At 34.3% G+C, this 116,657-nt stretch overlaps 8 protein-coding genes, 2 long non-coding RNA genes and 1 other non-coding gene across 14 annotated transcripts; 7 read left to right on the top strand and 4 right to left on the bottom strand.

Annotated features, from left to right (window-relative positions):
* Window positions 1-422: 422 nt before the first annotated feature.
* On the top strand, window positions 423-5,474 carry LOC123723547. Its single transcript, XM_045686599.1, has 4 exons — window positions 423-3,375; window positions 3,646-3,932; window positions 4,530-4,641; window positions 4,792-5,474. The coding sequence occupies exons 1-4, from the start codon at window positions 423-425 to the stop codon at window positions 5,472-5,474; spliced, it is 4,035 nt and encodes a 1,344-aa protein (XP_045542555.1).
* An 856-nt stretch (window positions 5,475-6,330) lies between these two features.
* On the top strand, window positions 6,331-7,636 carry LOC106712239 (dynein regulatory complex protein 9). Its single transcript, XM_014504732.2, has 4 exons — window positions 6,331-6,422; window positions 6,592-6,762; window positions 7,046-7,177; window positions 7,316-7,636. Exons 1-4 carry the CDS (start codon window positions 6,375-6,377, stop codon window positions 7,514-7,516), a joined length of 552 nt encoding a protein of 183 aa, XP_014360218.2. The 5' UTR covers window positions 6,331-6,374; the 3' UTR covers window positions 7,517-7,636.
* A 251-nt stretch (window positions 7,637-7,887) lies between these two features.
* Window positions 7,888-49,277, top strand: LOC106712470. The gene is made up of 11 exons (XM_045685987.1): window positions 7,888-8,101; window positions 15,396-15,608; window positions 43,444-43,625; window positions 45,079-45,174; window positions 45,947-46,055; window positions 46,347-46,480; window positions 46,721-46,915; window positions 46,997-47,137; window positions 47,226-47,371; window positions 47,456-47,653; window positions 47,909-49,277. Exons 2-11 carry the CDS (start codon window positions 15,397-15,399, stop codon window positions 47,975-47,977), a joined length of 1,482 nt encoding a protein of 493 aa, XP_045541943.1. The 5' UTR covers window positions 7,888-8,101; window position 15,396; the 3' UTR covers window positions 47,978-49,277.
* Window positions 49,278-50,355: 1,078 nt separating this feature from the next.
* On the bottom strand, window positions 50,356-76,588 carry LOC106712240 (ATP-binding cassette subfamily C member 4). Of its 2 annotated transcripts, XM_045686530.1 has the most exons (27): window positions 76,231-76,588; window positions 75,848-75,932; window positions 75,608-75,693; window positions 74,248-74,404; window positions 67,074-67,281; window positions 62,606-62,828; window positions 61,270-61,426; window positions 60,674-60,879; window positions 59,778-60,035; window positions 59,310-59,481; window positions 58,440-58,582; window positions 57,834-57,986; window positions 57,369-57,562; window positions 56,829-56,849; window positions 56,238-56,441; window positions 55,018-55,226; window positions 54,649-54,815; window positions 54,213-54,439; window positions 53,838-53,988; window positions 53,427-53,553; window positions 52,999-53,102; window positions 52,502-52,859; window positions 52,235-52,421; window positions 51,853-52,025; window positions 51,495-51,594; window positions 50,971-51,111; window positions 50,356-50,698 (listed from the first exon to the last, which is right to left on the bottom strand). In XM_045686530.1, exons 2-27 carry the CDS (start codon window positions 75,922-75,924, stop codon window positions 50,654-50,656), a joined length of 4,248 nt encoding a protein of 1,415 aa, XP_045542486.1. In that variant the 5' UTR covers window positions 75,925-75,932; window positions 76,231-76,588; the 3' UTR covers window positions 50,356-50,653. The 2 variants fall into 2 exon arrangements, with proteins under 2 accessions (XP_045542486.1, XP_045542487.1); XM_045686531.1 differs by lacking the exon at window positions 56,829-56,849.
* A 1,853-nt stretch (window positions 76,589-78,441) lies between these two features.
* On the top strand, window positions 78,442-80,679 carry LOC106712341 (beta-1,3-galactosyltransferase 6). The gene is made up of 3 exons (XM_014504856.2): window positions 78,442-79,171; window positions 79,906-80,096; window positions 80,308-80,679. The coding sequence occupies exons 1-3, from the start codon at window positions 78,542-78,544 to the stop codon at window positions 80,585-80,587; spliced, it is 1,101 nt and encodes a 366-aa protein (XP_014360342.2). The 5' UTR covers window positions 78,442-78,541; the 3' UTR covers window positions 80,588-80,679.
* A 337-nt stretch (window positions 80,680-81,016) lies between these two features.
* On the bottom strand, window positions 81,017-84,848 carry LOC106712241 (UDP-glucuronic acid decarboxylase 1). Of its 2 annotated transcripts, none has more exons than XM_045685709.1 (9): window positions 84,582-84,848; window positions 84,108-84,436; window positions 83,651-83,830; window positions 83,103-83,208; window positions 82,828-82,941; window positions 82,543-82,730; window positions 82,215-82,347; window positions 81,904-82,040; window positions 81,017-81,293 (listed from the first exon to the last, which is right to left on the bottom strand). In XM_045685709.1, the coding sequence occupies exons 1-9, from the start codon at window positions 84,640-84,642 to the stop codon at window positions 81,177-81,179; spliced, it is 1,365 nt and encodes a 454-aa protein (XP_045541665.1). In that variant the 5' UTR covers window positions 84,643-84,848; the 3' UTR covers window positions 81,017-81,176. The 2 variants fall into 2 exon arrangements, with proteins under 2 accessions (XP_045541665.1, XP_045541668.1); XM_045685712.1 differs by having other exon boundaries at window positions 81,021-81,293; window positions 84,108-84,344; window positions 84,582-84,846.
* A 2,272-nt stretch (window positions 84,849-87,120) lies between these two features.
* LOC106712464 (glycerophosphodiester phosphodiesterase GDPD6) lies at window positions 87,121-89,492 on the bottom strand. Of its 2 annotated transcripts, none has more exons than XM_014505048.2 (2): window positions 89,096-89,492; window positions 87,121-88,348 (listed from the first exon to the last, which is right to left on the bottom strand). In XM_014505048.2, exon 2 carries the CDS (start codon window positions 88,335-88,337, stop codon window positions 87,210-87,212), a length of 1,128 nt encoding a protein of 375 aa, XP_014360534.2. In that variant the 5' UTR covers window positions 88,338-88,348; window positions 89,096-89,492; the 3' UTR covers window positions 87,121-87,209. The 2 variants fall into 2 exon arrangements, with proteins under 2 accessions (XP_014360534.2, XP_014360533.2); XM_014505047.2 differs by having other exon boundaries at window positions 89,090-89,489.
* A 506-nt stretch (window positions 89,493-89,998) lies between these two features.
* LOC106712463 (glycerophosphodiester phosphodiesterase GDPD6) lies at window positions 89,999-91,452 on the bottom strand. The gene has a single exon (XM_014505045.2). It carries the CDS (start codon window positions 91,441-91,443, stop codon window positions 90,307-90,309), a length of 1,137 nt encoding a protein of 378 aa, XP_014360531.2. The 5' UTR covers window positions 91,444-91,452; the 3' UTR covers window positions 89,999-90,306.
* Window positions 91,453-101,308: 9,856 nt separating this feature from the next.
* On the top strand, window positions 101,309-102,116 carry LOC123723528. Its single transcript, XR_006756779.1, has 3 exons — window positions 101,309-101,342; window positions 101,631-101,824; window positions 102,010-102,116. It is a non-coding gene; the product is annotated as an uncharacterized LOC123723528 (long non-coding RNA).
* Window positions 102,117-102,121: 5 nt separating this feature from the next.
* Window positions 102,122-102,826, top strand: LOC123723529. The gene is made up of 3 exons (XR_006756780.1): window positions 102,122-102,190; window positions 102,330-102,383; window positions 102,636-102,826. It is a non-coding gene; the product is annotated as an uncharacterized LOC123723529 (long non-coding RNA).
* A 6,791-nt stretch (window positions 102,827-109,617) lies between these two features.
* Trnas-gcu lies at window positions 109,618-109,699 on the top strand. The gene has a single exon. It is a non-coding gene; the product is annotated as a tRNA-Ser (tRNA).
* The last annotated feature ends 6,958 nt before the right edge of the window (window positions 109,700-116,657 follow it).

Raw genomic sequence — 116,657 nt, 5'->3', positions numbered from 1 at the left:
TTTAAACAGTGTGTAATTAATTTTGGACTAATGATACTTGGACTATAATAATATTTAGATAGTGATTTGGACTAATACAATTACATTACATGAACATTTGTGATTAAAACTTTGGTTATTAAAAACTGCTTACATATTTATATAATCGCATATTCGCCAGATATATATAACTAGTTATTTAACTTTACGTAATTTGAGTATATACGGGAAAGTGGACATTGAACTTATTTTGTAGTGAATTCGCGTCATAAACGTAAACAATGGCTCAACTTTGTGAATCACAAAAAACGTTATCGGAACGTATTTTTAAGTTACAAAGTAATACTAAAAAGACGTCTAAATCAAGATACACACTTGGCTATCTACAAGCACGGTTAGAAACATTAGAAAGTTATTGGTCTAAGTATCAAACTCAATATGAGATGATTAAATCAACGGTTACGAAAACTGAACTGGATCAGTTACAATTTAATGCCGAAAGTCTATACGAGACAACTGAAGACATATATCTAGAATTTAAGGGATTATTAAAGGATTATTTATTGGAATTTTCGAAAGGTCAAGGTCAATCACAATCAAATAATACTACGCAGAGTTTTTTAGCAACAAATGATGGCGAGACCACCCCGATTAGAACTAAATTACCTCCTTTATCGATTCCAAAGTTCGCCGGTAATTATAACGACTGGACAAGTTTTAAAGATTTGTTTAAGGCTCTCGTACATGACAACGTGCATTTAACAACGATTGAAAAACATCATTATTTAAAAACGAGTTTATCGGGAGAGGCTGAACAACTTCTAAAACATTTTGCACTCACGGAGGTTAATTACGATAAAGCTTGGAGCACACTTGAGAGTAGATATAATAACAAACGTATGATTGTCACTACAATAATTAGCCGCCTTTTAAATCAAAAGAAGATGAATACAGAATGTTTTAAAAGCTTAAAGGAAATTTTAGATACTACGAAGGAATGCTTGAATTCTCTTGATAATCTCGGCGTGGATACCTCCACATGGGATGCAATTGTCGTACATTTAGTTGTATCCAAATTGGACTTAGAAACACACAAACAATGGGAACAGTCACTTGGATCATCTCAAGACATACCCACATTTACCATTTTATCATTATTTTTAGAAAATCGTTTCCGTTCCATGGAGATGGTAAATGTTACCCACAAAAAAGACCAACCGCAGAAAAAGGACTTAGTTAAAAATTATACAAACCAGAAACCCACAAATATGAAGTCATTTGTCACAGAAGTAAGCAGCGAATGCACTTATTGCTCAAAAAACCATTTTATTTGCCATTGTAAAGAATTCGCCGCATTAGATTTTCCTCAACGTCAGGATTTTATTAAGAAGAATGGCATTTGTTTTAATTGCCTTGTAAAGGGTCACTCCGTTAATGCGTGTAGACAGAGCACCACCTGTAGAAAATGTAGTCGACGACATCACACTCTGTTGCACTTCACAAACCCTAACAAGACCACATCAGTGCCAGAAAACGATGCAGCAACACCCAGTACACCTGAAACAAGTCAAACCACATCAACCGTCGTTTATAAGACTGAGGTTGACAGCGACAGTGAGGAAGTAATATTGGCAACCGCACGAATTGCAGTTAAGTCGAGGAACGGCGACACGATAGTCTTGAGAGCACTGATTGATCCGTGCTCGCAATCAAACTTTGTTACTGAAGCGGCAGCTCAACTGCTTAATCTCGAGCGCACTTCGATCAGCGGAAAAATTACTGGCATCTCATCTATACCGCTGACAACCAAGTCACAAGTTACGTTGAACTTTCATGCTATAAGAAATCCATCACACATGATCACAGCTAAGGCGTACGTCCTTAGACGAATAAATTCAAGATTACCATCACAAGAGCTCCCATCAGATACCTGGCCTTCTTCTGAGATTTCAGATCTTGCGGATCCACACTTTCACAAGCCAGGATCTATCGATGTGCTTCTAGGTGCAGTTGTATATGCGCACATTATTCTTGACGGAATAATAAAACGCAATGAATCTCTGGTCGCTTTGAACTCCAGATTGGGATGGCTGGTTAGCGGCGAAGTGGCGCAGTCTGGCCATCAGTCACACAAAGTAGTTGTTATGCACACACAAGTCGAAGTTGATCAGTTACTACGTCAGTTTTGGGAGATCAATGAAGATTCACCAAACGTGAAGCCTCTGTCAAGAGCTGAAATGCAGTGTGAAGAGCATTTTAAGAAAACTCACACTCGAAACACTGACGGTCGATATGAGGTTCGCCTACCCTTCAAGGACGAAGACGCTCCAAATTTAGGCAACTCCAGACAACTTGCTTTGAAGCGCTTATATCAGATGGAGAATAAGTTTAAGCGAAGACCCGAATTTCACGAAGAATACTGCAAGTTCATGAGGCAATATGAGTCACTCGGTCACATGGAGATAGTACCTGAAACAGAGAAGAAGAATAGAGCTTATTACTTACCACATCATGCTATTCTTCGTGCCTCGAGCCTCACTACAAAGTTGCGCGTAGTTTTTGACGGAAGCGCTAAACCTGTAGACGGAAACTCACTTAACGATGAGCTACTCATCGGCCCCCCGCTGCAACAAGATATACGAGCTTTAGTAACACGGTGGAGACAACATAAGTACTGCCTAGTAGCTGATATACAACAAATGTACCGACAGATACTTATCTCAAAGCAAGACACTGATTACCAGAGAATCTTGTGGCGCGAGTCATCGGAAGACCCGATCAGAGAGTATCGGTTACTTACCGTCACATATGGCAGTTCATGTGCTCCATATCTTGCTATCAGGACACTTCATCAACTTGCAGAGGACGAACGTGGAGAGTTTCCTGAAGCTGAACTTCTAAAAACTGATCTCTATATGGACGATTTGATGACGGGCTCATCTACAGAAGAAGACACTCAACGGCTTCAACGTCGCTTAACTGAACTGTTTAAACGTGGTGGTTTTCTTCTTCATAAGTGGTCGTCCAATAGTGAAACGGTTTTAAATGAGATTCCCGATTCGAAAAAAGCGTTAAAAGGTTCAGTGAATATTAAAATGGATGATTCGGTGAAAGCTCTGGGCATAGCCTGGAAACCACAAAGTGATATATTAGAACTGGTAGTTAACTTACCTCGTGACAACGACGTTGTTACAAAACGAAGTGTGCTATCTGCGATAGCTAAAACGTTTGACCCTCTGGGTTGGCTAGCACCTTGCGTGGTTGTTTTAAAAATATTTATGCAGAAGTTGTGGCTAGCCGGCCTGGATTGGGACTCTGAACTTCCTGAAGACCTGAAAACTGAATGGCAGAAGTACCTAACTAATTTTGAACACATGCAGGCCATTCAGCTTCCACGTTGGTTAGGGATTGCAAATAATGTAAAAATTGAATTGCACGGCTATTGTGACGCCTCTTGCGCCGCTTACGCTGCGGTTATTTACATCAGAGTCATCACGGACAATGAGATAAAAGTAAGTCTAGTCGCAGCCAAAACAAAGGTCGCTCCCGTTAAACAGATCTCATTGCCACGTCTTGAACTTTGTGGGGCAGTCCTGTTGTATAAATTGATAATATATGTCAAATCCAGTCTAAACATTGATAATAATTGTGTATTTGCTTGGACAGATTCCACAATAGTTTTGGCTTGGTTGCGTAAAACTCCAAATACTTGGAAGCCATTTGTTGGTAATCGCACTACCGAAATCTTGAATGTTACGAATAGTAGTCAATGGCATCATATTAAGTCTGCGGATAACCCCGCGGACTGCGCCTCACGCGGTATCAGTCCTGACGAGCTGATGCAGTCAAAACTATGGTGGGAAGGTCCAGCCTTTCTTCGCGAGTCTGTTGAGATTTGTTACCCTAATTTCAATATACCTGAAACCACAGTCGAAGCAAAACCGAGAGCAAAAGTCAGTTACTTATGCACCTCTGAACCCAATGCATGTACCATGTACCTTAATAGATACTCAAATCTACTTAGACTTATACGTGTGACAGCCTATTGCTTTCGATTTTTTCGGCTATGTAAAGATAAGGTTCTCAAAAGGAACGATAACATAAAACTGACATATCTCACTACTGACGAAATAAAAAATGCATTAAAAACTTGCATTCGAATGTCACAGTCTGTTTACTTTGAAAGTGAAATAGTATTGTTATCACAAAGCAAACCTATCCCAAAAAATAGTAATCTTTTACCTTTGAATCCGATCCTAGACAATGAGAAAATTATTAGAGTCGGTGGACGACTTGTAAATGCTCAAATACCACCTGATATGAAGTCTCCTATAATCTTACATTACAAATGTAACTTAGCAAAGTTGATTGTAATTGATGCTCATTTAAGAACTCTTCATGGCGGAAATTCGCTCACATTAAATGTTATTCACCAAAAATATTGGATTCTCCGAGCAAAAAACTTGGTAAAAAAGATTCTAAGATTATGTAAACCTTGTTTTACCCAAACTGCACGACCTATGACTCCGTTAATGGGTAATTTACCACAGTGCAGAGTCAATCCGTCACGCCCGTTTTTGACCAGCGGCGTAGACTTTTGTGGTCCATTTACTCTGAAACTGTACTCTGGTAGATGCACCAAAACTTGTAAAGCTTACATAGGTGTGTTTTTGTGTATGGTTACAAAGGCCATTCACCTTGAGCTGGTTAGTTCACTATCCAGTGCTGCGTTTTTAGCAGCTTTCAAACGTTTTACTTCCCGACGTGGGCATTGTAAAGACATCTGGAGTGATTGTGGGACTAATTTCATAGGCGCGTCCAAAGAATTAGACCTCGCGTTCAAAAACAGCAAATCAACTGTCGTTGACGAAATTGCCCAACTGTTAGCTAACGACAGCACAACATGGCATTTTATTCCTCCTGGTGCCCCTCACTTCGGAGGACTGTGGGAGGCAGGAGTTAAGTCCGTAAAAGGACATCTGAAACGCGTCGTAGGCGAATCCCGCTTAACATTCGAAGAGTTTTGCACTCTGATCACACAGGTCGAGGCTTGTGTTAACTCTCGGCCTCTTACGTTGATTAGTTCTGCCGTTGATGAACTCCCGTTGACTCCTGGTCATTTTTTGATTGGCGAAGCTCCTGTTACTATCCCTGAAGAAAGTTTCGTGGATGCTCGACCTGACTATTTAGACCGATGGCAAAAGGTGCAACGTATGGTACAAAGTCTGTGGCGACGTTGGCAATCTGAGTATCTTACTATGTTGCAACATCGATACAAATGGTCCCAGAATCACCCCGACATAAATGTTGGTACGGTTGTCCTAGTGAAAGATGATCGTTTACCTCCAGGTAAATGGCTTTTGGGACGAATTGTGGCGAAGCACCCGGGAGCAGACGGTGTAACGCGTGTAGTCTCCTTACAATTTAAGGATCGTGTGTTTAAGAGACCAGTTACCAAACTGTGCCCTCTGCCTCTAGCTGCTTCAGAGCCTTAGTTAAGTTATCGTTTATAGTCTTGTGTTGTAAAATGTTTGTATCTCTCACGGTTAAAGGACCCATATAGTCCTTGGGCCGCGGCATGTTTAATGTAAAAATCTTCAAATCTGGTTAAATTCATTTAACTAGCAACATTGACTTAACAACCCGTTTTTATTAATAAAAGTAAAATGAGGGTGGATAAAACAAAATCAGATTTGACGTTTAGTGATTAAGCAAAATTGTTCGCTCGCTGTTTATTTCAATAAATTTTTAAGTTAAAAGTGTAGTTATTAACACATCTGATAAAAAGTTTTTACTGTCCTAAGCTGCCATCTGTTGAATAATATTTGTTTTAGAAAAAAGCGCTGTTCGAAACGTTCAAAAACAAAAGCTTACATACAAAAGCCACCAGCAAGAACTTGATAAGCTTTCGAGAGATCGGTAAGTTTAGAATGTTGGTTACAAGATGGCGCTGTTTTAACTAATGAAATAAAAGGACGAGTGTTACTTAAAGACTATTGTTAGTAAGTTTAGTTACTTAATTAAAAAAGTGTAAAATAATGCAATATATGTTAATTATTGCATCATTACCTAAAATGTTTTGTAATATATCAATATTCTCTTTCAGAAATTTAGTGAGAGATGTATTAAGAATGACATTACTTGAAGTAGCCGAATACGAGATGCCGTCAACTCTTTATCAATCATTGGAAATGTTAACTAAATATTTAACAAGTTACGCATCGCTTAAAATAACCCATGAGAAATTAAAAGCGTACGACGATTTCAATAGTATTTATTAATTGAATTTATCTATTAAAATACTTTTACTCATTCAATTATATTATACGATTTTTAGATTGATTGAAAATACTAATCATGAATTAATAACAAAGAGATATCTTTGGGAAATTCAAATGCAGGACTGCGATGAAAAAATTGCTACTACGAAAGATGAAATAAGAGTAAGTGCTTTGTAGGTATCCAAAGAGAGAAAATTACAAAATACTTATTTCGATTTTCTCACGTTCCTCTCTATTTTTGTACTGTAACAAATACATATATGTAAAAAACGTGTTTCACAGTTTCTTATGTTTAAATAATTTTATTATAATATATTAAACTATTTCACAGGATGCCACTAGAAATGCAAAAGCTCAGCTTTGCTATGCAGAGAAGTGGATAAGTGCCACTGCTGAGGCCGTGGATCTTCGATTCCAAATCAAACCGACGCCATTACCTAATGAAAACCATGAGCGGCGTGTTCACGGTGAGATAGCGCGAACATATAAATTACAAACGAAGGTAAGGAACGCAATTCTAACCACCCTTTTCAACCTAAATCTTGTTATTCTCACAAATCTATCAATCAATCAATATTTTTCTGGTTCTTTCAGATTTCAAGGCAAAAGGTCAATAATTAAAGTTTACATATTTGTGATTATAAGAAAGTTTTGACTACGCACAATCTGATTTACTATTCAATATTCAATATTCCATTTTAGACTACGTTGCAAATAAGTCTTTATTATATCAACAGTAGTAAAACTGACCCAAAACTAACATAATTTAAATACTCATTTTGTAGGAACGCGAAGAATTATTAGAACATTGGAAAATAAGGTACGCAGAGAATACAGCGAGGATCAGTCGCCACGTGACAGAACAACGTGAAAAGCTGCGCGTGACGTCTGCTCGAAGACTCGAACTACAAAAACTTGTAAACTTTTTTAATTGCTATGATATTTAAACTTAGCTAATTTAGTAGTTTACTAATAAACAATACATATTTACCATCCTATATAGTCTCGGTAGTTACATTTGTAATTACATATGTCCTGTTAACTTTCTTTTTCAGTATAATTTACATGCAGGCGAGATGCGAGCTTGGCAGACATTTAAGAGAGAACGAGCAGCCCGCCTGGCTCGCGAGGAACGTGCAAAGGCCGCAGCCACGAGGATCCAGTCGTGGTGGCGGGGCATGATGGTGCGCCGTGCTCTTGGCGCTTTCAAACACCTTCGGAATTCTAAAAAATCTGCTGTAAAAAAGAAAAAATAATATTTTAAGGAAAAATCGTACCTATCACAAATTACCTTATCCTTATTTCTAATTCCCAGTATGGCATAGAGATCGTCCATAGTATACCACTATTGTGAATTTGACAATAACTGTTATTAACGGAAAAACCCTAATAAAAACATGTACACAAGATTTAAACGTTTTTTAAGCAACAAGCAGTTTGCTAATTTTCCAAAAAGATTTTTATTTAATGACAAATATCGCAACAAGTAGTTTATTGTGTTGTTTCCGAACGCAGCTGTCATTTTCTGGCTTGGTAACTTGCTTGCAACTGTCAACTGTCAACTATCAGTGTTATGTTGACAAGTCACTTAACATTCAAGTCAAAGTCAGTCTGAGTTTCACATTTATGCAGAAAGCATGTGGCGCTTTCTCTCAAACAATTTAATAAAAGTTTATTTTGCGTTTAGTTTAAATTTCAATAATTAGAACTATATTGGAAATGAAGTATGAATAAATACGAACTAGTGTTGTGTTATTGAAGGAACTGTGACAAATCGAGTAACTGTATAGTTTGAAAAAGTAGAATTCTTGGAAAGTTGGATATTATTATCTTGGGATTCGGTGAGTAATTCTTTCTTTTGTACAGCGTTTATAAGTTTTTGTACATCATAAATTTCATACTATGCTATTGTTCATGTATTAAAAATATAGCATCTTGCCATACTCTCGTGTTAAAAACAAAGTATTACAAATACATTAGTATTTAAAAACAGGTACCACAAATAATATAATGTATGAAAAATTATGTCGTCTACATGACTTTTTATTTGTTTTTCTAAATTCACATGGTTTTTACATAAACCACTTAGTTCTATTTAAGTTTAGTAATGTTATGTATTATCATGTTTTGTATTTAAAGTATTTACCATTACTAAACCATATTTGAAATATAAGCTTGTGTATAATTGTAGTCATACCATCGAAAATTGCTACCGTCTCCCTGCATTTGTTCTAAAAATTAAAAAATAAATTAAATCATTGTTAGTTTAATTTTCTTGTAACAGTATTGAAGTATTTGTTTCAGTCAACTTATTAAGTTTTTTTAATCCCGCGCCGGCGTAGTCGTGGGTGATAGCTAGTTAAATTATGTGTCAATTATATCTTGTGAAGGTAGATGGAAAACTTTTTATATTCAACTTGAACAATCACCATAATAATAATTTAATTGCTTAGATACTTCTCTTTTATATCAAAGTGTAAATATAAAAGTAATATTGTAATTCATAATTCTTTAATGTTCTAAGATGCATACGCTATGTGATTATTTATAATAAATGTAAATGTCAAGTGAGTGTACATATTCATTTACATATTAGTTATAGGTATTAATCTGATTTAATTGCATCTCAAATACATATTTGCAAATTGTCATGTCAGGTCTTACTTTATTAATCTTTAAAACATTATTAAATAAATCGTTATCTGGACATTATTACCCTTTTAGTCTTCTATATTCAATACTTCAACATTATCTCCCTGTCCTTTTCCATTTCATATGGGATCAACGCACCAGGTTTTTCATCCTACAGATAGATCTATCTTCCATCATTCAATAGTATACTTCTATTAAGATTAAATCAATGTCTCCTTTATGCGTACCTAAACCATCACCAGAGGCCTAATTTTAGTCCTCTTTTCCTTCACTACCTTTTCTTATAAGGAAAGGGTGGGAAAAAGAAATAGATTTAATGGAGGAGGGGTCACATGAGAAGGTGAAAATATCTTCTTTCTGTGCGTTACCAACTCCATTGATTACAGGTATCAAATCAAAAATCTGCAATTGTGGATGTCTATGAGTGGTTCGCCATTTCGGCGAATTCAAGTAGCGTCTCGCTTGTTTGCCACCTTATGATATAAAATAAAACATTGTACAGATTATGGTGTAAATTTATCAGTATACTTAGAACACGCACTCTCATTCTGTTTGTTATATTTTTTATTCATACCTTACTTATTTCATATTTACATCTAAGTGACTTTGTGGTAAATAGGGTGTTGTATATGTTATCTTATATTATTAAAATTATAACTCTTGGTAACGGCTCAACTGATTTTCATGAAATTAATAAATAGTTTAGAAGAACATAGGCTACTTATTAGGCTTCTTTTAATTCCGCGCGGGGCTCTAAACAAAACATATACATATGTTAAGTTAGGTAAGATAATTCCTCAAGTATAGTGCCATCTAGGATCTTAAATAACAAACTCATCCATAACTTCATAAAGGTAGGCACCAATGTGACAATGATATTGTGGAACATTAATACAGTCATTTTAATAGGCTGTTTTTAAGATTTATTTTAATAGCGAGTTTACATATAGTTTCATACCTATAGTTCTCTTAGTGGAAATTGAGATAGCAATTTGTTTTTGTAGTAGTGTTTCGGCAGTGATAACTTTCGGTAACTTCATAATGTATCCCTATATGTTGGTTGTAATTGTAGGTATCGTTAAGTCTTACATGAGAGTAGAATGCTGCAAATTAGTGCGTAACGAGTGCGGTCCGGTGGTATACGTAGGCTTGATAATTAGCGCTTTAATCGTCGCGCTGCGCTCCACTGATGCAACTGCTTTTCCAAGAAGGCGATCGCTGGAGCTCGGCGGAGGAGCGGCAAATTGCCGGCAGCTATGTGTGTCGCCGGTAATTGCAGGAACGGGCTTGTGCAGTGCACTGCGTACGCGCAGGAAAGCATACCTGTACGCTGGCCACTACCGCGCTTTGTAGGTTCTTACCTAACGTCTGATAGTTACCTGCTTGCGTTTGTGATATTATAGACTAGTTATTAGCAGTCTCCAGGTAACTCAAATATTAAAAAAATTGTCCTTTTTGTCATTGATCTCTTATGGTGGTCATTTAAATGAAAACAGTGAATTAAGTTTTTTCGTTACTAGTAAAGTAAAGAAGGAAGTTAGTTTCGATATCAATTATTTAAACAGGTTAGTTACATTTTTGTTTTGTAAATAAATTGACTATTTTTTTAAAAGATTACTATTACTTATATTAAGTCTATCTTTAGATTAGACTTCATATAGATGTTAGACTTTAATACTATTTTTTCCTTCTAACTCAGACCTCATTATGCAGGTAATTCCCCAAATACGTATTTTGATAAGCGATAAATATCTAAAGAAGTTTAATCCGAATTGAGTCACTCACACACACACACACACACACATTGCTGTCGACTGTATTAGAAATATTTTATTTTTAACAAAATATTAAAAATACAAAGGTTTCATTTTAGAATTCTCTACCAAAATACTATATAGGTCAAAAATAGGCAGTCTGAAGCAAACACGGCTTGTAATAGTATAATATTTTCCACAAAATATGTATGTTTAATTTATAGCGTGAATTCGCACGAGGTGCTTGTCCATGGGTCCATAGCGATTGTGTACATGACAATAGCAACGCGGAGTTACCTGCGTTAGCTAACACGTATGAAAAGGACATTATTCAAAATTCAATGCACATCACTCTTCAGTGTAGTAGTGAAGTTCAAAAATAAATGATGGGATGCGATATAATAGCACGGTTTTACATGACAATTTTATTAACACATATTTTTTTTATTTTGTATGGCAAAAAAGATCAATTCTCTGTTATTTCAAATGAAATAAAATGAGTCAAAGTATGAATTTGTACAGTTTCTTTTTGACACTGAAAACCAACAATTATTTTCTTTACTTCTACATGTGAAATAAAATGTTGTAAATTGTCGAATCACCCTTCTAAAATTTCAATTTCCAATTCAAAACATAAATCGATATTGCTTACATAAATTACTAGAAAATTAGAACATAACAGCGAACAATTTGCATATCTAATCAATATTAGTGTCATCGTCTTTTACGTATTTAATTACTTATTTACTAGTATTAGGTGAACTTGCCGTTCAACCGTTAAAGTCTACATGCACTGGATTTTACCACAGTTGCATTCATAGAATTAACAACTATGGAAAAACAGTTAGCTGATATCTCTTTGTGCCACAAAAAGAGGTTAGTAAAACTCGTAAAATTATGATAATGCTGTAGCTGTCGCCCGTGACTCTGCCCGCACGGTATTACAAAATACTTAATAAGTAGCCAATGAATTCTTCCAGACTATGTTACTTGATGACTAATACATAGGCTACTGATATAGGTATCAGTGCCAAATTTTATCAAAATCTGTTGATGCGTTCCGAAGATACATTCCAGAGATACAACCAAACATTCATTCATCTAAACTTTCGCATTTAAATTATTCGTAAGTTACCTATATGATTTTGAAATAATATTTTCAACTACTTTCATTATCACTTAACTATAAAAGCAATTTAAATTATTTTTTCTCAAAACCTTAACCTTGGTACTTACTGTAATTTGATTGAATAAAATACATAAACTTTTTAGATATACAGTCGACCGTTAATTCGAAACTTGAGGGACTCTTAAAATATTACGAAGTATCGAATGTTTGAAATATCAAATGGTTCGAAATTTGTGAGAGAAAATAAATAAAATTTCGAATGATTAAGTGTTGATCAATTATTATTTATTAACTGCTATTCTATAACAATGTCAAAAGTTTAGAGATACTTACGTGTATATACATATGTGTTTATAATGTGAATTAATAAATCTTTCGAAAGAACTCTGTTATACTGGTTTGCTTTAAAGCACATTGTGTGTGTCAAATGGTCAAACTAATCATAACAAAAACAAAGGCTCTTGTACGTTGATACAAGTTTGAACTTGTCGCAAAATGTACTTATAATCTTTCCGCCTTTTTCTCTCTGCAACTTTGAATTATCGAGTGTTGGACGCCTATGAGTTCGAATTAACGCGTCGTTTTGTTATATAGCATTGCTTTTTTCTTTCGAATTACCAAGTACATAAAAATGTACTGATTTAGTTCGAAATATACAGAGATTTTGTAAGGAACTTGTGATAACTTTGAATTATAGAGAGGTCCGAATTATCGCAGGTTTGAATTAACGAGAGTCGACTGTATTAATTTCCAAGTAACAAGCAAAATAAATTTAAAAAAATAACGACATAATTTATAAAACCAGCTTACACCAGATGAACACACAAATTTCAAATAACTAATATAAAAACATCATTAAACTTTGTTTAGTATATGGTAGACAATTTATTTTACTGAATGCGTGTACAATCATATTAATGTCAGGAAAGAGTTCATGCTTGTGGCAAAATCCCTTCACATTCTGCGGTACGCCGCTGTCAAAACGATTTGAATTTATCTTTTCCTGTGGGAATTTTGCATATATTGTTTTTAAAATGTATGTTACATAATTTTAATTTATCGTCGACAGAAGGTGAATTTATTTGATTATACCAATTTATCATTATGATTATCCATTCATTGTTTAGGTATACTAGTATAGTATTGTATTATCTGTGGTACTACCCAACATAGGCTTGGCATTGTCGAAACGCTGATTTCTTATATCCCTGCTCCACCATGAGAAACGAAAGTATTTCACTTCTGTTGTGTATTAATTCAATCGTCATAAATTAGTACGCCTAAAAGCTTTTCGGTAATGATAGTCTTTGTTTAAATGATAATTTGATTTGCACGTGTATGTAAGTAGATATGTCGCACTATATATACACGTACCATTCATTTGATGATGTTTCTATATTATACTTTATTACTATAATGTACTTACTTGGAGAATAGAAGAAATCTAAAATTATAATACTTACTACCATTTCTGGGTATCGTGCATTGCAAAATATTTGAAAGCTCTATATAATAAATTATACGTATAACTTTTAAAATATTGCAAACATAAATTCTAATGGTTGTGAATTGGCAATAGGCGCCTATTGCTGAAATTACACATGTGATCACAGATATTGCGTAGCATCCTTATTTATAGTCCCCGTTTACTATTTAAAAAAAAGTTGATACTACTTTTTGATCAGCATCATAACTATTTCTCAGTATTCCGAAATTGGCGCTCCAAAAAACGTTGCGAGTGTGTAAAGGAAAACGTTAGTTATAGGTATTTCCAAGTAGTTTAGGGTCTAGTCACTTACTGCTATTCGCGGAATTGTAGGACAGATCATTTTGTACCTAATCCGTCGTTTAAGTATTTAGGTTGCGATATTTTTGTTGGTATTAAACTGTCATTCTAACCATGTTTTTTATCGTAGCAAAAACTTTTTATTGCTATGTACATTTTATAGTATTTAGAATTGTTGAACATTTTATGAATTTTTATATGATAGAAATGTAGCATATTTAAATATATTAATATAATTTAAATACGTGAAATATAACCTTGTTTCTAGGATTAATTTAATCACATACAATATCTGCACCATTATTCGAATTCCCATTTACTGTGGAAAATTGTGTTGAAGTTGTATTACTTTTGTCAGAGCGTTTATTCTGAAAACATCATTTTGCTTATATTATAAGGGATTACTGGTTTTGATGAAAGCTAAAGGATTAACACAAAATTCAGCGAAACTTTAGGTCCATAAAGATAAGTCCTTTGAATGTAGTCCGACTTTGAATATATTATTCGTACATATAAATTTTAATTAAGCTTAATCTAGCAGACTTTGCAATGCAACGTAATATAGAAATATCAAAAAAGACTATCACAGAATTTTTTTTATTACTCATAGATTTTTTGTTCCAGAAATATTTACGAACGCTTAACATCACCTATAACAGTCTTAACACAAAATGTTGAAATAGGTTAAAGAAACGAATAGATAACAATAAATAGAAGATGAATAAAATTATTTTTTTTTTGGATATCTTTTTTCCTTGTATATTTGTATATTATTTATATATTTAATATATTTATTTAATTGATATTTGAATATTGTAATCAATTGATATTTTTATGCTTGCGTTCTTAGCGGATAGTCGGAATCGTTAGTAAGCTAAACAATTATTTAACTGTAATATAAAGTTCGGGTGTTTCTTGCTATAGTCTATTGTGCACGTTATTAAATGTTAGGGTTGGCAGCAATACAAAATGATCGATATTCGGGATTCGAATTAACTAGCAGATTAAATGCTTAACACCTGCGCCACCTACGCTCTTATGGTCATTGAAAAATTAAAAAAAATATCACTAATCCATTATAATTTGTAAACATATGTATTAATTTAAAAGATATGAGTAAATTAAATAGGCTTCCAATATAAAAATCTTTTTGTATTTATGTCGATGTTGATCAATTTCAAAATATTGATTGATATTAAACTAAATTTGTTTTAAGATAACGGATCCTAAAATTAATTGACAGCCCTATTGGTATTACAAGGAACTTGCACTGTTTCGTAGTCGGTACCATAATACTTTAAGCTTTAAAGCATGAATCTTTTGTGATGTTAATATACCGAAGCTCTACCTATTGTCTTTACGTATTCAAAACTACTATATTTTAGCCAATTGTTCCATTTCCTTTGACACTCAGTGTAATTGTTTTGAAATTAGGTCGCTTCTCATTCGTTCTATTTTTATTATTCGTTCACTAAGAAATAACGGTTTTTTATTTCAGTTTTCCTACTTACTATATAAACCTTAAGTGAGTATTAATGTTGAATCTTGTAATTCTGATTCAAGCGAATTTCTTTTATTAATCGCAATTTATTTTCACCATTTTGCTTTACAAATAAAATTACTGTTTTTCCTATGAAATGAAATGCAAGAGTGTCGGTGGCTCAGGGGTTAAGCACTAGACTTGTAATCTGATGGTCCTGGGTTCGAATCTCGCCATGTACCAATGTGTTTTTCGATTTACATACTAAACGACTAGAAGTAGTCGTTTTTTTATTGTTTTTTTTTAATAACAAATAATATTTTCTTTGTGGCAGGATGCTAGGCTTCAGCATGTGGGGTGTAGCGGCAGTGGCGATGCTGTTGCTGGTGCCGCAAGTACTCTGCGCCGGCTACTGCGCCACGGACACCTTACGCACCAATACCACCTGGATGCAGTTCACCAAGGAACCCGTCTCCTTCGAGTACGGCTTCCAAGACAAGTTCAAGAGCATCCACTGCTGCGTCAAAGGCTACAGAAGCATCGAGTGGTGAGTCCTAACTAATCTATATTTCAATCACGGTCCGTAGCCGCCATGTTTAAATTCCTGTACAACAATGCGCAGGTGTGGATAAAAACGACCACATGAAATATTTTCGAGCATTGTATTCGCGGATGAAATTATAATCGCGTTTAATTCTCAAACGGCAATGCCCTGCGATGTCACCGATGTTTATATGCAATGTTCGCTTAAAAGCTTAGTATTGGATGTACTTTTTTTATGTGTAAATTAGTAGTCTCGATTTCTTGATCGATATGCAAGTTACATTCTTTAGTTCGTTGGTATTTTTGTACATTTTGTTTTTTGTAAGGCATATTTTTGTCAGTTGAAAGTTTAATACATGATTTTTTGCGAATGTGGTTGTTTGTTAAAACGTAATGAGTAGGACTCAGTAAAAAGTGATTCGAAGAAACAACCTCGTGAATCGAAATCACTTCCCGCTACTCAATTTCCACGATGACAATTGTTAAAATTCTTTCTGACTAACGTTTTCATAAATAATTGGCAAAAGGCGAATATAACGAACAAAATATTTGCAAATGAAATAATTAAAATACATATCCTCTAAAATAACTAAAACGTATAAGTTAATGTGAGCTTTAGAGACCCTTAATATTTTAATCCGCCACTAAATGTATAAATTATGATTTATGCTATTAGAGTAAATATCCCATGATTGAATCCTCGAATTGTGTGTTAGATCAGTAGATCTTAAAGTGATGAAGTCAAACTTTAATAAACAAATTGTTATTCACCTTTTGTACAATAAACAAACAGTATGTGTCTTGTATGAAATAGTATCAAGATCAGGAGTCTATATACACAGTCATCTCTGTCTGGAGGTAGACGTATGCAGCATGCACGTATGTAGTGGTATCGATCGGTATAATACTTGTCGGACTCATAGGCGTAACTGCCTCAGTAATAAGGCATGATCTCGATTGCAAATGTAGTGTTGTTTCGCAGAACTGGTGGCTGCCGGTGCGAGCCAACCTCTGCCTATTGCAACCTTTCATTATATACGTATAAGTTTGTTTATTGAATTTAATAACGTCTAAGCGAATTGCTTCATGTAACAGGGAAAATCTTGTAACGTTCAAGCTACGTTCTAACTAGTTTAATAACAGCGAAATGCTTCTTAGTAAGAAGTTCGAACATTGATGATCGTATCTCAGTAAATAGAATTATATTTAAGCAAGAACATATGAAAAGGCATCTTCAAATTTCATTCGGAATATAGCCAAAATACTAAGTTTCTCTATCATCCCTAAGAATAGTTTTGTAGAAGAAGTTTTATCATCCTGCAGAAGTAGGAAACATGTTTTTTATTCTCTACATTTTTATTGTCTATGAGTAAAAAAAAAAGTTTTTTTTTTATTATTCACCATTGCGATTATGCAGTGCATATTCATTGTATTGTTCGTAGTAACAAGAATTTACTATTCACTCTGTTATGATGTTTTTATGAATTCTAATTCTGAGTAAAGTAATTATTAGTCAACTTTCGAATACAATAGCGATTTTATTATTTATTAATTTGATAGAGAAACACTTGGTACTGTGTTTAACTTGGAACATGTAAAGCCGCGGATTGCAACAAGCATGTCAATAAAACTTTAATTTGAGTATTATCATATCAACACTTTATTTAATCTTTTTTACTAATTGACATCAATTTGCGAGCATTATAAGTAATCGTTTAGTTATGTTTGTGAGTCAGTGATTAATTGGCAAGAGTGCAAAGGGTAAATTACCGCAGCTGACATATTAAGGTATATCTTTAAGAGATAAGCATCGTATGTCTTTAATTGATTGATAGTAATTTTTTTTTTAAACTAACGACAAAGCTTTTATTATTTTGACTTTATTTTTTCGGTCTCTCTACTATTCATGTTCTTATATATGACTAGAGATGTAAGTGAAAATAAATAAATTAACTAACTATTTATTACCGAAAAATGACAACATTTGAAATCTTACTAAAATTATAAATGCGAAAGTTTAGATGGATGAAGGTTTGTTTGAAGGTATCTCCAGAACGGCTCAACGGATCTTGACGAAATTTGGCATAGATACAGAACATAGTCTGTAAGAAAACATTTTTAGGCTATTTATTAATTTTTTTAATTCCGCGCGGACGGAGTCGCGGGCGACAACTAGTTTGAAATAAAAGTAAAGTGAAGCAATCGAATTCACCCTGAATCAACCATCCTTGCGTTAGTTTTCAGCTTGAACTTTTACACTTTCATAAGTATTTGTGTTGAGATGAAAGCAGCAAGTTGTCGATAGGTATAGTTGACGTGTGACGAGTGAATTTATTTGCGTGACTCAGAACGTTTGCGATATGAAACTTGTAAGGCGGTCGCCGGCGGGACGTAGTGGGTTATGTCATTATCCACTTGTTTTAACTTGTTAAATTGCAAAGTATAAAATCATCACGCACTTCACAAGGTTCCGAGAAGTAGTTAGCGTTGCGACGTGTTTATAACTTCGTACTTCTTAATTTGCATGACCCCAGTGATGGCGGGAACCAGACCCAGATTATATGCCGGTCTTGTTTGAAATGAGTTCAAAATGTCACAAGCACGAAGGATTGTCATAACTCTTGGACTTAATTGTGTAACACTGACCGGTAAATTGCGATTTTCGGTTGAAATCCTCAAATATGTACAGTGTTGTTTTAATGTCTATAGTCAGAAAATGTAGTCTTATACTGTACTTACTAAATCTTATAGCCTAGCTGCTCTCCTAAAGGGCATAGATTAATTCAGAATAAGAATAAGTATAGGTGTGTACCTTTATTTCCCCCAAATGCCATTAAATGTCACGTCTTTCTAGCGATTTCATGTGCAGTTTGGGCAGTTTTTTAGCTTTTATTTACTAAAGAGAAAAACTGTAATTACAAGGCTTCGAAGACGAAGTCGTAGAGACGACGGAAAAGAAATACATGCCAGTAAAAAACAAGGAATATGTTTTTTTAGCTACTTCGTTGTATCAACAAAGTTACTTTTGATAATAAATATGTAATAAGAATTTATTTACTCAGCCACTTTTAAGCAATTCTATCGAATGGTGTTAACAAATTGAGGTTGGTCTTATTACGAATTACATTGTAAAAATGTGCTTAATATGAGGAAAATGTAAATAAAACACGGTTGCTACTATTAATTTTTAAAATAATTGCTCGATTGTTGCCAGCGTTGGAATAACGACCACCGCCCGCGTGTCTACGTGGGCCAGCTCGGTACCGTGAAATGGACGTCAGTTCTATTTCGCCTTAATAATGACTGTACGCACGTGGACTCTTTATTTACCTCGCACCGTTCCTAGAAGCCCGTAATTGTCTCTTATCCGCTTCACGCTTTTGTGGCACCGTTCACTATTTTTGTTTGTTACTGCATATATAGCAAATAATGTTTGTTAAAACAATTTAAAATATATCTCTCACTTTTTGCTACTGCACTTTGCACTGAATTTATCAAGTACTAGATTATCATAGCTGTATTGCACAGCAACCAGTGAATATGTGTCAAAAAAAATTAACATGACTACGTATCAGAAATAGATTTACAGTATGAATTATAATTTTGTCGCATGGCTCATTACAATAATCGCTGTTATAAATTTCGAAAAGTTACGAAATATTTTGAATAATAAACAAATAACTTTGTCATTTCATGTTGTGCTACAGAATAAAAACAATGATTATTTAATATTAATCATCTGTGATTTATGTTGGAAACTCGTAGATGTAGAGTAATTATTGAGTGCAGAAGTTGTGATGCAGAGGCAACTCATTGTTGGAAGCTCGCGTGTCATTCTTAATCCATAATAAATGTATATTTATGTTGGCGACACTTTTTACGTCGTCGAATAGTCATTTAGAATGTATAACGGCATAACTGATACCATATTAAAATACTGTCCAATAAAACATGACCATATATGGATGACATTATACAATGGAAACACATCGAATTATTTAAGACATCGTAAAACTGTCTGTGCCGAGCGGAGTTTTTCAAATTAAACAAGTAATATTAAATAAAAACAAATTCCCACTTTAAGCAATTTATTTTGTTATTGTTTGTTGTTGTTAAAGTTTTGTATTGAACAACTAATTTGCTACTAACTGACTAACTAAACTAGTTGAATCAACCGCTGATCGCTCTCGGACATTTCAACCCTTGACCATTTCTCATTCAACTAGGCTCTTCGGCTATTATTTTATTTGTTATGTATCATTGACAAATTAATTAGTTAATCGACTAGTTGTAAAGAGTAATTAACGTTTGGTTTCGTTGAAAACTGTCGCCAAAACCGTCAACGACTCATCCCTAATATCCACTTTGGGGTGGTTGTTCAAAAATATGTCATCCGCCGTTATGGATTTTTCATAGTGCACAAACTCTACTAGTCAAGTCCTTTTGTATGATGCCCACTATGTGGTTTAATTAGTTGTTTAGTACACAGTAGGTCGGCATTAAAATATATTAAACCAGACTTTAATACTAAAATACGTATTAAAGAAAAGTGAAGTCCAAAATCCGGCAATCGCGATCTGAATGATATGCAGCAGTGAGAGTTGGAGGCCGGTCGCCATAAATCTATAACGCCTAAGCTCGACGGTCGACGTTGGTCGTCGTAACGAGTTGTTGCCCCGCCAGGGAATTTTATTTTATTACCGCACTTTTACTTTTATACAACTATTCTACGCTAGATTTGTCTAGGCATGGATACTTAAAATAAAGTGCAATACATTGATGTCTGTATTAGATGCACCATGCTATGATAACCTACTATACTTATATCAATACTAAAACAAAAGTTGTTAATAAATGTTTTTACCTTTGGTTTTAACAATTGAAAACTTATAAAGAGTCTGATGAATAATTTTTTATTAATATTTATTACTAACTCATTTTCAAAGTACCAAGTGGCACAATTCCAACGATTTCTGAGAAAGTTAGCGATCATTATTATTAATAGGCGATCTAACTTTTTTTTCTATAAAACTTAACATAAACACTACCTTCATTCACATGCATTTTAGAATTTTATTATTATTTGAATTAAGTAATAATTTATTTTAACAAAGTCGTACACTAGATTTTTGGTTGTATAAAGAAGTATAAATATTGTCACCAAAATTGGAAAAATAAGTGTTTAAATTAAATTTTGTTTCTCGTTTGTAATAATGGAGCTGCAATTTGCGATGCAAAAAGCTTCGGCCAGTGGGTCGTCGTGGTGCGGTCGGAGTACCGTTCCTCGCTGCGACGATTCGGTTGACAAAAGGGCCGAGTGCATTACCTGGGCCGGTCTCTATCTGCGAAGGTATCGCACGACGCCGCAAACCTGTATTGTGGCGGTTCCCGGAAGGCACTTTGTTGCGCACCGCTGCCTTCACCTGCCCCCCTTCCCCACCGCCTCGCCGGCTGCAGCCCCCTCTGCTCCTGTTCCCTGCATCTCTCGCCTCCTTGGCCTTTCAGTCGATGTCTTCCGCACTAATGCCGTGCAACTATGCTGTCCGGTCACCATACTTTTAAAGATTCTCGAGTTTTATCCTTAAGCGAACTATTGTATTTTTTTTTTCATAACGTATAATTAAAAAGTATTAGATTCGAGAAATGTATTTGTTAAGGAATGGAACACAATTTAATTACCAGTTATCTAATCAAATTGTATATGTCAGAACTACAACTGCAATTTTATTAAACCTTTTATCCTAATCACTTTACTAGTAAAATTGATTAAACCGTTTCGAAGCGATTCACACTTGATAATTTATCCTGGATTTTCCGAATATTTTGCGCTTGGTTGGAAATTGTGTTGAGAGATTTTTCCCACAGTATCTTTGAGCGTTCTATCGAGTTTATTAATTGCAAAAAATATTTTGAACTTCTTCAGTTTTAAACCTAACCCAATACGGTTGTACAAGAGAACAATATAAATTAATTGACCCCTCATCTAAGTTAAAGAAGGTGACACCAATGAAAAACAGTACCTTTTGTCAATCGGCCAAAATACGGTATCTACACATTTGAAATAGGTTAAAGGCCGGCAACGCTTCGACGGTTCCTCTGGTATTGCAGATGTCCATTGGCATCGATGAACACCTCAGTGGTCCCGCTGCTCATTTCACCCCTTATCCTAAAATAAAAATGTTATTTACCCAGCTGATCGAATAAATCTTATCAAATGAAAAGCTTATTTTGATTAATATAACTACCGCAACATGCATATTGTAAATATGTAAATATTTACTGATAACAACATCCGAATAACATTAAACACGGCACGTTTTTATGATCTTGCAAATCGTTGATGTGTCAATAGAGGTGCTCGGAACGACCCCTCGGGTAGCCTTAATGAAGTGGCCGTAAAATGTACAAAACATGTATAGCAGCGACCCACTGCGTTCTCACAATCGAAACAAAAAAAAAACACCCACGAGATCTCGTTCTGACATGTTAAAACGACTCGATTTAGTGAGCCGATTACTTTTAAAGCTCGGCCTTTATATTGTTTGGGGTACAGGTAGGGAATCCACTTTGTTTTACAAATTCGTTATCAACGCTCGAAAAAGAATCTGTGCAATGTCATACTGAATATTAAAACGGGTGCCGATGTTTAAATAACTTTTTTTATCCATTTTCAATTTCGTTATTTATTTTTGTGTGGCGACGACATTATTTCGGTTATGTAGTCTCTGATAAATTTTGTAATATTATATATAACATTAATGAGTATCGTTTAATTTTTATTTTTATGTAACACCCTTTTAAAATCTCTTAAAAGCTTTGGAAGATTAGAAGCGCTTTAAGCTTGCCCGCGTAGAATTTAAAACATAATTATTATCTCGTTTGACCATTTTTTTTTATTTGTAAAATCTTAAATTTTACAATTTTGTGTAAATCTAACGATTATTTTTGTAAAATGGACGATTAACAAAGTGCATTTAGCTTTTATTCCACATGTGCGATTGTGGCATTTCATCATTCGACATAAGTCCTAGACTACCATACAAACCACATGGGCAAAAGAGAAGGGAGATAATGACTTATCATAGACTTAAGATAAAACAAACTAAATAGTGCACAAAACCTTTTAATTGGTACCAAAAAAGTATGTAAATTATTGAAATAATGCAATTAAAAGTAATTTCGCTTCTTAATTCTCCTTAAAACTTCTGAATGCTAATTTATTAATACAGCATTTTAATAACAAATTATAACCTAATTATAAATAAGCAGAAACGATTACAATATAGACATCATGACTTGAATATTAACGTTTATTTCTTACTTTTCTTACTAATAATATAAATGCGAAAGTTTACATGGATGGATGTTTGTTACAAGGTATCTTCAAAACGGCTCAACGAATGTCGATGAAATTTGGCATAGACATAGAGCATAATCTTATCTTAATCTAGATCTTATTTAAATTGGCATAGATGTAGAACATAGTCTGGAAGAACACATCGGCTACTTATATTTTTTTGCGCGGTCGGAGGTGCAGATGACAGCTAGTAATAATATAATGAGAGATGATATTTACGCGAGCAAAGGTTTCTGACAAAATTTCTATCTTCCATCTATCTGACAAATAATCTTCCCTCAAGTTCTATTATAATTTTTTTTCGGACATTCCGTATACAATGATAGCATTGTGTTTTTTGTTCACATATTTCATAGCAGTTGTTACTATGGGACAATAGCTCGCACCATGTGTGAAGGGTCCTTAATTATATAGAAATAATAAGTATCGTTATTGCTTCATGTTCTCAAACTTAATGCATTTTCTTTAATTTCCGGATTAAAAAAAATATCCTTATTACATTCTACACATAAATATGTTTTTATCCTCATTATGCACGTTTAAAAACATATTATCCTGTAAAATAATTTTTTTTTATTTTTAATAATTTTAAAAATAAAAATAATTTTTACGCGCCCTATTTTAGAAATGTAATAAATGGAGTGCTACAAGTCAACATTTATTACGTACGTAGTAGTAATTTACAAATGTTGACAATTCTATTTTATATATGTACATTCAAACTACAGCAATAAAACATGTCGAGAAAAAAACGTAACCAGCTTAAACAATGTTGGTGTGGTATTTTTTTTTCACAAAAAGTTTGAGAAACTGTGACCGTCGGGTCCACTAGCAGAGAGGTTCGGTCTCATGTTTGTGTAACCTGTCCGTCTTTATTACCACAAGCTTAATAGATTTAACACATTCAAATTACAACATTAAATCCTCGATGATCTGTTTTTTGTGGGTCAAACAAGTTTTTTATCTTTACGTACTTAAAAATGTACTTACGAGTTACAAATTCAAGGATTATTTCCGTGAATTTTAAAACAAATAAATGAAATAAAATGCTCCATTTAATTTTGCCCATGAAGTTCTACAATGTTTATGTTGTGCTTTACGCGAAATGAAATGGTATACTATACAATGTTCGCTAGTCTCTGAGAACTAATATAATATGAGAATTAATATGCTCGGTTCGCATTGCAGCTCTGAATATTTTATAGCAACTCTCAACATATCGGCTTATATTCCCTTTTGAAGCTTCGTGAATACGCTGCAGTTATTGTATGTAAATGCGAAATATGAATTAGCTACAACGTCAATGTAGGTATTTATTCTGTAGCACTTTTCATCCGTGTGCCCACGAAATTATAAGCATCAGTTTAATTCTGGCTAAATTTAAAAATAAATATCTTAAATATTAGTTTCTGGAATTCTATGGATAGCAACAGCGGCGGATTTCAAATTTCCATTAAGCTGTGTTAAGCTTTTAAATCCGGGTATACAGCTATTCATAGAACTGCTCTATAGGTCGGTTTATTTGAATCTCATCTTATAAATTTATTGCAATTTTGTTGAGATCTTAACTAAAGTACCTACAACTTTAAGAGTTAAAAAAACTAAAAATCTTCTAGCCCAGATTAAATGTAGGTACGGCACTAAATTACATGTTTTATTTGTACCTTTTATTTGTGAATATTTAATGATTTTAATAAGTCCTCGATTTAAGAAATCCCCGATAATTATCGCGAATTGACCAAGGTTTTCGTAAATGAAACAGATAATACAAATGACACTAGTTATTTTTATGTAGCATTAATAATTTAAAAAACACAAAAACTATAATTTTATTCATTTAAAGCATTTGCCCGAAATATCGTCCGGGCGGAATTTGAAAACGAAACGTAGTAAGTAGCCAAGTTCTGCCACATTGTTCTACATCCATACCAAATTAGTAACATATATATTACAACAATATAAATATTCCATTATTGTATGAAAATAACAATATTGTTATTTATGAATCTAATCAAAGTATAATTATAGATCTATTGGTATACCGCAGTAGAGAGAATGCCTCACAAATTGGACCTCATAAATTCTATACCTACGATAACGGTCCATTTCGTCTCACGCTATAGCCTAGCCGCCTTGACATTCACGAGATTGCCGTTTATTATATTGTTACACAGCAATATATAATGTACATAAATAAGCTGTTATATTCTATTAAATCCAATTAGTACAGGCCAAAATAGCAATTGCCACTCATGGCATTGCCAATTCAAATGCTGAGAGGTTAAGGTTAATGTTATAGGATTTTGAAACAAAATATATTTAATGCCTAACGAAATCATGTCTGTGTTTGTAGACAATTCTCAAGCTTATCATATTTTAGTATTCGTCGATTACAATGTAGATGTTTTACTATGAGATGTGTATAGTCGTCTTTTCCATTTCAAATTTTCTCTTTGAGGATAAGAATCTAATATCTACATATACTGAAACGTCACTTGCGTTTGCTAAATAAATATGTTTTAATAACTTCGTGTCTTAACAAGTTTCTAAATGACGTCAAGACAGTATTGCGTAATTATACAAGTATGTATGTATGTAAATTCTGTATTTCCTAGAACGCAAAATCAACTTATTGTACTTACTACTTATCCTGTAAACTACCTACCGGTGCTTTTTGAAACCAAAATCTTGATATAAAACATATCGTCATCCCTGTAATTATCTTCGACAAAACAGAGACGACGGTATGTTTTAATCGAGAATTTTGGACTCGGAAACCCTTGTTTCAATCAGCTAACATTTAGCTTAAAATGTGTATTATTTAAATTGAAGCAGTGTTAGTCAGTCATGGTGTGGAGCGCGACATATTGGATAGGGACTATTCCATGTGTCGCTTCTCTATCGAGTCGTAGCCGGTTCACACGCCGATGTCTTTACATCGCGTTTACCTTTCTCCTCAAACAAAGGCTCTGTTGACATGCGTACGCGCAGCTCACTGGCCGCTCACTCACCGATAGTCGCGCCCTCTGCTTGCGTATGTCTATTGGCATGAATGGAACTCATTAGAATGTTGCCAAGAGGAATATTTAATCTCTTGGACCACCCTGAGCGTAGCCACAGCACAGATATAATTGACACTCGATACCATAACGGATTGTATTGTCATCGTTTAACAATGTTTTTAATGGCTATGGTTTATAAAAGAACATTAATCTTGCAATCAAAATATGTTTGGAACAAAGTTTTTTATAAATCGCCTTTTTTAAAACCAACTCTAAAAAGTCTCGTTAATGTAGAAATATTAGAAGTGTCTCGTTATGACAAAAATATTACTCAACTATTGTTTTTCGAAAGAAATTTGAAACAAAACCTTTTTACCCTTCTCTAATATACGTGGTTTATTAATGTCAGAATACTTTTTATGTTGACAGTACAGGCAGGCTAGACTTTTTCCATGAAGTACCGGAACAAAACGATAATAATAATCCACTCCCTTAACTAAAAGAAGTGTTTGTTTACAATTATCATAGTTTCACGTGCAAAAAAATCATTATATTCGGTTGCTATTGGAAGGTAGCCGAGTATACAATTAACGTAATAAAAGAGAAAAAAAAAGTAATAAGGGTACAAGCTTCTGTTCATTATATTCAATTTATTGCAATACAGCAATCGCAGTGGCACAGAGCATTGTTCGAAAATGTATTCTCGAATATGGCATAATAATTCATGCGACGATAGGCGTTGCACGATCATCGTTTCGTATAGGTTTCGAGAAATGTGGCGCGCTCGTTACGGCGTCGATTCACGTCCGACAAATGGCTTCATCGTGAAAATTAACATTCGGACAGCATCTTGCGAGTCGCGCCGATACCTTCCCCATACCCCCTGCCCCTGCACACCCCGGTCTCGCGCACACATCTTAAATAAATATTGAACTTAGACCGGGACCTCCGCCGAGGTGTCGCATTCCTGTTACCTATACCAGAAACCTATTGCTACATTTTTTTCACAACTGTCACCTGTACGATTTGAATGGGAAATTCGTTTCATTCATCGCCGTACAGGTTCTATGTGATTAACATATCTAAATATTGATAGCGCGATCTGTCTATATTTCTAATACGAAAAGAAGGATCTTGTATCCTGCTTTGTTTTATACTAGTAAAAAACTTACAGAAGGTCGGACTGTTGTTAGTGACCACCTTACCACTCTATACATGAACATTTTAAGGAATTAGAATTTCAGGTGCAATTTAAACAAAAATCAACTGTTATGTATACTTGTCATTTACCTTTTGTAAAACTAAAAATGGTAAATTATTGCAAACGGAGACATGGTTAAAAACATGACTTAAAATTTCACGATCTTGTTAATTATATATTTTCAATTAGTTTTCCTTTTTTTATTAAACACGTGCATTTCACCCTAGTTACAATGATACTATAGTATGATGTCATGAAACTGGATACTCGTAGTTGATTTATTCAAATACATGAGCGATAGTGAGTTCCGCAATCTGGACACGATACACAAAGAGATATCAGACAACTGAGTCACGGTTCTAACTTCCTGACGTAACCTTACAATCTTAATTTTTTTTCTAAACACCCTACTATTTGCTATTCGTCAACCGACATGGCAATTGATTGAATTGGCTCTATTTCAAATTAATTCTACCCGGATTTTATTACATTTATATTTTATTGTTCAACGTACCGTTATTAATGTTTTCATACAGTTTTGTAATAGTCTTTCTGCCGTTCGTTTTCATATTTAAATTATTCTGGCTTGATTTAATTCAATAATGGACCTTCTTTAAATTTCTATTTGTATGGTTTAAGCGACTCGGTGTCTTTGACATTGTGTAATTCTCAAAGAAACTGCTACATCATCATCATCACACTGGACGCCTTGGTCCATCGTATGGGCTGTATTACCGCACAGCTAACATTCTATAACCTTTTGGCCCCATCAATCTTTCTACGAATAATATGCCCCGCCAAATGGATATTTTTTGTAGCTTGTAACTGTAGCAACTTGTGGCTTTTTAGTGGAAAATGGTACGAAGTATTAGTATTATTCACATTAAATTTATTCCTTTGCTCTAAATGCTCTCCTGAATAAAATTTCTAGCTTCATTCCAGCTCTTTCGTGTTAATCTTTGACTGAAATAGATGGTTATAGCAACCAACGTTGCTCGGCAAGGTTGACATATTTAGAGCTTTTTATATAATGTAATTAAAACAAGCTCAACATAAATACTACTTCTTTACTGTAAGAGCCGTTGAAATTTCTCATAAGCGACGTACTGATCACTTAGCGCTTTAATTGCACCACAGTTATTTAATAGTAACGAGTCATGCCCGCAATTAGGGTTGCTAACGATCCTGATTTGCTAGTTTTTCCCCTCGCCATGACCGTGGTCTCGGCTCCGGGTTGACAACTCGACCGCTCCAACCAGCGCGGCTTTTTGTTTCCTACTAATTATACCTCCTCGTAATTGTATTCCTATTCTGTTTAACTCAAAACAAAGTTTAAAAATGTCGCCGTATATCGAGCCTGCATATTTTTACAATGTTCGGAATTAACCGTTCTGAGAAACGTCACCGAGCTAACCGGACATTAAGTATTGCAAGCAGACAACCCTAGCTGTATTTACATATATGCTTTGCTCTTGCCGGCCATTGTTGTATCTGCACTACACATATTTCATTTCTTTATTATGCAAATTCTCAATAAAATGATTATTTATAAGGTGGGTACTGATTAACTATACCAAAAGATCTCCTAAGAATACTCGACACATATCTCTAATTTTTTTTTTTTGGAATTAAGAATAAATTATCGTTAAATTCATTGTTATCTTTGGATTTTTTTGCACGTAAACATTCCATGAGCCAAATCTCTCTGTTTACTTTCATTCAAGTTTTCAAAACAAGTAACTGATTTTAGAAGAATTCTTATACAGTGATCACTCGTGCACATCGTTCGGAACGGACAATGCACTTCGATGATTACGGTTCACGTTATTTCAAAAGTAATTCCAATTGTGAGTAATAGCTCACGGATTCTTTTGATGTGCAATTAACGCAGAAAAAAGTTTAACAATTTTGTAGAAAATAATAAATACCATATTTACTATTTTTTACAAAGTCTACAGCACTGCAAATTGCTTCACTTGAAAATCAACACGCGAGGATACATTGCACCAACCCTACTTTTACCATTCTGTCGTCGAATTGTCCTAATTGATAATCCGTACAATGTCAAAGCATTTGACGATGCCTGTCGAATCCAAAAACTCTCTGCTGAACGTTAAATTGTGTGGGAAGATTACTTTTCTTCGCCGTGCCCGGGACCACGGTCTTCCGTCTTTATAAGCCAATGAACGTGAGTCCTACTTATTTTTATTTTCGTAGGCCAGTACCTATTATGGTCCTTCTAGTCGGATGGGATTGAATCAAAGGACCGTTCATGATACGATTAAATTGAAATAAACTTTATAACGTTGTCTTCAATTATTTGTATGATTGAAAGAGTGTTGTGAATGCGAGCGCGCGTTATCGCACGAGCATCTCGACCGCGCTGGTCCCTGATGGTGTCATTATGCGCTGTCCGTCCGCGAGCCGCGCGCCGTGCGCCCGCCGCCGCGGTGGCCGACATACATTACCCACCGCGCACATTATGTCTGAATAACTTACATTACTTGCTTTTTTACATCTATTTATTTATTACTCATTTGCGTTTTATTAAATTCTCAGTCGTCGTTAATATTTTACTGCATGTCAAAAAATCCTGTGAAGAAAGAAAAATCTTTATGCAAAATAATTTGATATTGTATCAATAAAAGTATAAAGCCACAAATTTATACAAAATATCACAAGACTTAAGTCTCATTGACTCCGCGAAACAAAATTCTTTGAGTTGGTTAAATGGTTTATAAGTAACTAATCATATACTGCATTTCCATTTAAAGGTAAAGGATATGATTCAATGCGCTTGTGCGTTCCAGGAAGCACGAGGCGAGTTTCTTTGACCTTTATGACAAGGAGCGTTCGTCTCGACCACCGCTCGGTGCTTGAAGCGGGATCTTATCGATGTATAGGCGCCCGAGCCATCCGACCCGATCATTTTGCGTACCCGTCGTGCATAATGAAACGAGCATTTCCGGCCGATTCAAGGAATCGAATATATAAATAATATTTCGCATAATCGGGCGATGGCAGTCGCCGGCCACGCCTGGCACGGACACTGCAGCGCGGCGTCTGCCGACCTCCTTAGCATTCGTCTCGCGACACGCAACAATAATAAATTCTTGTGCACTTGCAGTTTCACGTAATGCCAAGAATCAAGGATCGACTGCCGAATGTTAAACATCTGATATTCAAACTCAAAAATGGTTTATTTGGACATCTTTATAGTACCTACGACAAAACAACTAAATTGATAGGTCCTGCACTATTCATATGGAAACTACTTGTGAATTCAGCGAAACCTACAATAATATGTCATCAAATATAATAATACATATTCTATTCATACATGCTTTTGTGAATTTGTAAGACTTCCTAATATAAACTTTGTGTTCTGTTCATGGAAGATTTTATAACATAGATCGCTGACGACAATTGTGCAATGTTAACTTTTATTACCGCGATAAAAATTGCAAAATCATAGTTACTGTGCAAGCGAAGTCACGTACTGTGCAGCGAGTATGTACTTTGTCATTCCCTTAGTCTATCGACGAGCGCTTCCTGTTTCCGATTGTGGAAACGCCTCTCGAATACCAATAGGAAAGCTTCGTGCTACTGTATCCGTATCACAGAAGAATTAGACCTAGACAGTTGTTTTATTTTTACAAACCGTCAGTAGTTGTACACAAGTTTCATTGTAAAGCAAAGTACTAAGTTAGCGCGGGTATGGTCTGCAATATAATTTTATTTTCTATTTCTTAACAATTTCGTCTTACTGATTACTCCTAATGTTAATGTTCCTATCATTTTTAATGTAGTCGACGATGATTGGCATACACGATTTTCATGCATCAGGAACGTATTACATTCAATAATGGTCTATCACACATGACTTTATAATTGTTCGTGTTATATTGTAACACTATAATGCAGTGATTTAGATGGTAAGTGAGCTGTAATGAGCATTACCAAGAAAGCCGTTATCGTGTACAGCATCGTGTCGAGATGTGTGGAGGAGAGCGGCGGTGTATTCCCAGGCGGCTAGCATTCCTTGCCCATACGCAGCCCAGCCACCTGCCAGTTCCGGGACGCGTCGTTACGTACCTCTGGAATACATTCCCTGGACTCCAACATCGAGAACGCAAACTGTCCTCTTCCTCTTCATGGTTTTTCTCCGCGTTATTCTGTACTGTGTACCACCACTCGATATTCTTACAACTACCAGTTACAGTTCCAGTTTTACGAAAGAAAATCACAATGTGTTATAATTTTTTCTGTTTTACGTTTTTGTATTTGATTTGTATAAAAATAGTTGGTGAATCATCTTTCACTTTAAAAATTCTTTGTTAAATCTTAAACTTATTAGTAAGAAATGCTCAAGATAAAATTTGTCACCAAGCTGACTATGACCTCACCCCGGGTAAGCGTAGCAATGCTGCCTTCTTCCCTTACAATAATCCCTCAACTTTGATAATCACGGATATAGATATTTCTTTCAAAAGAGACCTTCGAGAAAAAGATACAAATTTCAATAGAGGTCTAGGGTTATACTTAGTACCCGATTAACAAGAAGGTTAATGTTTTTGTCTCGTATGTATGTTTGTTTTTATCTTTGTGTGTATGTAAGTTTCCTTTGTAACAGTCCACAGTGTATTAAACATGAAACACATACAGTAGACGTAGGATAATGAAAATCGAGTTCAAATATCACTTTTTTTACATCTCTAAATCATTTTTTTTGTATTTTTCGAGTTTATTCTAAAAAAAAAATTTATGGTAAAATTAGAGTTTATAATCTGGTATATCAACTTTCTTCTCGGAAATCACTAGCAAAGCGTGCGTGATATTACTCTTGACTGTTGAAGATGTCGAGGAGTATCGCACGTTATGTTATACATATTTCGTTTAAAATTAAATAAAAATAAGATAACATACGAGTATTCTAGTTTTTTCTAGTAATTGTTTTTATTACTTATTCATTTATTAAGATTATTCATTAGCTTTTATCTTCTCATAAATAAAACGCTTAAATCTTTTGTATTTCAGCTATGTACCCAACATTATTATCTCAAGGGTCGGTATAAATGTTTTTTCGAATTTCCAGCATCGTTGCGACATGAAGTTGGACTTTGATTAAATCCATTCCTTTAACAATGTATGAAACTGGTTTATCTGCACTTCCTTTTGTAGCTAGGTTCAAAGAAACGGCAACGATCCTTGTTCGTTACGAAAAAACGCTTGTTTTCTACAGTAAGACCACGTCCCGACAATATTGTTGCGGCGTATGAGACTAAAGCATTTTTTATCGGCCATAATAATAGCGCTCTCTCGAAAATGAGTTTAGATCACTGATGTTCCAGGAAGATATGGGAGCGTTGCAAATGTTACGATCCACGACGGCCGCGTGACGCATCCGCCCGAACAAGCATTTGAATCACTTCCTAAATATACTTCATAATTTGGAGCGAGGAAGTTGCATGCAATAATTATTCAATCATTAAATTTTTATATACTTGAGAAATACTCAAGGTTGCTGAATCATGAAGCTTTCGTGACCTGATTGACAAATTTAAATCATCGATTGATTCAGATTTTATTTGATACTATAACTTATAACCAGGTTATCTCTTGTGGCAGTCTTAGCAGAATGTGCACCTCTAGTCAAAGAAAGACCACAATATGACGTAATCATTGACGAAGTTTTACCGCTACTAAAACAAAGAGAAGAATCTCTTTCGCCACTGGAATTCTGTAGTCTTGCAACGAATTTAAGAGTAATAGTTTGAAAGTCATAATATGCTAAGGATTCGTAAAGATCAATGTTCATATTTGACTTAGTTAAATTCTTAGGATCTATATTTTTCTATAATGTTTCGTGCTGATTCATACCAAATAATTTTATGTAAGTCATGTACAGTTATCAAACCGTATTGCGTCCATCGTTGTGTTCGTGACCCATCCCTAAGCGAAATGATAAAGCTTAGTGTGTGTTAGTTGCTTGTAAAAGAACGGGAATGTATCGGGCGGCGTTCGAGGAATCAGACGCGCCGATCTCCTCGCCCGGTCACCTGTTCTGCCACTTCGCGTTTTTGCCCCGCGGCCCGGCTCCGCTTTTTCTCATAACTGACGTTTCTACCGCACATCCCTAAACTAAACATACTTTATTTGTTTAATTTGCTACTATACCATCTCTATAGACTTATAACTAGTGGTTGGTTAGTGGTTGAAATTTGAGAGTCCTTCATAAAGTTATTTCCAATGATACATTGTGATGTTGCGTATCTAATAAACTTAATATCGCAGAACACTAGATCGCTGTTATACACCAACACACCATTGTGTGATTACATTGAGATCAACAACCATAGAACAGCTGACATTATTGTCAGGGCTTGCAAATTTATGAACCCAGCCTGAGTTGCAATGTGAAAATCACAATAATGTTAACAAGTGATAAACATGCAACAGTTATTTTTTTATGTATATAGATCGCGAGTGAAGCCACAGATAAAAGTTGTATCGGAGTGAACATTCTGTAAGGCACATAATTGCGCTGTACATAATTGCATACCAACTTACCATACTCGTTGCAAAAAGCTACAAACAACTTTATTGCTATGGACATACTGAGGCGGATTAAATATGTTAACATGATATTTTATACTAGCTAAATTATCCGACTTTGCATGTGTTTGCTTTTATATTGAATTTAATTATTTATTTCTTTATTAGAATAGATGATTATGTCAATAGATATATTGTAATAAATCTGACCGAAATTTGAAGTGGCATTAATAAATAAATATAAAATAATGTGCAAATACAAATATGTTTAGGTTAAATTAAATGAAATGTAAATAAAGTACTAGTAAATAACTTAAATAACCTTTCGTCCTCAGTTCTCTTCACAATACATGTCCATAATCATTATTTAGAGACAGCTTGTACAAGAGTAAGATAGAGGAAAATCCACACGCCCTCTTCTTGACGTAGAAATTGTATTACGATTGTATAATACGAATACAGAGAATTGTCTAATTTACATCACCACGTAACTTGCACGGTAATTTTATGATGGTTTTATATCTCTTCGTGTTGTTTAAATGATGTTTTATTATGTACTAACTGAGCGCGCAACTTCGTCCGCGTGATATACTACTACTGTTTTCGGGTAGCATTTTAATTATTTTGGCTAATTATTTTACTTAACTGAAGAAGCAAGAGAGGTGTCTCAATACCGCGCCAATTGGAAGTCCATGATCTCTACTTACCCCTCTGGGTTACGTTAAAATAAATCCATAGATAATAAAAGATATTATTATGCAGTTACATGTGTATTATGAACTACATAATTTCTCATTTCTACTGAATTCGACTACAGTTTTAATGCGGCCGCATTTTTTGAATTTCGGCTTTACATGCCTTTCAGAACTCAGTGCAATAAAAATATATAAAGTAGTGAAAAGATTGATATAATAGAGTAACCAGAAGACATGTCATGCGTAACATTCATGGCAATTACGCTACGCTTGTCGGTGCTTCTCTTAATTTAACCATTGGACTCGTTGCAAATTGAAAAACAAGCTACAAAAAGGTATACGCTCATGGAAAAATGATGTTCTGGTAAAAACATGGTCTTATTATTTTCGTGCGCTCATTCGTTTGCCGGTTTCGATGTTTTTAGCTGCGAATACCGACAGAATGTAATTACTTTGCAATTTGTACCACCGTAATGATTGTATTTTATGTATAGCGACAGTTACTATTATAATTACACTTTTTGTTCTCAATTGCAAATGTCGGCTTCTGTCTACTACCATAATGTGTAATTACAACGTAAGTAACAAGATAAAACAAAAATAGTCAGACATTAATTAATGAAACCTTATTCTGAAGAGCCCGATTCCTGGGACTTCGGGCATATTAATTTCAGAGAACTTAGAATAATGTTTTTAAATTATGTTTTGTGTTAATCCTTTTTAGAAATGATGCTTACTACTCGTGAGGTGAAGTCAAGTGGGATACGTAATGTTGTCTACCGCGGAAACATCTTTCACGAGATTTCCAATTGCATTTCGTTACATAATATTGTTGCAATCCACATGTGTACATGATTAGATGTATAGTTTATCTAACTATAAAAAAATGATCTAAGGAAATATTTTAATGCATAAAAATCCTATAGACAATTTTATATTACCAAGATTGGAAAACACAAATCTCATATTAAATGCCAGACTTCTCGTCGCCATTTCATCGCAATGGATATTTCATTAAAATACTTTATAAAGGTATGCACAAACTAGACCGGACTGTGTACTAAATGCTGCATATTCCCACGTGTTTATTCATGCGCATTCAATTAATGCGTAGAAAAACTTGTAATTGTATAATTCGATTTTAGTCACAATACCGGCCGGTGAGCGGTACACGCGACGTGAATGCATATGCAAAAACTCAGCGGCCGGACATTGAAAGCTTTTTTTCCAGAATGAATGTTCGTGTACTATCATTTGCGAGAAGTTTTTGCTCGTCTGCGAATGTACGACCAGCTCATTACACCGAGTCTTACCTGCAAGCCACTTTTTATTTTAATGCGAGCTTTTGACCTGCGACATTCTATTTCAATAATTATACAATACAACCCGCTCAGGGTGACCACACATAACGGTACTTAATTATATCTTCAAATATTATATGAATGGTGCAAAAGTTTATTTTGTTAAAATTATTTTCTTATAAGAAATCTTATTATTATAACTATTTCTGATCTTCTACGAGAGCGTTATTTGCCCTATTATGTTCTGAAAGATCAGTCACTTTCAAAAACAACCTAGAATTGTATTGTTTGGTGGTATATTTTCCATGGATTAAATATAATTGAGGCTTTCTAATTTAACCGGAAGTCGGTGAGCTAGGTGGCAACCCTAGCCCGGCTATCGCGGCGATCTCGCTCGATTCCCACAAATGTACGCGTTGTTATTACTGTCATCGGTGCGTGACGGACGGACGTGTGATTATCGAGCTATGCGATGCGCGCGGCCGCACCGCACCGCAACCGCGCTGCGACAACTGTTAGTGGGAAGGCCCGTAATTGAGCCCGCTTCGACGAAACGATCAGCATGCTGCAGCAGGAGGGCCCGAGCCACCGAGTTGCCACCGAGCCCGGTTTCTTCGGCCGTTGTCAATTTCGCCACAGCCCTAATTACTTTTTCGAAGAACCAGCCGGCGCGGCGTGCGTCTCTCATTAGCAACATTTCCTTTGTACGCTCAAATATTGTACAATCTTATTAATATTATAAATGCGAATGTTAAGGTGGATGGATGGATGCATGGATGCGTGTTTATTTAAAGGTATCTCCAGAACGCCTCAACGGATCTGGATGAAATTTGGCATAGATATAAAACCTTAATAAGACCTTAGTCTGGAAGAACACATAGGCTACTTATTACGTTTTTTTATACACTCGTAATTCAGTGCGCACGAATTCGCGGGCGACAGCTAGTATATGCATAAAAAGTAAATCTCATATACTAAATCCATCATATAGTCAGCCTCCACGCGGCAAATCGCTTAACAGATAAACGATTCTTGTATTAACAAAAAAAATAGCCGACTTCAAAAAAAAACAATCTCAAACAAAATGCACTCAAAAGTAACCTAAAAAAACCAATTTCAAACAAAATGCACTCAAAAGTAACATAAAAAAACAATTTCAAACAAAATGCACTCAAAAGTAACCTAAAAAAACCAATTTCAAACAAAATGCACTCAAAAGTAACATAAAAAAAATTTCAAACAAAATGCACTAAAAAGAAACAAAATAATGTCATGAAAACTCTCTAAACTCTAGTAGTTAGTAGTAGGGGCTCAGTTTTCCGCAACTCCACGTCAAGCGCGTATTTTGCGTGTCTCTAAACTCTAAAGAAAGTTCTCTTCTTTCTTGTAACCTGTCTATATTGTATAATTATTGTTATTTCGCAGTCGGTGTCGGCCGAAGTAAATAGGTGACATTTTATATTTGAGATGTATTAGACATACTTACGTTTATGTCCTTACTTAGGCCGAAACCGACTCCAAAATAACAATAATTATACAATATAGACAGGTTACAAGAAAGAAGAGAACTTTCTTTAGAGTTTAGAGACACGCAAAATACGCGCTTGACGTGGAGTTGCGGAAAACTGAGCCCCTACTACTAACTACTAGAGTTTAGAGAGTTTTCATGACATTATTTTGTTTCTTTTTAGTGCATTTTGTTTGAAATTTTTTTTATGTTACTTTTGAGTGCATTTTGTTTGAAATTGGTTTTTTTAGGTTACTTTTGAGTGCATTTTGTTTGAAATTGTTTTTTTATGTTACTTTTGAGTGCATTTTGTTTGAAATTGGTTTTTTTAGGTTACTTTTGAGTGCATTTTGTTTGAGATTGTTTTTTTTTGAAGTCGGCTATTTTTTTTTCTTAAAATTTTTGTTTTATTTCACAATTTTTAGTGAATTTGAAGTTCACTTACAAATTTCCTTAATACATATAAAGACATAAATAAGACAAATAAAGAAAAGGACTTTCCTATTTGATATGTGTGTACTTCAATTCAAAAACTAATTTAGAATGCAGCAGATAACCACTTATCCTTTAAACAATGAAATAATTATCAAAATCGGTATACAAATTGAAAATTACCGAACTAATACATCGTAGCGTGCCTTTAATTTTGTCCAGCCGCGCGCCGCACTAGCATTTTTCGAATGCGCGTAGTTTTAAATTATTTAATATCTCCCAAACTATTGATCAGAATTACATAGTTTAAAGGCTAATGTAATCTGCATTTAATACTCTAGCCATCAAACATATTAATTTGGATAAGGATTCATATCGAATATAATATAATAGCGCCGTAAGCTTACGACGCTGTTTTTCGTGTGCATTTTAATCGAAGTTTGTTCACAATAACATAGTTTTTGTGAGACATCCATAGATGATAGATATATGCCACCGAAGACTTTAATTTAGCAAATTTAAGGATCTATAGTTACTCCATACATCATTTTTATGTAAGTCATATAGTTTGACCTACGTAAGCCCAGAAAGAAAAATTGTGCTTTTCGTGTAGCATTTTTCGTTTCCGCGTAATTTTATTCTTACGATATCTCCTAAACTATTAGACAGAATGATATAGTTTCAATTGCAAATATAATCTACATTAAATTCTCTTGATAATGAACATGTTTATTTACATAAGGGTTAATACTGAACTCGAATAATAGCGTCGGAAATAGGGCATGAATTTAATTAATGTTTCTGAAGAAAAAAATGGTTATTGTGAGAAAACTATAAAAGATAGATATATGCTATCGCGGACTTTAATTTAGCACATTTAAAGAGCTACAATTCGCCATACATCATTTTTATGTAGGTCTTATAGTTTAGCCTACGTAAGCGCTGAAAGCAAAAATGTCCCTAATTTTCGCAACAAATTTTGAAGCTATATTCAAAATCTACTAGTCTTCTAGTTATTTAAAAAAAAAAACAAAAAAATGGGACCCACCTGCAAGCACTTCCTTTCGATTAAAATATTTTTCATCAAAATCGGACCACCAGGGGCGGAGTTTCGCGGTAACACACATAAAAAAAAAAAAAAATACAGTCGAATTGATAACCTCCTTCTTTTTGAAGTCGGCTAAAAATAATGAAAACACTTTATCCTATAAGATTAAAAAGAAAACGCCGATGTATTTTTGAGAAACCATAGACTCTGGTCTAAATTAACGAGCTAATTTCCACCCATTCATTCCTTTCTTCTAAACCATTATTCTATATATTAAAATGTAATAATAATTAGCGTTTTAATCTAAATTTGATTCACATAAAGTTCTTAAATCCGGGGCCCAAAATATTCACAGTGCTCTCATCAGTATTGAGGTGTTTTAAGAAGTAGATAACTTGTTTAACTTAATGAGATTTTGGTTTTTTTTTTGCTGACGTAGAAAACTTGAGCCTTGACTATTGATCCCTTTCCAATATCGCTGTCCGGTTGATTGTCAACACCCGGAACCAACAATAGGGTATTGACGTAATTTAGCGCTGTCACGTGGATAAACTTGACGACACAATACTTTGGTAAGTATATTTTTTTACCTATTTCGTTAGCCGGGTGATTGACTCGCTGGACAAAAACCCGGACATGAGCCATGTTGCGGACTCCGGCATTGTTTATGGTACATTATCATTGCAGATTGTGGAGCGTAATTAAAACTTTTTTACAACTCCTCAGTTCCAAGTAGCGGCGAGCGAGGAAACGTATTTTAATTTTAAACAACACTCCTTTTTTTTGGATGTCGTATTAGGTTATGAGATATCATTATCGCATAATTATCTATAAGAAACGTTACACGAATGTTTTTTGCACTTTATGAGAACGATATTTTGGATGCGAATCGCATGAGAAATTAGACAGCTCTAAAAACCTAATTTATATATGCACGCAATTCAATAGATATAAAGCTCTTGCTTTTGATATATAATATTCGTATAAGTAAACTTAATGATTTATTCAATAGTTTGTTTTAATATTTTATCATAACTACAATCTGATCGGCTTGCGCTTGGTTAAAAGGTCAGAATTATTCGACATGAAAGGAAATATGATTAAAAGAAATTATTTCAAGTTATAGGATAAAATAGACGTTATAGTAGCTAAACGTTTGAATTAGGTACACTACTTTCTAGGGAAAAAGCTTAAACTTTAATTTTAATATTGGTTTAAAATATTCGTTAAGCCAGAGTACAAGATTCTTACAATGCAGTTTATAATGTGAAGAGAAAACTATACATGATGTTGGAAAGATACGCGAATGATTTGTTACAGGTCGGGCGATGCAACGATGCAACCCGACACGCGGGTCAAAGACCGGTTCGAGTTTCGGAAATAATCGCAGACTCTGACAGGAGGGGCAGCGGTGACCTCATCTCGAGCTCTTTTATTTGGAATCCTCACTCTTCACGCTACACTGTTATTCGTCATTAAAAATTAACCTCCATTCTTCCCCGTACAACTTTGTGGTTATAATATTCGCAGACTCTGACAGGAGGGGCAGCGGTGACCTCATCTCGAGCTCTTTTATTTGGAATCCTCACTCTTCACGCTACACTGTTATTCGTCATTAAAAATTAACCTCCATTCTTCCCCGTACAACTTTGTGGTTATAATATTCGCAGACTCTGACAGGAGGGGCAGCGGTGACCTCATCTCGAGCTCTTTTATTTGGAATCCTCACTCTTCACGCTACACTGTTATTCCTCATTAAAAATTAACGCCCATTCTTCCCCGTACAACTTTGTGGTTATAATAGCACAAAGGAAAGCAGCCTTTGTTATCTACCCGGATTTATTTCGCAGCTTCAACGTCAAAGCCTTTGTTCACATAGCTGTTATACCTCAATGATTTAGGCGAGCGGATAACATTTCTCTTGGTTATCTATAAGGTTTCTCTTTGTAAATAATATATACTATACCGAATTATTATCTTATTATACGAATTCAATCATTTGCAGCTTTAAAAGTGCCACGACAAGTCGAGACATGCAGTTGCATAAGTTATTCGACAGCTGCATTCCGCGAACTTTGGGAGGGCATTATAAAAAATTGTTAAATGATTTAAAATTATCGAATATGATCTAAAAGGTTTGGCAGAAAAAGTAAAATTGGAGTGCAATTTTTTTAGAAAGAAATCCCACATAATATTAAGTACAAACATTATGAACACTGGTTCTGTCAAATAAATAACGAATATAATGCAATAGAAACACGTATAAAGAAAATAAACATAACGATATTTATGATTTTGTAGTATTTTGTATTATGGCAATTGAGTTCATAGAAATGCAGAACATGTTGCGCTCAAATTCAGAATTAATAAAGTAAATTATTATGTTATCGGAATTTAGGGTTGTGTAGAAAATTTCTAAGTATTAGTATGAATTGATTAGTTACGTAATGAAAATGGTTAATTTATCATATTTAATATATCGTCATATATGTAACAACAGCGGCATGTGTCGTCAGTCGCCAGAGGGCGCGGTGGGTGCGGAGGTTGCGAGGGGAGAGCAACTCACATGCGGCGGGCCCACAAAGTGCACCGCACTCGACGGCGAACTTTTTATTTGCTTTTCCCTTTACTTGTTCGCTTAGTTATGGATTTCCGCCGGCAAAACCGCGTGCGTGCATCGGAACCCGTTTCGAAAAGCTTTCTTTGAATCCTCCTGCCGTAAGAAAATAAACAACTTTTACATAGGCGCGCGGCACGCAGAATGTTGCTCCGCTCGTGTTGCTACACACAATATTAATTATAACACGGAACACGATGCCGCAGCGCTTTACCCAACATACTAATGTCTCTTACTGATACTATTATCATTTACAAAAAAATTCAAAATTCCACTTTTGAGGCAAAGAAACCCGTATTTTTGATATGGATTAAAGCTAGTATGAGATTTGTTGACATCCGATGTAAAGATGTAATTTTGATTCCTTTTACATTATGGATTTACGAAATCTGACAAAGAATCAAGCAAATACTAAGTTTCTATGGAGATGCGTATGTATGAGTGTGTATGTACAACTATCTATTCGCGCATTATAAAATCATTAGCCCAGTTAATTATCTGAGCAGTGTACATATGGTATGAGTCAATTCTTTAGAAAACGTTAAATATATTAACCCCGATCTCCCAGGGACATCTATAGTTGTAAACATGCGCCGCTACTTTTAATAATTGTTTCGCAGAATCTGTGGCAAGTAACAACATAGGTATTCGCGAATGTGTTATGTATGGGAAGCGTAATAGAGGGGGGGTAATTGTTATTTGGAAATTGGAAGATTAGATCGATCTGAAAGCAATATAACCGAAGTATCAATGGGCTGGCTCGACCAAGGCACTCCCACGATTCTGAAGTAGATGTGATGTAAATATATTTTATGCTTCACGGCTTCGCCTGATCATTACGTCCAATGATTGGGTTCCCGAATGTTTAGTTTTCTTTCTTTTTCATATTTTTTCTCTGTACTTTGCAAAAAAATCTGTAACTCGTCAAGGTCTTTCTTGTCTATGGATAGGTAGTACGATAATTGAACAGTTTGCACATTGCCTCCAGTACGTAAATAGATAATCACATATGTATAGGAGAGAGTAAGATAATTGCGTGAATTTGGGCAGGCCGGCGCCGGCAGTGGGGGGAGTGTCGAGCGTTTCGGGGAACCGATCCCGGCGCGGCCTTGCGATCGCATCGCCCGAATGTTTGTTTTACTTTCAAACGATTCAAGACGGCCACCGCGAAATTTTAGTGTTCGCGGTAAACGCACGGCCCCGCGACTCGCAAACCGTTTGTTTGCGCGCTGATTCGCCGAACGGTGAGCAGCTGGCACCGCTCAGCGACCTGCCTGCTTCGCAATCCGCCAGTAAACATTACCCATGGAGTTTGCTTATACAACACAATCACTTTTTTTTTTCACTTTAAACTCTTATATTCTTGATACGATGGTAACTTATATTTCATTTGTTGTAAGGATTGTGTAACATATATTTTTCTTCATCTTTATTATATTTTAATCAAAGTTATTTCTCGTTGGACACCCTTTAGAGACAGAGAGGTTCCCATGTCTGACGCGAGGAGATTTCCTCATTGTCGATCGTTTGATGCAACACGTTTCGCCGAAGTGGCGTTTCCCCCGCAGCTGCACCGGAACGGTGCTCCATTAGCCGCTACTGCGAATTGTTGTACTTGCCTACACCGCCGCCGCCACCGTCACTACTATCCCGCTGTAAATTTTAATTGTATCACAAAATCACATTACGTAGAACATATTAACGGAGATGATCCGATCCTGCTTATTCGATCTTATGCGCGTGCGCAACCAGTCGTTACAAGCCATTTATGACGTGATGTATGTGTTCTTTTTACCGTTTCGTCGAATTATTGCTATTTTAAGTGTGATGAGATAATATGTAGTTTCTATTTCATATCGAGTTGACTTTAAATGAGGATTATATAAATAAATAGAACCAGGATATGATAAACATAGAATGTTAACACTACTGAGAAATATGCTTTTACCTGACTGACTAACTCACGGTTATATGTTATATCAATTCTGTCGTGACCTATCTGTCCCCTGTAGCCTAAACAACTGATAGTATTTTAACGAGTGAGATGGTCATTCGATTCTCTTTTCTCAGAGTATCCTTTTTGATTTAATACACAAATTATAAACGTATTGTTTTATTGTATAGGTTCAAGGACGGCGTGGCGTACCCGTGGTCTGCGGGCGTGTCGAATCTGATCCTGTACCCCGAGGCGGCCAACCAGACGCTGTACACGCGCCGCGCCGCCCGCGCCGACTCCGGCAACTACACCTGCCGCCTCAGCAACGAGACCCACAGCGAGACCCACACCGTGCGACTTGACATACTAGGTAATACATAATAAGACCAAGGAAACTTTGACAAATACTTGGTGTATTGTTTCTGCAGCAGAAGAAAGAAAAATATTTATTTCCATACAAAATAACATTACAATAACAGATAATGGAACAAAATACCGTTTAACATATGCTGGATGTAACTCTGCGTCTTAAGCTGCGTCCTTAGCACTCGTTTGAAGTTATTATTGTACGAATAGAACTTACACAAGTTCAGTACAATTGACTTACCCTGCTAGTTTTCTTTCATGTATTTATTCTAGTGGCGCTAAACGTTTTAATGCGATGGTGGACAAAATTATATTTTCATACAGTTTATTTATGAATGTATCAAACGAAGCGATTGTATCATTGGACAGCTTACAGATGGAAATATAATACAAGTGGTTGATATTAAAAATACAATTGCAGTGACGGAGCGCTCGGCCTCAACGCTTCAGCAACTCTTTTGATAACCTTTCATTTATGATTTGATCAATAATATAAAAACAAAAAGTGTTTGTTAGTCGTTGCCTAATTTATTCTACGAGTTTTAATCTTATGCTTAACTTAAAAAGCTTAACGTTTGTAATTTATAGTATTCAAACATTAGTTGTTACGCATCATCATTTATTTTAGCTTACATTTTATAAAATACATCATCATCAATAAATAAAACGGTAAAGAGACGGATACATTTGTTTCCTATTTGTATATAATGATCTATTGGCTATATATTGTCCATAGTAATAACTATATAGCATATAACTAGTAATAGTCAAATTGTTTGTAATATTTATGAGAAAAGTTATGAAGTCAAGGAAAATTTCTAAATCCTGTTCAATATAATATTGGCACGAGGATCGAATTCCACGTAAGAGTTATGCCACATTAGCTAACCGAGTGCAGTAATGTGTAGATAGCACGTCCGCCGCAGCGCCGCGCCGCCGCGCAGCCGTGTGACTGATCGTAAGGCACGACGCTTCCGAGAACACGACTTATCGATCGTGATACGAAAATCTATTATCAATCAATACTACAAACGCCATCTGTGTGCCAGCACATCACAAACAGGCCCTAATAAAGTCCTAAAGATTACACTAAATAAAATTTAATGTTAACATCTACCTATTTTATATGTGAATAAACACATAAAACGTTTGCAAATAAATTGATTTACCTATTTATAAATGTGTATTTCGAGAACTTTGTAGACAAAATTATGCATGTTTACTATAAATTTCCTAAAATGATAACAAATTTTCAGTATTATCAGAACTTAATCCAGATATGTTGACGTAACAATATTTAATGTACAATTTAATAGCCTACCAATTTGTTGTTTCCCGTTCATAACCACAATACGCTGACAGAACGGGCTTTATTTGCCTGATACACCGTCGCAATCGGGTTTCGTTCGGGGAATTATAACAAAAGCGATGGTCACACGCAACGTTTCGTTTCGCAGAAAAGCCGACAGATGCTCCGCGGACGATGTACATCTCCAAGGACCAGTGGGTGGAGGAAGGTAGCGAGGTGCGGCTTTACTGCGAGGCACTCGTCGGTAAGTTTTGTGAACATCATGGCAGTCAACATTACGTATAAAAGTACTGATAACGCAAACAGCTGACCCAATTCCGTATGCGTTCGCGGAATGAAAGTTTTGTCAACGAGACTTTCCTCTTAAATGTTACATCGCGTGCGCTTAGTGGCACGGACAATTTTTATGCGCTCGCTGCAATAAAATTATTGTCAGATAAAATTATTTATACATGACTCATCTCACATGCTCTTGCCTTAATGGAATATAATTTTTTCATACGGAAGTTTATAGTTTTCTTATGTTTTGTGATATAAGTAGCAATATAACAAAACTATATCTTGATAATAATAATATATTTGTCCAGTTTTTGACTAAAATTATCACTTTGTCACATTTTGAACATTTTAATACGTAGTATGAATAAAATAATTGTATATCCTTGATTGGTGAATTTGTCACCATTTTTTCATCATTTTATGTTGACTAATATAGTTCTTAGTATTAGAAGGAAAACGTGGTATACGTTTTCCTTTAACTTTACCCCTTAACTAGAATTTTGAAATTTATGTAACCGCTAAATAAAACATAAATAAACAAAAAAAAGTGAAAAAAAGATTTATTAATCTAGTTTTAACGACTTAGCAGTATGACAACATTACCGACAAAGTTGCATAAATCAGTGGAGATGAAACAAGTGCTTATCTATTTCTCGATGGATGTTGGAACACGATGGACCCGTAACATGCAACATGTATGGGTAACATTTTAGACATTTTGTGTATTTGTATCTCAGGTCGGTCGTATTTGGCGGACGCTCGCAGTGATCTACGCTGGTGGAAAGTGTGGCCCAACGGTACAGAGGGCGACCTGCTGCCAACTCAGCAACAGCACAAAACTGTTCGGTAAGCTCTACTCTACTACGACATTCTAACAATACAAACAGTAAATAATCTACCATTGGACAGACAATAGAACATTCTAAAGACCAGTGTCTTGGTATATTTATTCGCTTTCATCCATCTTTATATAATTTAATACGTTAGCTGTCATACCACAACTTTATGAACATATTTATGGGTCCTTTGTAAGTTATAGAAGTTTCTTTAAGCACAGCTCGGTTCCATTTCAGCTTAAACAAGAATAGTATATGAAATCATGAACTTTAATAAAGCTAGTGTGTGTGCGTGTTGCAGTGACGACGTGGAGGACATAATTGGTGCGTACCTGTTGGTGGAGCGCGTGTCGGCGCAGGACTACGGCACCTACGTGTGCCTCGTGCAGGCTAACGACTTCGTCTCGCGCAGCTACGTCACACTGCACTATAAACGTAAGGACAAAATAATAATAATTTACCTCTTGTTATTACAAAGACTTCAGCCGCTTCAAGCTGTCTTTCTGCTTTTTTTTTGCTTCATAAAGGAAGACTATCGAAGATCTTTCACCTCAATATTGTTAAAATAATGAGCCAAATAAGCAAAGCGTGATGTGACAACCGCTGTATACTTTCAATTCAACCTCTTCTCCATTGTATCGAAGGTGGTTGTTTAAGTGGTAGAATGTGTTACAGTGTGGTCAGGTGGGGAGGCGGCGTGGTGCCGTGGCGGGGGCGCAGTGCCGTGGCGCGCGCTGGCGCTGGGCGGCGCTGCGGGCGCGCTGCTGTTGCTGTCCGTCGCCGCGCTGCATCGCCGCTGCACGCCGCGTCTGCTGCTCGCCGCAAGACAAGCGCGCGCCCGCGCCGCCACCGCCGCGCACAGGGCCAGAGGTACACACTACATACACTTATGTATGCAGATACGTACAACACGTACACGTACATGTCCTTAAATGTACACGTTTGTTGCAGTGCTGGAGAAGGAGTTCGACGTGCTGGTGTGCTGGACGGCGGTGGACGGCGAGCTGGTGCGCGGCGCGCTGTTGCCCACGCTCGCGCTCAAGTACAAGTACCGCGTGCACGCGCTGCCGCTCGCCACGCAGCCCGACAACTGTCAGTACCCACGCCCACGCCCACACCTGCGTCTGTGCCTAGCGCTCTTCAATCAACACATGCTCTAATGTGACGTGTTCATGTGCAGGGTACAACGAGATCGTGGGCGAGGCGGCGCGCTGCCGGTCTCTGGTGGCGGTGCTATCACCGGCGCAGTACTCGCCGCAGCAGCTGCTGACCGCGCTGCGACAGCTGCGCGCGCTACCGCTACCGCCCGTCGTCGTACTGCTGCAGGTCTGCTTGCTTGGACCATCTATCTTTTATGAGTTTCCCGTGTTGCCAGATGTAACACTATAATGTTTACAATGTCTGTTCCAGGACCTGCCGAAGCTGAAGCGCGAGGCGAAGGAGGGCGGGGAGTGGCTGGTGGGGGCGCTGCGGCGCACGCGGCTGGTGGCGTGGCGTCACGTGCACGAGCGCGCGTTCTGGACCGCGCTGCGCCTCGCCCTGCCTCTGCCGCCGCCCGCCACAACACAACACTCGCAGCCCGCGACACAACAACACGCCGACATCACGGTACATCTCCTTTAATTAAATAATAAACAACAAAGTCACGTGTCATAAAAACTATCACAATTTAATTCTGTTTATAAAATACTAGCTTTCGCCCGCGATTCCCTCCACACGGAATTTGAAAAAAAAAACTTTATTAGTACCTATGTGTTCTTCCGTACTATGTTCAACATATGACAAATTTCAATTCCATCCATCCATCAATACATTCGCATTTATAATATTAGTAAGAAAATAGTAATAATTTAAATATTACAGGAAAAATCGAACACAGAGACAGAAGAGAGTAAGAACTCCCGCTCGGGAAGTCTGACAGCGCTGGTGTGAGTGCGCCAGGCGATATTACACCCAGTTAATTGTGAATGAACTAAACTGAACTAGTGCTAGACCAGTGGGACGTTCTACACTGAGCCAAGGCCCGAGTGCGCTGCGAGCAGCTCAACATGTGAACTGAACTATATGACGTAATCAAGTGGTGAAGTGCGTAGTGTGTGCGGGCGCAGTGCTCTACAGAACCTCCAGTACGAAGACTGTGAATAGATATTAGTTTTGTATTACATTACATGAACATTGTATCACATCCGATAGAAACGTTTAGAATTTGTAGAACTTCGAATTCTGTATACAGTTTTCTTCGTTTTCAGCATCATTCTTCTTTCGGCGATTCTTCATTCACATCTCTTTCTGGTGCCAAAGGAAAATAATGTCATGACAATTAATCTCTAAGTTTAAAAAAGTATTTTTCGGTTGTCTGTCCTATTTATTTTATTTATCTGTATACTTTTCGATATAAAAAGCTGACTTGAGATAATTTATTTCATGCTGATGGCGCAAAGTTTGTTGTAAGTTGACTTAATTTTAGTTAAGATTATTTGAAATGTCTGTCCAATGACTATATTTTATATCGACCAGGGTGTTAAAAACCTCTATTTAAGATGTAAGTTTCTTCCTTTATTTGTGAAATGTGCGCTGACTGAGTGGAAATGTAACTAGCGATGGTTTCAGGACTGTGATATGAGAGATGGTAAAATGTAAGACGGCGTTTAATATATAGTCAGTTACGTGAAATTGAAGTGATTTTTAAATTTGAAAGTTTTTAAAGTGTATCTGTATTAATTGTACTCTAACGTCCGAACCCAATAATCTATCTCGATGAATTTTTTATTTATCTATTTTCAATCAAATTACTTTAAACTTAACCGCTCTATAGATCACAATAACGATCCAAAAATTCAATTTATCGTTTAAAGAACGATTTTTTTTATTCCTTCGATCGAGGGTAATATTGATCTGAACATTATTTTATTTACTTTTAGGGTTCGGGTTATTGAGTTCGGCCGTAACATGTGTAAAGAATTTCGATAGGCTTTGTAATATGTAAATGAAACTTATTCTTCTACCTATTTGATACTGAAACATAATTAATTAAGATTGTTGTAAATAAAACATGTTTCCGCGGCGAAGTGCTCCGACTTCGTATCTTACATGATAAAAGAATGGGTTAAATGTTTTTAAAATAATTTTTTAGTATTATTATATTATACTCGTCACATTCCGAAGAAAGTTTTCTATAAAAATGTTAGGATGCTAAGTTGTATTGTGGATGGATTCACAAGAAAAGAAAATAAACGAATTCAATTTATTTTGTTATTTTATTTCTTTAAAGACAAACTTGGTCTGATTTCATAGCTCTTTAAGTTATAATAACTTTTTTAAATATTCCACTCGATTCCGAGTCCTTTGTTTGAAGCAAATAAAACTACATAAATTGTAAATATAAAAATGTATTTATGTTGCAATAATCAACAAATAACAGATTCTTAGTTACCACAATTATGTAATACAAACGTCTCACTAAACACATCACACAAAATAATTATACACAATTAATGAGAAAAAAGAATTCGATAAATTTCGATATACGAAATATCCTAAGTACATACAATTAAATAATTAAGTAATTTTGTATTAAATCATCAGTTGTTTACAAATTCAAAATAATAAGTACATAAGTTAAAATAAGTAATTTTTTATATGAAAAAATCATTGGTTTCAATTTTTTTTCTAAAATCACTGAAAATTGCATATAAGTTATTTATAATACCTCTTATTAAGTACGGCGAAAAGCTTTAGCACCGCGGAACTAAAAACGCACACAATTCTACAAGATATTGGACCAGATTCCATCTCGTAACGAGAGACAAGGTTTGTTTATAAATTCAGATATAATAGAACATTCGAGATTATTTTTATAAATTATAATATTCGAATAATTAACCAACATATTTTGTAGTTACTATTAAAAATAACTTAACACTTGTGGTTTGTAAAAATCATATCTTTTAGTTTTACTACAATCTATTCTTACAAATAAATCATGCGTAAAAAGTAACTATAACCGAATTGTAAGTTTAAAAATTAATTAAATTTCTTGTAAAATAAATTATTTATCAAACATAGTTAAAATGGCAGCCGCTAAGGTAACAATGATGCAGTCGTTACAATGATTTTGTGACTTTAAGCGCATTAGAGATGTAAAAGGGCGATGGCTTTTGAATTTCTTGTAATAAATAAATCTAGATGAATTATTATAGTTTGCGAAGGCACGTCTTTATAATTTCTTTGTATCACTTGAGATTTTTTCCTATCACAGAATTAATTATAAAAATTTCGTAAGAAATGCAACAAAAATAAGTTTCATTTGCGTTAATATTCGAGAATGTAAACAAATTATGTCATAAAATATTGTGCTGTACAAATGAAACGTATTATTGTTGCATAAAAAAAAACTTGATCAGATCTTTGAATTGGATTGAAGTAAAAAAAATTATGAATTTCATAGTACAGTCGCTAAAAAAAAGTCATAATGTTAAATAATTGTGTCGAAGTGACGCCCTGCGCCTTCATTATCCTATTGGTAATGTACATATTTATAATAAAGTTTGTAAATCGTAGCTCAGTCACACTGTAGGAACAAATACGTCTCACAATCTTCAATAACATCTATTCAACAGCTGCTCCCGACTGCGGGTATTTACTCTCGTACGCCTGTCGACAAACAAAACAAAATGTCAAATAATAATTTTAGCAGAATCGCATCGTAAAACGCACTAATAGGTGTTTGCCGTTGGACCAATCAGTCCCAATGATATTCTTTTTCCTTTTTTTTCTATTGGTCCGATTCATTCTACTGCAATAACTGCTAAGAATTTGCTAAATTATTCACATTACTACTTTTGTAGTTTATATCAAAACTCTCTAAAAACTTATTTTTACAACATCCCTGTCATTTTGTTGATGTTTCGTGTGTGTAAACTCACTTGTTGCGCGACCCGTGCGAGCGTCTCAGCCATGGTGCGGCCTGTCTGGTCTACCATTCCTCGCAGCACACCCTCGCTCTTCTGCAGCAACATGTGTGGGTGATCAAACTCCACCAGCTGACCGGCGTCCATTACCAACACCTGAGGGAATAATTTAATTTAAACAATGTATAAGGTAAAATTATAATGTTAATAAATATGAACACTTCTAGCAAGTTCAAAAGAATTTATAAAAAACGTGAAGCACACAAGGAGAAATCGCAAAAGTTATAATAGTACGAAACGTTTTCAGTTTTTCTATAGTTAAAAACAATTTTTTTTATCTTGCATTTATTACATGTCCTAGATTACGTCAGAGTAGATTAATAAACCAACAAGTTCTTTAAAACTATCAAAATGCCGTCCACTTTTGAACTCAGGCTTCCATCCAAAAATCTTAACAAGTATAGTTTTACTTTATTTGTTAATTTTTTTTTTATTTATTATTTAATATAACACCTTCCACTAAATTAGTAAAAAAGTACCTTGTCGGAGTCCATAACAGTATGAAGCCTGTGTGCGATTGTGAGCACTGTGCACTCCGCGAACTTGTTGCGGATCGTCGTCTGGATCAAGGTATCAGTCCTGATAAACAAGATCAACATCATTTTTTACATTTTTACACAAAAGAGGAAAAGAACACTCAAATCTGACGTCCATATATATGTAGAAGAAGCGAGAGAGATGTGACAACATTACTGTGCCAAATGGAGGACAGTGGCCTCTGTGTTACGAGGGTGAGTTATGTTGTTTTAAAAGAGGTAAAAGGGTAATAATTAAGTAAACTTATGAGGTGAAATTTCAGGCAATGTTGTTAGAAGCATATAAGAAGTGTGTACTGACTGCGGGTCGACGTTGGCGGTGGCCTCGTCCAGCACAAGCAGGCGGCTGCGGCGTACAATAGCGCGCGCGAGACACACGAGCTGACGCTGACCCACACTGAAGTTGGCACCTCCCTCAGACATGCGCGAGTTCAGCCCCGCAGGCAGCTCCTGCACCGCCTCCTTCAGCTCCACCTGATATACACACAATTAAGATTCATTACAAAAGATTCATCTAAACAAAGGTACAAAATTCAACACTAAAGCTATTTTAAGTAAAAAACCTAGAATTTTATTTATTACCCAATCGTTCCATTTACTCAAGATGGTTGCTATTAATGAGAGTAAGTGTCAGGTAATATTTATCAACTACTTCATAAAAAGTAATAAGGTTCAGATGTTACCTCCTCTAGAGCGCGCCAGAGCACCTGGTCGGGGTACTCGTCGAAGGGGTCGAGGTTGTGGCGCATGGTGCCGGAGAACAGCACCGGCTCCTGGGGGATGATGCTGATCTGGCTGCGCAGCTCGTGCAGCCCCAGGGTCGACGTTTCCCTCCCGTCTATGATTATCTCACCCTCGATCTTAGCCAACCTGTACAAAATAGATAACAATATAATTTTTTTTTCTTCTAAATATTATTTTTATTATTATTGACTGGCGTCGTGTCATACCTGAAGAGTGCATTGATGAGGGAGGACTTTCCGGCGCCGGTTCGGCCGACGATGCCGACCTTCTCGCGTGGCAGCACGAGGAAGCTGAGTTCGCGCAGCACAGCGGGCTCACCGGGCGCGTAGTACAGAGACACGCGCCGGAATTCCAGTCGGCCAGCCTCCGGCCAAGACGCCGGCGGCTTGCGGCCCGGCGGAGACTCCAGCGGCGGCTCCGACTCTATCTTGGAGTACTCCAGTATGCGCTCCACGCTCGTCATCTGGTTCTCCAGCTCGGTGGACTGGCGCATGCCCCACTGGAACATGCCCGTCAGACCCATCGCCTGCGTTATCGCCAGACCCACGTTGCCGCCGTGCTCCTCTGAGGACGTCAAATAAAGATTACTGGTATTAACTAATAAGTCCTTTATCTTTCAGATACTGAAACTATGTCGCATTGACAGTTCAGTGAGTACCATTCATTAGTAAGTAGTTTATAAATATATGTAAAGAAATCTTACGTTGATCAAATACGAGGAAGCTAAGAGTTACGATCGCAATATAGACGACGCACACCAGGTCCAACCAGAAGCCGAACGCACGCGAGCTGGCGATGAACAGGTACCTGAAACATATCAAACACTTTACATAATAACAAATACATAGTATTCGCAGTTTTGAAAGACATCCATAACAAATACAAACAATTGTATTTTACAGTGAGCATAATACGAATATTTATGACAATCTCCTTCGTATCATCATTGTCAATTATGACAGTTTTTTTTGTGTACCTTTTTTGTGTACGTCCATATGTCCAAAGACAAAATGAAGACAGTAGAAAATCTTTCATAAACACAACACCAATTCCATTTTTCACAACTAGCTATATTTAATAGTAGTCTATTTCTTTAAAAAAAAATGTAGAAATAGTAATAAGTTCACTCACCAAGCAGAGCTATGCAAATCCTGGTGATTATCGAACTCCCGGATGAGAGCCTCCTGGGCTCCAAACGCTCGTATCGTGGTGATACCTTGCAGTGATGCATTCAGATGTGAGAACACGGGACTGCGAGCTGAGGAAGTAAATATTATATCTCAATAACAGAAATTCTAACTTCTATGCATGAAAGCAACTGACTCCAGAGAAATTTATGTGGTATATGAGAAGATCTCATAAGAATCGTAGAAGCAGGAAAGTTTCAAAAAAGCGTCAAATGTCATTGACGACCATAGATATCAAAATAGAGCCGAGTATAGACAATAAAAAGAGAAAGCATAGACAAGTGTATGTTTAAGGAGTAGGTATACAGTCTGTCATAAAAATGTAACGCATTAACGAGGAGCGATGATGACTTACTCACACCCTCGAGGCGCTTGATGCTGCGCGACGAGGAGAGGTAAATGATGCGCAGGCCGTAGAAGATGACGCCGATGGCCAACGTCGGCACCAGCAGCCACCAGTTCACCGTCGCTACTACCACCACGATACCGATCAGAGACAGACCGATCTGAAATCATTACAAGGTTCAAATGAAACCAGAATCGTCACCGTTTGGAATTATTTATTATCTCGGGTAAATAACTTAAGCTCGCGAATTTTTTGACTACGAGCCACAATCGGATCCATGGCTTTTGATCCCGTATAAAACAAACATGTAAATGTTTTTTTTTAAACATATATTGATTCAAAGCTAGCTCTAATTCAATGTGAATATTAAAATAATTTTATTACCTGCAGAACATCCAGTAGCGCAGAGGGCAGGACCTCATCAACAGCGCCCATGTCCTTGGAGAAGCGGTTGAGCACGCGGCCGGAGGGGTTGGTGTGGAAGAAGCGCATTGGAGCGCGAGTGATGGCCGCGAACATGTTGTTGTGCAGCCGTGTAGACGCGCTCATCGCCATCGAGAAGAACATGAACGACCTCAGCAGCGACACCGCAACCAGAGACAACACCATAGCTACACAGATAATAAATACTTTCTTAGTTTTTTTTTATGACAAGGCAAAGGAAATTAGCGAATTGTTAACTAACGCATACTCGTAGGTCGATTTGATGGCAGTGAGCGTGTTAATTGATGCCTCAAACTATTTAGTTCAACATAATCTATATAACAGTGTTTATCAATTTTGACTTAATTTAAATGAAAATAAAATGGGAAACACTGACCGGTGTATATATAGATGCAGTCGTATCTGTCGAGTGTAGAGTTGGGGAACTGTGCGTTGTCCAGCAGCGGGTTGGTCTCGTTGTAGGTCAGCTGCAGCGTGGAGCCCGTCGCGTTCTCCGACAGCGCGTTGAGCAGCCCCGGCGGCAACCCTTCCTCTAACGTCACCCTGAACATTACGTACACGTCAAATTATGTAGTTTCGATATAACGCCGATATTATGTAAACAGAGGTACGTCATAATTAGCAGCCATTACAATACTTATATGGTAGCCATTTCGTTATATGACTTTTTTAGATATTTTGTAAAAATTGTGAGATAAAAAGATAAACTCTAAGAATGGCATTAACAGCAATATATTGCATTTACCAGTAGCTGGTCCACCAGTCTGAGCTGGAGCCGAGCAGCTGCGCGAGTGTGGTGACGGCCAGCGTGAGCGCGACCAGCAGCGGGTGTCCAGCAGCGCGCAGGTACGCCGCGTACACCGCGCCCGACACCGCGCCCGCAGACCGCAGCTCTGCCGCCTCGCGCCCGCCCTCCGGCATGCCCGCCGCCGTCAGGTTGTCCACAGAACTCACCTGAAGTACAACACACAAGTCGAGAACACAACTATACCGCAATGCAATGCAAATACCTATCTTAAAACATATAAGGCCTTTGGTACACAAAGCGGCTTAAATTGTCGGAAACTATTATTGTATGGCGTCACGAGTATCGCGTTGCGCGCTCTCCGTATAACACCGAATCGTCGACTCATCTTCTCCGCCATCTTGAAAATCGACGTTACATCACAAATTGCGCGCGAGTGGTGATAGCGACAAAAGATTAAAATGTCGGCGACGCGCGCTGTATCAAACCAATACATCACTGTATTGCGTAATTCGCTTGGCGATTAAAATCGCCTGGTTTCGAAGATTTACGCTGCCTTGTGTACGAAGGGCCTTATCTAACTTTTTAAAATAGGTCGTCATTTATACTACAACTTAAGTTCGGCAACAAATAGCAGTTTCATAAAAAACAAATAAAAATGTCATCATTTATTACATCACTTTATATAATACTAGCGACCCGCCCCGGCTTCGCACGGGTGCAATGCAAAATATACTACAGAATAAATGCACAATTTATTTAAGGTACTTAAATGGATAAGGATTAATGCTGTATTGTTTAAAATCACTTCGTAAAAGAATAAAAATGGTTATGCTGGGTTATCCCTAAGAGATAGACATATACCATCGCGGACTTTTTTGTTGAACTTTTTAAGGTGAACAATACTGTAGTACATTATTTTGGTCTATCTCGTAGGGTTCAGCCAGCGTTTGCAATATAAGCGCAAAAAAACGTGCTTATTTACGACATCACATTAGAAAACTTTAAATTTATCAGTGTTTCTCTACTATATTATGCATTTATTATACATACAAACCTTCCTTAAGAATCACTCTATCTATTAAAAAAAACCGCGTCAAAATCCGTTGCGTAGTTTTAAAGATCTAAGCATACATACGGACATACAGCGAAAGCGACTTTGTTTTATACTATGTATTGATTTGAAGTAAAAATGTATAAATTAATGAAAACGTACTCACAGAATGTATACTCATTTGTCGTTTCCGGAAGCTGCCCTGCAGCAGCGAGTCCTCGAGGTCTGCGGAGGCAGGCTCCGGCGCGGGCTTGGGTTTCTCCTCCTCCGCCTCGTCGCGCGCCAACAACGTGGCGAAGTCCAGACCAGACGCACTCAGAGTCTCGAAGTCTCCCGCCGCAGCTATCGACCCGTTCTTCAATATTATTATCTGTAAATTCATATAAAATTTTGTAACAACCAACAATATCTATGAGTGACTGCTGAAAACTGCTAATATAATAACAAGGGATGACTAATATTTTTGTACAAATGTACCGAAAGTGTAAAATCCACGGTAAAAATAAAGCTAATAAGAAACAAGTTAAAACTAAAATTAAATTATTACAAGTTCATTAAAAAAAAAATACTAACATGCATTTAATTCAAACGTTTCCAACAACATCATTGTGTTCATAGTTTCGTTTGATGGAATCGTGAACTAAATCGTGCAACTAAATTAATGTATTCGCTGACTTTATTATGTATTACAGCGAAATGGTATAAAAATACTCTCATGATGATTTTTTATTCACTAAATCCATGCATCTTTACCAACCTTACAAACATCTTGGCCTTTCTGTTGAAACGTCAGAGAAAAAGGATTTAAATAAAAAGTATATTTCTTTTATACACAAAAAAAATGGCTATATTTTTATTCGCCTTTCTTTTAATTTGAACATCATAGTTTATGTGAATAAATTTTTTATATTTTGTGCTCTATAATAAACTTTGCTAAGGATATTGACAAGGATTTTCGGTCTTATAAATTTACTAGTTGTTGCCCGCGACTATGTCCGCGCGGAATTAAAAAAAAAACATAAAAAGTAACCTATCTGTTTTTACAGATTATGATCTATGCCAAATTTCATCGAGATCCATTGAGCCGTTCTGGAGATACCTTCAAACAAACATCCATCCATCCATTGAAACATTTGCATTTATAATATCAAGAATTAATATAACTGTGAGTTTCCACTACCGAAACAGCTGTAAAACACATTTACCATCTCTGTATTTTCAGATAGAATGAATGAAATGGCAAGATGTTTTTATAAAAGCATTCCGGCAGTGGGAACCGACACTAAGAGAGTATTACCTGGTCAACATCCCTGAGGAACTGCAGCTGGTGTGTGACGAGGATGCGGGTGGTGTTGCGCAGATAGCCCACCACACAGGACTCGAACAGGTGTCTGCCGACGTGAGCGTCCACCGCAGACAGCGGGTCATCCAGCAGGTAGATGTCCGCGCGCTTGTACACAGCACGAGCCAAAGATATGCGCGCGCGCTGACCTGATACATGGAAATACTTATGTAAGCTAACACTTCTACTTCATATCTCATAGACACAGTAACAACTTCAAGCGAGAACCAATGGGCGTTTATTAATTTTCAGTAAACTATAATTAAAAATTTAAAATGAATTAAGTATTATTTATAAGTGAGGAAAAAATGTCTATACGTCATTTGCGAAGGACTAACACTAGTTCCACTTTCCAAGTCTACCAAAAAGGTTAATCTATTAAGGAATATTTTTGAATAAATAACATTAAAAAAGACGCACCTCCACTAAGACTGACGCCTCGCTCGCCGACCACAGTCTTGTCACCCTGAGGGAACAGTGTGAAGTCCCTGTCGAGAGCACAACGACGCACCACCGCGTTGTATCGCGGCCGGTCCATCGGCTGACCGAATAAAATGTTCTGACGGACGCTGCCTAACACAAACAGATATCACATTATAACATCTATCTATCTTATTAATATTATAATATTTGTAAGGATGGATGTTTGTTGGAATGTATCTCCAGAACGATTCAACGGATCTTGATTAAATTTTACATAGATGTTGAATATAGTCTGAAGGAATACATAAGTTACATATAAATTTTTATCTTAATTGCGCGCGGACTGAGTCGCGGGCTACAGCTAGTGAGTTATATCATGACAAACATAATCTATTCTAACATTATTGTGATTTTATATAAATGAAAAAAATTAATAAAACCACATGGCTATATCTCGTTTTTTTAGAGGGAATAAGAAGGAAAAAAGCATATCTTTGTACAGGTCTTCCGAAAGTAAAACTTCACAGATAGAAGATAAGAAAAATAAAAAAAATAATTTCTTTTCTCATCATAAAATATACTGCATTGTATATAAGTACTAACCAGCAAATAGCCAGGGCTCCTGGCTGGCGTAGGAGACAGTACCGCCGACGTGCACGGAGCCCGACAGCAGCGGCAGCTCTCGCAGCAGCACATGCAGGAGAGAGGACTTGCCCGCGCCCACAGGACCTATCACAGCTATTAACCTAACACAAAATAAGATAACATTATTGTGCTATTACTTACAGTATAAGTCTGTACAAATAGCTGCACGAGTCGCTGCGCAAAACAAAATTTTAGACGTAGCGAGGTGGGGGGAGCACTGCGCAGCGCGACGATGTCCTTGGGCCGTCAATTTGAATAGAGTTTAATTTGGCACTTCCGAATAGTACGCTTGTTCCAAATGTGCCAAAAAATGCCGGATACTGTAGTTCATCAAAAAACAAACGTTATATATGATTTTACTTCGAAAGACTTTGCTTACGTAACCTTAGACACGAGTTTATTAAAGCAATAGTTCAATCATTGAACGGTTGTCAAAATTTACAGAAACTTATAGTCAAACAAGGATATTAGTTTGGATGAAAGGCGCTGATTTCGCAGTTTGATTTGTCAAATATGTAAAACCTACATGGTCAAAGAAATAAATGACATGACAGCTACAGTACAAGAAGGACATTTAGACACTTTTTGATGTTGTCAGGAGGGCGCTAGCGAGCTATCATATTTTAGTTTGATTTATGCCCACAGGCTGAGATATCCTTGTCGGTCTATAGTAACATGAAACAATGTCATCATTGTGCTAACAATCATTCAGTCAATCCATTCACTTTAGCAACAAAACACCCGAAGCCCAATCTATGGACTCAAAATATAACAGTTGACTCGGTCTCAATCAATCATCAAGTTGTATGAATATGAGAGTGGACTCACTTGCCGGGTTTTATAGTGAGCGACATGTCTGTGAGCGTGTTCTCTGCGTGCGATGTGATCCACTTGGCGGTGGCGTGCTTGAGCCGCACTCCGCGCGCGTCTTCCTCCACGCGCATCGCCAACTCCTCGTCGTCTTCCTCCCCTGATTCTAATGGTGCTAGGGTTGCGTTGCCTGGGAAATGTACGTAACACGTTAGTTAAAAAAAAAAATAGTTTTTTACTGCACATATTTTTTTGCCAGAATAAAATTTTATAGTCTAATCATGACTTAATTTAGTTTTAACTTACAAACATTTTTTATATATATACTAATATTATAACGAGGAAATATTTGATTGTTTATTTGCATTAAAAAGGCTCCGAAACTACTGAACCTATTTGAAAGATTCTTTCACTGTTGGAAAGCTACACTCTTCAAAGGTGCTACAGGCTATGTTTATAATTATATTAAATAAGACGTCCGCTTACCATTACCCCTAGCTTCATCTCTCTTTTCTGCTTCTGATGTTTCCAACTTTTCAGGTTGCACCTTCTCTTCAGTGACTAGAGGTTCATCTTTGGTCGAGGCGACAGACTCTCTTACTACTTCTTTCTCTTCCTTGCCTTTCTTCTTGGTGGCGGTCTGTATCTCCGAGAGACCGGGCACTGGTTTACTCGTGTCTTCATATAGCATAAAGTTTTGGAGCCGTTTGATCGATATCGTAGCTTCTGCTACTTGAGCAATACCTACAACAATTTATATAATTGTTATATATTAAAGTAAATAACAAACATCATCTTTTCTAAGAAAATAATAATGTTTACATTAAAAATAATGAAGTCAACAAAAAATGATAGCATAAGTAAATGAAAATGTTTGTTCATTTTACTCATTACTTTATTACATGTACCAGTCAACTAAGTCACTAATAAAGATGTAGCATTAAATTTATTTTTATCTTGTCTTATTATTTGGTAAGCCATTAAACAGTCCACACAATGGTATAATTTGCGAACAGCTGTGTAAATACTAACACCACATCCTTAGAGAGTGTCACAGTAACATTAACGTATGCCATATTTTTAGTTTAAGAATAAAACGTTTGAATAAACATGCAATATGTTTAACCTAATTTTATCTTAAAGGACCTTGAGACACATTACTGAGGCTAAACGCTCAACCTTATTACCAATGCGAATGTTTAGATGGATGGATGTTTGTTTGAAGGTATCATTGGAACAGCTAAATGGATCTTGATGAAATTTGGCACAGACATAGAACATAATCTGGAAGAACACATAGGCTACTTATAAGTTTTTTTAACTCTGCGCGGACAGAGACGCGGGAGACAGCTAGTTACTAAATAAAAAATACTATGACTTACCTTGTGGGAAGAAGACGGTCATAGTTTGTCGTAGAATATTATAAAAGCTGGTGACAACGAACACTTGCTTTGCAGTGATGATGTTGTTCTGGCCGAGGACGTACGCCAGTATGGAGATGAACAAACAGATCCGAGTCATAAACATTATAAAGGAGGTTAGCACTCCGCGAATATACGATGTCGCGCGGATCTGTTTGATTTCCTGTCTGAAATAAAATCACTATATAAACACCTCCAATATATAATTAACTACTATAAATTTTATTCTTCATAAGTTCTACAGATTACATAAATTTCGACTCAAATAAGTATAACTTATTGGATATAATATCTGGAGCTAAATATTCCACCCCATTATTAATACAGTAGGCGTAAATAACACATCAATATTTTCACCCCGACGTAATTACATCGTAATTTACCCACTTATCACCCCTTAAGCGATCAAGCGATTATAAACACCCTTTTATAAGGGTTTGTCAATTAAACTTTTAGACATAGACTTGCTTAAAATAAATATAAAATGTATTTGTAATTATAAAAAAATATTACTAAACAGCCACGATTGATAGGTAGGTCTATGTTAGTGTACTTACTTCCTAGCCTTAGCGACAAGATCTGCGAAAGGCTTTTCCCACGTGTACATCTTGATAACTTGTATACCAGACAATATCTCGTTCATTAGACGGACACGTTCATCTGTCCGTACGGCTGTTTTCAAACGCAACTCAGATGTTCGTTTGCCAAAGTATGCTGCAAAAAACATACATCATTAAAAATATGTTTTCATTCAGTATTTTTTTAAATACCAATAATATATTTAACAAAATTAATACGTTATAGGAATATTTTTCTTTTGCAATTTACCCAAATAAATACATGACTACCTGAACGTTTACCTGCATTCAATTGGTCGACATTATTATAAGCCCGTAATGCTTAGATACAAATACCAAGGAATGTTGTTGAAATATCTAATATAATCTGGGGCAAGACGTATATGTGTAATAATATTATACCTGCCCACATGGAATTGGCAGATGGTATAAGGGTCTTTTGAGAAAAAAAACTTGTGCAAACATCTTGAAATGTTAACAAGCAATTATCAACATTATTACCAGTAAATAAAGTGCATGGGTTTCTAACGTAAGCGGGTACTTTTTTTTTATTTCCAAGTGCAGTTGCAATGTAAGGTTAACAAGAATTCGAGTTCATGACTTAAATGGTATCATTTCTATGCTTATAACCTTATTTCGAGATACAAAATCTGTGACACATTTAAATTAAATACAGAAGATAAAAATATAACAAATAGATATTAATAGCAGGTCGAATATATTCTGTTGCAATCCTTGCTTTTAGCTACTAATCCGGTTTGTTTTTTAGCATAAGCCTTACATTTAAAAGTTATAAATAACTTTAACGTGCTAAACTAATATTAAACATATTATGTTATCTAAGAATTTATATAAAGAAAAAATGAACATTTTAAACAATTGCATTAGAAGAAGAAAAAAACTATTTTAATTTTAAATTACATTGAAAAACAAATTTTACGGCTGCATTTTATAACACAATGTTAAAAAGACGAAGGAAAAATGTAATTTTGGAATTCTTGAAAAATGTATCTCGGCTCGGTACAGAATAGAAAAAGTGAACGTAGTAGCGAAGTCTGACGTCGATATTATTGTCTTATGTAAATAAAAAAATAATTACTTCATAAGAGAATAACAAGGCGAGTGTTCATATGTTTAACATTCGTATGGCCCGCTTTACTTCCACTGTTTAATTAAGCAGATAATTCCTATGAAATTATTATCTCCACTTAAAACATTACTGTACGATTCGTGAAAATTCCACTTTTCGAATTCAAAGTATCTCGTTCTCGATATTCGTTGATTCCCTCTATAGTATAAAATAAATTTCATTTACCTTGTAAAGGTATGAAGGCTAGCATAAAGCCAACACCGACGACAGCCGCCCAGCTAATCTCGAGCCACATGAAGTACGCGATGATAACGGTGGCGAGGGGTCCGATCCACAGGTAGTGCAGGAATATGATAGCCACATCGAATCTGTTCACATCGTTAGACAGCAAATTCACCACCTGACCGACCGTCGTCTCCCCTAACGCTGTTTTGGATAGCCTTAAGGACTGTAAAAAAAATAATTCATTGAAAAATAAAACTATCACATATTCAAAAGGAAGTATTAAAGTAAAGTACAAGTTTTAATACAATGTAGAAGTTGTTTTTGTTCCAATTAAGAGATGGTTTTTTTTTCACTATACACACATATTTCTGTTAAAACAGTTTTTCTCACATAACTTTAGCTAACTATAACATTAGCTACCTTTATCACCACTCAAAAAATTATGAAAATATAAAATAGCGTAATAGCCGCTATGTATGAAATTTGATGGTCATCTGTTTACTTAATTATGTGTTGAACTGAAATAAGATTACTGAAATAGATTCACGGATCGATGTTAGATAGCATATCGTCCGTATACATTGACGTTCGGTAATCAAAAATTTCGTGCTTAAGTCCGTTAATCATAATAATATTATAAATGTGAAAGTTTAGATGGATGGATGTTTGTTATAAAATTTAAAACGGCTAAACGGATCTGAATGACCTTGGGCACAGAGATAGATAACTAGGCTACTTACTAAGGTTTTTTTTAATTCCACGCGTATAAAGTCGTGGGCAAAATCTAGTTTAACAATACATTAGTGTCTTACTTTTAATTTACTTAAAGCGTATAAAAATCATAATATAATATATATCCGGAGAGTATCCGAATTGGAGTATTGTATCATAAAATAAATGTAAGTAAAATTTATGTACTTATAAATTCGTCACATAAAAAAATTCTTCATAAATAACTTTTATGTAATACTATAATTAAAGAGATATCGTGAAGTGCTACATTAACTAATTAAAAATCGATGGCCTTTATTAGAGTCTGTTATCTACGTAAAAATGTATGCAATACTTGTGATATAAAAACAATCCTTTAAAACATTATTTGAGTATTCCAATTTTGACGTGTTCAGTTCTCCAGATACCAACCTAAATATTAGATGTATAATACATTAATTCTCCAGTAAATAATAAGACTCAATAGAATAACGAAGAAAAGTAATTCGGCTAAACGAAAATAACATTTGAGTGGAAATTTTGATTGATTTGGGAGATATATTTACGCATATCACGGCATCAAAACAAATGCATGCGCATGTTTAATTAAATTTAAATTCGTTTATCGAATTAGATTATTATTTATTTCTATACAGCCAGCCTTGAAAAAGGGAACATATTTCTCAAAGACGAAAACACAGTAATACATCTTCTCACAGCAGAAAATGTATCTACTTTTTCTGCTTTTTAAAAGTCTTGAATGGATTTAGTGATCTTTGCGAATTTATGGAATGTAAAACTGAATTACAGTGTCACATGTCGCGATATGTGTAGACAACCAATAGACTTTGGCCCTTCGTACTAAAAGCAACGTAAATCGTCTAAATTAATATTGTATGGTTGCGTTGCGACAATCGCGTTACGCGATGTCTGTACACACAACATTGAAATGACGACACGAATCGTTTATGGGGTTAGTACCGGCATAACGACTACATGTCATCTTGAAGATTGCGGCGACTTTCCTCACGACGATCTTAACAGGTTGCGAGCGACTTTCTGTGGCGATGACAGATAAAAATATAAGCGACGCGCGCTTTGTACGGACCTCTTTGTCATTTTATTGCATAAGTCGTTTAGCAACTAAAATCGGCGGGGTTTCGAAGATATACTTTGCCTTGTATACGAAGGGTTTAAAATTGCGACACTAATTTCAAGACAAAATACCGCGTGGACTCAATTTACTAGTGTCGACATGTCGAGTGTCAGTGTCGTCGTTTAGCCGGAGCATTAAAGGTGGAGGTGCACATTGTGTAACGTTAAGTCTATGAAAATAAATCCGCGCTTCGCATGGCATTTAGAAATTTAACATGACAAACCCTTACCTTTTTAAGTATCTGTTACCTATTTTTATTGAAAGAGTCACAATTCGACATAATGATACGTATTTCAATAAAACATTCCTGTCTTTGTTTCTATAACTCATATTATGAAACATTTACAATTACTAGACTTATATATCATATATTGAGATCCAAACAGATGGCTTGTCAATTACACTATGCTGTGCATTCGAACGTATATCATTATGTGAGTTTGTTTTTCTATAGCTATGTGACACGCAACGCTTATTGAGGTTATGTAATAAATACGCAGAATATAACATGATAATTGCACTGTTGATGTCACTGGGTATAAGGACAGGCCGAAGATGTAGATCGTAAACCATGATATTAAAAAATTAAATTGCATCGAAAAAGAACGTGGTATAGCCGCATGCTGAGAGTTATGAATAGTAGCCTGAATGACCGCTAATCAATTAATTAATTTAAAATAAAAGAATCACAAATAATTAGCTATTTGTTTTTTTCTCTAGTTTAAATAAAAGTGAAGACGAACAATAATAAAAAATAAATTATGTAACGAAGGTCGTATGAAATCGTTAACCTTGACGGACGTAAGAGCGTAAGATTTATGCGTAACATTTGGCCGACTGTTGCTTAGTCGATACAAAATGACTTAGTACAGTAATCCTATGATCCTACGGCAGCACTTCGCTAAGCGATGTACTGTGCTAAGTAAACCAGATAATAAAGATATTATACGCTTAAAAAAAAAGTAGCACAAAAAATAAAATTAGAAACACTTCATTTTATATCTATTATTATTCGGTCTAGCTAAACAAGACACAAATGTGATATTACAAAGTAAAATTATCTAAAAAGCCCAACACAAAATTCAGTATACAGTCGAACCTGGATAAACGAGAGTTCAGGGAACCGCGATATTATTCTCCTCCTATTCCTGTTGTACAGTACAAAATTTGTGACTTAGAACAAACGAGTCTTGACTCGTCTGGGCATTTAAATGATCAAGTAGCATTCAGTTAAGCTACGAAAATTTCGTAATTAAATATTTAATAGATCTATTAAACTGCTCAAATGAGCCCGACCTGACCGGTAACATTTTAAAATTGAATTAAAGTGTTAATATTTTGCATTCTCACATTTGTATAATTTTAGAAGGAATTATACTTTAATTAGTACGCTAACGAAAATTAATCAATAACTGTAAAACCGTTGCCATGGAAACGAATACCAGTAGGTCTTTAGTGGTATAGTAATACTATCGTCTACTATCAAGGTTAACTAGAAAAAATAATCAAGTAATTCTTATTTTAGACTTTTTCGCACATAGCCAAGAAATAGGTTTTTACGCCGTGGTTACCGAAGGTTACTGGCCAGCCAATTACTGATAACGAGGTGTTCATATCACAGAGGTAACGAGGTGTATGTTGTGTCTTGTATACAAATCATTTTACATAGCTGTGATAATTGTATATTTCAATTTTCAAATAATTGGTGAAGTAACAACAGCGCGAGATGTGGACTTTATTTTGCTAAATTTAATTGTAATTAGCATCTAATTTTGATTGTTAAACTTAAGTCCAACAAGGACAGTATGTAGTTATTAGTTAAAAAATAAATTCTCCTTTTAAATGTTTCATCTTGTCAGACACATTTATTTTCGGCATGTACACGTCAGATTCGGCTTTAGACCTGTATCTGTCCTGCAGATCCTGTATATAATTCAGAGCTCCCTCTAGTGGACACTAAAGCAAATATAAAACCACATGTCCGTGTTATTCCGGTACCACAGTAAACAATGAAACAAAGCGCCAACGCAGGATGTAATCCATTATTTAAGATAAACAGGTAATGTATAAAGAACTCGTCTTTCAGTTTCTTAGAAATTTTCAAGTCTCTCATTACTCGAGCGATAAGATTATTACCTGCATATGAATCTAATGAACTAAGCACGTCCGGTACAAAATATCTGTGACAACCTTCGTATTTTATAATCTTTTATTTTTATGTTTACTAGCTATCGCCCGCGACTCTGTACGTGCGTTTTTAATAAAAAAAAACTTAATTAGTAGCCTATGTGTTTTTCCTATGTTCTACATGTATGCCAAATTTCAGTGAGATCCATACAGCCGTTCTGGAGATACTTTCTAACAAACAATCATCCGTCCAAACATTCGCATTTATAATATTAGTAAGATAACTGGGTTTCGGTTAATAAAGTTGTTGTTAGTATGCATTAAAGAATCTTTATTATTATTATTATCAAAAGCCCTAAATTATCGTACACAAAAATCCAAATTTACTGGAACATTAATATTTTTTAATGAAAACAGTCATAGTGCACACAAGGTTTTAACCTTATCATTATTAAAAATACATATTTTACTGACCTTTCTATATATGAGGGAACAGCAAGCCACCCTGAACTTCATGCCCATATGCAATATGGCCATCATGTAGGGATGCACCACGAAGACGTTGAGGGCCGAGCATAGTATGACGGCCCCAGCGTATAAGTATGCATCCACAGGCTTTATTGCTGTCTGTTCTCGACCGTAGAAATCTATTAGCTTCCCCAAAAACACTGGCTGAGCTATCCTGTTATAAAATAATTAAAAATGTAATAACATCAACTAAAAGGGTGCACACTTTTTCATATATACGTCGTTAAATGTCATAATTTGAAGAATTATTCAATTAATTTTGAGATGAATGACAGGAAAAATAATAAAAAAAAATATTTTGAAAATTTCGCAGTTACTACTTCGTTCTAAGACAGGGTAGATTACTTTTTAGACAAATTGAAATGAAGTTATCTGTAGATTGACGGTTAAAAAATAGGTAGTTATACATGGACTTTATCCGAGTAGAATAAATTGGTAAGCGCGCAAACATTGCGTGTACAAAATAAATTGTACCGACTTATCAACAATCTTGAACGCATGCACAATTCGAAGTTTCATAGGATTGCGAACCCCACGTATATTAAGGTATCTTATCTATAAATAAAAATAGTGACTGAAACTGTTCATGACAAATCTACTGTTAAACATTTAAAGCAACGAAAGCAAGAGGTTATGAATAACCCGAGATGATTAATTCCGAAGTGTATAATTGTTTCAGGCTAAGTTAAACTTGGTAACCAGTTAGCTTAAAGTTACTCAAGTTAAATAATATTGTAGTTTATGATACCATTATGTTGATAGCAGATTTAGAATATTGATAGAATTTCACTTTTCATACTTGACAACCCTAAATCTACGCAATTAATTGTTAGCAGTTATCATTGACTTCTTCTTGAGCAACTTAAACATACTGGCCCTTATCATAAAAAACTTAGACAGTGTTTCAAATGCATTTTAGCCTAACATACATCAACCCTTTTATACTGAGGCCTTGAAACATTATTATGCGTAGGCTTGCGAAATGCGATCTTCACCAATAAATAACGAAGCACATTGTGGTGATTGATACTTAAGGTGAAACATATAACCACGTTGACGTCAATAATACCAATCAGCGGCGGTCAAAGGGTTAAAATGCGTGTCTAACAGTTTTTTTTTTTTGGAATAATACATAATAATTTTAATCGAGCCGAATTTAGAGTCGCTGAAATGTAACCGATACAAAAAGTTGACATGTTAAGACTATAGGGGTTAGTTGCAAAAACATAAATCGCAAATGCGAATGGTAAAATTGATGTATGATTTTTTTCCGTTTCTACATTATACACATATCTGAATGAAACTGTAACATCACAAAATTTACAATCAGTGTACATTTTTCAACTCTACAGTGTTGTTAAATAACCAAATTGTAAAACGCCGTTGTTGACAAAAGTTAACTGCCTAATCCGACATTGAATGACCTAATCACTTAATGTCCAAAGCCAAGAACTGATCCTATCATAGTTTTTCCCCACATTCCGTCAACAAGGTTCTTCAAATTTTAATCCTGACTACGATTATTGCTTACTCTAGATAACGTCATACAAAAGGAAACTAAACTACTTCTAACTACAGTAGATAGTAGCTGACTTCTTATCAGTTCCATTGTCGAAGCGTTGACGAGTCATATACGCCTGGTCGCGCAGGATCATGACACGTCTGCGCATCAATCGGCGCTCGATCTGTCCGAAGTAGGCCACAAAAAAGCCCAACATACGCGGCTGTTGTATCCTAGGGGAGGCAAAGGATAAGAGGTGAGGTTTAAAAGGAAAGGTGGTAAGGTGGTGGTTTCATTGGTAATGTTTCGTCAACCTCAAGTGTTAATGTGCCGCTATCAAATTATTATAAAGTTATAAATTGTTAAACATTTCAACTTTCATTATTTCTGTGAATACAGATAAGTGTTTGTAATTTATGTCAATGGGAAATTCCAAGATACAGATCTAATTATTCCTAGATATTGGTGTTATGGTTTCATAAATTTAATAAATTCCATATCAAAATCGTAAAATTATAATATAATTATTGTTGATGGGCACTAAGGTGTAGTCTCAGCGGATTGTGGACTGGTTTCCTTATCTTAAGCAATTAAAATTATCATTATGTATTCATTTTTTTATAATTCTTGATAATTATCTAAAGCATACAAATCTAATTCGATCTCTATACAATCTAGTAAAAGTATCTTTCTGTTGGTTGCATTATGTAGTATAAAAATATTTTTCTATTTCATGAAGAATTATTAATAATCTCATTACGCTAACCTTAATATGTTTTAAACGAACATTAAGTTTTTAAGCTTACGCAAAGTAATATAATTATTTCTAAAGTCACTTAAGTTCCTGGAGCTCAATTTTCCTAAACCAATTACACACATTGTTACCTAATACAACTAAACAGCTAAGTATTAACATTAAATACCATAGTTTATCCTTCGTTACGATTCAAAGCGGAAATAAAACAGAGAGTCATTAAATTAAGTACATGGCGACGAATTTTTTTTGTTTTTTCAGTATTTTGTGAAAGATAAAAAAAAGTAAAAAATTAAATTATACCTTTAATTTTATTATAAAAGCTAGTATTTATAACACATGTGGTCAACGTATTATGAATGTTCCGATGCCATATGTTGCATATCTCAATGAAGATGACAAGTGCGTTTACATGTATGTATGTATTTGTGTATTATTATGACACTTTAATCTGTTGAATTTAGAAGGTATTTGTTAGTAGGGGTAAGCCTGAGAAGATATTTAAATAAAAAAAATCACATAATTAAGATAATAATAAAAAAACTGACTGAGACTCTAATAAATGAGAGAGCGCCAGCTATATAGGCTGCTTTTTAAAACACTAATCAATAATTTAAAATTTTATTTGCTACATACACTACATGTGTTAAATGTTGTACACAAGTAAATCCTGTGAAATTCCGGAGAAAAAGACGAATCAAATGATAGCTGTCAAGTTTAAATAGATTGAGTATTTTAACCTCTGGGCCGTCACAATGTCACACGTCACATTACATACATACAAAAAATAGACTTACATAAGCTCAAAAAACAATACCCTCTTGTCAGTCGGGTAATAAAAATGACGATAATGCATCAATGTGAAAAGCGAAAATCATGTTAAAATATCACTAAGCACTACATTGTTATTTTTATAACTTGTATAGCAATTAAACACCTTTTATTGATTTATAACAAATTATAAAATATAAATTATATAAAATTATTTATAAAAATTATTTTGCAAAGTTCTACCTAATGTCAATATTCTGAGAAATAGATTTAACCTGTAGTAGTAAACTTGTTGTGTCATATAGGAATTTCCTAATACGAAATCTATTTATATTTACTCAGCACAACGTAACTGTATAAAAGTACGCTATTGTAATACATATGTATTTCATACAAAGTATTACATTTTCATTTAAATTCTTAGGTTATATAATAATTAGCGAAATAAAAACTTTCAAATTCACATCTGTAATCTAATAAATACTTAAAATATATATGGATACAAATTCTATGCTATGATTAAAATGAAATTTGCAATTGTTTTACTTAAGCCAGAATTATATGAAATCAAATTTACTTTAAAAACGGTATAAACTGTAAGTGCAAAGTGATCTAAACGATAAGAAATTGACACATTTATGGCAGAATAGGATAAAAATAGCTCCATACAATGATGACATAGGCAATTAACGTCAATATGTTGCCAGGAATTTCTGAAATGACGAACTCTTGTATTATTCGTTAGCATCAGTCACAGAAAAATCTATACTGTAAATTGAAAACCAAACTCTGTCCATCTCTCTGGAGCGATCTTATGAGCGTGACTTGACAAAACTTTGTATACTCTTGTCAAGGCGATCAAATAAAAAAAACTAATATATTTGTCATTTTAAATAAAAAATTTGCATGTACTGACTTTATTTGTATTATTAAGACTTAGTATGTTACCTAAAAGAAATATTTCTTATCACAAAATAAATTTTCTTCAAGCCCTGACAATATTGTGCTTTGTGTTGTCAAATGTTTGTGGTCAAAAACCCTATTACCATATAATTACCGAATAACTTTAAACAAAACATGATAATAGTGTAAAAACATCGGCTTAGTGCATTCATCCGGTGACCGGAGACTCATTGGAGCAGCGGAATGTAAATAAAACGTAACTATGTATAACGTAATTTTATTAATAAATTGTGTATTGTTACAATTATTTACTTGATTACATTGATTTCTATTTAATATATATTTATCCGCACTTTAAAAATATTTTTCATTAGCATTTAGGATATAATTGTGAAATAATTTTTTCATACTACGTAAGTTTCATTTTTAATAGAAAGGAGTTACCATTGATTTTATCTTTTAAGGAACTGAATACACTTTGTGATTATTAACTGATTTAATTAATATCCCTAAATATTTTTCAGTCTCCTGCACATTAACTGGCACGTAGTTCTACTTTGGTTATAATATTTGCACGTGGTGTGCACAGAATGTAATTGTGCGTTTAAAGAATTCTATTGTAACACTATAATACACTGCATAGTAAATAAACTATGTGATTTGAAGTGTTTAGTGACAAGTCAGAAATTATTTTCTATTTACCATGATACAGCGAGGACAGCAAACAATGGCACGTTGCACTTTGTCCCTATTGGGCCGCGGTGCATGTACTAGGGTAGCACTGAATCATTCACGTGACGATTCATTCCACAATCAGCGTTTTCCTGTTTGGTTGTTATAAGTTATGGCGGTCAAAATAACAATCCTAGAATATTACAATAGTATCTCAATATAAAATATATATAATTTATAGCATTCTTTGATAGTCAGTGATTTTTATTGTCGTGGCTTTAAAAGCGGCAGAGGTTTTGGTTTTAGGTTTTGACAATATTTCATTCAATTGTGAAATAGGGAACGGGGATGTATGTTATTGAAGTGTTGACAATCGTTGTTAATATCTGAATTACAGAATTATGCAATGTTACGCAATAAACAACGCTATTATACAACACTAATGGTTAGTTGCAATACGTATAGATAAAACATCTCAATCCATACAATTAGAGTGTACAGTTCTGCAGATGGTGTGCACTACGATTAAGATAATCACTGTTATAAGAAATAGTCATTGTAGTTTTTTTATATAAATTAAGTGTTCCCACATATTCCGTTGTCATAAGTCAAAGTTAACAATAGTCATAACAAATGTAACTCTAATTTTAATAACTTACTATCACTCTCTTATTACCGGCTTGATAGATGTGATAACTTTTGTGATTACAGTCGAACCTGGATAAGCAATAAACCTCTAAAAGCGAAAGTCATTGTCAATCCTGACGAGCGACTTACATAAGCAAATTAGAAAGAAACCTCAGTAAGCGAGAAAAACACTGTGGTCCCTTTAACTCTCGCCTATCCAGGTTCAACTGTACATAATATGTAAACGATTTTGTTATCTGTTTCATTGTGACCGCTTGTGCGTTTACTTTGACTCACTGTTTTAGATGTATAATTCGTATCCTTACTCAAAGTGTTAGTGGGCTAAAATCAGTCAGTCTTTTTTGTTTTACGATTATTTTGCAATCACATGAACCCCTAAACAAATCTCACAGTCGCAAATAAAATACGATCCAAGCTTATATAACAAAAAAGTTATGATAAATAAACCATATTAATAGTAAAACGTTTGACATTATTAAATTTTCACCTTCTTTATCTGAACAAGCGGTCATTCACGTCAACAAAAGGGTGCACTAAAAACTTGTTGTGATGCATTAAGGCGATTACTTTGCTATGTACCAATACAATTTTTTGTGACAAATAAGAAAACAAAATGAGATCGTAACATTTACAACAAGTTTATAACTTACATTTTAAACATTAAAAAACTTCGTCGTCCTCAGCCTATATATGTATATCCCTTGTGAGGGATTCAGAACTTACCAAAGTTAGGGTATAGGTGTAGTCAACAACGTTGACCCAATTTGTGTTGGTTGACTTCACACATATGTATGTGTCCTTGAATATGTATGCATGATTTTGATTATAAGTTCCAAAATATATCATGTTCGGAAATATGATTTTTTTTCTATATTACATACAGACACTACAATTTCATTAATTGTTTACATTTTATAATTAACCCTAATTAGTTTAATAATGGAAATAGTCAATATATTTTTTATCTGCGTGTTTAAGAAATACTTTATTATTAAAGCTAAAGAATGAATAAAAATTCAGCGATTCTTTAAAAAATGTTCATGCAAAGTGAGATAGGACTCCTAAGCAACAAAGGTTAAGATTTTATCATCCACAAAATTTAGAACGACAACTAAAACTAGGAATAGAGAATGCTTATTGTCTATTGAGAATCTAGCAATAGGGATGGTGACGGCGGAACTAATTGATCAGACACACATCGTCTTCACATTCACATATATATAGATACAAGCTTTTGCCTGCGACTTCTCCCGTGCAGAATTAAATTTAAGTTCTTGAGACACTTTTTTACATCCATTCATCCATTCATCCAAAAAATTGCATTTATATTAGTAATAAGTAAGATTTTTAAAGGCAAAAAGTTGTTCTCACTACTATAGTATAAATAGATAACATGATACATTAAATTTATCTCAACTTGATATCAAATGCATCTTCGAAACGTGACTTTCCGAGTATTTAATGAGCATAGATTTATTATAATATTCACTTCTCCCATTAATATAACTTATAGATAAGATGTAGATAAGATTACGTATCGTTTTTCTAAAACGTATTTAGTACGCACATCAAACGCAAAATCTATTCTATCGTCATCAAAGAATACGTAGGTAATAAGCATTTAGTTCGCTGACAATCTATTAACCGAAATACTTATATAGACGTTTTAATATTATATGACAAAATATATTTAACTTAATAAGCAATTTCATTAGGTTTGTATTAAATGAAAATTCGTACAACTTATTATTAAAGTGTTTTAGCTAAAGAAAACATAATACAGCACAATTTGAACACTGAGGTTGATATGATTTAGGATATAGGGAATAATAGGAGAATATATTCTGGAAAAAGAACACAAAAGTACATACCTTATTCCGCATTCCATAAATAATAGAACGAATCCATAAAGCATACATCTCGCTGCGTACGCTTTTAATATGACTCTTAGAAGACTGGGCGTGCGCTTGGCTCCGGCGCGCGCAACCTCCTCTTCCCATAGACGAGCAAATTTGTCACCCAATGGACCTGAGAATGATTTAAACATTGAAATGTAAGGAATTGCCGGTGTCGGCACCGACTAGTGTGTTACTTAATGACTAGCTGTCGTCCGCAACTCCTACCGTGTGGAATTTAAAAAAAAACATAATAAGTAGCCTATGTTGTTCCAGACTATGATCTACATCTATGCCAAGTTTTATCGAGATCCGTTGACCAGTTCTGGAGATACATTCAAACAAACATCCATCCATCTATCCATCCAAACATTCGCATTTATAATATTAGTAAGATAAGATGTCTCGTAAAAGTTTGAATAATTTAATTTGCTATGCTAACTATTAGTCACTGAAACGTATTTTGTAAATTTCATAAATCAAAAACATTTTTAAAAACAATATAAAAAGCATTTGGAGATTTTAGATAATGTCTAAAGATCATTATATTGGTCTATCAATTTTTTAAATTCATAATGTACATACTTGAAAGTATTGTGTAGCTTTTGATAAGAGTTCAACGGACTATGTTTTCACTAGCGTTATACTGGCATTGAGCATCTACTATTTTCTGGGAGACAATTTCAGTGTTCAAAAAGTGTTACGCGTCTCTAGTGTGGCTTGGCACCTAGTGGATGTGGGTTCTAAACTTATAATATTCTAGCTTATAAACAATACATATGTAAGTTTATTGAAAACTTTTTTACAAACATAATAGTAAAAACAAAATTAGTCACATAATTTTTAAAAAATATAAATTATTAGGACTGGAGTATTCCCTCATGTAATAATATTATAAAAAAATATTTTATAGTACCTACTATCTATTGCAAACATAACTACACTCAAAAAGTAATGGCTAATTTCATTTCTTTTTATTGAAAAATAGCTTTTACCCGCGACTCCGTCCGCGCGGAATAAAAAATAGAAAAGGGAGTAAAAATTATCCTATGTCCTTTTCCTGGTTCTAAGCTTCCTGCCCACCAATTTTCAGTCAAATCGATTCAGCCGTTCTTGAGTTATAAATAGTGTAACTAACACAACTTTCTTTTATATATATAGATGTCAGTATGGGTGTTTGTTAGACGGTATCTCCAAAATTACTCAACGGATCTCATTGAAATATGGCCTAGATCAGTGTTTCCCAAGGTGGAGAGTACGCCCCATCTGGGGGACATTTGGATTTAGAGGGGGGAAATTCGGAGAAAAATCTTAAAGCCAAATAATAGCTACTTACTAGATGCATGCTCTTCCAATGGTTCATACAAGTCCCTCTCCTCCATTTCCTTCTTAAGGCCACCCCAGAAAATTGGTAATGTCCATCTAAAATCAATACCTTTTATTATTACTTTCATTCTCTTGATACTATATTTGATTCATTTATGTTACCAAGTAAAACCAGTGAAATTTGGTATATAATAAAAACGTTTTAATTTTTAGTTTTTAACCCTGAATAATAAATGTGACATAAACTTACGCAAAGGTTAAAGCTGAGAAAATATTAGCTTTGGCCCTTGGATTTGGAGGCTTTCCTTTTTTCTTTAAGGACTCCATCTTAAGATCTGAAATATTATCTAATATTACATATGCTATATAATAGAAGTAGAGATGTTGTGCCTGCACAACATGTTAAGATTATTTTTTAATTTAATATAAATTATTTATTACAGGAAATGTTTGATAAAATATGTAAATAACCTCAAATCACTCATCAATGGCCTTTTGCCAAAAAAGTGCAGAAGCTTCCCTTTGTCATAGGTGAAAAAATATTAAAGTTTATTAAAAAATTCTGAGACAAGCTTTCTGTGTCAAAAAAGCAACATAGAATGCTTCAATTCTTGTTTGTAAAAAAATACTTACCACTTTAATAATCCACAACGGACACAGTAACTGATCTTCAGAATTTAATTAATTATCAAATTTTGCATGGCGCGAGTCACTGGTAATTCACCGACAGCCACAAAAACAGTAAGAAGTAAGAACTTGACTTATTTCCGAGACCCCTCAGGTTACAAGTACCGACATATAAAATTTAAATTGTGTAGCTAAAAAATTTGCTTCTATAAAACAATTTAACCTTTGAACAATAATTTAAATATTACTGATGATTCTGATCTTGAGTGTTTGAAAATTAACTAAAACTTTAAAAAGTGCAATGGAAAACAACACTTTTAATCGGATTTCGTATTGACCAACCCACATTCAACGATATAGGAGACTGAGCCAGACTGAGTTCTACGCTGCGGACTGGAAGAGACAAAAGATAAAATGTGCAAAATGAATGCAAGCAAAGCCCAAAGGGGAAGTGGGGAAGCGGAGGAAAATTATTAATGTCAACTTGACAAGTTAGAAGACAGCTGTTTTCAATTTATGGCAAGTTGTATACTCTTTGGTTTATTGTTGGAAATCTAATTATGAAAATTGGATAAAAATTATAGAAATTGGAATGGAGTGGAAGTGACGCTGCAAAGTGGGAAGCATTAAAACTTTAATTGCTTAATATAGTGTGACGAAAATTACTTGAAATTAGAGAACTATACTTGTTGGTAACACAAGTTCTTATATTTGCTCATATCGCCTAGTTTATATTATACCAGTACAATAAGACAGTAGAGCTGGACTGTCATCCATGACAATTACTTTAATATTTATATCTTTTAATGAAATGGACATATTTAACTGTTGTTTTTATACGATGCCAGTCCAGTAGAAGCAGTCACACAATAGTTACAGAATGTATTTTTAATCAAAAATGACGAAATATAGAAAACTTTGGCAGATTAAAATCACAAACATAGAATCGGTGGTTGCTGGCGCCACTGTATTCCCTAGTACAGATTAAAATTCCCTAAAATAAGCAGGATGTAGTTCCTGTACAATTGTTCTGTCAGCAGTAGACTGGCGCAGGACAAGGTGTTTAGCCAAATGCTAGTTGTGGTAGAATCAATTGTCATCAAAACAGTCACGCCAAGCTAATTAGTGGACTGGTATGGCCACCGATGCCAGTGCGTATTTGTAGCGCTGTTTTCGAGCGCTAGTGGCTTATTGTACTCTCATAATTTAAACCGGGCATAATAGGTTGTAATAATTATTAATAAATATATTTTGATCCTTTAGTTCAAAGCATGGTCCAACATAATTAGCTCTTCGGCATATTTGTGTCATATATATAAATGAAAGACAGTTTTCAATTCCAATACTGAATGTACTAAAAAAGATGTTTACGTGTAGAGCTGTCATCAGTCAATGTGTTCCACAAGATCTTTTTTTTATTTGGCACCGTGCGATTTGCGCATATGCCATTGACAGAAGTAGGAAAACGTTTACCATGATTTAAAAGAACTTACGGAATTAGGAAAGGATCAGATAGAATAACTATGATAGGATAGGTATAAGGATTTATAAATTCAAATTATTATTTTTAGGAAAATAGATAAAGCTGTATACTATATATATATATATATATATATATATATATATATATATATATACATTATATATATATATATATATATATATATATATACATATATATATGTGTATATATAAGATATATATATCATAATTAGAATAGAATCTGACCTAAAAAAGATATTTTTAAATTGCAAAAAAACACTCCCATTCTTTCATCGTTTTCCGCGCTTTTCTTTCAGCGTCAAATTCTGACTAAAAAGGGAGCGGCAGCAGCACATGATAGTGCTCCATTTTCATATTTTCAAAATTCCATAAAAATATCACGCAAGATGTTAAGCAATGTTGGTTAAATTTCTAATGTACTTGAGATGTATAAAAGGTAATAAGGAATTACTATGAGAACTCAGGTTATAAGTTGCAAATCAATTGCTTAAAGCAGCAACATGTACGACTCAAAAAAAGTTTGGAAATTTTTGCTCACTGGTAACCCTTAAAAACTTATAAGTGCCCAAACGGCCAAAGGACCTTGAATCCAGGTCAGAAAAAAAAAAAAAATAGGTGCCCGTCTGTCAATGTCTCAGATGAAGAATTACAAAAAAAACCATAGGATGTTTATGATACAGCAGTCAGTCAGTGTCATGTCAATCAATAGACTGTCATCAGTTCGCCGTATTCGGTACTGTGTCTGAGTAAATAATGCGAGTTAATTCTAGCGATTTATTGAAATAATAAAAAAATAATATGTGAACGGTTAATAATGTTAAGAGGCTACCTCCGAAAATATAGGACTATGGTACTAGCTAGTGTAGTCTTTTTTTATTTAGGATGTTGCCTTACAATAAATTTTACTCGCATAGAATGTGCAAATAAAACATCAAGCAAAAAGGAATTAGAAACTCAAGTGCAATCGTTGTCAAAAGTACAATATGTTGTAATTATACTTAGCAGTCCAAACAATGATCTTCACCGTGATGCTGTTAGGACAACATGGGGAAATTACGTTAATAATATATTTGTAGAAAATGGTGAAATAATATACAAATGGAACCACAATAGTATGTCAGAACAATCACAACGAAATGTTATCAAATTATTGTTTGTTGTGGGCACGTTAGGTTTAAGTGGAATAAAAGCAGATAAATTACGAAATGAACAGAAGCGTAATAAGGACATTTTAATCCTTGACAATATTGAGGACACCTACAAAAACTTATCATTAAAAGTATTAAATGCCTTGAGTTGGATAAGTGAAAATTTAAAGGAAATGAAATATGTAATAAAATGTGATGATGATTCTTTTGTTAGAATTGATTTAATAGTCAAAAATCTTAATGCTTTTGCTCCAAATATGAATGCACCTGAACTAAACAAGTTTGTTACATTTAAGGTAGGTATTTTTTGAAGGAATTATCATCTTTCTCATTAAATCAATTTGTAAGTATGAAATCTTTAAGAAAAGAAAATCAATTCACCACACCTTTCGCCTGGTGATACATTTGCATGCAATTGATGTTTATTAATTTATATATTGTTTGGAAGTTTATTTTCTATGCGATTTAATACTTCTAGGTCCTTTTTAACTCATTAGAATGATAACTGGCAGCAAGAGAGTTCTCCTAATTACAAGTGTTTGTTTTTCTTTTGTATGTTGTGCTGTTACATTAGCATTTATGATATTTCTTCAAACAAAAACTTACTTCAGTTAAAGAAAATTATCAAAATCGGAGCAGAGTTATGTGGTAACATACAAAAAATATTAGACGGATTGATAACCTCCTTTTCAAAGTCGGCAAAAAAACTGAAATAATAACAAAAACATTTAGTTATAAGTATTTGTTTCAGTTTTGTACGTCTAGTTCGCCTTACTACTGTTAGAAAACTTTAGCTTGAATTTATCATACTGTAATTAGTCAAACCAATAATTTTTACAATATTGAAAAGGTTATAAATTCTTGTCACCTAGAATTGGGACACATATGCTACTAATTAAATAGATATAATATAGTATAATATATAATAAATAGTTTCATACAGACGGAGTCATGGGCAACAGCTAGTTACTATAATAAATGTAAAATTATTGACTCTGTTCAATTAATAATCCATTAATAAATATTTTAGGAACAACTGCCTACATACAAAGGGTTGTACTGGGGTTATTTTAGTGGTCATGCTGAAGTGTTCCTTACTGGCAGGTGGCAGGAGAAGGGTTGGTTCTTGTGTGACAAGTACTTGCCTTATGCACTTGGTGGCGGTTATGTGATATCTCGCAGAATTGTCGATTACATAGCACAGAATATGGATCTTCTAAGGTTTGTATGATAATACTTGAACTTTATAACTAAAATGATGCATAGATTACCTTGTACTTAGTGTGGACATTTAAGGACAATCAAATATTTTTTATTAATTTTTACTTCCTTTTAATGTAATAATAGTAATGTAAAAAAAAGGTATCAAATGCCACAATATAAGATTAATAAAAAATATTTTTACATCACATATACAAAAATAATATTTCAGTTATTACAATGCAGAAGATGTATCAATGGGTGTTTGGACAGCTTCCTTGAATGCAATAAACAGAGTGCACGATGTCAGATTTGACACTGAATGGAAATCACGAGGCTGCAAAGACAACATGCTTATAAGACACAAGCAAACATCAAGTGATATGTTCCAAATGCACAAAAGTCTTGCACAATCGGATGGACATAAACTCTGTGGAACTGAAGAAATTAATAGAAAAACGTATTTCTATAATTGGAATGTACTGCCCAGTGCTTGTTGTAAAAGAAATTAATATTAATGCTATTTATTTCTAGTCTTATCTAAGATGTAATTGATTGAATTAAGATTTAATTTTTTAATATTTTATTTTCACAAATCAATGAACACAACAATAGAATTCTTTAAAATAATATTTCAACATGGAAACAATCTGAAATAAATGTGCAAGCTTAGATCACTATGTTTATTAGCATAATATGCTAATGCAATGTTTTTTTTGTTTCTTTTTAATAAAAATATAATAACAAAGATATATATTTAAAAAAATCATGATCCAAAGGCAGTCTGTAACACACACAGTGCTTTATATTTATAGTCTATACAAGCAATAAAAATACCTTAAATTATATTTTTTGTCACCTAAATAGAAGTTTCTTTTAGTCAATAAGCTACCGAGGTAAGAATATTTTTTTATTATATAATTTGTCATTGCATCAATATGGAAATAGTAGCAAATTTAAGAAAGTAAAAAATAATAAATGGGATTAATGATCTTATAGTTTTCAATACTCAATGAATCTACAGTTTTATCTTACTGAATGTATTTTCAATCGTATATACTTCTAATATCACATTACTAGAGGATTCCAACAAAACACACCTTAGTGAGAAGTTTTAACTTTAAAATCTATGTATGTTTGATTGTTGTGAAATGTTGTACGGGATAATTCCTCTTTGAAATAGTCTATCGTTCTCTGAAGGCCGTCCTGCAAGGATACCTGAAACAAAAAATCACTATTATAGATTTTACCTCATCGGGCAACTAGCAATCTTACATCTTACTAATATTATAAAATAGCTTTTACCCGCGACTCCGTCCGCGCGGAATAAAAAAAAATGCACACAAGATAAAAAAATCCCTATGTCCGTCTCCTAGTTCTAAGCTAACTCCCCATAAATTTTCAGCTAAATCAGTTCAACCGATCTTGAGTTATAAATAGTGTAACTAACACGACTTTCTTTTATATATATAAGATGCGAATGTTTAGATGGATGGATGCTTATTTGAAAGTATCTTCGGGACGGGTCAACGGATCTTGATGAAATGTGGCACAAGTGTATGACTTAGGCTAGAAGAACACATAGGCTACTTATTAACAAAAAAATTTCAACCGGGCATACGGAGTCGCGGGCGACAGCTAGTATAGAATAAAATGAAACACGTTAGATTCAAGTGCTACACAAGTTGTTGCATATTGATTAAATTGCTGAAACGAGTTGAGTCCGGAGGTTCTCTCTTTCTTCATATGGGTGATCACTTGGTCTTTTAATTTAAATAATAGATATGCTAGGAGCTATGGCAAATGGAAATTCGTAATTTCTGCCTACCTTAGGTGACCAGTGTAAGTGTTTTTCAGCAAGCGTGATGTCGGGGCGGCGACGTTGCGGGTCGTCCTCTACAGCCGCGCCTGTCGCCACCGTACTGCGGCAACCCGGGACTAGATTCTTTATTATTACTGCAAACTCTACACAAACTTACGCATTATTATATTGTTTTATTTTTACACACAAAATTTAATAATGATATATATTGATAAGTAATTCTTTAATTTTTCTTCATTCAAGAAAGTAATGAAAGTGAGTATTGGTGCATGACAAATGTAAAAACAAAAATTATATGCATATATTGTGTTACATACCTTCTATTGTGTGTTCAACAGGGTTGCCAATATTCACAGGTAGGGAATAACTCGACGCCATAAGTGCCAACAGACCATCCACTAGATCTGACACGTAACAGAATGAACGTGTTTGCTTGCCATTGCCATACACCTGGAAAAATATTTTTTATTTGATCATCATATTTATAGCAAAATTTTCATGCATGTGTAAAATAAGCTAATGACCTAACTTAACAGTTTTAATATTTTTACAATGTCTCTTTAAATATTCAGAACTTATAAATTACAGAATTATCTACACTACACTGTCACTGTATATATAATTGATTTTAAAACTGAAACTTACCGTAATGGTAAGATTCTGCAATGCCTGCATGATGAAGTTGGACACAACCCGTCCATCTGACACATGCATCCGTGGCCCATATGTGTTGAAGATTCTTGCTACCCTCACCGACACATTTTCTTGTTTGGCATACGAGTAGGCCAATGTCTCAGCAACTCTCTTGCCTTCGTCGTAACATGCACGAGGTCCTGTAAAAGTTAAGATATGTTTGTAAATTAAAAATAAACTTATTATAAGGACAGTAAGGAAGAATTAAAAACGAATAAAAAAAAAGAATTTGCTAACCAATCGGATTAACGTGCCCCCAGTAGGATTCTGGTTGGGGATGCACCATGGGATCTCCGTACACCTCTGATGTACTGGCAATTAAAATCTTAGCTCCAACGCGTCTCGCCAGACCTGCATAATAAAATTTACATGCACAGACATAGAATAACACTTGAGATACTTTTCATCATTTTTTTATACTGCGTAAACAAGTCATGGACAAATCTTATATAACTATATATTTGATTTTTGCCATAACTTTGACAATTAAGGATACCAAAATCATGACATACCTAACATATTAATGGTACCCAAAGTATTCGTCTTAATAGTTTTCACAGGGTTCTGCATGTAGTGAGGTGGGCTTGCAGGACTTGCTAAATGATAAATTTCATCCGCCTGAAAATATAAAACAAATACATATATTACAAAGTATTGTTTCAAGGTTATTTTAAGGAGAGTTTTTGCTAAATTCAAAGTTATTCATTACATATAACAACCGTGTACAGTTTTTATCAAAATTGAATATTAAATAAGGTACCAGTAACCAGTTTTTGATAACAGTCTTTGGAATTGTAAATTATATATTTTGCAAGTTCTTGTTTTAATTAATCAGATGTACATGTTTTGAAAATTTCTTGTTTCTCATTAATATATGGATAACTCCCCAAAAATGAATTCTATCTAGAAACATTATTTTAATTGCAAAATTTTTAAAATTTTTGTCATAAAAACAGAAAAATATCAAATGTATATTTCCATTAACTTTAAGTGTTTATTTCACTCAATAAATTATTGCATGACTGTAGGTAACAGATAAGATTTAAATAATGATAAATACCTCAACATATAATGGATTTACAATATCATGATGTATCATTTCAAAATTACGATGTCCAAACCAATGTTCCACATTGCGTTTACGTCCAGTGAAAAAATTATCCACAACAATAACTTCATGTCCTTGTATCATCAGTACATCAACAAGATGCGAACCAACAAAGCCAGCTCCTCCTGTAACCTGAGACATTTTTGTATCAAAAATAAGTCATTGATTTCAATTCATTAAATAAAAAGCATGGTGATTAATCAAATGATTTGTGAAATTTGATCAAGATGGAAAAACAAAACTGCATATTATCAAGTTTAAAGTAAGTGAAAATAGTAACAAGTACTTATTAAATTAAGGATATGTCTTTGAATCAAGTACTTTATTAATACTGACTAATCTAACCAAAACTAATGTTTTTTAGAATTAACTTTGCTAATGTATCTTTAAATATGAATAATTGACTAACCAAAATTCGTTTTCTTTCTTTATATCCCAAATATTGTACATCTGGATATTTTTGTGGTATTCTTCCTTCCAAAATTGCTATTTTCTTTTCTAACTGTTCAATTTTAGCTTTAGCTTCTTGTAATTCTCTCTTTGTGCCTTCATCAGCAACATTACTCATTTCCATTTTTATTTTCTTCTCACCAAGAACATAAGATTCCTTCTTTGGTATTTCATCAAATTCTCTGTACCCTATGTCCTGGAAATCATCATCTATTCTTTGGTGATGGCTTTTTAGTTCACTATTATCAATGTATTTATCTTTTTTAAGAATAAGGAAAATAAATACCACTGCAAAATAACATTTAATTTTGAAACATGTTATGGTAAATTAGCAGCAGTAATTTTTTTTAAATGGCTAGAATACTTTTACTTCTAAGAAGGATCAAAACTGTTTACTAAATTGAAAAAAATAAATAAATGCGGTTGCACTTACGCAAAGACAAAACACATACGATGGTTATAGTCTTCCTAAATTTTAATGATTGCCTTATCATGTCTGAAAATGTTATACTTGTGTATTACTATATTTACATTTCTCTACACATAATGATACATCTGTTGATTATAGGTCACGAACATTACATTTAATATTAATAACCCAATATTATTCCTTCAACATCTTAATACAAAAATTCCAATACAAACTACTACGAAATCGAAGCAAAACTTCAAGTCGACGTCATTGTCATTTGTTTGCGAAACCGATCGACCGGCCGACTGGCTGTCAATAAAAGTGACAGTTGACAAAACAAAATTTGATGTCTGTCTATTCACAATACTTCTGTAGAGAAAAACAAAAATTACAAAGATTTTTTTAATATTAGACTTAATTTTTATAATTTTGTAGATGATTTTCAAGGTACGCATGTAGCATTCACTATTCGAGTTTATACTCAAACGTAAAGCGACAAATTATGTATTATGTACGAGCCTTTAGATTACCTGAAGCTTTAAAAGTACGTGGTACTATAACATAGTTTTATAGTTATCTATGGTGGTACTTCCCATTTCACCTATAAGTATAATTTGTTGTAACAATGATAAATATTAGGTCCTTACATATGAAATTGGCGTTTTTCGTACTGGCCACTTTAATCACGAATTTCTCCTCTTTGGTAAGGAATTCCAAATTCAAATTTGTACAGCTATAGACTCATGTATTTGTGGTACGATGACCGTCATTCATTTGTTTTTTTTCTTCTGTTTTTTTCTGTTTGCGTCACTCATTTTACAAAATGGAAAACTTAAAATATCGCATTATTTACGAGTACGAGTTCCGCCGTGGCACTAGTGCTGCGGAAACGACTCGAAGGGTGAATGATGTGTATGGCGGTCGTGTTGCAAAAGAAAACACAGTTCGTTTTTGGTTCCAACGTTTTCTTTCTGGAAATTTCGATCTGCAGAACAAGCCCCGTGGACGGCCTGAGACTCAAGTTGATAATGAAGAGTTGAAGGCTATTGTGGAAACGGATCCATCGCAAACCACGTCCGAGTTAGCTGCAGGCTGCGATGTTAGTGATAAAACTGTTTTAATTCACTTGAAGCAAATTGGGAAGATTAAAAAGCTTGAAAGGTGGGTACCTCACGAATTGACTGAAGCAAACCGGCAAACGCGCGTCGACTGTTGCGTTACATTACTAAACCGGCACAATAATGAAGGTATTTTAAACCGAATCATTACCTGTGATGAAAAATGGGTTCTTTACGATAATCGGAAGCGCTCAGCGCAATGGTTGGATCCTGGCCAGCCAGCCAAATCCTGCCCCAAGCGAAAATTAACCCCAAAAAAGTTACTTGTAAGCGTTTGGTGGACTAGTGCCGGTATTGTTCATTACAGTTTTCTCATATCTCTCCAGACTATTACGGCAGATGTCTATTGTCAGCAATTGCAAACCATGATGGAAAAGCTAGCGGCTAAACAACCTAGGCTGGTCAATCGCTCCACGCCACTGCTGCTTCACGACAACGCTAGACCACACACTGCGCAACAGACGGCTACTAAATTAGAAGAGCTTCAGTTGGAAAGTCTAAGACATCCTCCGTACTCCCCGGACCTTGCTCCAACAGATTACCATTTTTTTCGAAATTTGGATAACTTCTTGCAAGGGAAAAAATTCAACTCCGATGGGGCAGTCCAAATCGCCTTCAAAGATTTTATTGATTCCCGTCCGACTGGTTTTTTTAGTAAAGGGATCAATGAACTACCTATGAGATGGCAAAAGTGCATAGAAAATAATGGTTCATACTTTGATTAATTAAATATATTATATTAAAAAATATTCGACTTTTTGTTCCTCCCATACAAAACGCCAATTTCATATGTAAGGACCTAATATATAATTATTATTAAATATAAACTTTTAAATATATTAAATATTAGATAAGAACTTTTCAAATTTACTGTTCTCTCCCTTCTTCTGTTTTATTTTCCAGAGGCTCTACGGCACCACATGAAGTTATGATGGCTTTTGATCTATGTTGGTGTTTAATGTGCCTCAGATGCCTACATGTAGCGTGTGGCGCAACTATGAGTAGAAATTCGTGTGTATATTTTACATTATTAGGTCTGGCTTGACGTTATCACGATTGTACTATCAGCGCAAACGAAGCAAGACAAATATATACAAATTTTAGAAATAGTTGCTGACATGAAGAGCCTTTGTTAATTCACTTGTATAAAGGCGCTTACGGACAACTCACCGTATAATTATTGTACACCACTTAATAATTTCTTATAATACACCGAGTTTCAGCTACACTAAGTACACATAAAATAAACAAATATAGTCGATGAGTAATGTAATACTTTAAAGTTATTTAGGAATTGCGAAAATTGGTTGATATTTTATGGTAAAACAAAAAACATAACTAGATATGTAAATAAAAAAATAAATAGATATGTACGTTCATACTGGATAATAATTGAAACACACTGAAGGATGTAATAAAATTATTTATATTTTATACTCTTTACTTTTGGTTATTATCAAATACTGGGTTAAGCATAATAAAATTCAATTTAAGTATACTCTTATACATTTACAGTGGAGTCGAAATATTTTTAGGAATAAATGCAGTTTTCTCTTATAGCTATAGGTTTGTCTGGTTGGTCTGTAAATAGACCATCAATTCCAGTCGCGAAAAAGGCTCTCAGCTCGCCATATAAATCTCCTATAGCAGCCTTCGAAGGGTTTTTACTTCTAAACTCTGAAGGTAAGAACGTGTTCTCTGCACGGAATGTGTACGGATGAACTTTTAAACCTGCCGCGTGGGCATCTTGAACGAAACTCGTAGGTTCGCCTAAAGTGTTGTCTTGATTACGCGGGATGATATAACTTTTATCAGGTCCAACGGCAGTGGCATATTTAGCAACTTTTTTGAGTCCATAAGGCATTGCCATATCGGCGTATGTAAGTCCAGTTCTAGCAACAACTTGATCATAAGGCTGGTCGGAAGGATTGCTTTCGTAGAGTTGCAATAGTTTAAGATCTGTGATCGTTTTCAAATATTTCAGATTGTTCACCTCGAAGGATTGTATATACACTGGGGCTGAAGCACCAGTATAACCATTCTTACGGAATGTTTCAACCACGAGATTTTCCATTGGCAGATTCAATCGTTTGAAATAAGTACTGTGCTTTATTTCGGGGTAGATACCAATGGGTCGCATTTGGCTGATTTGTAAGCTTTTCACTAGATTGATTATTTCTTGGAAAGTCGGAATTTGGAATATGCCGTTCATACGAGCATTCCCTGGTCTCGTTTCGGGTATACGTTCGACAGCTCGAAGGGTTTTGATCTCGGCAAGAGTGAAGTCTTCGGTGAACCAGCCTGACATTTCGTGGCCGTCGATTGTTTTTGTTTTAAAGCGATCGGCAAATTCAGGGCGCATGGCAACATCCGTTGTTAGTCCAAGTTCGTTATCGTGTCGCGCAACCAAGTGTCCATCTCGAGTCATTACAAGATCAGGCTCCACGTAATCAGCTCCCATTGTAATGGCAAGAGCGTATGCCCCCAGCGTATGTTCGGGTACGTAGCCGCTCGCTCCTCTGTGAGCTATAACTAGTGGCTTACATTTATCGACGTTACTCTTCGTTTTTGTAGTGGATATGGCGGCAGGGGCCGAAGAAACAAATGTGAAGCTCCCTACCGCAATGAGCAGTAGCCATGCTCGAAAAGTGTTGGCCATTCTGAAGAGTCCTGTGAAAATAGTAATTAATATACGTTTAATAGAAACGGTACTTTAAAGTAGGGCATATTATTGTTGCTTACATGGGTGCCTGTAGCATTAATTGTCCCAATTATATAATTTTTACAAATAATTACTCAAAGATGACGAATATGACCTATAGATAACTGTGAGGAAAATTAAAAGTCCTCCGGGGGCCATTTTTGGTTATTTTTCCTACAGTGTTGTCATTTACATTAAGCTATTTACAAAAAAAAGTTAATCGAATAAAAACTCTTTTGTTTATTTTTTAGTATTTAGTAAAGTTTAATGATATAGTTAGTCATGATTTTATATTTTTAAAAACAAATTAATAATTTCTATCAAAAAAAAACTTCTTCTATGTAATTACTGTTATTGTCATATATGTCTACGTTAAAGATACTTTATAGTCGAAAACTTTTAATAATAAAACAGTGTATTTATATTGTAAAAATTTTTAAGGTATAAGTAACAGGGCAGATGTTTAAAAAGCACCAAAGTCATCCATATATCTCAATTCAAGTCATATCGTAAACTCGTATTTATTGTTACGTTATGGTTACGGCCTAAATTAACAATTTTTGGTAGTCACAACTCTTTTCTATGGTAAATTAAAAAATGCTAAGTCATTAATTAGAAAATACACGATTTAAAAATCATTAAATTGCAATTTGGAATACCTAAACAAGATTTTCATTTAAAGGTTATACACATTATAATAAAAAACTTACACATACAAACCGCTCGACGTTTCGCCTCTCGATAGCACTGCGAAGATACTTGACCAGGATGTGATTGGAACAGAATGTACAGTTACATGAACAAGTGCTTGTAATAAATACAAAATTATTCTTAATTTAAAAAAATATTTTCTACCACATAGCAAATTAAAATATTGCCAGACAACACAACAGCGAGGCACACTGGAGGAGGAAAACATTTGTATTGAATTCGTGACTTTGTTACGCGATCTAGTGCTGTCAAGGCTACGTAATAAGACAACAAAATGAATGCATAAGTTAGTATTTCTTGTACTTCTAATATACTTTTGACTTACAGCTTAAGCATTTTTTGATACATTTATTGATATTGTATTAAACTATGTAATCTACGACAAGAACAGTTACTTATTCAAAGTGTTCCATTTCGTATCGCTTCAACATAAATGCAATCATTCATCCAGGACTATTATAAAACACGAAACAATAAAAAATTTGAAAATGAACAACACGCAATAAATTTACGTGCAACATAATATTATGTCTATTGAGGACACCTACATCATGATTCTTTCACAATCGAGGAGCACGCCTATCGACTATGTTCCAATTGGAACATCACTAGACTAGCAAGTAGGTGTTTAATCTAAATTTTTTAAGCTAATAAATAATGATCATTCGTTGGCAGGCAGGCATTATTGGCAGGTTCTTTGTTCAAAATATGCATATATCTCACGGTACTTCATGCCTAAATTAATGTCTTGATAACTATTCGTGTGACCAACGTAAGCACCCAGCACGTCTTAATAAAAGAACTGTGCTGAATAGTAGGTGTAATAAGATTGTCTGTATGTTCGTACGCATCGATTTTGAAGTGAAATAGAGAAAAGAGTTTTGTATATTTCTACTAATTTATAAAATTTACACTTTTCAGGCGACGGAAAATATCGGTTTAGTTATCTTTTCAATGTAATGTCAGTTGCCTTGAATGAGAACGTGTCTAACACTTCATTAAGGGCATATCTACACCACGCGATAAAAACACTTGAATAAACTAGACAAGAATATGGAAATAAATCCTATGTAATATTTTTGATGGTCGTTTTTAAAAGGTAAACAGAATATAATCTTAGGATTCTAGAAAACTATATAAGGCCAAGTACAAAGTTATGCCATCTATAAAAAATATTACAATTTAAGCCTACTAAAGCTTTTTTTATAACAGCCTACTATAGCTTGTTTTCCAAACATATATCTCTGATACGTAACGGAACATCCGGTTGGTCAGCGAACAGTCCATCAATGCCGGTCGCAATAAAAGTTATTAATTCTCCGGTAAAATTCCCAATGGCCGCCCCTGATAGGCTTTCGCTCCGATATTCCGCAGGCAAGAAAGAGTTCTCAGCACGGAAAGTGTACGGGTGTACTTCCAAACCCGCTGCGTGAGCATCTTTCACAAAGTTAGTGGGTTTGCCCAATGTATTGTCCACTTTACGAGGTATAATATAGCTCTTATCCGGTCCCACGGCGTGCGCATACTTTGCAATTTCTCTGAGCCCTTCTGGTGTTGCCATTTCGGCGTATGTCAGTTTTGTGCCAGTAACGAATTGATCGAACGGCTGGTTTGCCGGGTTACCGCCGTACAACTGTATTAAACGAAGATCCGTCAGCTCCTTAAGCTCCTTCAAATTATTTACTTCGAACGATTGAATGTAAGCCGGAGCTAGAGGTCCGATGTATCCATTTCTGTGAAATGCGTCAACAAGCGGTCGCTCCATGGCCAATCCTAAATTTTGGAAGTGAGTACCGTGTTTGATTTCCGGATAAATGCCTATGGTACGTCCTTCGCTTATTTCCATACTTTTTACAAGATCTATAATTTCTTGGAACGTAGGAATGTCAAAAGCGCCATTCATTCTTGCATTGCCAGGCCTCGAGTTTGGTATGCGTTCAATAGCTCGCAGCGTTTTTATTTCGGCGAGGGTGAAATCTTCAGTGAACCAACCGGTCATTTGTCGGCCGTCGACAATTTGTGTTCTTAAGCGATCAGCGAATTCTGGGCGCTGCGCGACGTCCGTGGTAAGGCCAAGCTCGTTGTCGTGTCGGGCGATGAGGTGTCCGTCGGCGGTCATCACGAGGTCAGGCTCGACGTAGTCCGCGCCCATGGTGATGGCGAGGGCGTAGGCGCCCAGCGTGTGCTCCGGCACGTAGCCGCTGGCGCCGCGGTGGGCGATCACGAGCGGCCTGCAGCTGTCAGCTCCTCTCCTCGGCATAGCTCGGGTGAGAGCGGCCGGAGGAGCGCCGATCACTATATTGCAGAAGCCAAGCGAAGCTGCCATCAACCACACCACTATTGCTCTGCCCATCTTGATATACTTCTGGCAGAAATATAGATATGTATTTGTTAGAGTTGTATACAAAATTAAAATGTTATAACATAAAGTAATCGTTAACGTAAATAACAATAACAACTTTGAAATATAACAAATACACGTATAAATCAAAAATTTTATTATTTTCTTTTAACACATTTAATATATGGATTTTTGACAACTGTAATTGTATTTTGTTTTAAACTGATTTCAAAACTGCCCAGCAAGAAAATAAAATTAACATTTACCTGTGTAGTTGTGTCGTGTCCTCTACTTAATCGTATAATAAATAGGCGAACAAGTCGGACATGAGCTCAACCGCTTTGCTATTAATCCTAATATACAGATATATAGATAAATATATTTGTTATCTAAATAAGTTTTGCTAATGCGATAAATAGATTTTTTATTCAAGAAAACAGTGTCAATTTTAAGATTGTTCATTTATTAAACGACGCGACGTAAGATTTTACGGTCGATATAATCCTTTATTAAATTGCAAGAGCGAATCCTGAGACTATAACTTTCCGTAAGGTCTATTTTCCCAATTTAGATTTGGATTCTACTTTCGATACAGAAGATAAAATATAAATGAAATGTGTTAATTTAAATAATAATATTTTTATTTTACAAGTATTTTGTTCGTAACATTGTCGTGTCTTCTCATTTACATTTTAGCAAAACGGGTTTACAATTTGCTTGCTTTATCCAAAATAAAGCATCACAAGAATGTGATATAATAAAATCTATCTATATCTATATATATAAAAGAAAGTTGTGTTAGTTACACTATTTATAACTCAAGAACGGCTGAATCGATTTGACTAAAAATTGGTGGGCAGGTAGCTTAGAACCAGGAAACGGACATAGGATAATTTTTACCCCGTTTTCTATTTTTTTTTTAATTATTCCGCGCGGACGGAGTCGCGGGTAAAAGCTAGTATTATATAAACATCAGTGGACCTAGCATAAATATTTGTGACAATCGCCTTCGTATCGTCATCGTCAATTATGTCAAAATTAGTATGAGATTTTGGGTGTACTCTACGCTCGATAGGCGCTGCACTAATTTATTTAAATTATGCATAAATTATGTCGATGACTATACGATGGCGATTGTTACAAATATTCGTGCTAGGCCCACTGATGTCTCATTTACGAACTTGAACAAATAGTGAAAACTTTTACGATTACGAAATAACAAATATTTTCGCCTGCGTCCATTCAACGTCAAAATCGTTAAATTTATTGCCGGCGACATGTGGCCAGTCAACAATGAATTAAGGTCGCGTAATGCATAATTAACACATTGTATAAACAGACAGACACCTGCTAGATGATTGAGCGTTCTTTGATTCAAGCTTTTATAGTAATAAACTTGTAAATATTATACAAATAGATGTAAATCCACTTGCAGCTTACCTTTATTAAAAATCAACGCCCACGTGTTTTGTTGTAGTCAGTAAATAAAATTTTGCAACATATGTATTATTATTTTTTTGTATATATTAAACGAAGCAAAAGAAAAATACATGATTTTGTTTTTATTTGTATGTATTTATGTGTAATCTTTTCAGAAAATATCCACAACACCGGACGAATGTTACGACGGCACATTATCAATTACTAATACTACTGCTAAATATCTTTTTTTATTGCAAAAGTTTGCCACAAACGAGGAAACGGCAACTTGAATTTGCCAAAGTAGCAAAGTGATATTTGTCCGTGGACATTTGCATTTGCAGATGTGTTGCCTACCTTTAACATACGTAGGTGGGTAATGCGTCTCCTCAACCTCTATCTAAATCCACCGTCCCTTCCCATCCCTGCCTTGTAATACAAGGGTTGAAAGGGGAACTAAGGAGACTAAAATTAGGCCTCCGGCATCCACACTTATCAGGCCCCCCCTAGTTAGGTTAGGTTAGGTTCTTCTGTATGGTCGTGGTATTTGACCGGTCGTGTCGGGTCCTATGTGCAGATGTTATTGCGGTCCCTACCACAGTTAAAGATCAACACATCTCTTAGAAATATGTATCATTGAAGTTCATTGTATGAGGTAAGTTGTTTATGGGGTATTGCATAACGTATATATAAGATAGTGGAATCCTTTGTGCTCTATATACGGTTTACACCAGAAGGTTTCATTTTTAATGGCAACCGATTGTTGGCTTGTTTATACATTTATGACTACGATGAATAACTACAGCATACATATTTGTCACCTGCCATATTTACACCTTCATTTAAAATTTTAGTTCAACTATATTGAAATGCTTATTTACTCAGAAGCATTTTGTTTATGACTGTACTTGAGAGATAAGGAGCTATTCAGTTATCGAATTTGACATTTCAAGAAAGTAAGTGATAAGGAGATTACATGTCAATTGAGAGATCTCAGCCAATACCTTGTGTGGTTAGAAGCAATACAATGATTTTTTGTGTGGTATAGTTTGATCGTCGAATAAAAAGTATCTTGGTAGGATAAAATTTAAAATTCATGTATCCGGCATGGTATAGATAATTTGAAATTTTTAGTCCTAGTAGAAAAGTAACTTTTGCTTCCTTTAAGAATTATAAAAACTCTACTGTCAAATTGTCATCAAGTACAATTTTTTAATATTTAATTAAAATATTGTATAAAAAAGTATTACCAATTAAAAATTTGAATGTAAATGAATGTTATCGCGGACATTAGGGAAATTACTCAGTCAAGAACACTTTTGAAGGATTATAATTATCAGAAAAGAATTTTAATTTCTTTATTTATAAAATAAATATCAATAATGACACAATTTATATGTACTGTCTACATTGAGTAACAACGTTTGACTTGATCTTACATTATTTACTGTGTCAACAATGTAAAAATGGGTTATAGTTTTATGACGAGGAGCACGCGTCGCTTTCTTATCTGGGGTCAGATTTGCACAGTAACAATTACTTTGTCTACAGTCGGTATTTGTACGAAACATTCACTATTTTACTTAAAATCCTAATTTCTCAACACGTTATGAATATAAAGAAGGAAATTTAAATAAATATTAAAGGTTAAAGAAGGTAAAATACACAATATTAAAGAGATTTTAGATGCTTGATTGTTTATTGTAAAAAAAACATAATTAATATTTTGATGACCAGTTAACAATTATCTAATTTATAAAGACTATGTGCGCAGTAAGTAAAAGTAGATGAGTTCAGTAACATTATTGTTGAATAAATACTTTTATTAAAACCGAACACATCCCCTGAGGCATACAACGAAGACCCCTGTATGTTGACATAAAGATTTATTTTTAGGGTTGATAACAGAAGTTAGTATTAACATAAAATGTATTTCATAATATATTCTTAAAAAATGTATAGGTAGGTTAATTTATTAATATTCCGTTTCCACTTTTGAAATTTTACTTATTAATATTTTAAATGCGAAAAGTTTAGATGGATGTTTGTTAGAAGGTATCTCCTGAACGGCTCAACAGATTTTTGATTGAATTTTGGAACAAATGAACTTACACTGAAAGAACACATAGGATACCTATAAAGTTATTTTTTTTAATTCCGCGTAGAAATAGTCACGAGCGACAGCTAGTAATTGTATAAAAAGCAGTCAAATTTTACGGTTACAGACACCATTTCAAGAGGAAGCTAAGATGATGATTATTAGAAAAACTAGGAGTATACTGTTTTTTTTTTAATTTTAAACAAAGGCTTAATAAGCTAGTTTTTAATTTGAAACTACATATTATTTCATTTAATTATTACGTTATCAACGTTTGCATGTTTTTTATAACTGGTATCGCTGAGTACTAAATATCCCACGAGATAATAAACATGTTTTTAATCATATTTTAATTGGTCTTTTTGCATTTTTAGTGTATTCCTATAAACCATGGACCGTAAGGAAAAAAGACGGTGGCGTTAAACATATTTAGGTGAACAATAAATATAATATATATGTTATCAGTTTTGTTCATTTTTTTCTTTATGTTGCCAGCCCTTAACCATACGCGTTTAAAAGATCCCCCGGCGCGTCATCCCTGGCGAAATTCGTTTGTTTTTTCTCTGTGTACCTACCCCCTTGCCACTATACGATGCCTCTAATCCTCGCAGATCGAATTAATAAAGTTTGTCGTTAATCATTATCGTAAGCTGCGAATACGAAATTAGACGTTGATTACATCAAGGGTGAATGGTTAAGTCCAGTTTATTAGGAAATGAAGAATTACTGCCGTATAAAGAACTTTATTATTATTTTTTTTCGAATCAACGGATTATTAAAGAATCCAATTATGCGTGGCTAGTTTATTTCAAGGGAGAATTTAGTTTTTCTGTTTAAACTACAAAACTTAGAATATTTTGATTACAACGGATATCTTTAATATTGTACACTATGGTTACTACTTGTTTTATAAAATCTGCATGTTTAAAATTTCTGAACGAGCTTGCGGCTTAGGAGTGTTAACTTGCCATAGGCAACCAAATTTGAATAAACAAACACAAGATGTCCTAGGACAGTATGAAATGGAATTGAGTGCTCGTATATCATGAATTTTGTTAAAATTAATTGTGGTAACTTTTAACTAAATATGAAAGTTTAACGATAATTTATTATGGTTCTAATTTGTAATTTTTAAAGTTAACATTCGTTACTATAGTTACAAAGTTATAATAATTAGATTTTAGATAACAAAATTCTGTGGGCTTCTACAATATATTGCGGTGGTTGTGGGAAATTCAATATTCAACCCTAATTCTCTTGTCGGACGATCTCTCCCAAGGGACAATTTTAGATTTGCGCCCTTGCAACAATTTTACTAATTGTGTTACATCAAATCACTAAGCATGCGTAAACAAATATATTGTTTTGTTACATCCAAACAAAAAAAAATTATACACTTTGAAGACATCATAAAATAAATAAATGTATATTTTAAATTTAAACGAATTCTTCTATTTGTAAAAAAAAAAATTTAATGTAAGACTATATACATAAATATACAGAAGAGAGTGGACATTTTTCTAAAAGGCAGACAACTCATCTTCAGTTCTTCTAGTGTTGAGAATGTCCAAGGGCGACGGTGTTTCCGCCGCTAGTTAGCCTTTCTCTTACAAAAAAAAAACGGTAAAAATAAAAGTAACGTGCAAGCTAGAATAATATTACAACTAGCACCATATATTTTAAAATATAATACAGTAAAAGCAACGTTTCAAGTACAGATCGATGTAAATACAAACTGAATCTCTTTATCAAGCAACATGCAATAAATAAGCCGTCATTAATTTTTTTTAATTAATTCTATACTTTAAAATTGAATGTATCTGAACACGATCACAAAAAAAGGATACGACATGTTTGGTGAAGATGAAATATTTTATTCAGAAGTGATTTCGTTAAGTGGATAATGGGTGGGTTGGTCAGACCGGGCGGGGCGGACACGCCTCGCAAACATCCGATATATTTTTAATTTTTTTGGAACTAATTTTTTCGTCTCTGATACAAATATTTAATTAGGTACAGATTAAAATTCTTTACCAACGTATCAACTAGTCATTTAAATATTTATAAATGTCACATTTAATTACACTAATTAATAATAATCATTATTTTAAGTTAGTGACCTAACCTATTCGAATAAATCTCATATTCTGATAGAGAAATCAAAATAAAGTCGTAAAATTTTCCCGGGCCCAAGAACCGGTACCTTAGAAATATATAACATATATGAACAGGTATTTTACTATTTAACCTAATTTTTAAATTAGATAACATTGTCCACATCAAATTTTCTCTCTCTGTAAGTAAAAGAAGAGATAAGTATTTTTAAAATGAAACACTTATTTCAAGTATCAGGCAATCGAATCTTGACCCGTTACGAGGCAAGCGATCGACACGACCTACAACAATGAAGGCGTCTCTACAACAAATCCTATAAACAGAAAAAAGAAAACAACTCCCGCTAGTGATGTCTGTAATAAATTCAAGTCGATATTTCATTCAACACTTTACTAATAGTTAGCACTGCTAACCGTGGGTTTCTGAGAAACCCATGGTAAAAGGCACAATTAAAACCTTGTTGTGTGCCATTATTACACTCGACTCATCATCTCATGTCTTGCAATCTGTACCTTTATCTTATACTTTTATTACATTACATACTGATTGACTCTTTCTCATCATCTCTGACAATGTTCCTGCTTCGTTTGTGGACATATTAAAATGTGAACCTAAATACGTTTAACATGACATCTAAGTTTCTATACTCTGTAACAATTTGAAACATTCTCTAAAACGTCTTGTCTAGCAAACCACACTCAAAGAACGGCATGTACTTACTTATACTATTAGTTCTATTAAAATTTACATTATACCAGTGTAAAATAGAAGATTTAATATTATAACTAACGAATTATTAACTCTAGTTAATAATTCAGCACATCACTATTAATCGCATTGAACTGACGAAGCTAAATTAAAATTACGTATGATATAGGCGTGAATTAATTTGTCCGGCATTGTCCGGCCATCAGCGGTTATTGTGCCGGTACAAAGAGTGATCATATCATCCGTGGTCGCATCTCTTATTTAATTGCACTAATGAGAAAATATCCTCTATATACATCTAGAGCTTCTTTCACTTTCTTAAGTACTCTTAAAATGTATATAAGATTTACTTAATTAATTTCCGAAGTGCCTGCTGATACAAATACCAGTAGATGCTATATAAACTTTTTAGTATAGACTATGTGTCAACTACTCAAGAACAGGAAAGAAAGTTGTTTATCTCATGGAACGTGGGTTCGTAGTTCACTTTTAGCTTCGCTTTTAGCCTAAAGGCTTAATCAATTTTAGCAAGTAGGTTCGAGTAATATTTTTGTTGAGAGTCATATATCCCTATGATACAGTAGAAAGGACATACCTAGAAACCCACACCCTACATGCATACGAAATTATACATACAGTCAGTCGGGCAAAAATCACATGAGCACACTCGCACAAGCGCGTTTGTTAAATTCTCAAAAAAACTTTTAACGTATTGCTAATTAAACTTGTACCACATAAATATTCTCGATTATAAAAAGGAATCCCTAAAGGCATAAAATTCGACAATCCTAAAATACTTCATTATCCGTGACAATCGACAATCAATCATCCAAAAGCTCGCAAAACAATAATCACATTATCATTCTCCCATAATAACAAATGTAGTCTCGAAATGCATAAAGAACCCGCTTTGTAAGACTTTTTTGTGTTCAAAATAAAGAATATTTCGAGAAATATCGTCTCAAAGTTGAGCCCCGTTCGGTATCGAACAATGTTAACTTATGAGCGAACGTATTATTTATTGAAAGCGAGAAAAAAAATGTATACGAAGCGGTTTGACATATTGTTAAGGGTCCTTATAAAATTATTTGCTATCACGCCATCCGAGACTTCCAAGACTTGTTCCGAAGGCATCGCATCGCAATGGATACAAGCCATGTTACTGTACCGCTTACAAAACGTTATGTTCCAACGATAAAACAAAACACAAACTGAATATTTGGGTGCTCTTTATGGACGCAGCTCACTCTATGGTCCATGTGCCCGTATAATTGTTACCTTTTCGTTTTAATTTCCATATAGAGCTATTTGAAGCGCTATTAATAATGCTTAGAAAGAATATTTCGAATTCCCAAATGTCATCCAACTTATTAACCGTGTTCATTTTTTGTCCGGGTTTTATTTGTTTTTGGATTGAGCGTTTTGGTTTTGGCGCGGTCATTTGGATGTTTCGTTTTTTGTCTCGCATCATGTCATCTCGCAGGATGAAATATTGTTTACAGATAATTAGTTATTTTATAATAAAGTCTTTTCTGTGAAATTGATTAACTTAGTGTTTGACTACATATTTATACTAATGTTTTAACAATATCATAGTAGTAGCTTTTAATACATAAATTCCAAACATGACATAAGTATTGAAATTTATGCATTACATCATCATGCTTTTAATATAAATTGGATGAAATCTATTTTTGAGAAAAGTCTCTACTTTTAAGATTACTTAAAAGTGTATAAATAGTATAAAGGAAAATTATATAAACAACTTTATTTATTGTCAAAACGAAATTCAACGTTGTCCGCAAAAATATATCAAATGAATACATTTAGATACGAGTGATCGATAGATTCGTAGATCGGATCTATAGATCATATCGGGCTTGAAAATGGAATGCGTGAGTAAGACAAAATATAATTAATGATCTGCGTTCGAAATTCGAATCGGTCTGGTGCAGACATGTTGGCGTCGTCGCAATAAACAAAGGGCAAAAAGTTTTGTTTCGAATATAGAGTTTTTTATTTATGCATGTAAAACATTAGTAGATGCTCACGATTAATCATCTGTGGATGCATTGTTGCATCTGTTGAGACGTTTTGTTAAACTCGATGGCCATTGTTGGTTTCGGACCTCTGTGCTTTTTGACAATTAATCTTATAAACTTACAATACACCACCTGTGAAATGAAATAACGGTTTATTAACTTTTATAGTAGATTTTTGATATCAAATTAGTTTTGAATAGTCTGGAGGTCAGGCGAATGCTTACGTCTAGATATTTACCTGTTAAATAAAACGTCCGACATGACAACATAATCAATGTCTTCAATTCAATACAAAATGTCTGGTTCATAGTATGCCAGTACAGCAGGACAGTAGCTAAATTGTTTAAACTTTCGTGAGACATCATAATTAATTAATTAAGAAACAGCTTAACTCACGTGAGTTAAGCCGTTTCTTAATTAATTAATTAAGGACAGTGGCTCTCAATATTCACGCTGGTATACAACTGACATAACACTACCTGTCGCTACCCGTTCGGCATAAAAGTCAGAAAGATGACATAATGTTGTCTGAAACATGTTGACTTTTAGAGCTCAGCAAAATGTTGTCTTTTCGATAACTTTTTGTCGATGTCATTTTAAAGCAATCTCAATGATAACTAAATGATGACTTTTCGAGGACATATTTTTTTAGCCGACTTCAAAAAGAAGGAGGTTATCAATTCGACTGAATTTTTTTTTTTTTTTTTTATGTGTGTTACCGCGAATCTCCGCCCCTGGTGGTCCGATTTTGATAAAAATTATTTTAATCGAAAGGAAGTGCTTGCAGGTGGGTCCCATTTTTTTGTTTTTTTTTTTTTAAATAACTAGAAGACTAGTAGATTTTGAATAAGCTTCAAAATTTGTTGCGAAAATTAGGGACATTTTTGCTTTCAGCGTTTACGTAGGCTAAACTATAAGACCTACATCAAAATGACGTATGGCGAATTGTAGCTCTTTAAATGTGCTAAATAAAAGTCCGCGATAGCATATATCTATCTTTTATAGTTTTCTCACAATAACCATTTTTTTCTTTACGAAACATTAATTAAATTCTTGCCCTATTTCCGACGCTATTATTCAAGTTCAGTATTAACCCTTATGTAAATAAATATGTTCATTACCAAGAGAATTTAATGTAGATTATATTTGCCCTTGAAACTATATCATTCTGTCTAATAGTTTAGGAGATATCGTAAGAATAAAATTACGCGGAAACGAAAAATGCTACATCGCGTTACAATGAATAGCACAAATTTGCTTTCTGGGCTTATTGTTAATAAAACTTTTAAAAACCAACAGCGGCCATTTTGTTCTATACGGACCTCTCACTCATCCATTAAAGAGTGATTGTTGACAAGCGTGAATTGCATCGTAATTCGTTCGGCATTGCTAAGTGTTTTTATTCAATTATTACAACATAAACGTAATATTTTTGACTTAACATACTGGTTGAAAATATAATTAATAGTATTTGTGATTCTTATTATTCAGTTAGTTATCAAGAATTTAATTGCCGAACAAATAAACTTGTAAGTATGAATATAGGTTATAAACACATTTTTTCATATTTTATAACTAATTAAATTATTTAAAATTGTTGTAAGACGATGCTCGTCGCTATTTTAATTAAATGCAGTTTAAATATTTTACTTTTTAAAATATTTCTAACTAAACATTTGTATACAATTTTGTTCATTTAATTCATACATAATAAAAAAAAACTTATCAGCATCGTCTTTGTAAAAGTGTCTGATAAAATTTAGAATGCCCTAAAATTTAATGAATATTTTCAATTTCTGATTTGATATTTTTTTTAGGATTCAACACAAGATGTATTTCGTAGTTTTTTGGGATAAAACGTCTGCAATCGTACCTGCATCATGGGTAGATTCAGAATCTCGAACTTTCAAGTGGCCGAAAACAAAAAATCCTACCTTACTAATTATTCGAGCTGATAACCCTAAAGATAATTGGATCACTTATAATTATGTTCAACTCTGTGGTCCATTTGGTAAAATTATTTATACTATACAGTAAAATATGTAATTCGTTGATCAGGAATAATTGGTTATAATCTCTTCATGTATTTCTGTACTTTAACTTTCAAATATGGATATGCAAATATTTGCAGTATCTCACCCTTATATCAATAGTGAGATAATAATTAATTAAACTATCATTATTTTTTTATAACAGGCATATGACGAAGCGCGTGAATTCGAATTAGATGCCCTAAATCTGTCTACAAATGATGATGAAGGTTTTGCTGCTATTAAAACAAATAAAAAATTAGAAATGGTAGATAAAGGAAAGAGAAACTGCAATAAACATTTACGCTCTTGTGATACAGAAGATGAATCGACGCCTATACAAAAAAGTAAGGATCATTAGTTTGAATTTAATTGTAAAATTTAAAATTGCATGAAAATTGAAAAGAAAAATGAATAGTATTTGTTTTACCTTTACCTAAAATTTTTTATATAATAATTCTAATATTAATTTTATTTATTTTATAGAAACTAAAAGTAGAAAGAAGATAATATCATCGTCAAGTTCTTCTGATAATGAGGGTATGTAACAAATAAAGTTGTTCAATTATATATAAACTACCTTTTACCCGCGACTCCGTCCGCGCGGAATAAAAAATAGAAAACGGAGTAAAAATTATCCTATGTCCGTTTCCTGGTTCTAAGCTACCTGCCCACCAATTTTCAGTCAAATTGATTCAGCCGTTCTTGAGTTATAAATAGTGTAACTAACACGTCTTTCTTTTATATATATAGATTATTTTGTTCCTTATTAATAAAACACTTTATGTACAGATAGCGGAATAAATAATATACCAATGCCACCTGCCACGTACGTGAACCAAAAGGATCAGCAACTACCACCAACATTTAAAACTCCTATATCATTACTTGAGCCGTAAAAGTATTTGTAATTTTAATAATAAGATTATTTATATTGGTATGTAATATCGTTACTATTCATTGTGTTATCAAATAAACAATAATTAAACCTATTTTCCATGTCAATTTTAATTTTATACTAGCCTCTTAATTTTAACATAAAAACGTTAACTTTATGATCTCTAGAAAATGTTATCTTTCTGATATCTTTTTAATGATCTCTAAAAGATGGCACTAGATGGCTCATAAGAGAGCTTTATGTTAACTTTATTTTAACTTTATGTTGACTTTTTGGTTATCATTTCTGATATCAGATCTTGAATAATGTTAACATTAAGAGAACTTTATGCTATCTTCTTGCCGAACGGGTAGTGAGCTAAAATACTTCATGCCAGGCCAGGGCTACTGTCCTACTGTAAAGGCACAATGTAAACAAGGCATAAATGTGGATAAATATAGTATTAATAAACTTATTATTGATAACATAAGGTCTATACAGAGCATACCTTTCTTCCTTTGGGTCAGCAACAAGGATAATGGCGTTAAACCTTTTTTAATTTATCATATAAACATTGCCCATTGGTGTTCCCGCTTTTATAAACATTGGCAACTGACACGTAAAATAAAGCGTTTTACATAAGTCATGTTAAGCGCTTACCTGCAAACAATCATTTGCAGTAAAGGCAGACCTATGTTTCGTGATCTGTCATAAGGGCAATCTGTCAAAGTCTCGTCCGATGTAGGCGCCGTACCTTATCGACATTGATCGTGGGAACACATAATGTTAAAACACAAAAAAATTATAAAAAGTTGTGTTCAATGCAAGACAAAGTCTAATCTAGGTTTTTTTTAAATATTATTATTGATTAATTATTATTATTATTATTATATTTATGTACATGTTGGAAAACATTTAAAAATATAACCTTGGCATTTTAGAAAGTTTTGTCAATATAAAACAAACATTAAAAAAAATATTTAAAAAAGTTTCTACGCTGCACAAAGTAAATCCTTTGAATAGATAGGATCTTAAAACTGACAACTGTCTAAAATATATTATACACCTATCGTATTAAAGTTATAACCTATAATTTAATTTTCATAACGGCGCTCAAAAAATATAACTTTGGGTGTTGTCAGGTGAAAAAAATGGTCGCACATTCGTTTGTTTCTTTTTTATTGTCATAAGTTAACCCATGTTACAGTTTAAGTTCAGAATAGTAAAGTAACATTCTAAGAAATCTATTATAAATTAATTAAAGTTTTACTTCAATTTTACTTATTGTTTATATTAGTATTGGTAATGACTTAACTATGAAGAATGTTTCGTAACCGTTGCTGAAAGTCTATAATTTTCGTGGTTATGTTGATTTTCATGAGTTTTAAGTTATTTAATAATAATCTAATTTGGTCTGTTTATTTACCAAAAAATATGTGTGACAAACGCGTGTGGTTGCAAAATAAAGATTATAGAATGGAAATTGAATTACTTGATGAAAGTCACTTAAAGGTAAAGTCTTTACACAGTTTTGTAAACCAATATATAAGCGTGGTCCATTTTATTTAAGACTAAATATATTCCATAAAAAAAGGATGATCTATAATCTTTTTATGAAATATAAAAACAATTTTCTTTTTAAATTGATCAAAGCCACGGCAGTTGTTATAAAACAGACCGGCCGAATGTTAAAGGTTTCTCGAGCAGAATCAAACAGTTACAAACCATAAAGATATTAATCTACAAAGAAATCAGCGACAAAACTACAGCCGCCAATAGATAATATTAATGACATAGTTTTTACTTTTTTACCATCTCGTAAAAACTGCGGCTACGACAAAAGACGATGGTCGTTTCAGATAAAGGGATCATAAATAACACTTCTGTTTTTTTCTTTTCATGTTTTTAGTTATCATAATTATAGGTTACATTTATAAAGTGGATTATTTATTAAATTTAATGGTTGACATTTTATTTAGGACAGATTTACCTACCCTCTTTAAGTATTTTAACAAACAACGAATTACTAATATTTAAAAGTAAATGTTAACGGTATTTAAAAAGTAAAATGTTTATAGTTATATTTAATTATTTACGACGAAGACGTGAAGGCTCTGCTTGTCTTCAAGGTTGCAGACGTAATATCTACACTAATATTATAGGAGAAAGAAACTAGAGGATAATATGTTTGTTTGTTTGCATTGAATAGGCTGCGAATTTACTGACTCAATTTAACAAATTCTTTAACTGATGGGAAGCTACATTATCCCCGGGTGACAGCCTATATTTATTTTTAGATTTTTTTATTCCGCGCGGACGAAGTGTCATCAAATTAAGTTTATATAACGAAAGATTGTTTTCGCATCTTAAAATAGACACTAGAGGAACAGAAGGAATCCTAGTAACTATAGTAGATCCGAGTAGTTTGGTAGACTTTTAAGTTAAATAACACCTTTCTTCTCTTCTTGTGGTGCCTCTCCGATTAACGAGGGTTGGCGGTCAGTTCTCCATATTTTTGTTTATCCCTTGCGAAACAGTTGGGCAGCACTCGCAATTCCAGTCCACAGGAGAGTCTTTAATGATCATTATTCTTATGTGTAGTTTCTTTAAGACCAGTAGGTACTTATTTGTGTTGAAACGTTTTTGCATTTAATACTTATGCCTCTGTTTCCGTGGCCTTACTGCAGCGGTTATCGACGTTACTTTATTAAATCTCCTCCGTAATTCATTACACGAAGCCTGTGAAAATTAAGTTTGAACACAGCTTCGCCCTTCTTAAATTTCATTCAGTAACTTTAGGATTTATAGCGTAAGTTTCTCGCCTCCAACAATGAACATATTAAAAATACTTGGGTATACGATATTCGCTTCTGCATTGAATATTAAAAATATTAACGTAATTTAATCTTATATTTACTGCTACAATTATAAATTAAACAGTTGCAACTGTTGCACGTGTCCGGGATGATGTAAAATAAATTATAAAGTTTAAAAAAGTTGAATTATTTAAGGTGCGATTTCCTTTCATATGAACCTTGAGTAGAATGCGTTGTAAAAGGGTTAATTCAGTAGCTTTTACATGATGCTAAAAGATGCTTTATAAGGTTACAATGAAACAAACATCTCGAGACCTACATAATTTTAGCACAATTATAATATTATTCTAATACAAATAGTCGATGGTGTTACGTTGTTTCTTAAGACGGTTTCCTTGTAGGAGATGAAAGGCGAGCGGCGGTTGCCTAGCAACGCACCGCGGGTGGGCGTGGCAATCGATACCACCCCAGCTCACCCACTCACCTTCCCTTAGGGCTGCTAAATCGTGCCTATATTGTTTACATTGTTAACGAAACTCTTCAATGTTAAATCTTGCGAATTGTCTCTCTTGTGATGGTGAACAAATAGTGAGATCCCAAAAAATCTCTCGATGAAACCAAGTTTTAAGACGATCTAAAAGTACAGTGCATATAAAATATTTTTCTTACTACAACTTTTTTATTCCAGTAAAATATTTAAAAAAATCAGACAGAATAGAGCTAAGAAAATTCTGGCTGAGAGCTTTTGGCTGAAATTCCACCAAATAAGGGAATGTCTTCAAAGGTTCACAATTAACTTATTACTTTCTCTTACCTATTCTTAGAACTATCTCTATAACTCCATGATAGTGCACAATAAAGTATATTTGTATTTGTATAACGAGACACGTGTTATATCTAAAAATTAGGAAATTAAATAGGTTACATTTTGTTAATGATTAATTTGATAAATAAGATCCTCCTAAATTTAGAAGAATCCTTTTAAAATGTAAATATCATATTTTGCAATGAACTAACTCACAGCCCTATCCGTAAGGAGTTTTATATCCCTTTCCTTTTCACATAAACATCTAATTTAATTTAATCTAAATCTTGTAAACAAAAGGCAAGTACATTAATAACATTCGTGTCAACAAAAAAAAGGTTTCATTTTTGAAGTTAAACTTATGAATATAATGTGAAAATGTATATAAGGTATAATTGTCAAATTGTGAAAAATAAAAAATAATTAAAAAGGATTAAAGTATTTACAAATTACTAACATCATAGATCTACAAAGAATGTTAAGTAGGTAAATTTTAGTAGAATAAATTGTCTTACATATCCTGTGGTGTGGTTTAAACAATTTAAACGGAAAAATTAGAAACTATCAATGTTTCAAACATCTAAACACTTCGTCAAGTCTTTAATATCGCTGTCAAAAAGAAATTGCGTTTCCTTCTCATTTTTGTGCGAAGGGTGTGTCGGCGACAGGCGACAGGCGACAGGTTCAGTCGATACTGTACCTACTATTAGTGCACAAAGGTCGGCTGTCACGCACACACACGCGGGGAGGGCGCGAATTATGACCTGTCGTGAGCAGGCACATCACTACCTGAGACTCATTTCTATATTTCCTTCCTTTGATACGGAGATGGGAAAATTAATACAATTTTAATTAGCTCCTGCTTTGTATATTTTTCATATATCTAAGCCTGTAAACAAATAAGCAATACTTATGATAAAATGAAGTCACGCAAACTCATCAATATGTTTACCCATTTAATAGTGATGTTATGTAAATCTATATCGTGTATATAGTGTATTGTACATTAGTGTATTGTAGCGTGTAACAACCTTTTATTTTATCTGCAGTTCCTGTAGTGTTGTGGATATCCATAGGCTTCGATGATCATCTTGGCGTTCGTCTCTTGTATGCCACTCTCTTTAAAAAATCGAGTTAAGTCCGAAAGTTGTAAAATCTATTGGCTTACAAATATGGATGATATTCTAATTTTTATTCTTAAGTTTTCCCTAAAGTTTGTGGTTGATGCAAAAATCGTCACATTATAGTTGTTAATGAATGCTATAAAAATAAGTACTATAACGTTTATAAAATAGATTATAGTTCAGTATAATAATATTTTTTGTAGACATTTTGATAGGAATGTGCTCATTTAGTTAATAAATATGTAAACAAACTAAAATTTAATATCCGTTGTTTGTTTAAGTTATACGGGAACGTTGTCTCGGCTGGCCACGGTTAATTAAAACAAATCGCTTTTCTTTCTCTCCGGCGTCGACCTCCGCAGCCCCGAGTCCCGGGTCCCGACCATTCCCGTCCAGTCCGGAATGACGGTCCATCCATCCGAGAAATATATGACCCATAAAACCACAATTACGTTTTATAAACACTACATTTATAACTACTTTATGATTGTATTATTTATTTTATGTAATATATTTTGTTGATGTGGGGACTTTGATTTTTTTCTATACTATTTAATGCTTTCAAATATTTAAAAATTTCTGGCCGAGTACACTCCATTAATTTATTGTATACCTTGAGGTTATAATGTTACGGCAATGGCTTATTCAAAATGATAAGGGTTTTTTAAGAGCAATCCTAGTAGATAACTGCATCTACATCTTTATGAGCTAAAAGATAATAATTTCGGATTTGATCAATATCCAATTCTTGCAAATGTTGTTCTCTTTCACAGAACAGCAATATTCAACTAGCTTAAGTAATACCATAATTTTTATTATTATATATGAATGTGATTAAATTCTGTGAGATTGCATTCCACGATCTAGGGAAACTCGCCATCTTCTGTTGATAAACGAAAGAATAATAATAGTCCGTCTCCATGCTAACCTGAGTGAGCAGAAGAGTCACAGGCCGGCGCTCGGCCGAGGCGACGCGCGGCCGATCGCTGCCCTGCACTAAATTTGAATATTTTAATCCTCAATTTAAATTTTTGACATTTTTATTTTATGTTGGTATTCGTGTAGTTTGGTTTTTGATGTTATTTGTCATATTCGGGATAGGGTGCAGCGTTGCTGGCGCCTCGAACGGTTTGTTCACTTGCACCTACACATTTCCCCTGTTTCAACGATTTTTCGTCTGGATAATATTTATTTTATACAGTCATGGATAATTATTTGCTGTGGGAATCGTTGGAATAGTTTGGAAGATTAGACAGTCCTAAAATTGTGTTTTGGTGTAAAGCTTTTTTTCCCCCTGGAATAAATTTTTGCTTTGTGTATAAAAAAAACAATTAAGAACAAGAATCAAACCTTTCTGAGCTACATAATAACAACAAAACTGTTGTTATCAAAGGATTATTATTGTATTATTTGAGGATTAAATATTAACATTCTTTTATGTGTGATTTTATCTTTTTATTACTATTTATCGGGTATTATAATCTAATTCCTTCATCAACGTGAAAAACTGTTATTTACCATGAGTCTTCAAAACACGAGTATAAAAATATGTTGTCCCTGTTTTTTTTACAGAGGATAAAAGAGATGGAGATATTTTTTATATTGTTTTTATTGTAATGGAAACCGAAGGTTAATAAAATAACATTATTTTATTGTTAAGCTTATAATTTGTATGCCACTTGATTGTGTTAATCCCATTGTGTGATCAGTAACTAATAAATATAATTAAAATGCGTGAAAATTAAGCGTACACGCGTGAATCTCACACTAATTGTATTCATGTTGTTAGTCTGTAGATTTAGATTGTTATAATCAGCTTACGTAACGATTATAGCTGGAAGTAAGAAACTTCCCTTTGAATTTTCTTTGTTTGGTGCTCTTACGTATGTATGTGAATTTAGAAATAGTAATAACAATACTTAGAAATCGAAATAGAAAAAAATAATAATAAAAAAATAAAACAAATGTTATATTTCTGTGACAATAGTGAAAATTTATAACTTAGTAAATTTTATTAATTTCTGCAATATTTTTTTAAATTGTTTGTGATTGTAATTGATAATTATTTTTTGTTTCGATTCTTTTTCCATAATAAAATAAGGACTAAAGTCAAAAGTAACTTGTTTATAGCAATTTCGAAGACATCGAACATGACGAGGTGGCCGAGTGGTTAAGGCGTTGGACTGCTAATCCAATGTGCTCTGCACGCGTGGGTTCGAATCCCATCCTCGTCGATATTTTTTGTCCAAGTTTTGATCAAATTAAGTTAAGATTCTTTCTTTTTTTATTAATTAAAAAATGTATAATAATGTGGCATACAAATAAAATGTTTAAGGTTATAAAAATAGTAAAAGGGGATTTATATAATTTTTGAAAATGGTTAAATAGCTCTAATGTCTTTCTTTAATCAGTCCTAAATAAAAATATTTTTTTGAATAAAACTCATATCTGGATATATTGCCGTTATGTTAAAGTTGACGGCGGCGTTAATAGCGGATGACGTCATGATGAACTCATCAATACCGGTTGAGTACACACTATCTTGTGGTTATACATATTAAGTTATTCAAATATTGTTTGTATATGTACAAATTACATAGTGTCATAAAAATCGTGACCAGATATTAGAAATTTTTCTGTTTTTGCAAAATATTAGCAGATTTTTATTAATTTACTTAGATATTTTGTAACTATTCCAAATAAGCACTAGACTTATTTAGAATATGGTTGACCAATGGAGGAATTTGATCTCATGATCGCTTGTACGGATGATCGTATCCTTGACCATTAGGCTATCGGCTATTGGCACTTGTAACTAACGACCTCATGACAGAACTGGCTACATTATCGAAGTCAACTTATCCATACCTAGCCGTGTAATTACCTAAACTACGTCTTTTATACTCCTTTAATCTATTAAAACATACACTAGAGTAGGTACTTTCGTGAATAGTTTGAGACATAGTGTACAGACAGTAGTCAGAGGGGCGCGTCACCCGGCCGCGCTTCCTTCTCGCGCGGCGCGGCCGGAAGCAGCCCTGAATGATTCACTCACCACTTCCCCTTCGAAATATACTGCTATAGACACTGTTCCAGATTTCATAAGAACAATAATACAACTATACACTTATAGACTTGTCTTATAGAATTAAATTTAGAACATTTGGAATTTATATTTAAGTTTCTATAACTTTTATCATTTATATAATTGAAATTGTTAGTCCTAGATTGCATATCCAATGCGTGTACGCACTTTCAGTTATTATTGAGACCAAAAAACTGCAGCAAAAGTGATGGAAGTTTTCCTTCGAAATTAGGACAGACTTTTTCACATTCACATTTGGTTTCATAAAATAATTCTAAATGAGACAAACTAGTTAGATTGTGCTTTGAATTGCCTAACGCAGCGATCATGTTTATGAAAGTGATAAACAACTAAATTATAACTTTTTATTACAAAAATAAATGAGTTAGTATCTGCTATAGAAGGCAAAAGAAGTTAAGTATTGCGGGAGAGATTTTTTTAATACGTGCAAATAATTAGATGAGGCGTTGCAGCGGCGGTGCACGCGGCGGCCGCGTGGCGTCGCCACCGTCGCATTGTTGTTCAAGTTATTTATGAATATTGTTTCGCGAGGCCGCCAACTACGAGGAGTAGATCGCCGACACGCGACCACCAGTCCATGATGGATGTCTACATGCACTTATGAACACTTAGTAATCTATATGGTTTTAGGGATTCTTCGAAAGCTGTTTGTTACTGAGAGGGAACTCTGGGTCACTAGAATTGTATATTTTATAAGTATTTTTAACTAGCTTTTACCCGCGACTCCGTCCGCGCGGAATAAAAAATAAAAAACGGGGTAAAAATTATCCTATGTCCTTTTCCTGGTTCTAAGCTACCTGCCCACCAATTTTCAGTCGAATCGATTCAGCCGTTCTTGAGTTATAAATAGTGTAACTAACACGACTTTCTTTTATATATAAAAGATTTGCAATATAAAAGTTATAAGAAAAGTTATAAGGTTATTTTAAAGAGAACTTGCACTTTGGTAATGATTACGGCCGCGGAAATGAAAAATTACAATCATAGAGCAATGATTCGATGATGATTTAATTGAATTGAAATAGTAGATTACCAAATTATTAGTTTTATTTTTAAGAAAGAGAGTTTATAGTTAAAGAGAGTTCTGAATAATTACAAGATTTTTTACAGTCGTACTATTATATTTATTACATATTTATTTTTCAAAATTTGATTGCAATAATCGTGTATGAGATATTGGCTTTTAAAATATGTTATTTATTTATATTTAATAACGGTAAGGCAAAGTATCAGAAGAGCAATAAACAACATTTGAGTGATAGTTACTGGTCATAGCGTTTGTATAAATTAGAATTCCTGTTTATAAATCGTTTTATGTTAGTTATTTAAATTGAATTATGATTTACGCTTATCTATTACGAAATTATTTTTATGATTTTTTTTAACATTAATAATTTTATACAATAAAATTTCATTTAAAGTTGGCTATGATATTACATATATGAAAACTAGATTTAGACTGTTTTATAAATATATACTTAAATAACTGAATAAAAGGTAAATTCTAAAACTGCCAAGTCGTTTTCAAGTTTTCCTTAGAAATTATTTAAAGTATAGTATAGTAAGTATATTTATTTCAATATACTTGAGAGCGGCAAATTAATTGATATTATATTTGTTCTTCATATACATGATGAAATCGCAATAGTACGATCACCTTTACCCTCTCTTATAAAAGGTTAAAATTCATGAGTTTTTTTGTATTTTATTGACGAAATCCTAGTTCCCCAATAAATTGGTCAATAAATTATGAAATATAACGTGGGCTTAGGTCGCCGATTGATATCGGAAACGGGGCTATGGGGGCGTGGAGGGGCGACTTCCGCTATGCCTACTGCCTCCGCGCCCCCCAACCCGCGGTCATAACTCATCATCTCCGCACGGGGAAAACACCCCCAATTCCGCGAGCGCAAACAAAAATAAAGATTTGTGTGAATTATATCCCTTCGTGTTATCAAAAGGGGGGAAACATTGTGAGATACAAAGAAATGTAAATCCGAGGACGTTTGTCTTTTGTTTATCTTAAAGTCCTGTAAGCTTTTAAGTAAACGGTGTTATTATATAAAGAAACAACGCATGCGAAAATTGCTCATTAAATGTCATACTAAAAGAGTGTTTGGTTGTCATCGTTTAGAAATGAAAACATGAACATACGATAAGCTTTATTTATTTCATGCAAACCAATTCTATACAAGCACATGCAAGCATGATTTTCAGCACCAGTTTACGCACGTTATTACGCAACCACCACGAATATAGTTGATATATTAGAATGACGATTTCATGGTTAGCGCCTGATAATTTTATCTTGCACTAAACTACTTACATTTATGCTGATTACAAATGTCACAGATAAAAAACGATCAATGAACTATTTGGGGCTTTTATATCTAATCTATTATAGATCCACGAGTATTCTTATTATGTTTTATATGTTTTTGTGAAGAAAATAACAGTGCTCATGACGAAGTTGTCTGTTTGAAAAACATACAAAAATTATTGAAATCAATAGAAGATTATATTCATTAACTAAATATATTTTTCGTAGTGCAATCCTTCCTTTTAACTTTATAGGTTAGGTATTCTTGGTTTCAAAAGGTTATTTATGCTGAGCGTTCCGCCTAATTAATTGCCTACAAATAGTACAACTTGTTAGAAATAGATAATTTCAAATGTGACAGGCGTAACAAATTCCTTAAACCGTTACATGATAGTATTTAATGCGTTTAGTACTTAGTAGTTTCCTGTATCTAATTTGTAAAACTTGCACGTATTCGTTTAGTAGTTTTCCGTGTACGTTTACGTGCGGGCTGTGTTCTATTAGTAGTATTTTTGTCGACAGGCAGCCAAATGAAAACTTCTTCGCGATATGTTTGTTCCTACACTGAACTTGTACTGTACTTATATATTCCTCACGACACAGGCTTAGCCTAGTGTAAGGGTTATAGGAAATAGAAATTTTAGAAATATGCAAACTTTGTTAATCTATATCGCCAAATATAAACTGGACATTCCTTTTTCACTTTCGTTCAAATCAACCTAAACTTTTAGCTCGACAATTCGTACACATTCGAAAACAATTTGATTTTGAACGAAGAGTCTATTTGCTTTTACTATTTAAAAATTTTATGTTATCTAGCTTTCGCCCACGACTCCGTATGCGCAGAATTAATAAAACGTAATAAGTAGCCTATGTGTTCTTCCAGATTATGTTCTACATTTGTGCCAAAATTAATCAAGAACCTTTGAGCCGTTTCGGATATACCTTGATACAACCATCTAAACATCCGCATTTGTAATATTAGTAAGATTATTTTCGAATGTGTACGAATTGTCGAGCTAACAGTTTAGGTTGACTTGAAGGAAAGTGTAGAAACATTACTTATCACGAAGAAGTTTTCGTTTGGCTGCCTGTCGACAAAAATACTACTAATAATAAAATACACTTATACGACCTATGACTTATGGTCACGGTCATATATATTTTTCTATGTAAGAATGTAATTTTACTTTTTTACCTTATGACAAATAAATGTGTATTCGTCGACATGAAAAGCTGTTCATATGTTATTTTGTAATACTAAAAATGCCTTTCTTATGGAAGTAGAGAAAAATAATATATTGGTATGGATTTAAATCAAATCATAAATTAACTAAAAGAATCTCTTAATTTTGAAATTATAAGGAGCTTGAAATATAAGAAAGAGAGATTCATTAGCGATTGTAAAAGTTTACTTAATAAACCCTAAATTGAATTGTTTTATTTATAAGAAAGGGATAATTATATTCTATTTCAGATTATTAATAATATGCAGTCGAGATAAAGCAGACTGTTTTTGTCGAACGTCAAATCACAATACGTCGGACGTAAAACACTCGATTTTAATAATTTACGGATTCTAATAAATAAAGATTTAGAGAGGGAGTCCGTTGGAAAAACGACCGCCCGGGTTGCATGCATTAGAATTCTAACTCTATTGTATTTAAGCATACATTCTTTTTTGCACCTCACTCGAATACATTTGCAATTTTAGTTCCATGGATTTATCATGGTAGTTTTTGCGTAACACACCGACTTTCGGCTTTCTTTCGTTGATATAATGAGGTTGTTTATGTGTTTTATCATTGAATACAATTATAGCAAACGACTTTGTTAGTTATATGAAGTTATAGATGAACATCTTTGATCTAAACTGCTATTCTACAGCAGTTTAGTACATACCAAAGTACCGTATTTATTTGAATATATAATCAATTAAAAGAAAATGAAATAAGTATTTAATTTACTAGTAATAATAAAGTTGTACACAGCAAAACTATTATTTAATTATTTTTCAAACCTATCATGTAATCGTCATAACTAACTAACCCAATTAAATAGATAATCTGTTAAGTTATCCCACTAATTAATGTAATGCATATTCGCGTATGCTCATAACAATGCTCATAACAAAACCAATCATAAATGGCACGTCAAATATTTTAAATTAGTTCACTTTACTATTTGCGTTATATATTTACAAATATAATGCCAGATTATATACCAAAGATCGCACAATGTAATGTTACTAATATTATAAATTCGAATGTAAGTATGGATAAATAGATGTTTGTGTGTTTGGTATCCCCAGAAAGGCTGCATGCATCTCGCTGAAATTTTGCATAGATGTAGAACATAATCTGGAAGAACACAGAGGCTACTAGTTCTGTTTTCTTTAACCCGCGCGGTCGGAGTCGCGGGCGACAGCTAGTAGTGATAAATAGAAAAAGGTAGAGAAAGCGAGGGTTGTGAGGGCGGGGCCAGGTGTCAGTGGCAGGCAGTAGATACTATCTCTGCCGGGGTGACGGCTAGCGAGTAGCGGGCAGAGGGAAGCGGGTAGAGACGAGCGCTGGCCACGCTCTACACCGTTCAACGGGGGACTTGTCGCTTTTTCCTAATATTTTATTCCTATGTCATTCTGCCCTTTTGTTTAAGTTATATTTTTCGATGAGCTACTTTATTAATTAATGAGGTACTGCGAATGTACAAAAATTTAGTTGAGTGTTAATAGAATAAATCTTGGAGGTTTCTCTTAGAAGAACTATCTGTTTTTAAAATCAAATAGAATAAGAGAAACCAAAAAAAATCACTTATCATTGTCGACTCCTTCCACAATGTTTAGAATAGTAGGCAATATGTAAATATCCATTATATGACGTGTAAAAGGTTCTCCAACTTGGACCAAATTAATTTGACTGGCTTATCTATCGTGACTAAATTCTTGATTGGCTTATGAAGAGTTTATTGATGCTTAAGTTAATAACTTATATAAGTTGTGCGTCACAAAGACAAATGATATTATTGCTCATGTTTTTATGTCTTCATCAACGAGCAATGATCGCGTTAACTTGTACTACATAAATATAGCTCATTTCGGACATTTATGTCCGAACTTATGTATTATTTATTGCATAAACTTTTGCTCTCGTTGTGGACATATATTTGTGTTTAAACGAAGTGGTTCTTATAATTTGGATCCATAATGAGCATCGTGCTCGGTCGCCATTTTTAATTTCAATGTTCGACGGCTCTTGAAATGAAACAAACGTATTATTCATTTTAGCATTTGAATTTAGTTTTATATAAATATAAAAAATATCTGTAGATTAATCGGTCATTTTTTGTATCGGTTTGTTAAAACGCAATCCATGCCATAAACCTCAGTGTTCCTTTATACTTGTTAATAAAATGAAAACACCATTATTTACGTTATTCCACTTATCTACATTACTTACCAATTAGAAGAACACTTTATTATTACATGTAAAAAAACTTTAGGTTTAGTTATTTTAGTCATAATAATATGAGTGTTACATACAAAACAAATTATAAGGAAAGGATTTCGGAACATGAACGTAAAGTGATCAAAGTGATTAATTCAGTTGGCCAATTAAACCTTGTTCTATGTGGCCCGGACTGTGCTCATTTCTTTACCATCGCGAAATGTTAACATGTATTTTTTATCGAGGAGCATTTAAAGAGGCAATCGCGAGTGCATGTGCGGGAGTGAAATTATAATAAGAAAACGCTCCTACCGCGCATGCAC

This window comes from Papilio machaon, chromosome 3 (genome assembly GCF_912999745.1).
Source record: "Papilio machaon chromosome 3, ilPapMach1.1, whole genome shotgun sequence".
In the NCBI taxonomy this organism is placed as follows: domain Eukaryota; kingdom Metazoa; phylum Arthropoda; class Insecta; order Lepidoptera; family Papilionidae; genus Papilio; species Papilio machaon.
Note: the sequence above shows the minus strand (reverse complement) of the source record. Positions and strands in the feature narration are given on the sequence as shown.

Coding starts and splice junctions, on each gene's coding strand:
- LOC123723547 (XM_045686599.1), top strand. CDS start 423: ATGATTAAATCAACGGTTACGAAAACTGAACTGGATCAGTTACAATTT. Junction 3,376..3,645: donor GCAGGCCATTCAGCTTCCAC/GTTGGTTAGGGA, acceptor TTGCTTGGACAG/ATTCCACAATAGTTTTGGCT. Junction 4,642..4,791: donor AACTTGTAAAGCTTACATAG/GTGTGTTTTTGT, acceptor CTAATTTCATAG/GCGCGTCCAAAGAATTAGAC.
- LOC106712239 (XM_014504732.2), top strand. CDS start 6,375: ATGCAGGACTGCGATGAAAAAATTGCTACTACGAAAGATGAAATAAGA. Junction 6,763..7,045: donor CATATAAATTACAAACGAAG/GTAAGGAACGCA, acceptor CTCATTTTGTAG/GAACGCGAAGAATTATTAGA. Junction 7,178..7,315: donor GACTCGAACTACAAAAACTT/GTAAACTTTTTT, acceptor TTTCTTTTTCAG/TATAATTTACATGCAGGCGA.
- LOC106712470 (XM_045685987.1), top strand. CDS start 15,397: ATGCTAGGCTTCAGCATGTGGGGTGTAGCGGCAGTGGCGATGCTGTTG. Junction 43,626..45,078: donor CGTGCGACTTGACATACTAG/GTAATACATAAT, acceptor TTCGTTTCGCAG/AAAAGCCGACAGATGCTCCG. Junction 47,372..47,455: donor CCGTCGTCGTACTGCTGCAG/GTCTGCTTGCTT, acceptor TGTCTGTTCCAG/GACCTGCCGAAGCTGAAGCG.
- LOC106712240 (XM_045686530.1), bottom strand. CDS start 75,924: ATGGAGTCCTTAAAGAAAAAAGGAAAGCCTCCAAATCCAAGGGCCAAA. Junction 54,816..55,017: donor GACTGGTGGACCAGCTACTG/GTAAATGCAATA, acceptor CGTAATGTTCAG/GGTGACGTTAGAGGAAGGGT. Junction 53,989..54,212: donor CGCTACTGGATGTTCTGCAG/GTAATAAAATTA, acceptor TAATGATTTCAG/ATCGGTCTGTCTCTGATCGG.
- LOC106712341 (XM_014504856.2), top strand. CDS start 78,542: ATGTTAAGAGGCTACCTCCGAAAATATAGGACTATGGTACTAGCTAGT. Junction 79,172..79,905: donor ACAAGTTTGTTACATTTAAG/GTAGGTATTTTT, acceptor TAAATATTTTAG/GAACAACTGCCTACATACAA. Junction 80,097..80,307: donor CAGAATATGGATCTTCTAAG/GTTTGTATGATA, acceptor ATAATATTTCAG/TTATTACAATGCAGAAGATG.
- LOC106712241 (XM_045685709.1), bottom strand. CDS start 84,642: ATGATAAGGCAATCATTAAAATTTAGGAAGACTATAACCATCGTATGT. Junction 84,437..84,581: donor CGTATGTGTTTTGTCTTTGC/GTAAGTGCAACC, acceptor GTTATTTTGCAG/TGGTATTTATTTTCCTTATT. Junction 82,731..82,827: donor GGGGCACGTTAATCCGATTG/GTTAGCAAATTC, acceptor TAACTTTTACAG/GACCTCGTGCATGTTACGAC.
- LOC106712464 (XM_014505048.2), bottom strand. CDS start 88,337: ATGGCCAACACTTTTCGAGCATGGCTACTGCTCATTGCGGTAGGGAGC.
- LOC106712463 (XM_014505045.2), bottom strand. CDS start 91,443: ATGGGCAGAGCAATAGTGGTGTGGTTGATGGCAGCTTCGCTTGGCTTC.